The sequence below is a fragment of the Salvelinus sp. IW2-2015 genome, linkage group LG7 (assembly GCF_002910315.2).
Source record: "Salvelinus sp. IW2-2015 linkage group LG7, ASM291031v2, whole genome shotgun sequence".
NCBI lineage: Eukaryota > Metazoa > Chordata > Actinopteri > Salmoniformes > Salmonidae > Salvelinus > Salvelinus sp. IW2-2015.
The window spans coordinates 22,304,423-22,422,817 of NC_036847.1; the positions used below are offsets into that span (position 1 = coordinate 22,304,423).

Consider the following 118,395-nt stretch of genomic DNA (forward strand, 5'->3'; position numbering starts at 1 on the left):
AAACACTCAATTGTTGTTTCAGAAATGCACAACAGCCCTTTTTCATTTTTACTGTAATGGACAGGATTACTATTACAGTATCTTCAGTTCACTAATGCTGATTTCTAAGTTGTGCACTCATTTATTATAAACTACATAATTGTGGTTTAATCAAGGAATATAGACTACGCCTAGATGGGTATCAGTTTTCTGAAGAATATCAATTGCATATATCAATTGGTTCATTCTAATTTAAGTCCTACAAACTTTAAAAGAAAACCATTTTGAAATTCAAAAAATGATATGATGTATGAACCGTGCTTTGGGTTGAATGAGTACTTATCTTTACCAAAGACCTTTCTAACCCTCTCTCTGTCATGTGTGTGTGCACAAGCATGCATGTGTGTGTGCATGCTCCCTGCCAAGCTTTTTAAGTTTTGTAACCTGTTGGTTGTAATTGTCATCAGATGCGGTGTCTGTAGTTGATTGATGAGCTTCTCTGTGACTCAGGTCATCCATGTTCAAACACTAAGCACATTAATTAGTGACGTTTTTGTTGAAAGAAACAAATAATCGTACATAATGTAGCTGGACTTTCTGGCCGTTTTTACTATAGCGCCCAGTCAAGGTGAGATCTCAACTGATTGTTAATCTTTGGAATGGTGCCTTGTGTTTTCCAAGGGTTTCAGTCTTGAAAGTTGTTTATTTTTAACATTGAACCAGTCAAAATGTAAAATCTATATTTTTGCTGATAGATTTTGAAATGTTGGAAAAATGAAATGCTAAACAATCCTGCCTTGTTGTTATCTATGGTCTCTGGTGCTGTTTTTTGTTTGTTTTTAATCAGGTGGCAGTGATGTCATCAAATGCACAGTCCAGTGTCAACTGTTTATCTGTTTGCTAACGGTGGTTACTGAGTGAGTGTATGTCAATCGCTTCTTATCTTGCTCAACAAGACGTGCCAAATAGCTAGCTAGTAGCTCAGGCTACACATTGATGACCCGGTAAGTAAATGATAGTATGCTGTTATTGGATAGCTGATGCCATTTATTCATCTCGTTAGCTAGCCTAGTCAGCTACTAGCCAACATAGGCGGAAAACAACCACATCAACCCGTTGTTTAGCTAAATAACATTAACGTTACAACAATGACGAAGTGGCTTTTAACAGCTAGTTAACTAACCAATATTTTTGATGTTCTCTTGGATAACTAGTTAACGTTAACGAATTCCAATGTTGTTCGGTAACTTACCTATCTACGACTGCTAGCTGTTCGCTACATTTACTTGCTAGCTAACGTTAGCTTTAATACCAAATATGTATTCATAAATAAACCAAGATAGACCACAGCCAGTCGTTAAAAACGACAAGAAATTAGTCATAGTGGACAGAACAATAAAGGAGTTAGGCAGAGTCAAGCACGAGCTTGAGATCCTATTGGCGCGTTCTAGCATACATTTGCATATTTCCGTTAGGGAACGCCTACTCTGAAGTGCGCGAGTGCAATAACGCAATTCGCCTTTGCACTTCTCAGCAACGTAATTGTTTTTTTACTTTAGCAAAGGGTAAAGTTTACACAATGTAACATTATAGTTTTGGCAACAGAAAACTATTGAGATCAAAGGTTTCATCAATGATTTTTTTTTCTGAATTTCGGCCAAAATCCATCTTGTTCCTTCTTCTATCACTGCTGGCCACTAGACTTCCTCTCACCAACAAATTTGGTAGTAAGTGGAACCGCCAAGCGGACGCTTCACATCTATACATCCGGTGTTATATCTTGTTCGTTGTTCTGTGTTAATACTAGCTAGCTAACGTTAGCTAGAAAAATACATTTCAATGGTCCGTAGCTATGTTGTTGTAGATATTTTGCTGTCTTAGCTAGATAACGTTAGCTAAAACAATGCATTTCCCAGTGGTGGAAAAAGTACTAAATTGTCATACTTGAGTAAAAGTAAAGATAACTTAATAGAAAATGACTCAAGTAAAAGTGAAATTCAACCAGTAAAATACAACTTGAGTAGAAGTCTAAAAGTATTTGGTTTTACATATACTTAAGTATCAAAAGTAAAAGTATAAATTATTTCCTTATATTAAGCAAACCAGACGGCACAATTTATTTAATTTTTTTACGGAAAGCCAGGGGCACACTAACACTCAGACATAATTTAGAAACAAAGCATTTGTGTTTAGTGAGTCTACCAGATCATAGACAGTAGGGATGACCAGGGATGTTCTCTTGATAAGTGTGTGAATTGGACCATTTTCCTGTCCTACTATTCATTCAAAATGTTAAGAGTACTTTTGGGTGTCATGGAAAATGTATGGAGTAAAAAGTAGAATACAATTATTTACGAATGTAGTGAATTTGCCTAGTTAAATAAAGGTACCAAAAGTAAAAGTTGTCAATATAAATAGTAAAGTACAGATACCCCCAAAAACGACTTGAGTAGTACTTGAAATAAGTTTTAATTAAGTACATTACACCACTGGCAWTTCCTTTTTTCTCGCTGTGAAATGCCCGAAATGCCCCATTTCAACAACACCAGCTAAGAACTTGTAGCCTCATAAGACAAATCGACTGTCCCTCTTCTGTTCCCATGCGTTTGGCAATCTGATTCGTGGATGGATGTGGCCCCCATCAACTGGATGAATGTGGCCCCCACACATACTATGCCCATAGCGTCTTGTACCAAACCTGGAGCTTACTAATAACAACTGCAAAGAGTTTTCAGTTGGGCAGGTGTATGTCTGGCAGGTGTGCTGTCATTAAAGCATTCACATTAGATGTAATGCACTGAAACATTATCACCCCATGCTGTTTTGTATATTTTTGCATGGTTTCCAATGTAGTTATTTAGGCTAGAAGTTGCTACAGGATATGTGATTCTCCATACCCTTTACAGGTTTGCTAATGGAAAGCCTCATACAAGGAATTTTAACTAACCTGTTATTGATGATATTTTCTTAATTCTCAATTCTATGGAGAAAAAATGTCCATGTCCAGTTGCAGGTGGTTCTACAAAAAACAGCGAAAACTCAGAAATATATTAAATCCACATTTTGCACCTAGTGATGAGTTCCCTCGCCATTTTAGCTTCCAGACATCTTGCAAATCCCAACATCTTTACAGGAACCTGCTGTTGTATTTTTGGGGGTGGAATTTTCATTGTTGGACATAAGACTGTAAAAAACATCAAATCTGTTCCCAAGTATTCCCACGGATAATAGAGAGACACGACGTGATCGTATTCAAATGTAAGCAAGGTTTGAAATGATTATGTTTTAGTCAAACTCTTTATCTGTTTGTGCTTCTTGCGGTCAATTTGCTGTCTAAAAATTATTTGTAATTATGTTCCGTCCCCCCGACCATCCGCTCAAGAAAAAATCGTCCCACGGCTGAATCTAATTGATGATCCCTGGCATACAGCATATTATGATCATGTAGGGATCAGTCAACCTAGCTGACAGAACCTATGCTTAATGTTGTACTGCTGCTCAAGCTGATCCATGATAGAGTTTGATGGCTTTGAGTGGATATTCTTTTCAGAATCACTATCCTGTGGTGTCTCTCCCACAGCAACAAAGAAGATGATGATATAGGCCTAGTCTAGCATCATCCACCTGGTTTATGAAAATGGCAATAAAACTAAACTTCCTGCGGGTCAGCTATGCAAATGTTCAACAAAAACATTTGATTGAATTTCACATTTGCTTATTTCTATTTGCATTATCCGGTAATTGTTCCCCAGAGTGTTAAACTTAGCATGCCAGTGATTGATTAACACACATTCACTTATAAAGGATAGCCTTAAAGTATGTAGGGCCCTATAATATCCACGTTGCAGAGAATGCGGACAGAATCACGGAATCCAGACATTAAAATGTAATTCAACAATATTCAAAAATGTATTGAACTTTCTAGGAAATCAACTGAATGTATTGAACTTATTAGACAATTAATTAATTTGCCCAAATTAATCATGTCATGAACAAAATGCGTCAGTGATTTTTATTTTACTGCAACTTTCTGAAACGTGTGGGGGGTGCGCGCATGTCTACACTTTGTGTAACTGTTAGCAATTATGCTAATGATTACCTTCTGGTAAAGATGGAAAGGCTTTCCCGAAAACCTTCTCAATTAGCCTATCTGTTAGAATGATACCATGATTATATGCATCAATCCACAGGCCATTTGCTTAACAAACTCTGCAATCACATGAGCACTACAGAAACATCACTAACCAAAGGTCTCTTGCTGGTGCACATTTGCATTAAAGGTTAACTACACCCAAAAATAAAAATGTCTTCTATTTTTCCCAGACTTACAAAGTGGTCACCTGATGTGGTTTAAACATTGTTGTGGACTTAGAACATCCAATGTTGTTGTTCCCACGCCTATGATTTTATAGTGCCCTACTAATGCTTTGGTGCAGGCATACAATGCCTTTTGTTTGTGGCTCTGAATTATAGTTTTGACTAAAAAGAGTGACAACTCCCAATGGAAACACGAGGGAAATGTTGATCCCCAAAAAGTAGCAAGGAGCTGAACATTAGACAATGAAATGTGCATTCAATAAAATTAACAGAATGTAGCTATTCATTGTGTATGCCTGGACAGACAGGAATTGCAGTGGGCATATGGTTTGCCCTTGTTCTATTTGCAGAGTGTTCGTGTTTATGCAAACAGGCGTACTCCTGCATTTTAAACCAAAGCACCTGTTCATGTGTTCACAGTCCACATAGGCTGCACACTTCTTACGCTACTGCTTTGAACTCAGTTGAACACCTACAGCGCTGTGCCTTTTCTGCCAAGGTAAGGATGGTGTACTATTGTAAAGATGTGCATAACAGTTGGTTTGATATTTTGACTTGAACCCCAATCTCTCGTTGATGATTGTTCTACTAATTTGACCTTTCTATAGTCCGCTTTGTTATAATTCTTAATGTGTTTTTTCTTTCTCATTGATCTGTATTACAGATCTATGGTAGGCTAGGCTATATCTAAGAGTCAGGATTGAAATGCATTGTTGCATTGTGGTATAGACTAGGCCTATATTTTCGGGTCCTGACTGTTGAAGTAGGTATTCAGAGGATTCCCCTCTACCCTAAAAACCTAATGTTTGTGTTGCTTGTCTGCTTTGCTAGCAGCACTGGATCCGACATTGGGAATGTTGAAGGGCATTAGGATGAAACACTGTTTTGTGTGCAAATACACCCTTGGCTGCTGTAGCCTAAAATAAACAGGAATCAGTTTTGCTGTTGAATGAAAAGGCCAGTACGTACTGAAGTCAGACTTGATAGGCAATGCAATATTGTATCTAACAGTAGGTTAGCCTATGTTTCAGCTTTCTCCAGAAGTAGATAAGTCATAAATACATTCATAAAATGTATCTACGTTTTCAGCTAAGTGGACATTTGCTGTTTATTTTAGCTGTGTTGCTTTTGAGTCGAACGCTTCCCCAACTGTACACATAACCCTCCCTTTAATGCGGTATTGTGCTACCTGCCAGATCTGTTTATCGCACCACCTGGTTAATGTTAAATTGCTCCAGAAGGACGACATGTTTACTCATAAACACCGACCCAGGGTCCCTTTGTTTACCGTAGCCATGGCAGCAATCAGCTACTCAACAAATATCTCCGGTTTATGTTGGCAAGAGGGAAACTGTTGCCTTGATTAGTTAAAGCAGAGTAACATCTTGTCTTTCTCTGATCTGCAACAATATTGAAGATGTTTCTAGGATAAGATAGATTGTCTTCAGTAAGAAACCGCATGTGTGCATTTCCATGTAAAAGGATCTTCACTAGCGTGAAGTTTGTAGGAGCATGTCAAATGAAAGCCTTCTATAAATTATAGTTAGACATTATTTGCCTTCTTTAAATGTAAGAAACATTGCCTTGTGCTTTGTAATTCTGTTACCAAAACCCCATATCTTTTAAGTTATTTTCTAATTTCTCACCCTTATGAGAGAGGATAATGAGCGTTCACAGAAATAACAAGTAAAGGTAGACCTACCAATTAGTTAGTGTTTTTATTTGTTTATGAATTATTAAGTGATTAAAACACGTAATTCTGTTATCAAATCAGTAACGTAATTACTGCAATTAAATTGGCTACAATTGGAAATCCAATTCACAAACCACAGCTGGGTCACCTGCTACTGTCTTTCCTTCCACTGATATACTGTTCAGCTCATACCTTTGTCTGGTGGTCAAAGCAAGACTGTGAAAACAGTCTGGTCCTGTCTGTCTGTCTGCCTGCCTGTCTCTGTCTGGTTGTCTGTCTGTCTTTCTTTCAGTTAATGTCACCTCTTCTGACTCTTTCTACCACCTACCCACTTTCCATTTAGTGTAACAAGCATCCTCACCCACTGACCATCGACCGATACCAAATATCAATGGACGTTGAAATTTGGTCAGTCCGCCCTGGCCGGACCAAATCTGAACCAATCATAAACTTCTATATTTCACAAGTTTGGACAAAACAGTACAGACAAGTAGAGCACACTAGAGTGGAGTACAATATAATGTACTGAACATATCTACCGTATTCTACTGTGCTGTACTGTGACGTCCAAACTTGTAAAACGAAGACGTCTGATTGTTTCAGATGTGGTCTTGTTTGGGGGCGGCGCTCATTACAATAATAGCTAGTGTGTAGCATAATACCCAAATATGCAAAATAAGGATATTGCATATTTCTACTTTTATGTACCTATTCAGGATACATCACCATGAAGAGAATGATATTCATGTCCATAATTATGCATTTCTGTATAGTACAGGCCAGGATGTAATTCCATTACCGGATGTAAATCCACTTCCCCTACTGTAGTTCAGTAACCAAAATATATATTTTTCAAACTCAAGGTGTCATGTAGCTGACACCCCATTCTTTCTGCAGACCTCTTTGAATCTTAATTCAGAGCTGATATTTAAGCTTTTTTGGAGAATGTGGTTGAACAAAAAAAAATTTAACGTAATTCTGTTACCAAACTTTGCGTCTGCACAGTTTGTTCAGTAAATGTGTTTTTGTGAAACTTCTGTGTAAATTGTTCAAAGTAGTCCGTGTGCATGTAGTTATATGGGCAATCTGAATTCAAGCTTAATTCCGTTATCGTGGAATTGCCCATGTGCATATGTAATTGTTCCAAAAATAAATGTAGCCTAAAATCAGTATTGTGGAAAGTCACTGTGAATTTACATGAGGTTTACAGCGGCTCTCTTGTTTTTGTTCTGTTCTCAGTTCAGTGAGTCCAGATGCATGAGTCTGGGTCAGAACAGACAGCCTGCACCAGTCCAGCCAATCAGACGGAGAATGGGGACAGTGCTGAGAAGGATGATTGTCTGAGTGCTCAGCCACTAACTCCAGAGGGTTCTGGGGCTGACAGCCAGCAGCAAAACCAGGTTACCAAACATATTTTATAAAGTGTGCCACATGCTTACTTTCCACAACTAAAGCATATGGGTTCTCAAATGGTCACATTTAGCATATTTCTTTGTTTGTATGATAGGTAGGATATCTCTCARTGAGCTTTGAGCCAACTGTAGTGCTGCAGACAGAGACTGCTGAGACACTTTGTGATTGGTGGAGAAGGATAGATCTGTGTTATTGGTTAGTTTTGTGTATGCACACAAGCACTTTGTCAGACTGTCAGACAGTGTAATGTTGTGCTCGGCTTACTGCTCTGTCTTTCTCCACCCTGCGTCTCTAACTGCCAAAGACGACCACTGTAAATGGAGTTGGTCAGGTTTGTCAGCTTGATTATTGTATTTTGGTCTACTAGCCTATTTCTACATGTAGATAGATAACGCTCGTTTGTTTACTGGTATATACATTGGTAGAATTTGCTGGGTGAAAAGGACTACGTTAAAGTGAAACACTGGTCATCACATATCTGTGTAAACTAAGGACCAAGATAGTAGTTGTGTCTGTGTTAGTTAAAGTGAATTTGCATGTGTCACTACTACCTAACATATTTATAATGTTATTGTACTGTATAATCAAAGGTAATTTACTTAAATCATATGAAAATGTCCTTAGCTCTTTATTGCCTCTTCCAAGCATTTTCCTTACTCTGGTCTTGTAGTTTATATTCCTGCATTGTAGTTTATATTAGTGCATTGATGGTTTGTGTGTGTCTCAGTTGAGTTTGGTTACATATGGTTTGTTAAATCTCAGTTCAGGGAGAGATTAAGTATAAGGGTCTGTTATATGAAAAGTGATTATATTTTCTGGGTTTCAGAAAAGGGATGTAACTTGTTTTTGGCAACATTAGTCATAGAGCACAGACCTCTCTTTGAGGACTAGCCCAGTGTTTACATTGTCCTTCATGGGTATGTGGGTTTCTGTCACATCAACAATAATAATAACAAAAGATGTTTGGGCTGGTCTGCCCTGACGTCATGGAAACAAGGATTAGGTGCAGGATTAGGTTTTGCTGATGTTGTGCATACAAAAGATGAGCCATTCCCATACCATATACAGTGACTATCTGGCTCTCTGAAGTTTTTTTTCTTCTGTACTGCAGACTTTAAGTCCAGCTGATGCAATTATTTTACCTTCTGCTTTAAGTCATGTAAGCCATGAGTTTATCCTCAGTATCTGCTCCAGGGTATAGGTCTATAAGGATCTTGATGAGCACTGAGCATCAGAGCATGTTTAGTCCGTGTGGGAAAGGGCCATCTCCTTGGCAATCCACTGTTATTGTTAGCCTAGAGCGTCTGTGACATCCTCCAGCAGTTTGTTTACTGGATCCCAAACAGAGCCAGCCTTAGTGGGAATTGTTTGTTTGTGGTTCAGACCTTAATTAAGGCCCTATTCCCACTAGGACACATATGTCAGAGTCAAGGCCCGCGGGCCACATCCGGCCCGCGAGAAGGTTTTTTACGGCCCCTGGGATGATCTTGATTTATTATTANTTTAACGTAATTCTGTTACCAAACTTTGCGTCTGCACAGTTTGTTCAGTAAATGTGTTTTTGTGAAACTTCTGTGTAAATTGTTCAAAGTAGTCCGTGTGCATGTAGTTATATGGGCAATCTGAATTCAAGCTTAATTCCGTTATCGTGGAATTGCCCATGTGCATATGTAATTGTTCCAAAAATAAATGTAGCCTAAAATCAGTATTGTGGAAAGTCACTGTGAATTTACATGAGGTTTACAGCGGCTCTCTTGTTTTTGTTCTGTTCTCAGTTCAGTGAGTCCAGATGCATGAGTCTGGGTCAGAACAGACAGCCTGCACCAGTCCAGCCAATCAGACGGAGAATGGGGACAGTGCTGAGAAGGATGATTGTCTGAGTGCTCAGCCACTAACTCCAGAGGGTTCTGGGGCTGACAGCCAGCAGCAAAACCAGGTTACCAAACATATTTTATAAAGTGTGCCACATGCTTACTTTCCACAACTAAAGCATATGGGTTCTCAAATGGTCACATTTAGCATATTTCTTTGTTTGTATGATAGGTAGGATATCTCTCATTGAGCTTTGAGCCAACTGTAGTGCTGCAGACAGAGACTGCTGAGACACTTTGTGATTGGTGGAGAAGGATAGATCTGTGTTATTGGTTAGTTTTGTGTATGCACACAAGCACTTTGTCAGACTGTCAGACAGTGTAATGTTGTGCTCGGCTTACTGCTCTGTCTTTCTCCACCCTGCGTCTCTAACTGCCAAAGACGACCACTGTAAATGGAGTTGGTCAGGTTTGTCAGCTTGATTATTGTATTTTGGTCTACTAGCCTATTTCTACATGTAGATAGATAACGCTCGTTTGTTTACTGGTATATACATTGGTAGAATTTGCTGGGTGAAAAGGACTACGTTAAAGTGAAACACTGGTCATCACATATCTGTGTAAACTAAGGACCAAGATAGTAGTTGTGTCTGTGTTAGTTAAAGTGAATTTGCATGTGTCACTACTACCTAACATATTTATAATGTTATTGTACTGTATAATCAAAGGTAATTTACTTAAATCATATGAAAATGTCCTTAGCTCTTTATTGCCTCTTCCAAGCATTTTCCTTACTCTGGTCTTGTAGTTTATATTCCTGCATTGTAGTTTATATTAGTGCATTGATGGTTTGTGTGTGTCTCAGTTGAGTTTGGTTACATATGGTTTGTTAAATCTCAGTTCAGGGAGAGATTAAGTATAAGGGTCTGTTATATGAAAAGTGATTATATTTTCTGGGTTTCAGAAAAGGGATGTAACTTGTTTTTGGCAACATTAGTCATAGAGCACAGACCTCTCTTTGAGGACTAGCCCAGTGTTTACATTGTCCTTCATGGGTATGTGGGTTTCTGTCACATCAACAATAATAATAACAAAAGATGTTTGGGCTGGTCTGCCCTGACGTCATGGAAACAAGGATTAGGTGCAGGATTAGGTTTTGCTGATGTTGTGCATACAAAAGATGAGCCATTCCCATACCATATACAGTGACTATCTGGCTCTCTGAAGTTTTTTTTCTTCTGTACTGCAGACTTTAAGTCCAGCTGATGCAATTATTTTACCTTCTGCTTTAAGTCATGTAAGCCATGAGTTTATCCTCAGTATCTGCTCCAGGGTATAGGTCTATAAGGATCTTGATGAGCACTGAGCATCAGAGCATGTTTAGTCCGTGTGGGAAAGGGCCATCTCCTTGGCAATCCACTGTTATTGTTAGCCTAGAGCGTCTGTGACATCCTCCAGCAGTTTGTTTACTGGATCCCAAACAGAGCCAGCCTTAGTGGGAATTGTTTGTTTGTGGTTCAGACCTTAATTAAGGCCCTATTCCCACTAGGAGATATGAAGAAGACTCTAAGGAGCGGGGTGGCGAAAGAGAATTCAACTTTTCAATTCACATTACATCCTTGCCTTACCTTTCGTTGTGGCTGTCCACATGACAATCTTGGTCCGTAGCTCAAATTGACTGTAAATATCACAGTAGCTACTAGCCAGAAAGCACAAACTATTCAACATTGACAAAAGTTTCTTTTAAAACATATTACACTGTTGAATAATGCAACCAAACCATATTACACTGCAACAATTCACAAGCATGTATGTGCAGACAATTTAAAGGGTTTATTTTCTCGTCTGTAGGCTACACTCAATACATTTTAGCTTCAAGACAAAAGCACAGAGTTACTGGTAACTAAAGCTAACAAAATGTCTTCATCAAGTAACGTTAGCATATCAAAAATGAATGATTTAACCCTCTCATATTATTATAAAAGTACAGTAGGCCTACATTACAACAAACCAGGCTTCATTTTGATCAATATCATGAAAATTATTTAATGTGGTAAAAGCGAGTTGTGACAGGAAAAGTGAGTATAACTGACTTCACCACAACAAGCTGTTTTATATGGAAGTCCATACCCGCCACCAAATTTGTTTAATAAAAAGCCTCATGATTTGTCAACGTGCACAATTAGTTTGTGCTTCAGTCTGACCAACTACATTCTACTGACAACAACCACAGCTGCAGGTAGCCAGAGAAGCCTATGCGCTCTGATCCCATCTGGGCTTGGCCAGGGGAAATGTAATGTCATGTTTTTATAGCCTAAAATAGGCCCATTTATTTGTGTTCTGAGAAAGTGATTTTATATTCACACTTCGGGTGGCAAGGCTACCTACACTATATATACAAAAGTATATGGACATCCCTTCAAAATAGTGGATTCGGCTATTTCAGCCACACCCGTTGCTGACAGGTGTATAAAATCGAGTACACAGCTATGCAATCTCCATAGACCAGCATTGGCAGTAGAATGGCCTTACTGAAGAGCTCAGTGACTTTCAACTTTCATAGGATGTCACCTTTAAGTGCTGTTATTGTGAAGTGGAAACGTCTAGGAGCAACAACGGCCCAGTCGCAAAGTGGTAGGCCACACAAGCTCACAGAACAGGACCTCCGAGTGCCCATGATTTTGGAATGAGATGTTCGACGAGCAGGTGTCCACATACTTTTGGTTATGTAGTGTAGGTCTTTTTAATCCAAAATGATTGACTGGAATGAATCAATCAATACAATAGTGATGACATGCTATATGAGTATTTACACGATGCAACCAGCCATACAGTGAGCTCAGCCCTGTTCGTTTTTGTCAAATCTTTGTCAAATTTTTAAACCATATGACTTAATAAATCTGGTTCCATCATAGCCCGTTTAAAACAGTTTATGAATGTTTTTTTTCTTTTTTTCTAGCTGATTTATGTCATACACTACAACTAGGGTCCAGAGTTGGTTAGATTAGCCTACTATCAGATCAGGAAAAACTCTGGGCCCCAGGAACCCCCAAGTTCCTGCAAGTACGCAAGTTTACATTTGAATAATATGTGTATCCGACGATATTTTTACAAAAGTATTGTAAGTGTGACGAGGCTCTAAAATGCAATGCAGTTCTGTTTTTGCAAAACTTGCCATGCATCCCTGGCTTTGTATTCATTTTTTATCTATACTAAACAAAAATGTAAACGCAACATGCAACAATTTCAAAGATTTTACTGAGTTACATTTCATATACAGAAATCAGTCAATTGAAATAAACAAATTGGGCCTTAAATCTATGGATTTCACATGACTGGGCAGGGGTGCAGCCATGGGTGGGCCTGGGAGGGCATAGGCCCACCCAATGTGTAATGATCATGCTGTTTTAATCAGCTTCTTGATATGCCACACCTGTCAGGTGGATGGATTATCTTGGCAAAGGAGAAATGCTCACTAACAGGGATGTAAACACATTTGTGCACCAAATTTGAGAGAAATAATATTTTTGTGCGTATGGAACATTTCTGGGATTTTTTTATTTCAGCTCATGACGCATTGGACCAACACTTTACACTTTGCATTTATATTTTTGTTCAGTGTATTTATTTGGCTTTAATTATTATGTTTACTGTAAACATCCCCAGAGCTGTGGGTGTTAGGCAGAGAGGGAGGGGTAATTGCTGGATGCCTAGCAAAGGTTATTCATATGTTTTGGTTTTAAAATGTTAAAAAAACACTTCAATGGTGTTGTTGGCATTTCGTTTTTCTGTTATTTTCAGGCATGGCTATGTCTAATCTGTGCTCATGTGTATTTGTGTGTTGTCAGGTTCCAGTCTCAGTTTCTATGATGACACTGAAGCAGCAGCAGGTACTCAATCCACAGCAGATCCAGGCCCTGCTCCAGCAGCAGAAAGCACTCATGTTACACCAGGTAATTACATCATATTCGCCACACAAATCTACATGTAAATGCTTTATTGTGTTCTGTTTCAAAATTGTAATATTAGCAGGAATTTTTGTTCATTTCTCTGTACGTCACCTATTTTTCATGTGGATCTTCCAGTGAGATGCTGATGGCTTGAACGTGACCACTGTATTTCCTCATGACCTTCCATTAACTCAAGGTGGGGTTTTTTCTATTTAAAAAAATCTACAGCAACACATACAGGATCTCTGCCAGAAACAGCAGGACCAGTTCAATGCCCAGCTCCTACAGCAGAAGCATGCTGAGAAGTCAGGCCAAGAGGTAGGCCGACGTACTTATTTTTTGTCATAAGTCTGTATTTTGCTGTCATCTAAATGTTCCAAAGCGCTATATAAAATCAATGTATTATTATAGTATTGCTGAGGCCTCGTGTACCTCTTCCCCACTCCCCTACAGCAGCTAGCTGCTCAGCACATGGCCATCCAGCAGCAGCTCCTGCAGGTCCAACAGCAGCACCTCCTTAGCCTCCAGAGACAGGGTCTCCTGTCTGTCCTGCCCTCCATGAGCCCCTCTGCAGCTCAGGGTAAGTGTCTACCCCCCCAGCCCCAACCCTAATCTAACATACCTTCCCCCATCAAGTATCTGCCCCATGCTTAGTTTGTTGTTGCTGTCCTCCTCCATGGCTACAAGGCAGCTACATTTGTTTTGGTTGTTGTTGGGCAAGAATATTATAGTTATTTGGCTGAGTTAATATATGTACTTGTGTATTTCTCCTAGGTTTAATGAAAGGGTGTGAGAATGGCACCAGCCTGCTCTCTGGTGGTGAGAATCCAGCCACTCTTCAGAAGAACTTGCTCCACAGTCAGCAGTCTACCACCAATGGGAATCATTCATCACAGATCCTAAAGAAGAAAGACAGGTGATTAGTCATTTCGGAACAGTGTTTATTCATTCTCATCTGTCCAACCTCTTCCTGAAGTGTTACATTGATGATATATATGTGTGTCTCTCTGCAGTGGGCCTGTGGATAATCACACACAAAACACTCACCCGCTCTATGGACACGGCATGTGCAAATGGTCTGGCTGTGAGGCTGTCTTTGGAGACTTTCAAGTTTTTCTCAAGTGAGTTTCTCCTCATCTATTCAATCTCTGAGAGACAAATTAAGTTCAATCTCTCTTACTGTAATAGCAACACTGGGTTCTAGTGGCTTCTTCAGTGTTTTCTTGTTTTATAATAGAATGTGTTTTTCTCCCAGGCATCTGAACAGTGAACATACACTGGATGACAAGAGTACAGCACAGTGTCGAGTGCAGATGCAGGTTGTTCAGCAGCTAGAACTGCAGGTACACAGTAGACAAGACATTTGCTTAAATAAAGCCCGTTCATTGTACAGTACCTTCTCACTGTAATCAACTTCACATGACATCTTTGTTGTTTTATCTTCTCCTCAATGAAGTTGAAAAAAGACAAAGAGCGTCTGCAAGCCATGATGTCTCACCTCAAATCCTCTGAGCAAAAGTCCAAACCAGCAACCCCAACGGTAAGTCTCTGGAGTATTAAAGTGGGCATGTCTTAAATTCAAATCATGTTACTAACAGAGTAAGACGAGTATTAGCCACAATGGTAAAATAATCACCCTTCAAGTTTGCATTCCCTACAGCTGTGTTCTCTGTATTGCGTTTTAAATGAATCTTTACTTTTTATTTGCTAGGGGAATCTTGTGCCCAATGTCTCCTTCTCCCAGGTGACGTTTCCCAAGGTGCTTCCTTCCATGAGCTTGTCTCAAAGTGCCACTGCTCCTTCTACACCCCTGACACCACCCCCAACCACCTCCTCTATCCTCCCTCCCCACACCCTGCTCACTGTGAGCCCTGGAAGGAGATGGTACTCAGACAGCAAGACCATGAAATACAGCAAGACCATGAATCAAGGTGAGTTAGCAGTGTGATGCTGAACCTAATGAGGGTAGTAGGGTACATATTTTGATGCCTGTGGTAGTTTATCTACTTGAATGGCTTCAATCATTGATTTTAATAAAACACATTTTGTTAATTCCTTAACAGATATTGTTCAGAATAAAGAAGCTAGACCGCCATTTACATATGCAGCCCTAATAAGACAGGTAAGGAATCTTTTATTTTATTTCACCCTGGTTTATCCTCCGATGACTAAATGTTAGCTATTGTTTGCTAATTGAATGTTTGCATTTTTCCAGGCAATATTTGAATCGCCCTATAAGCAGCTGACACTAAATGAAATCTACAATTGGTTCACACGAACATTTGCCTATTTTAGACGCAACGCCGCAACATGGAAGGTATTTCGTTGTCTATTTAAAGGGTAATTTACATGTATATGAATACCCTTGTCCTATGTTTAGTTGCCATGCCATATTCATTAAGTTTTTTAGGAATGTTACATGGTATTAGATCAACTTGTATGGAATATGTATGTTCTTCTTTCTGACTCTGCAGAATGCAGTGAGACACAACCTCAGCCTCCACAAGTGTTTTGTGCGAGTGGAGAATGTAAAAGGAGCTGTGTGGACAGTTGATGAGATGGAGTTCCAGAGGAGAAGGCCCCAGAAGCCTTCTGGTGAAGGGTACGTTTAACATGCTCGGTATCTCCAGTATAGCTCCATGTATGTCTCTGTTTCTCAACATGTTAAACCTGTATTTTTGTTGGTATTATACTAATACAAACCATGTAACTAAGTTTGGGCATGATCTGATTTATCTCTAGAGAAACTGTAGAGCAATGTGCACATTGAGCTCACAGAAAAACCCGAACTAAATGGAATTCATATAATTGAATCGACATCGGTCAATCAGTTATTTAAAAAATTGAAAATAACTGATATTTCGGTTATTCGCTCAGCACTAGTAACTAAAATAAAAGTGTCTTGTGAGGATATCTTGGTCCCTATATTTCCCAGTGTGTGTTGAATAGATGAACATGTGTTTATTTGTAACTGCAGGTCTCTCAAGAGGGAGAACACTGACCATGGTCACAGCTCAGCTTTCCTTACTCCTAAGGTAAATGCTCTTTTGACTACTTTGAGTGCTAAACCCAGGACCGGCGTTAGGGGGCCTGGCCACATACTGTWKCTCCTTTCCCGTCCAAATAAAATATTGAAATCTTGATAATTTATTGGGCCGAGAAGCACGCCGACAGAAAGACTCATTCATCTCGGGTAAGCATCCGAGTGAAACAGTTCCTCTCTGTCTCAGTATGTGTAGACCGTGTATCTGATGCTGCCTGGACAAAAACAATATGGCATGTCATACTATTTCTGTCCAGACAGCATCAGATAGATGGTCTACATATAGTAAGACAGAGGAGTGCTGTTTCGCTTGCTCGGATGCTTTCTCCYGTGAGAGTTTCAGCAGAAAGGYAGAGGTGACACGAGGGTTCACTCTCGCCCCAAACTCTGTCCAGAATAATCCCAATGATATTCTGTGTCAGGCTTTCAAGAGCAGCTGTGATTACCTTTTAATATTGATCAGCTTTAATATTGCAGATAGATTGTAGCTTCCATCAATGTAATTGTCTGCATCATTTCCAATCCCCAATATATTTTTTTGTAACTATATACAGTTGAAGTCGGAAGTTTACATACACTTAGGTTGGAGTCATTTAAAACTAGTTTTTCAACCGCTCCACAAATTTCTTGTTAACAAACTATAGTTTTGGCAAGTTGGTTAGGACATCTACTTTATGCATGACACAAGTAATTTTTCCAACAATTGTTTACAGACAGATTATTTCACTTTATAATTCACTGTATCACAATTCCAGTGGGTCAGAAGTTTACATACACTAAGTTGACTGTACCTTTAAACAGCTTGGAAAATTCCAGAAAATTATGTCATGGCTTCTGATAGGCTAATTGACATAATTTGAGTCAATTGGAGGTGTACCTGTGGATGTATTTCAAGGCCTACCTTGAAACTCAGTGCCTCTTTGCTTGACATCATGGGAAAATCAAAAGAAATCATTCAAGACCTCAGAAAAAAAATTGTAGACCTTCACAAGTCTGGTTCATCATTGGGAGCATTTTCCAAATGCCTGAAGGTACCACGTTCATCTGTACAAACAATATTATGTAAGTATAAACACCATGGGACCACGCAGCCGCCATACCGCTCAGGAAGGAGACGCGTTCTGTCTCCTAGAGATGAACGTACTTTGATGCGAAAAGTGCAAATCAATCCCAGAACAACAGCAAAGGACCTTGTGAAGATGCTGGAGGAAACACGTACAAAAGTATCAATATCCACAGTAAAACAAGTCTTATGTCGACATAACCTGAAAGGCTGCCATAAAAAAGCCAGACTACGGTTTGCAACTGCACATAGGGACAAAGATCGTACTTTTCGGAGAAATGTCCTCTGGTCTGATGAAACAAAAATAGAGCTGTTTGGCCATAATGACCATCGTTATGTTTGGAGGAAAAAGGGGGAGGCTTGCAAGCTGAAGAACACCATCCCAACCGTGAAGCACGGGGGTGGCAGCATCATGTTGTGGGGGTGCTTTGCTGCTGGAGAGTCTGGTGCATTTCACAAAATAGATGGCATCATGAGGCAGGAAAATTATGTGGATATATTGAAGCAACATCTCAAGACCTCAGTCAGGAAGTTAAAGCTTGGTCGCAAATGGGTCTTCCAAATGGACAATGACCCCAAGCATAATTCCAAAGTTGTGGCAAAACGGCTTAAGTACAACAAAGTCAAGGTATTGGAGTGGCCATCACAAAGCCCTGACCTCAATCCCATAGAAAATGTGTGGGCAGAACTGAAAAAGCGTGTGCGAGCAAGGAGGCCTACTAACCTGACTCAGTTTCACCAGCTCTGTCGGGAGGAATGGGCCAAAATTAACCCAACTTATTGTAGGAAGCTTGTGGAAGGCTACCCGAAATGTTTGACCCAAGTTCAACAATTTTAAAGGCAATGCTACCAAATACTAATTGAGTGTGTGTAAACTTCTGACCCACTGGGAATGTGATGAAAGAAATAAAAGCTGAAATAATTAATTCTCTCGACTCTTATTCTGACATTTCACATTCTTAAAATAAAGTGGTGATCCWAACTGACCTAAGACAGGGAATTTTTACTAGGATTAAATGTCAGGAATTGTGAAAAACTGAGTTTAAATGTATTTGGATAAGGTGTAACTTCCGACTTCAACTGCATGTCACCAGTAGGCCTTGTGAATATACCGGTAATCCCTGTCATTTGGTTACATACATTTCTGTTAATGCATGTAATAATTTGTCTTTTTCTATTCTCATTCTGAGTGGAAACGTTGTTAGCAGAATGTGAACTCTGCAACACAAGTTTTGGTTTATTTCATAACCATAATTTACGAGTTTTGTAAACCTTTTCATTGTCTTTTATTTGGAATGTTCCATGTGAGCAATGAGCATGTCTGGTTTCTCTGTCCTGATAACGTTGAGGGAGCGTGCGCCTGAGCACGCTAGAAGTAGGCCTACTTGGCCTGCTGTGTGCAAATGTAGGAAAGTGCCCATTTGATTTCTGATTGTCTTAAAACTTCTTACGGCTGAGATCCCGTTAACGGGATCGACTTGACAACAGCCAGTGAAAGTGCAGGGCGCCAAATTCAAACAGAAATCTCATTAATTAAAATTCCTCAAACATGCAAGTATTTACACCATTTTAAAGATAAACTTGATGTTAATCCAGCCACAGTGTCCGATTTCAAAAGGCTTTACGACGAAAGCCACCAAACGATTGTTAGGTCAGTACCTAGTCACAGAAACACAGCCTTTTTTCCAGCAAAGAGAGGAGTCACAAAAAGCAGAAATGGAGATAAAATGAATCACTAACCATTGATGATCTTCATCAGATGACACTCATAGGACTTCATGTTACACAATACATGTATGTTTTGTTCGATAAAGTTCATATTATATTCCAAAAATCTTAGTTTACATTGGCGCGTTATGTTCAGTAATGTTTTGCCTCCAAACATCTTGGTGATTTTGCAGAGAGCCACATCAATTTACAGAAATACTCATAATAAACATTGATAAAGATACAAGTATTATACATGGAACTTTAGATAAACTTCTCCTTAATGCAACCGCTGTCAGATTTTTTTTTAAACTTACGGAAAAAGCACACCATGCAATAATCTGAGTACAGCGCTCAGAGACCAAAACAAGCCATACAGATATGCGCCATGTTGTGGAGTCAACAGAAGTCAGAATAGCATTATAGATATTCACTTACCTTTGATGATCTCCATCAGAATGCACTCCCAGGAATCCCAGTTCCACAATAAATGTTTGTTTTTGTTCGATAACGTCCATAATTTATGTCCAAATACCTCCTTTTTGTTTGCGCGTTTTAGTTCCAAAATCCAAATTGATGACGCGCAGGCCAGACGAAAAGTCAAATAAATGTCATTACAGTTCGTAGAAACATGTCAACGATGTATAGAATCAATCTTTAGGATGTTTTTAACATAAAATCTTCAATAATGTTTTCAACCGGAGAATTCCTTTGTCTGTAGAAATGTGATGGAACACAGCTAACTCTCACGGGGGCGCACCTGAGTGAGCTCGTGGCACTCTGCCAGACCCCTGACTCAATCAGCTCCCATTCCCCCCTCCTTCACAGTTAAAAGCATCAAACAAGGTTCTTAAAAGACTGTTGACATCTAGTGGAAGCCTTAGGAAGTGCAATATGACCCCATAGACACTGTATATTGGATAGGCAAACCTACAAACCTCAGATTTCCCACTTCCTGGTTGGATTTTTTCTCAGGTTTTTGCCTGCCATATGAGTTCTGTTATACTCATAGACATCATTCAAACAGTTTTAGAAACTTCAGAGTGTTTTCTATCCAAATCTACTAATAATATGCATATCTTAGCTTCTGGGACTGAGTAGCAGGAAGTTTACTCTGGGCACCTTATTTATCCAAGCTACTCAATACTGCCCCCAGCCATAAGAAGTTAACTCACCACATCCACTACTAATAATAAACTGAGCTTCTCAGTCATTTTTTTTTTATACCTCACACAGTAAGGCAACGAAGCCTACAGCCATTGAAAATGATAGTAGTTCCTCACAGTATTTGAAAAATAATTCCAACACTCTCCTGGCCTCGATAATCATCAAGCCACGGTGTGAAAGAGCAAATATATCATGATCTGGTGACCCCATATATTCAGTGGAAACGTCATTTAAAAAAATAACTGCTGTCTGTAAGGTGCTCACTGGTACGGGAAACACTGAGGGCCCGGAATAGGCTAATTAAATAGAAAGGGAGGCATACAGGTGGAGTAGAGATTAAAATTCAAGTTCTTTCAATCGCATTCATCAGGATGTTTTTATTTGTCGGCTTTAGGTCTATGTATTTTACTTGGTTGACAATGGAAATTGTAGCCCTACTACTGCATTGGCCTATAGGCTAGATGCACTAATTTCTTTAGCCGCCAATGGACCACGGTGTATCAATGTGTCCATATGGCAGAGGCTGGTGTTCTTGCATTAGTTGAATTTTAACTTTTAGATTTTTATCATTTTAATAATGATTTTTATGATTAATCACATGACAATGATTTTGAGAAACGAAAACGTTATTATKGAAATTAAACTGTTTCATGAAAATGCGCATACCGCATACACAAATAATGATAACTAGCATGCAGATCGGTAGAAATAGTATGATAAATTGTTAGCTTCCCCAAACTTGAAACTCACGAGCTGCCTATGGTCTTTAACACCCATGAAAAAGATTATTTGCAAGCGCGTGCACACATAGGAGGTCCCGTAAATATATATATTTTTTAAAGGTGCCCCGCCTATGGAAATCAAATGCCCGTCCAACTTATTCGTTCTGGCACTGGCCCTGGATAAACCTATGGCGTGTCTTTTCAGGCTAAAAGGCTAGAGAGTAGTATACCTCCATTCAACCCAGCCTCTATAGGAGCTCCCTTTATGTTCTCTGTTCCAGCAGGAGGAGATGAATGCAGCTCTCTGGTATGGGAATGGATCCTACAGTGACAGCAGTGAAGAGCAGTACCCAATGCACCCTCTGTGAGTTCTATCACCATTCAAAACTAGATTTGATAGAGGAGAAATGGTTCTTAGTTTCATAATTCATTATAAGTACATTTCTTCCTTATCATTACTTTTCTTCTCAGCGTAAAAGAAGAGCTAATGGACGAGGAGGCATATGAGAATGTGCCCCATGACTGTTCAGAGACTGAGAGCTCTGATGAGCACAGCTCAGATGTGGACCAAGACGGCGGTAGCCCAGAGAGACCCAACCTGCAGCTGGCTCATGTGCCTTCGCAGTGAAAGAGGGACTGTTTTCAAACCTGTCACTCTCCACTGCAAGACTCCCACATTGGACAACTATGAGATATACCAAATTAATATAGAACTGCTTCATATCAAGTGGAAAAACACACATTTTCTGTTGAGGAAATAAATTAGTATTTTATTTATTGAGGATATTTTGTCCTCACTGTTGTACTGGGTTTTATCCACCGGAGCTCACGTTGAAGACAAGAGCTGATGGCGGAAGCTTTGTAACACCCCTTGTCCTCAAATAATGCATCCCTATCGGCTTATTGTGAGGCTGTGGGGAGCCCTATGGGGAGCTCGCTCAGTGATGCAGAGATATTTAAAAAAATTCTTTCAAGAATGTGTATATCAATAACCAAAGCATTGGCAATATTTATGGACAGCACTTCATGAAGATTAATCTTTGTTTTCTCCCTCTAATTAATTTTGACATGAGAGTACCAGACAACCACCAGATTGTAATAAGCTGTTTTGTTTGACATGATATCCTTGAGAATTGGTTACTTTTAAAAGGGAGCTGTACACTGCCAAAAATATGATTTATGTGTAACTGATCTGTTGGCATATTATTTATGTAGCCTACTAATCATATTTTTTTCCCCCACTATCCCAAACATGGCTTTTTGGACTTAATTTAGTGTTGTATCATACATTCCCATAGTTGTGCACTAAACGCTGTCTCTAATACATTCCGTATAAAAAGTGTGTGGCGAATGTCTGGTTTGAAGCATTTATTATTGTGTTTATGAGCAGGTTTTGAGTTATGACCTCAGTTTGTTTTAACAGTGTGGTAATGGCCATACTTCAGTGGTCAATATAATGTGGATATCTAATGGATGGCAGGAAGAAGACGTTGTTTGGCAGGAGAAGGTTCTACTGTAAATATACTCCCTTCATTCAGTTCAGACCACATCATCATCATCATCAACCAGCAAGGATGTGTGCACACTGCATAGAGATGAGTAAGTAACCTATAGTGGCATCTATATAGGCTCATACCGTGATAGCCTATCTGACTGAATAGACTGAGGTCGTCAGAGTGATAAAATATACTTACAATTGACAAAAACTCATCCTGCCAAAACTTTTTGAGCTGTCTGGTTGGCTATGGCTTGGATCCAGATGGGGGTGTGTCCTGTCCTGCACGTTTACAGAGCACTGCGATCCAAGCTGCGCTTCATCCACACAGGAGGATCCAGCAGCTTTACAAGGATTGGATGGTTCTGTCCCTTTGTGGACAATAAATAATTTTCTTGTTATCCTTTGTGAAGTTTTGTTTCAGGGAAAGTCAATTTGATTTTTAGTTAAGAATAAGTATCTTACCATAAATATGCATACGTGAAAGGAATGGAATATGATCTGCAAATATTATATAGGCGCATAGGTTATATTATTAGGTTGCATGGGCATGTGGTAATCTTATCAAACATTTTTAATAACTGAATCTTGAGAGAAAAAGTTTTAATTTTTTTTTTAAATCTTCTATTTTTCTGGTTAGGGTCATCTTTGTATTTACTGGTTAATGGTAGAGCCAAGTATCATAGTGGGGAATTTATCTCCATTGCAAGAGTGCTTAAGCAAATGTGGTCCCATTCTACCTTGACTGCTGCAGACTTGTATTCTGTGGGGTAAGTTGAGCCAAATTGTTAGTTCAGCCACCCCTTATTTCTAAGAAACCATACATGAAATTAATCGTGTCACCAAATATTTAGGAAGAGTTCATCATTTCCTGGAGTCTGTGAAGGAAGAAACTACATGGAAAAAGTGGTAAGTAATTTAGGTWAAAAAAAATATTTTTCACAAAGGCAAATTAATTTGTGTTCTAGGTTTTATGATGCTTGTACAGTATCTAAACTAAAGTAGATCATTTTAAGATTGCTTTATACATCAGTTGGGGTCTCTAAGCTACAATATAAAGTCCTAAAGCTAGCATGAAAGTGCATCCCTGTAGCGGTGTGGACTAATGTAGTCAAAATTGTATAAAAGCCCCTTAGATATTAATTTAGTATCCTTTAAATTTAATTAGATCTACAATTTACATTTTATTGATTTACCAGTATTTTCATTTAGAGATTCTGGTAAACTCTTTGATGTTTCCTTTCATGTGTTCTACCAATTATTATTGAATTATTCACCATGGCAACTGTAACGGATGTAAAATGGCTAGCTAGTTAGCGGTGGTGCGCGCTAATAGCCTTTCAATCGGTGACGTCACTTGCTCTGAGACCTTGAAGTAGTAGTTCCCCTTGCTCTGCAAGGGCCGCGGCCTTTGTGGAGCGATGGGTAACGATGCTTCGTGGGTGTCAGTTGTTGATGTGTGCAGAAGGTCCCTGGTTTGCGCCCTAGTCGGGGCAAGGGGACGGACGTAAAGTTAAACTGTTACATTGATGCTGTTGACCCGGATCACTGGTTGCTGCGGAAAAGGAGGAGGTCGAAAGGGGGGTGAGTGTAACGGATGTGAAATGGCTAGCTAGTTAGCGGTGGTGCGCGCTAATAGCCTTTCAATCGGTGACGTCACTTGCTCTGAGACCTTGAAGTAGTGGTTCCCCTTGCTCTGCAAAGGCCGCGGCTTTTGTGGAGCGATGGGTAACGATGCTTCGTGGGTGACTGTTGTCTGTGTGCAGAGGGTCCCTGTTTCACGCCCGGGTCGGGGCGAGGGGACGGACTAAAGTTAAAACTGTTACACAACCACTTGTTAGTATAAAAACTAAACRTATTTCTCAGTTTGGTTGGCTTTCGTGGAGATCAGACCATTTCCATTTGCAGGGATGTTTCTCAATTTTTGACCAAATAGCACATGTATGCTCTGTTTCATCATTAAACTCCTAGACTGGGCTTCTGTGTCTGTCATCACTATTTTACCAGAGTGCAGTCCGGTATCCGTTTACTCCTAGTGGCCTATCCACACATTAGAGAGCACCAGACTCTGTTTTAAAAATGTTTACCTTGGGGTAAGTTGAGCCAATGGCCACCATACCCCATACAAATGACACTGAACAGAAATATAAATGCAACATGTAAAGTGTTGGTCCCTTATTTCATGAGCTGAAATAAAAGATCCCAGAAATGTTCCATGCGCACAAAAAGCTTATTTCTCTCAAATTGTGTGTACAAATGTATTTAGATCCCTGTTAGTTAACGTTTCTCCTTTGCCAAGATAATCAATCCACCTGACAGGTGTGGCATATCAAGAAGCTTGTGCTGGGGACAATAAAAGGRCACTAAAATATGCAGTTTTGTCACACAACACAATGCCACGGATGTCTCAAGTTTTGACGAAGCGTGCAATTAGCATGCTGACTGCAGGAATGTCCACCAGAGCTGTTGCCACATAATTGAATGTTCATTTCTCTACCATAAGCCGTCGTTTTAGAGGATTTGGCAGTATGTCCAACCAGCCTTACAACCGCAGGGCGAGCGGTTTGCTGATGTCATTGTTATGAACTGAGTGCCACATGCTGGCTGTGGGGATACGGTATGGGCAGGCGTAAGCTACGGGCGACGAACACAATTGCATTTTATTGATGGCATTTTCAATGCACATAGATACTGTGACGAGATCCTGAGGCCCATTGTCGAGCCATTAATCTGCCGCCATCACCTCATGTTTCCACATGACAATGCACGGCCCCATGTCGCAAGGATCTGTACACAATTTCTGGAAGCTGAAAGTGTCCCAGTTCTTCCATGGCCTACATACTCACCAGACATGTCACCCGTTGAGCATGTTTTAACTGTATGTACATTGCCTTAGTATTGCTGGACCCCAACAAGAGTAGTAGTTGCCTTGGCAATAAAATACAAATACAGAGGGAGGAGTAACTGAGTGCACACTACAGGAGAAAGGTGGATACCGGACTGCACTCTGGTAAAAGAGTGATGACAGACACAGAAGCCCAGTCTAGGAGTTTGGGACGCAGTACATATCCTTCCAAAATGACAGAGCCAACTGTGTCCCATTCAGTAAATGAGGGCGTGCACTGACATGATGAATCTGATAGTGGTACGAGCCAACAAACAGAGTTCAGTCTGGTGCAAGTGAACTGGGCATGGAACAGACAGACTGGTGCACAGTCTCAGCTGCTGTCAGTTGTCAGCTGCTAAAATATGAGTATCATTTACATGTTGTCTTTTTCTTGTGGAACAAGTTGAAGGATTTATCACATCTAGTCATAAGCATGCCAAAATTATGATCTAGCTGAACAGCAGTGTAAAAAAGGGCAGTATACCTCTGTTTCCAAATCTTAGGAAACAATAAATTATTTAATACATTTGATTAGTGTTCATTTAAACTATATTAGTTATTTTAGAACAGGGCCTATTTTAATCTTATGAGATGCATCATTTTTTGTTGACTAAATGTGGGTCAGCAGTGTTTTTAATAGAGCGGTGACATATTTACTGGAAGACAATCTCTTTCTATTTTGGGTGCAGCTGCCATTTCAGCGTGTGGTTCTGTAGGTGTACAGTAGACCAGTATACTGGAAAAGCCGTTTAACACTTTCAATTTGGTCTGTACAATTCTACTTTGCATCCCAACTTTAATAGGAGACTACTGTTCTTGTTGACGGTGTAATTTTCATAATATTGTTTTCATTATTAAAGATTTGAGATGTTAAGTATTTATAGACAAGCCTGGCAAAAATAGTGAAGCTTTATAAATCCATGGGTTGTAACTGATGTCAATTCTGTTACCATTCAGACGTGCCACTCTCTGACTGTTGTTGTGATCACTTACCATTTCTTCTGGCTCCTCAGCATCCAGAGCATCTCAATATGTCCTGGACAGTGGTCAGCCCCATTGTGTTCACCTACAGAGTGATCCAATGCCACAACCTGCTGGATGATGGGAAKGACCCACTGCTGTGTGGTCATATAGAGGACCAGGAGGAGCTCAAGGCGATCAGAAGCAACACCAAGCACATCAACGGCTTCATTGTCATTGATGAGACAGTCAATCAGCTCTATGGCTCCCAGGTCACCAGGTACTTGATGCCAGAAATGTTCTCTATAGTATCCTCCCACTGCCCACTACAGAGGAGAACAGGTCCATTAAATGTTCTCTATAGGATCCTCCCACTGCACTCTACCTAGGACAACAAGTCCATGGAGCACATGACCAGGATTCTGGAGGAGGTCCACAAGTTTGGCATAGACAGGCGCTCTGAGCCCCTCATTGCTATTGGAGCAGGGGTGTGCCTGGATGTGGTGGGCCTAGCTGTTTCTTTCTACCGGAGACGAACCCCCTATATCCGTGTCCCGACCACCCTGCTCTTCTACATTGATGCCAGTGTGGGGGCTAAAACTGGAGTCAACTTTGTCAATGGAAAGAACAAGCTGGGGAGTTACATCCCCCCCCGGTCGCAACGTTTTTAGACCGAACTGTTCCTCGCCGGCAGGTTTCTATTGGGATGGCAGAAATGTTAAAGGTACTCATCACAATATGTATGTGAGTTGAATATGTGTTAGCATTACAAACTGAGCATATCATCTTTCTAAAACGACTGAWCACTGTTCTGTGCATTTCGAGACATCTGGATAACGGGACAAGCATCCCTTAACAGCAAGATGTGGTTGTATTTGTCTGCTCTCTATTACATGTCTGTTACACTCTTTACTAATCACCATTACTAATGAACAAACACTTTTTACAAGCCTAAACCACCCCATTGATAGTGCCTTACTTACATTGTGTTTCCAAACTCTGTATGGAGCTAATAAATCAGCTATGTCCATCATCCTTTGTTTTCTAGATGGCCCTGATGATACACAGGGGCCTGTTTGAACTCCTGGAGACTGAAGGTGGGGGACCTGCTGGACTRCAGCTTCCAGTCCTATGACCAGAAGAGCAGTGGCTGTTGTGACCTGGAGGATGCTGCCACTACATCCCCACGGATTYCCATAGAAACCATGCTAGATGAGTTGGCTCCCAACCTGTGGGAATATGACCTGGACAGACTGGTGGACTTTGGCCACCTAGTCAGTCCTGAGCTACGAATGGTAAAAGTTTATCACTGAGTTAATATGGAAGGGATATGAAAGGATGGAGAAAATGGCATCAGGGAAGGTGTGAATGCTCAGATATATTTTTGACAAGTGAAGAAATATGCATGCAGTATAACTTGACCTTCTTTGCAGAAAGTGCTGACTGTGCTACTCCACGGGGAGGCGTGAACATCGACATGTCCTTCATGGTGTACGTGGCCCACCATAAAGGGCTCCAGATGGAAGAGGAGAAGGCCCGGATCAGCCGCTGCATGATGGAGCTGCCTGTGTGGCACCAGGACTGCACTCTGGCACTGGTGCAGAAGTCTCTGAGTGAACGTCTGAAACCCTCTGCAGGGTACCTGAAGATGCCTKTTCACACAGGACTGTGCTGTGCAGGTCTGGACATCTTTCCTTTGATTATTGAAGAATATATCTTATAAATGCCTCATGAGCTAAGTTCAACTGTCTTACCCCATCAGAACCCAAAATATAAGTTTGTTTTACTCCTATTTTTGTAAACAAAATAAATGTAAACAAACAGCCTCAAAACATGGTTATATCAATAATTGTAATGTCATCGATGGTCTGTCCTTCCAACAATAGCTTCCTCTATGAATTTGAGAGTGGTTACATTTCTCCCACCCCATCCCTCAGCTTTTTACCAAAATAGGAGTGGGTAGCCCACTTTGTTATTGTCTCAAATGCTGATTGACGCTTTAAGAACACCATCGAACTGTCTTTTTATGTCACGACTTCGGTCGAAGTCGYTCCCTCTCCTTGTTCGGGCGGTGTTCGGCGGTCGACGTCACCGGTCTTCTAGCCATCACTGATCCATTTTTAATTTTCCATTGGTTTTGTCTTGTCTTCCTTCACACCCAGTTCCAATCCCATCAATTACATGTTGTGTATTTAWCCGTCTGTTTCCCCTCATGTCCTTGTCGGAGATTGTTTGATTGTATGTATTGTGCAAGTCATGTGTCGGTGTGCGATGGGTTTTGTACCCACTTTTATTATTTTTTGTATATACTTTTTTTGTGTTTTATGAGCACTTATTAAACGACTCCGTTTATACCAAGTTCGTTCTCCTGCGCCTGACTTCCCTGCCACCAACACGCACCCACTACATTTTAAATCAGAACATTCCTAGACATTCCATACAGTATGAGTTTTGGAATTTCCAAAACAAGTAAATGTAGCCGATGGGGATGTGTGAAACTCAATCCTCAGACTGAAGTGTTCCTACTTTTGTCACAGAATAGATAGCTTTTTGCGTGGCCCGACTGGTAAGACGCTTCGGGACGACAGTCAAGTGTGCTAGCAAGACAGAGGTCCTGGGTTCGAGCCTCTGTGTGAGCTGAATCAGTAGGAAGTGGTACTCGCTAAGCAAGCAACGTGACATCCGTTACAGATGGTGCCGTGACCTGGATCTGCAGTTGCGCTCAGCTCAACACTGGGGTCGCTGTTGAGTAAGTTTGAGGGGTGAATGTAGCACATTGGGATGTGTGAAACTCACTCTTCGGTCTGAAGTGTCCCCACTTGTGTCACTGAATAGCTCGCTTTCCCTAGCTTTCCCTGTGGCGCGACTGGTAATACGCTTCGGGAGGGTAGTTACGTGTGCTAGCAACGCAGAGGTCCTGTGTTTGAGCGAATTAGGAGGAAGTGGTTCTCGCTAAGCAAGCAATGTTACAGTACGTCCGCTACACAACCACATTTACTGTACAGTCTCATCTCTACAGAAATCTTCCATGACATCGGTGATGATATTCTGTGTCAGGCTTTCAAGAGCAGCTGTGATTACCTTTAATATTGATCAGCTTTAATATTGTAGATAGATTGTAGCTTCCATCAATGTAATTGTCTGCATCATTTCCAATCTCCCATATATTTTTTTGTAACTATATACAGTTGAAGTCGGAAGTTTACATACACTTAGGTTGGAGTCATTAAAACTCGTTTTTCAACCACTCCACACATTTCTTGTTAACAAACTATAGTTTTGGCAAGTTGGTTAGGATCTACTTTATGCATGACACTAGTAATTTTTCCAACAATTGTTTACAGACAGATTATTTCACTTATAATTCACTGTATCACAATCCCAGTGGGTCAGAAGTTTACATACACTAAGTTGACTGTGCATTTAAACAGCATGGAAAATTCCAGAAAATGATGTCATGGCTTTATAAGCTTCTGATAACCTAATTGACATCATTTGAGTTAATTGGAGGTGTACCTGTGGATGTATTTCAAGGCCTACCTTCAAACTCAGCGCCTCTTTGCTTGACATCATGGGAAAATCAAAAGAAATCTGCCAAGACCTCAGAAAGAAAATTGTAGACCTTCACAAGTCTGGTTCATCCTTGGGAGCAATTTCCAAACACCTGAAGGTACCACGTTCATCTCAACAAACAATAGTACGCACGTTTAAACACCATGGGTCCACGCAGCCGTCATACTGCTCAGGAAGGAGATGTGTTCTGTCTCCTCGAGATGAACGTACTTTGGTGCGAAAGTGCAAATCAATCCCAGAACAACAGCAAAGTACCTTGTGAGATGCTGGAGGAAACAGGTACAAAAGTATCTATATCCACAGTATAACGAGTCCTATATCGACATAACCTCGACATAATCGACATAAGTCCACTAAGCAAGGAAGAAGACACTGGTCCAAAACCGCCACATGGGGACAACGATCGTACTTTTTGGAGAAATGAATGAAACAAAAATAGAACTGTTTGGCCATAATGACCATCATTATGTTTGGAGGAAAAAGGGGGATGCTTTCAAGCCGAAGAACACCATCCCAACCGTGAAGCATGGGGGTGGCAGCATCATGTTGTGGGGGTGCTTTGCTGCAGGAGGGAATGGTGCACTTCACAAAATAGATGGCATCATAAGGCAGGAAAATGACGTGGATATATTGAAGCAACATCTCAAGACATCAGTCAGGAAGTTAAAGCTTGGTCGCAAATGGGTCTTCCAAATGGACAATGACCCCAAGCATATTTCCAAAGTTGTGGCAAAACGGCTTAAGGACAATAAAGTCAAGGTATTGGAGTGGCCATCACAAAGCCCTGACCTCAATCCTATAGAAAATTTGTGGGCAGAACTGAAAAAGCGTGTGCGAGCCATAGGAGTCCTACAAACCTGACTCAGTTTCACCAGCTCTGTCAGGAGGAATGGGCCAAAATTCACCCAACTTATTGTGGAAGCTTGTGGAAGGCTACCCGAAACCTTTGACCCAAGTTCAACAATTTAAAGGCAACGCTATCAAATACTAATTGAGTGTATGTAAACTTCTGACCCACTGGGAATGTGATGAAAGAATAAAAGCTGAAATAAATCATTCTCTCGACTATTATTCTGACATTTCACTTCTTTTAAAATAAAGTGGTGATCCTAACTGACCTAAGACAGGGAATTTTTACTCGGATTAAATGTCAGGAATTGTGGAAAAGCTGAGTTTAAATGTATTTGGCTAAGGTGTATGTAAACTTCCGACTTCAACTGTAGTGTGTGTGTGTGTGTGTGTGTGTGTGGTGTGTGTTATATACACTGCTCAAAAAAATAAAGGGAACACTTAAACAACACAATGTAACTCCAAGTCAATCACACTTCTGTGAAATCAAACTGTCCACTTAGGAAGCAACAAACTGAATGAACAATACATTTCACATGCTGTTGTGCAGTGTATATATATATTTACATATACAGTACCTTTCAAAAGTTTGGACACACCAATTCATTCAAGGGTTTTTCTTTATTTGTGCTATTTTCTACTTTGTACAATAACAGTGAAGACATCAAAACTATGAAATAACACATATGGAATCATGTAGTAACCAAAAAAGTGTTAAACAAATCAAAATATATTTTATATTTTAGATTATTGTGGAGGCCAGGTCATCTGATGCATCACTCCATCAAACTCCTTCTTGGTCAAATAGCCCTTACATAGCCTGGAAGTGTGTTGGGTCATTGTCCTGTTGAAAAACAAATGATAGTCCCACTAAGTGCAAACCAGACGGGATGGTGTATCGCTGCAGAATGCAGTGGTAGCCATGCTGGTGGTAGCCAAGTGTGCCTTGAATTCTAAATAAATCACAGACAGAGTCGCTAGCAAAGCACCCCCACACCATCACACCTCCTCTTCCATGCTTCACGGTGGGAACCACACATGCGGATATCATCTGTTCACCTGCTCTGCGTCTCACAAAGACACTGCGGTTGGAACCAAAAATCTCAAATTTGGACTCATCAGACCAAAGGACAGATCTCCACCGGTCTAATGTCCATTGCTTGTGTTTCTTGGCCCAAGCAAGTCTCTTCTTATTGGTGTCTTTTAGTAATGGTTTCTTTGCAGCAATTCGACCATGAAGATCTGATTCACGCATTCTCTTCTGAACATTTTATTTTGAGATGTGTCTCTGTGAAGCATTTCTTTGGGCTGCAATTTCTGAGGCTGGTAACTCTAATTAACTTATTCTCTGCAGCAGAGGTCACTCTGGGTCTTCCTTTCCTGTGGCGGTCCTCATGACAGCCAGTTTCAGTGCTTGATGGTTTTTGTGACTGCACTTGAAGAAATTCTTGAAATGTCTGACCTTCATGTCATAATTGTCTGACCTTCATGTCTTAAAGTAATGATGGACTGTCGTGTCTCTTTGCTTATTTAAACTGTTCTTGCCATAATATGGACTTGGTCTTTTACCAAATAGGGCCATCTTCTGTATACCATCCCTACCTTGTCACAACACAACTGATTGGCTCAAACACATTAAGGAAAGAAATAACACAAATTAACTTTTAACAAAGAACACCTGTTAATTGAAATGCATTCCAGGTGAATACCTCATGAAACTGGTTGAGAGAATGCCAAGCGTGTGCAAAGTTGTCTTCAAGGCAAAGAGTGGCTACTTTGAAGTATCTCAAATATATTTGGATTTGTTTAACACTTTTTTTGGTTACTACATGATTCCATATGTGTTATTTCATAGTTTTGATGTCTTCACTATTATTTTACAATGTAGAAAAAAGTAAAAATATAGAAAAACCCTTGAATGAGTAGGTGTGTGTCACGGCCGTCGAAAGAACTGGACCAAGGTGCAGTGTGGTGAGCGTACATATTCCTTTTATTTAGAATGACGCCGACAAAACAATAAACAATACCAAAACGACCGTGAAGCTTAAGGGCATATAGTGCCACAAACAAAGACAACTTCCCACAAAGAAAGGAGGGAAATAGGGCTACCTAAGTATGGTTCCCAATCAGAGACAACGATAGACAGCTGTCCCTGATTTAGAACCATAGCTGGCCAAAAAAAAGAAATACAAAAACATAGAAAATAGAACATAGAATGCCTACCCAAATCACACCCTGACCAAACCCAAAATAGAGACATAAAAAGCTCTCTAAGGTCAGGGCGTGACAGTGTGTCCAAACTTTTGACTGGTTCTGTATATACAGTGCATTCAAAGGTATTCAGAACCCTTGACTTTTTCCACAATTTGTTACGTTACAGCCTTATTCTGAAATTGATTTTTTTTAAAGAATCCTCATCAATCTATACACAATACCCCACAATGACAAAGCGAAAACAAGTTTGTAGAAATGTTTGCAAATTTATTAGAAGTAAAAAACAGAAATACCTTATTTACATAAGCTTTCAGACCCTTCACTATGAGACTCGAACTTGACTGGAGTCCACCTGTGGTAAATTAAATTGATTGGACATGATTTGGCACACACCTGTCTATTTAAGGTCCCACAGTTGACAGTGCATGTTAGAGCAAAAACCAAGATATGAGGTCAAAGGAATTGTCCGTAGAGCTCCGAGACAGGATTGTGTCGAGGCACAGATTTGGGGAAGGGTACCAAAAAAATGTTCTGCAGCATTGAAGGTCCCCAAGAACAAAGTGGCCTCCATCATTCTTAAACGGAAGAAGCTTGGAACCACCAAGACTCTTCCTAGAGCTGGCCGCCTGGCCAAACTGAGCAATCGGGGGAGAAGGGCCTTGGTCAGGGAGCTGACCAAAAACCTGATGGTCATTCTGACAGAGCTGCGGAGTTCCTCTGTGGAGATGGGAGAACCTTCCAGAAGGACAACCATCTCTGCAGCACTCCACCAATCAGGTCTTTTTGGTAGAGTGGCCAGACGGAAGCCACTCCTCAGTAAAAGGCCATGACAGCCTGCTCGGAGTTTGCCAAAAGGCATCTAAAGGACTCTCAGACCATGAGAAACAAGATTCTCTGGTCTGATGAAACCAAGATTAAACTCTTTGGCCTGAATGCCAAGCGTCACGTCTGGAGGAAACCTGGCACCATACCTACGGTAAAGCATGGTGGTGACAGCATCATGCTGTGGGGATGTTTTTCAGTGGCAGGGACTGGGAGACTAGTCAGGATCGAGGGAAAGATGAACGGAGCAAAGTACAGAGAGATCCTTGATGAAAACCTGCTCCGGAGCGCTCAGGACCTCAGACTGGGGCGAAGGTTTACCTTCCAATAGGACAACGACCCTAAGCACACAGCCAAGACAACACAGGAGTGGCTTCATAGCAAGTCTCTGAATGTCCTCGAGTGGCCCAGCCAGAGCCCAGACTTGAACGAAGTCGAATATCTCTGTAGAGGCCTGAAAATAGTGGTGCAGCGACACTCCCCATCTAACCTGACAGAACTTGAGAGGATCTGCAGAGAAGAATGGGAGAAACTCCCCAAATACAAGTGTGCCAAGCTTGTAGCATCATACCCAAGAAGACTCGACGCTGTAATCACTGCCAACGGTGCTTCAACAAAGTACTGAGTAAAGGGTTTGAATACTTATGTAAATGTGAGATTTCAGTTTTGGATTGTTTATAAATTTGCAAAAATGTCTAAACAGTTTTTCGCTTCGTCATTATGGGGTAATGTGTGTAGATTGATAAAACAAAACAATTGAACAAGGCTGTAACGTAACAAAATGTGGAAAAAGTCAAGGGGTCTGAATACTTTCCGAAATGCACTGTATATTAAAAATCCTGCGTATCTTAATTTCCATAATGAACAAATAATATGCGTGGTAATGTAGGCTGTTCATGCAAAGGATTAGTACCTATAACCAGGATTGCCATTACAAAAATAATATTTTTGGTAAGCAATTATTATTTTAGCACACATTTATTGTGATTCATCCTATATTGTCCCTAACATCATTACCCCTTAGCAACAGATGTGGGATACATACACACACACATTCATACACACACACTCAACCCCTTTTCCCCATAAACTACCATAAGCTCAGACGCTCAACAGTTGTTCCATCCCTGAGCCCAACTCAAGAAAGGACTTGTTTTACGAATGCATATACAGTTGCAGCTGTTTGAGAAGACATGCAAAATTTAGCCCAAAAAAAGATTAGGAGATTTCATTAACTATTGTTAAGTCCTAGGTGATGGAGATCAGATACACATGGAGATCAGATACACCCCCTTCCTCTGAAACACACACACACACTGGTCCCCTGTTGTGACCATTTTCCAAGCATCTCTGTGCAGTCAGACCTTTGATTATTTTGTGCTACCAGGGCCACAATAATATGCCCCCTCTCTGATTGTCCGAGTATGACCCCTTCCCCATGGGTTACTGCAGCTCTTCATGCCAGCGCTGCCACTACCTGGGTGGGGGCACCCCACCGGAATCCCCATCGGCTAGGTAAAAGGTTGTCAATGTTCTAATTAGGAGCTTTGAGAATTTCCTTGCATATTATGCTCTCCCATCAGCGTGCTTTGGCTTTGCAGGACCAACCCTGCCAGGCTGGCTCAGAATCTTGAGGGGCCGGTGCTGCTTTAGTAGGTGTCTGTGTGATGAACTTGGTTCTTCTTGAAGGCTGGAGATAATATCCATGCCATGATGAGCGGGTGAAGAAGAAATACTGTGTTTCATATTCAATATGTTTCAGTCAACACACATTTACTTGGGGCTTTATTTAATCTACTAAACTGAAGTGTTACAGATTCCGTGACAGAAATGTAAAGGTAATTTCCTATTGAGCCGACATATGCAGCGTTTACCCGTGAATGCAGTCTCTGCTAATGCGGGAACATTGCCTTTAAATTTCAATCACGCTGTACAGCTGAACTTCCGCAATGAGGATTGAATAGAGCCCTGGAAGTCTACCAATAAAATATTATCATTAATTATATTGGAGTGTCTTTGAACATTATATATTCTCATATTATTTAGCCATCATTAGTGTTCAGAGACAATTAGTGAAATACTTTGATAAAAATAAATCATAGAACGGAAAATACTCCTGCAATAACACAAGTAAAAATATTTAATTGACTTTAATGTTTGTCAAAAACTATTTTCCACACTCAGTTCCAATGAATGGCCTTGACATCACTGATCCATCCCCAACCAGTGTATGACCATCACTACCTCCATCTCCCCTGGCAGCAGAGGCGTCTATCTGAACCATGTAAATACAATTAATAGACCTGTCAGCCTGGAGTGTTCAATGTGTGAACAAACATGGCTCTTTGAAATGTTAGTGGTATACCCAAACTGTGCCATGGTAACAAGCGGACCGATCAATATGTTTATTTACAAATAATGGGCATCAATCAACTGTCACCATTGCTTTAAATGGAAATGTTAGTTCTATGCATTTAAGTTCTATGGTTGAAAACACCAATCTTGGTGCATAGTGGTGTCATCAACACAAGAGGGTGACATTGTCTAGGGAAATTATATGCTGATCTGGGTTCAGTCAAAGGACAGTGAGTGAATGACAGGCCTGTGTCTAGATATTACCAGACAGACCTGGGTGCAGTTTGACCATGAGGGCCGTTCTGCAGTGGATTTGTACTGCAGAGAATGCGCCTATAAGTGCATGGACTACTTTGTGCTTCGCTTTACGTGCAGCCTAATAGCCATTATTCTTAAATTATTGCTCTAGAAATAAAGAAGAAACATCCGTACACAAAAGTACAACATCAAAAAATAACAACGTTAATTCCTTCTTTGCATATTTTAGACTTCACTTTGATTTTGGCAACACATTTTGGCAGTCAACACTGAGTTACGTTACATTCAGAAAAATAATTGGTCTCAAAAAAGAAGCTGAGAATTCAGTAAAGCAATGTTTTGATTATTGCCCTCCGAGTGGAATTCTGACCTCAAAACAGAACTCTAGCATCCAAAACATCCCAAACAAAATGGATGGCCTAGAGAGACATTTGGAGGCCCATGACATGGTTTTCTACTCTGTCTGACAAAAGGCTCTTCCCTACTGCTTCCCGTAGGGACCTTGCAGCTCAACACTTCATACATGAAGCACCAAACACCAGAAACAACAACAACAAACCAGTGTCTAGTAGTCCTCCTAGATCTGTGGAAAACAAAAAACTAACAGTAAGGCACTTCACTTCAATGTAAATCATTCTGCTAGGTGCTTCTTACTAATCATTACAACATACACTGCTCAAAAAAATAAAGGGAACACTTAAACAACACAATGTAACTCCAAGTCAATCACACTTCTGTGAAATCAAACTGTCCACTTAGGAAGCAACACTGATTGACAATAAATGTCACATGCTGTTGTGCAAATGGAATAGACAAAAGGTGGAAATTATAGGCAATTAGCAAGACACCCCCAAAAAAAGAGTGATTCTGCGGTGTGACCCAAGACAACTTCTCAGTTCCTATGCTTCCTGGCATTTTGGTCACTTTTGAAATGCTGGCGGTTTCTTCACTCTAGTGGTAGCATGAGACGGAGTCTACAACCCACACAAGTGGCTCAGGTAGTGCAGTTCATCCAGGATGGCACATCAATCGAGCTGTGCAAAAAGGTTGCTGTGTTGTCAGCGTAGTGTCCAGAGCATGGAGCGCTACCAGGAGACAGCCAGTACATCAGGAGACTTGGAGGAGGCCGTAGGAGGGCAACAACCCAGCAGCAGGACCGCTACCTCGCCTTTGTGCAAGGAGGTGCCACTGCCAAGCCCTGCAAAATGACCTCCAGCAGGCCACAAATGTGCATTGTGCTGCTCAAACGGTCAGAAACAGACTCCATGAGGTGGTATGGGGCCCGACGTCCACAGGTGGGGTTGTCTTACAGCCCAGACCGTGCAGGACGTTTGGCATTGCCAGAGAACACCAAGATTTGCAAATTCGCCACTGGCGCCCTGTGCTCTTCACAGATGAAAGCAGGTTCACACTGAGCACATGAGCACATGTGACAGACTGGACAGAGTCTGGAGACGCCGTGGAGAATGTTCTGCTGCCTGCAACATCCTCCAGCATGACCGGTTTGGCGGTGGGTCAGTCATGGTGTGGGTGCATTTCTTTGGTGGGCCGCACAGCCCTCCATGTGCTCGCCAGAGGTAGCCTGACTGCCATTAGGTACCGAGATGAGATCCTCAGACCCCTTGTGAGACCATATGCTGACATATGCACATTGTGGCCTGCTGGAGGTCATTTTGCAGGGCTCTGGTGGGTTTTTGCAGCGGTCCTGCTGCTGGGTTGTTGCCCTCCTACGGCTCCTCCACGTCTCCTGATGTACTGGCCTGTCTCCGGGAGCCCTCCATGCTCTGGACACTACGCTGACAGACACAGCAAACCTTTTTCCACAGTCGCAATTGATTGCCATCCTGGATGAACTGCACTACCTGAGAACTGAGAAGTTGTCTGTGGTCACCACCTGCAGAATCACTCCTTTTTTGGGGGTGTCTTGCTAATTGCCTATAATTTCCACCTTTTGTCTATTCCATTTGCACAACAGCATGTGAAATTTATTGTCAATCAGTGTTGCTTCCTAAGTGGACAGTTTGATTTCATAGAAGTGTGATTGACTTGGAGTTACATTGTGTTGTTTAAGTGTTCCCTTTATTTTTTTGAGCAGTGTATTATATGACCAGCCTAATGTGTCTAATGTCTTCTGGGTAAAACAGGCACGACTGTAATCATTGCATAGTTCCACAGACTTGAGGGTGCACTGTAACCATGTTCTCAATACAGTGGTGTAATGTACAGTAGATAGTTATTATCAAAGGCATATTTGAGTACTTTCCTACAGTTGTTAAACAGCAGAAATATACATTAACAGTACAGCTTATAGTTTTAACTACAATCAATAATTTGAAAAACCTAAATATAATCGTTAGTAAATATATATTTAAAAAAAAATCAATTTATGGACGTCATTCCAGTGTTTAAACAATTTTCTACATGTACATCTCCTTATATTCCTAGCAATATAAACATTCACATAATTGAAAAAAATATCCTGAATATCTCTAAAACACGAAATGGATGGACAGGCAAATCCTAATAAGTGTACAACAAAACAATAATAATTTAGAAAATGGACAAGTTAAAAACAAAATGTATTTTTCCTCCTAAGAGATACACTTCTTAGTGAGTATTTGCTGCAATACATTTCAATCTTATTATCATAAATATCTTCATAAACCAAATGTGCCTGTATGGAAATCAATGTTGCATTTCTACCAATATTGGTAGACTGACATTATGTTCTGTGCTATATGTGAAATGTTTACAAATCTCCTGACTAAGACGTTATCTCATTCAAGTTTAAAAGCACAAAAGTAAAGCACAAACAAAAGTAATCAAAATAATGTATTATCGCTTCTGTCATATTGCGCTGAATAGACATGCTATAAAGCAAGTAGTGTGACTGTGTAACACACCAACAATATATTAAACTACAATTTTTAGCTTTCACTTCGAGGGAATTGCATTTTTGTTTAAAGCAATAAGCTGATCAATCAGGGTTTTATAACTATTATAAGCATGCCCTATACCATGATGACTATACACAGGTACAGTATGTGTGAGATATCGCTCCCTGACTCATTGTCATAAAAGTATTGATAAAATCAGAGCATAATCTATTAAAATGAACTATTAAAAAGTAATTTATAATCAATACATAAGAGAAACTGAACAAAATTCAGTTTGACCGCTTTCAGAACCCAATGATACCATATAATAAACAAAAAAAAAAATAACTATGAAAAATGTAATATGTGTAAACACCTGAAAACAAACGAACTAACTAACCAGCAGTTGGCTGAAGTTAGCTACTGACGGGAGACGTCTGAGGAGGCCTCAACACAACACAACATAGAACAGGTTGAAGGGGTGGAGATAAAGATGCAGGTGAGTGGAGTGGGCAGCAGTGAGTGCTAACAGCTCTGGTCGTTCTCTTCCATGCTTTTGCTGCCTGAGCAGCTGCTGTCCTTAGAAGCCCCGGGCGAGACAGAGGAAAGCAGGGGGTCTCCCCCTCCCACAGGGGACAAGGTGTCATCCATCAGGATGTCCATCAAGGCCCCCTTAGGATGACCGCCGTAAGGCCCCATGTCACCTGAGACTCCCCTATGGCCCTTGGTGTAGGGAGATGCTCCATCGTTGAGCTCCAAGGTGGTGTACTGAACCTGGTCTGGAGTGCAGGCTGGGTGGTGTTGGTGCTGGGGGTGGACATGGTACAGATCCTGGTGGCAGTCTCCCAGGGCTGGCTCCTGCTTGATGCCTCGGGCTGAGAGCTCAGCTGAGCAGAGGACAGATGTGTCTGTAGTCAGACCATGGGCACGAGCTTGCATCTCCAACTCCTGAACCCCATCAAGGGAGGGAGAAAGAGAAAGGAAAGAGAGTGTTATCAACATTGTCTGTCTGCATGCTGCATATCTGATACCATCCAGAATATAGAAAAGCCTCATCTCAATTCAATCCTACTTTGATTGGCTAATACAGTATGTGACATTTTGAAGGCATGGCTAGTTGCTCCTTATCTCTCCCAGTGCCCCACGGCCTACCATGCTGTACCTGTATCCGCAGCATCAGGTGTCTATTGTCGTGCTCCAGCTTCTTCTGCCTGTTCTCCAGCTCTTTGGCCCTCTGCTGCTCCCTCTGTAGCTTCCTGATGTAGTCCACTGACGCCTTGAGAATGGTGCCTTTGTTCCAACGCATATCCCTGAGGACCAGAGAGGGGCAAGGCAGGCCAGCAAGATTTTATCAGCCTGAACTGTTAGCATTCTAGAGTACACTGACAACGTTCTAACTCACACAATTCTCAAGGATATGGATGCACTGAAAATAAACTGAGGCATTGATCTATAATTATCGTAAACTCTAGCCTAGGGTCAATGTCTGACCCATGATAGAACAGTGGGGTCCGGAATTATTGGATCCTTTGATAAAGATGAGCAAAAAAGACTGTATTAAATAAATAATACAAATACTGAGCTACATTGTATACTTAAAAAAAAGACAAATTATATTATTTTATACTAATAGAATTTCTCAGAGAAAGAGATATTATTTAGCAAGTAATAAAAAAAATGCTAAAAGATAGGGGTCAGCATTATTGGATCCCCTGTTTTGAATACTCCAGTACCCTCCCTTTGGAAGGATAACAATACTGAGCCTTTTTATTAAATGTTTTATGAGATTGGAGAGATCTTAGACCATTTCACCATACAGAATCTTTCCAGATCCTCGAAGGCCAAACCCGTGACCAAATACCTCTATTTTCATGTCATCTGACCATAGCACCGCCTGGAGTTTGCTAAACGTCATTGGCACTTGGATTGGAACCAGTGCTATGGTCATATGACACGAAAATAGAGGTCTTTGGCCACACACACCAGCGGTGGGTTTGGCCTTCGAAAGAACAATGCATATGTAGTAAAATACCTCATCCCTACTGTAAAATATGGTGGTGGATCGTTGATGTTATGGGGCTATTTTGCTTCCACTGGTCCTGGGGTCCGTGTTAAGGTCAACGACATTATGAACTTTGCCAAGTACCAGGACATTTTAGCCAAAAACCTGGTTGCCTCTGCCAGGAGGCTGAAACTTGGCCGCAAGTGAATATTCCAGCAAGTAAATATCAAAATCCACAAAGAAAAAAACAAAATCAACATTTTGCAATGGCCATCTCAGAACCATATTGAAAACCTGTGGTTTGAATTTGAGGAGGGCAATCGATTAGCGCAGACAAAATATATCAAGGATCTGGAAAGATTCTGTATGGAGGAATGGTCTAAGATCCCTCCTAGTGTGTTCCCCAATCTCATAAAACATTTTAGAAAAAGGCTCATTGTCATTATCCTTACAAGGGGAGGGGTCGGCAGGTAGCCGAGTGGTTAGAGCTTTGGGCCAGTAACCGAAAGGTTGCTGGATTGAATCCCCGATGAATCCCCGAGCTGACAAGGTAAAAATCTGTTGTTCTGCTCCTGAGCAAGGCAGTTAACCCACTGTTCTCCGTGCACCGAAGACGTGGATGTCGATTATGGCAGCTCTGATTCAGAGTGGTTGGGTTAAATGCGGAAGACACATTTCAGTTGAATGTATTCAGGTGTACAACTGAATCCCTTTCCCTTACTGGAGTATTGAAAACAGGGGATCCAATCATTTTGACCCATATCTTTTTGAGATTTGTTTTAATTTGTTTTAATGTTTTAATACTTGTTACACAAAATCTCGTTCTCTGAGCAATAGTATTAATATTAAATAATATAATTGTTAAAATCTTTGGAGTATACAATATAGCTCAGTATTTGTATTACTAATTTTATTTTAAAAAATTCTCATCTTTATTAAGGGATCCAATAAATCCAGACTGCGCTGTATCTGATAGAAAGACTTCAAATCCAAGTAAACATACGCAACTTACGGATCATTTGTTTTTGGAATCATGGTCCCCAATTCTTTGATCCGGTCGTTGATGTTAAACCTCCGTCTTCTCTCAACTACAGGAAATAGGACAAGAAGAGAACAATAAGAAACAATCAATCATGCAAAATGTAATAATGAAAAGGTAATATCACAGCATATCTAAACAACCCACATGATATTACCAGATAGCTGATAATTACCGTATAACAAAACTCACTCAAATTATGGTTATCCTTCTTCTGTCGTTCCTTTGCCATTGCCCTGACCTCTGCTTCTGAAACAAAGCAGTTAGCATTAGGTATGGACAATGACAACAGATGTGGGATCTTAATTTGATAACCCTGTTGCAGGAGAGCATACTTGCAATGCAGGAAATGTAAAACTTGTAGTGTATTTGAGGTTTAAAATGTGTAATTTCCACTTTGAAATTTCTGATTTTATTTTACCTTATGAAAAATGTCCATTAATTATAATCCACATATTAATTCACATTTCTTGTTGCTGCAGGATTATTTTCAAACTGGATCAATTTAAGATCCTACATCTGTAGGACAATGGCAAAACATTGATGTTGACACACAACAAAACAGTTATGCCAGAAACGTTTAGTTAGTTTCGGGAAGAAAATAAATGAAACTGTGCTGAGCACATTATAGGCTAAGCAATATGCACCGGTGTAACCTAACTCAAACTCACAGTTAGCTAAAGTAAGTATGAATATGACTATGCAGACATACCTACAGGAAATCCTTCAGGCCTTTGATAGTTCTCAAACTTGCTACACGATCCAGACTTGTCCAGCATGTGCATGATGGCCGGAGATTGGGAAACTATTTGGCACATAACATTTTCAATGCATTTCTCTTTATTTTGAATGATAAAATAACAAAGTTTACAATAATCAAAGACAATATCAATGCAAAGCACATGCATACACATTTCCCTGACCCTTTTAGACATATTGCTCAGTCACAAAGGTCTGGAGAGTAATTTGTAACACCATGTTTGAATCTGGATGTTTTTCATGTAATGGGGTCATGCTCACCTGAGTATTCCCTTTTGATGTTGGGCAGGTTGGCAGGGCAGGAGTTGATGGCCAGGCCTGGATGGGGCATGCCCTGGTTACCATAAATGTCCAAGAGGTTAGTGTTAACAGCGATCTGATGAGAAAAGATAACCACAGACAATAGTAATGTTAGCAGGGTCAAATATACCTGGCACAGGTGGTGCTTGACACATGAGTAGTTAACCCTTTAAAAATGTGTTTACCCTTTAAAAATGTGTTTACAGTGATCTGGAAGCAAACATTTGCTGTATTTGTAGACACATCTACTATGAATTGTCACATAGGCCTCCACCGGATAGGTGCAGTGAGATGTATTGTTCTACAGGGTCAGCCATAGTAGTACTGCGCCCCTGGAGCAGCACATAGACGGCACATTTCCCCTTGTCAGCTCAGGTATTCAAACCAGCAGCCTTTCGGTTACTAGTCTCATGCAAGCAGACAGTAAATTAAGGCAATCATACCGTATTGGCCATCTGAAGCCCTGGGTCCATTAATCCAAGGATATCGTCGTTATAACTCGATTCCAGACTAATTATGTCATCAATGACATCATCCATCTATAATAAAAAAAACTTAAATTGAATTTGAGATAACATATTTTCTAACAGACAGTGATTCAGTTAAGGGTTAATCAACAGAAGATCACATTTCCTTATCAATGAATATGTATTATCCAACTCCATGGTGTTACTACCATTCATTACTCAAATACACATTGCTTTGAAGTAGAAGTAATTGAAAATTGGCAGATATCATGGTGTGAAAAGCACACTGAATTTACACACACTGCATTATAGCTCGGCATCTATGACCATGTTACATTTTGCGTTACCTCTTTCTCACAGTTGATGTTGAGGGTGAGTAAGGCCATGGGGCTGTTGGGGGCACTGTTGCCCGGCCCGAGAGCCATGCCCCTGTGGTCAGAGGACTGGTTGGGGCAGGGCAGGGAGCCAAGCTTGCCCAGGTAGCGCTTCACCTGCTGCTGCTGGGCCTGCTGGATGTGGTACTTGGTGGGGTTCTCCAGGTGAGTCTGTACCTGGAGGAGGTAGGGAGGTAGGGAGAAATGGAGTGAAAGAGGGAGAGACATAAGTGAGAGTCAGAATCCTCAAACGCTGTTATGATCGGTTGATGATTGTTGGTCCTGTTGCAGTTGTGCTGTGCACTCAAGAAAGAGCTCTCAGATCTCACTGAATATTATCTCACTAAATAAGCAAGAAACAGCCTTGAAAATGTTTCCATACATTTATAATAATAAAGAGAACCAGATTACTAATTAATATGAAAATAAAATACATGTCAGCTCAACTAGAGTCCTTGACTTGACCAGAGAAAGTCAATTATGAGTTGAAATGTTAGAACGTATCAATATTACTAGCAAATCCCAAAGCAGTAAGCCGTAAGCTTTTCTTTTCATTTATATTTTTTTCCTGTGCTCTCTCTTGATAGCTAAATAATCCCTAGATATAAATACATGTATTCACAATTCATGTCATACATTCCATCTGAATAAATGTTATGTTTATCTTACCATATCTCAAAAGTAAAAGGGGGGGAAACAAAATATATTTCAATCAGCATAATACTGGACCTACCTGATAATGGTGGTATTCAAGCATCTCCAACATATTGCACAATTTATATTCCAACTACAAATAAGAGATGCTTAAAACCTAATTATATTCCCTTTCAAAGTCTATGCAAGACCAGAGAGGCTGTCTTCCTCTTTCATCCGCTGCTTTCAACACTGATAATATGGAGAGGAACACCTCTGTTCAGCTTATAAAAGGCAGAAAAAAGTAATTAGCTACGCATGTTAACAAGTCTAAGTGAGACACAATGAACCTTTTAAAGATTGTGATGCTTTATGTAAAATATGAATTTATGCCTTTATGGGGCTAGTTTGACGTCAGAGTGGGAGTCTTACAAAGAGGCTCTTTCTACAGCCTAGACCAGGTCACCCTGTCTACTGACACTTGCCCCAGGCCAGATAACTTCTCATCTCCTCTTTAACCGCATGCATGGCTGTTGCACACTGGCTGGTTCCTCTGCTATTTTTGGATGATAGGCTCACTGAGCTAAAAATATTCTTGTAAACTACATGCTTCATAATATAGTAAAATATATACTGTATTTTTTGGTTTGTCTAAACATCTTCATTGAAACAAAAAATCAATAAAGTGATTACGTTGCTAAAGGGAGGCTATTTTATTAATTCTTTACTCAAACCTGAGAGAAAGCAGATTGTAATAAGATGTTTCTAAAGATGAGATTTCAGCTACCTGTAACATTATCTCTAATATGAAGTTATTCCTGAATCCTAACAGGACAGTACATCACTGCATTCAAGGGTTCCAACAACAGCAAAGATGACCAACTGATAAATGACCAATTATAAACCAGTAATGGGATAGAATTCAGTTTAGAATCGGTTGTACTGAAGAAGCATGTGTGTTTATCCAACACGTGTGGAAATTGACTGTGGCCAAGCCCGGACAAGCTCTGGGTAAAGAAAGTCTGTCTTACCATCAAAAGTACAAATGTTCAAATTTGTAACTATCTATAATCTTTCCTTTTCAAGCCCTTCACAAGAATCCTGGGTTACAAAAAGCGTGACCAAACGCTTTTTGTGAAAAAATGTGAAAGGCAATGTGAAAGGCAATCAAATGTTAATAACTTCAAATTAAACCAAATACTGTTAGAGAGCATTTACAGCTGTACTCTTATCCACCAAAAAACAAAGGCAACAGCTTTGACAGCAACAGAATATATAAACTACTTTCTGTAAGGATAGTAAGGGGGTTCATAATGTGCATTTTAAAAGTGTAATGACAGCCTTACAGAATGACAGTTGATTTCACTGGTGAGGTGGTTAAGCTCAGGATAACCAAGTGTGGATGACAGAGTCTGGTTATTTGGAAAGGCTTGAGGCAGATGGAGCTCCTCACAACCCCATTCACCTCCTGAACTCTTGGCTCAACAACACAGCAACAGAACCAGACGGTCCCTCCCCCGGGCCCTTATTGGCTGGGGTTATTTAACCTTGCATAAATAGTATCTACAGTAACAACTAACACCACACTAGCATCAATAGAGAATATCATACACTGTTCTACTATAACATGGTAATAAGCATTTACTGGTAGGCCTATTTGTTTTATGCAACAAAAACTAAAAAAGGTAATTCAAAAAGATGTGTATTGCTCAATGTAAATTGGCATTCCCTATTTCTAGTCATTCAATAAGGAATGTATCCTAACTGGGAGGTCTATTAATAGCTCTCTGAAGTATTTTGGGAATTACCCTGGGGAGAGTCGAAAGTTATTTCAAGCATGTTGACCGTGTGATAACTGAAGGGGTCAAAGTTGAGAATGCATCCTGACCAATTAGGCAATAAAACCCTTTGGGCCAACTTTAAATGTCCTTTAAATGCACTGTTCGTCAACAATAAGAGGTGGAGGAATTGTGTAGAATTAGATGCATCCTAAACAAATCGAACCGTTCAAATAATATTTTCTAAATGTCAGAGAGGTGTGAGCAATCCTTGATTTGTATCTATATAGTGTTCATGTGCTGTAAATGGGACACCAAATAATCATCCAACAATCCTAGACACGCAATTAGCCTCTGAGCTGTAATTGAGGAGTAAGTACTAGTTACACTGTTTGTGTACATGGGTGTTTGATTATTCATAAAAATATATATAAATAATTAACATGTATGTTTTCTTAGAAAGCGCCATAACAACACATGCTGAACAATCTGATAACAAGTCTCTTAACGTCTTAACATGCACGTCTTAACATGCAATTAACGCTACTATTACTACTAATATGACGGCCACATGCACGACCTCCGACAGTAACAATACATTTCATAATTGTACAGTACTGTGGAAAGGCAAATGTTGCTGCAAATCTGACATATGGAAAACACAAGTTAGAATCCATTGACACAATATGTTTTCTGTATATTTCAGAGTTCTACATCTTACACTTATCTTTCTACTTTCTCACACCAGTCCTACACCATTTCCATCAGAGAATACCAAGGCATACTTCCAGCCAATCTGCCTCAGTATTTTCTTGACCTGGTCAAATTCCTTCTGCTAATATTGAATATGGAAGATGTGTAAATACTGCTTTTGTTATGATGAATTGCTTTGAATCGAAAGCGACATCAGGGTGTTAGGGTGTTATTGAGACAACAGAACAAGATCAGCAATTATTATTATTATTTTTCTTACATTGATTGATTCACATTTAAATTGAAATAATAACATGGATTATAACACTGGATTACCTCAATATAGTGAGCCAAGAAGCACACAAAAAATCTACACTACTTGTACATTATATAAAATAAGCATTAGAATTGGTCAGAATACAGAATGCAGGCTTTGTCGAATTGATTTCACTCAATACAGATTGAACTTTATGCCTCTAGTAACTGAACTAGAAGTTCTTCCAGACCACACTACATGTTCTTTGCCTTACATGAGAGAAACGCTAGTAACTAGTGTGAAGTCAGAAGATACATGGCTTGAATTTAGTCTTAGCTCAAACTTGATTAATGGGATATTACTAGGATAAAAGAAACAATAAATAATCTGACTTCCAAAATAAGACAGGCCAACACAGTCCTGAGGCAACAAGCAACTCCTCCTCGATAAAGTCAACAATTTTTTTAGCTAGGTTTTTTTAGCCCATAGATTTTGTTGTACTGTTGTAGTCACTCAAATATCACATGAATACACATTACCCAATGCTGAGTAAAAAGTTTGGGAACCCCTGATCTAATCCATGAGAGTAAACCTAATGCAATTTTTCCTGATCTATTAATTTCATTATATTATGAAATCTTACAATGTCTAATGTCTCAAAGGTTCAATAATTGTATTTGATGAATTTCTCATGTTTAACTCAACTGTTTCTTTGAGGCTAAACCAAAGTGACCATCTGTAAACTAGTAAATACGAAAATTACAGTATGTGACACCCATGGATAATTACAGATTACATCCATCCGGATCCCTCTTTGGCGTTCATAGTGGAGGTGGACGCGTCCGAGGCTGGGATAGGAGCCGTGCTCTCTCAGCGCTCGGGTACGCCACCGAAACTCCGCCCCTGTGCTTTCTTCTCGAGTAAGCTCAGCCTGGCGGAGCGAAACTATGATGTGGGGGACCGGGAGCTGTTGGCTGTCGTCAAGGCTTTGAAGGCGTGGAGACATTGGCTTGAGGGGGCTAAACACCCTTTTCTCATCTGGYCTYACCACRGCAATCTGGAGTACATCCGGGCYGRGAYGAGACTGAACCCTCGCCAGGCAAGGTGGGCCATGMTTTTCACCCGTTTTGTTTTCACCCTTTCTTACAGACCAGGTTCCCAGAACGTGAAGGCAGACGCACTGTCCCGGCTGTATGACACAGAGGAGCGGCCCATGGATCCCACCACCATACTCCCGGCCTCCTGCCTGGTGGCGCCGGTAGTGTGGGAGCTGGACGCGGACTTTGAGCAGGCACTACGTGCAGAGCCCACTCGCCTCCAGTGTCCCGCTGGGCGTCTGTACGTTCCTTCTGCTGTCCGTGACCGGCTGATCTATTGGGCCCACACGTCACCCTCCTCTGGTCATCCAGGCATCGGTCGGACGGTGCGCTGTCTGAGTGGGAAGTACTGGTGGCTCACTTTGGCTAAGGACGTGAGGGTTTATGTTTCCTCCTGCTCGGTGTGCGCCTAGTGTAAGTCTCCTAGGCACCTGCCCAGAGGTAAGCTACACCCCTTACCCGTTCCACAACGGCCTTGGTCGCACCTGTCGGTGGATTTCCTTACCGATCTTCCTCCCTCACAGGGTAACACCACAATCCTGGTCGTTGTGGACCGTTTTTCTAAGTCCTGCCGTCTCCTCCCTCTGCCCGGTCTCCCTACGGCCCTACAGACTGCGGAGGCCTTGTTTACACACGTCTTCCGGCACTACGGGGTGCCTGAGGACATAGTGTCTGATCGGGGTCCCCAGTTCACTTTGAAGGTCTGGAGGGCATTCATGAAACGTCTGGGGGTCTCGATCAGCCTTACCTTGGGTTTTCACCCCGAGAGTAACGGGCAGGTGGAGAGAGTTAACCAGGATGTGGGTAGGTTTCTGAGGTCTTATTGCCAGGACCGGCCGGAGGAGTGGGCGGCGTTCGTGCCCGGTGCAGAGATTGTCCAGAACTCGCTCCGCCACTCCTCCACTAACCTCTCCCCCTTCCAGTGCGTACTGGGGTATCATCCTTGGCATCAGAGTCAGACCGAGGCTCCTGCGGTGGACGACTGGTTCCGGCGCGCGGAGGAGACATGGGATGCCGCCCATGTTCACCTTCAGTGCGCTGTGCTGCGCCAGAAAGCCAGCGCAGACCATCACCGCAGTGAGGCCCCGGTGTTTGCACCGGGGGACCGGGTCTGGCTCTCGACCCGAATCCTGCCCCTCCGCCTGCCCTCCGCCTGTGAGGGGTACGGTCCGGAGGAGAGATGCTGAGTTCCGGTGCAGGACGTGTTGGACCCTTCAATGCTGCGGGAGCTCCACCGTCTCCGTCCGGATCGCCCTTCACCTCACCCTCCGGGTCGTCCCCGAGGCCGGTGTCGGCGCGCTGCTGGAGCCGCGCGTCAAGGGGGGGGTACTGTCATGACTTCCGCCGAAGTCAGTTCCTCTCCTTGTTCGGGCGGCGTTCGCCGGTCTTCTAGCCATTGCCAATCCACCTTTCATTTTCCATTTGTTTTGTCTCGTCTTCCGGCACACCTGGTTTACATCTCCTACTAATTAACATGTGTATTTAACCCTCTGTTCCCTCCATGTCTGTGTGGGGTATTGTTTATTGTTATTGGCACGCTTCCGGCTGGTTTGCGCCGGGTTTTGTTTTACCCGTGCTTTGTGGCAGCCGGTACTTTGTACTTGGGCTCTGTACTTTTGCTGCCTCACTTGTTCTGTGGGCATTTGTTTTGTGACGCGGTTGCGTACTGTATTATGATTGCCTTAGTAAAGTGCTTTGTCTATTCATCTCTGCTCTCCTGCGCCTGACTTCCATGCACCAACTACACCCACCGCTGACAAATACGCTAAATTCCTTTTCACTAAATCTAGAAATCATGTTGAACCCTTTTAGGAAATGATCCTAAATAAATTTCAAAGCTAGTGTTTTTCCCCCTTATGCCATGGAATGAAAGCAGTGGGGCTAATTACGAGCATTCTTCGCTGAATTAGAGTTAGGGTGTGTAGTAAGACTGCTTGCCTTTGTCTTGATCCCCAAACTGATCCCGTACATATTCCTCCAAAGGTCAGTGGTCACTTGGTTAATTAAGGGCCCAATCTGTCTTTAGACAAACTCATCTGAGCTTAATGTTTTCACCTTTAAAGTCCAGCAGCCCCGCCTGGCACCCCTAAGCTAATTTTGTGTAGCTTTGTCTGTGGACTGTGCTAATCTAGTCACAGACAGGCGAGCAGGAAAACCCTGCTCTACAGTGCTTAGTGCTAGACAGGAACAGACCTTTCATTTGGGGGAATTTCAGTCAATGAAGAATGCCCGTAAGCTCCAAACCTGAATCACAGAAATGTCTTCCAGCTTGTTGTATTGTACTCTTTTATGGGATTATTCTAAACCTTTCAAAGAGCTAACGATTTTACAGTGTATAGGATAAGTAATGTTTATGCTGTATGTGGAGGGCAATGGTTTCAATGGTTGGACCCATGCCATACATGTTCAGTATGATGACAAGAGGGGGGCACTATTTCTACTACTATCCTACTACTTTATACTATATGGAATGGAATTTTACATAATATAATTAAGGCTTTAACTTAAAACATTTTTCCCACATTTTGTTACGTTACAGCCTTATTCTAAAATTGATTAAATAAAACATGTTCCTCATGAATCTACACACAATAACCAATAATTACATTTTTTTTATTGTTGCACAGGTGCATCCTGTTTCCATTGATCATCCTTGAGATGTTTCTACAACTTGATTGGAGTCCACCTGTGGTACATTGATTGGACATGATTTGGAAAGGCACACACCTGTCTATATAAGGTTACATAGTTGACAGTGCATGTCAGAGCAAAAACCAAGACATGAAGTCGAAGGAATTGTCCGTAGAGCTCCGAGACTGAATTGTGTCACGGCACAGGTCTGGGGTAGGGTATCAAAAATGTTCTGCAGCATTGAAGGTCCCCAAGAACACAGTGGCCTCCATCATTCTTATATGGAAGAAGTTTGGAATCACCAAGACTTCCTAGAGCTGGCCGCCTCGCCAAACTGAGCAATCGGGGGAGAAGGACCTTGGTCAGCAAGGTGACCAAGAACCCGAAGGTCACTCTGACAGAGCTCCAGAGTTCCTCTGTGGAGATGGTTGTCCTTCTGGAAGGTTATCCCATCTCTGCAGCACTCCACCAATCAGGCCTTTTTGGTAGAGTGGCCAGACGGAAGCCACTCCTCAGAAAAAGGCACATGACAGCCCGCTTGGAGTTTGCCAAAAGGCACCTAAAGACTCTCAGACCATGAGAAACAAGGTTATCTGGTCTGATGAAACCAAGATTAAACTCTTTGGTCTGAATGCCAAGCGTCACGTCTGGAGGAAACCTGGCACGATACCTACGGTAAAGCATGGTGGTGACAGCATCATGCTGTGGAGATGTTTTTCAGCGGCAGGGACTGGGAGACTAATCAGGATCGAGGGAAAGATGAACGGAGCAAATTACAGAGAGATCCTTGATGAAAACCTGATCCAGAGCGCTCAGGACCTCAGACTGGGGCGAAGGTTCACCTTCCAACAGGACAACGACCCTAAGCACACAGCCGAGACAACGCAGGAGTGGCTTTGGGACAAGTCTCTTAATGTCCTTGAGTGGACCAGCCAGAGCCCCGACTTGAACCCGATCAAACATCTCTGGAGAGACCTGAAAATAGCTGTGCAGCAATGCTCCCCATCCAACCTGACAGAGCTTGAGAGGATCTGCAGAGACGAATGGGAGAAACTCCCCAAATACAGGTGTGCCAAGCTTATAGCGTCATACCCAAGAAGACTAGAGGTTGTCATCGCTGCCAACGGTGCTTCAATAAAGTACTGAGTAAAGGGTCTCTATACTTATGTAAATGTGATATTTCAGTGTATTATTTTTATTAAATTTGCAACAATTTCTAAAAACGTGTTTTTGCTTTGTCATTATGGGGTATTGGTGTAGATTGATGAGGGATTAAAAAAAATACATTTTAGAATAAGCCTGTAACGTATCAAAGTGTGGAAAAAGTAAAGGCCTCTGAATACTTTCCGAATGCACTGTAATATATAATCTGTGTCATATTTCCACAAAAGCTATCAATCAATACAATATTAAACATATTTGCGATAATGAAATATTACATTGATATAGAACACTTGCACACATACAACCTACTTTAACAAACCGAAATGGTTATAAATGTACTACCCAGATGGCAAAATCCTACCAGCGTAAACTTCAATCACAACAATCACACGAATTGCAGTAAAACATGGACTAGGGCTTTTCTACTGCTAAATTACTACAATACTTCTCGTAAATCTGCAGTGAATCTACATGTTCAGAGGGTTCAGAAATAAACAAGTCCTAAAGCAGTCATAATCAGAATTAGAAATGACTGTCTCGCCTGATCTCCTTAAAATTAGGTTGTGCCCCAGAAAAGTGTGAAAACTTAAAAAATAATGCATACAATGTAAAAACATACCCTCACTGTTTTGTGAATGGGTGGCAGTATGCTCTTAAGAAATGCTTGTCAGGCAGTTCATGCTATGAAGCTACCACGTCCTGTATCATTGTGTCATTAAACGGTATCATTGTGTTATTGTTATTGTTATTGTTTATGATTCATATTCTCATAATTTTCTTAAGAAATGAAAACATTTGATTAAATGTTGAAAATTATGAGAATATGAATCAAACAATAAAGATAATAACACAATGATAACAATCAATTCGAATGTTGCAGTGACAATGTTGGAAACAACAGGAAAATTGTCATATTCAAAGGAAAACGCAAAGGAGAAATATCTATCCAGTCATGCTTTAGATATAAAGTTTGGGATACACTTCAACATTTAATCTTTACCTTTTTTTTATCGGTATTTTTTATATTTAGTTATACTTTTTCTAAAGAAGGACAAACAAATGTAAAGGAATCGTTGTGGTAGTTATCAATCTCTGTCTCCCCTAGCTTTCAGAAAATTTGCAACAGTCTCTAGTCACCCAGAGCAGATTAACAATGAATCAAAGCTATGAAAGATATGAATGTAGCTCAGCAAATAGGATTAAAGATGGCTAAATCCAAATGGATGGAAGCACAGCATGCATTAAAGAGGAATTCTCTCAGGAAAGCTCATCCCCATATGCGTTTTAAAACACTTCTTACCTCCATGTGTTTTACACCGTATCATAGTAAACCGTGCTTGCTCGACTGTCCAGAAGATTCATGATCAAGTTGCCAATATAGAGTCATCCAACCCACAGTAACTTCTTCAAACAACATCTGAGTGTGAATGCCTGCATCTAGAGGTGATAGAGACCTCTGGAATTGTGTGAGGAGTGGCATGTTTGGCATATCACAGTGAAGCAGCCAGCCAGAGAGGGGGTGTGTCACCTGTGTCATCAGGTGTGAGAACTGAGGACAATACTTATTGCTTACCTTCAGCACCTCCATGGGCAGCTGGGATGCGGGGGGAAGGCTGGGGGGCGCGCTGACGTTGATGGCCGAGGTCTGGGTGTGGATGTGGCCGTCGGTGGTCTGGTGGTGCAGCGAGGTGGAGGAGGCCTGACGTCTCTGCTGCTCCCGCCGCTCCTGCTCCTGGAGCTGCTCTCGCATCAACTGCTGCCGCAGCAGGATTCGTGATGTCATGGTGGAAGAGCCCAACGGGGGCTTGGAAGAGGAGCATTGCTGGTCTAACGGATTACTGCAGGACGGAGAGACAGACATCAGGCAGGGCATCAGGAGAGAGGAGGAGGGGAGGGGGCGGGGTTAGGGAGGTGAGAGTGAGCGTTAAGGAGTGAAAGAGAGGTCAGGGAAAAGAGAGAGGCATTAGAGCATTAGGATCTACAGTACTGGGATCAGGAAGACGCCACGTCACAGTGAGAAAACCTAAAGATTTCTTCTAAATGTCTCCTGCTGGTCTGCAAGCCAGAAAGTTGTGTCTGCTGCAGAATACTGAACACCATCACTGAGGAGGAATCTTAACCCTAACACATCTCCTTCTAGTCTTGTCTGTATAGTGTTTAAATGTAGCCAACATCCCATACTTGGATCAAAACAATGACTCAGACAGGGGAACTTTTCTTCACACAGTTTCAGTTCTCCCTATGTTCTCAAATGTAGACACTTGCTGTTTTCCAGACAGAATCCTGCTGTAGGCCTAAAATATAGAGGGTGTGCTGGAGCAGAAGCTGTCTGGATGAAACCTTCCCTGAGTGAGTGATTTGATATAAATCTCAGCAAAACGTCTTGCCAATCAAGCTGTGCAGTAATCGGACTAATTAGCCAGTCTGGTCAAACGCAACCTTGGTCGACAGCCATCCCTCCGCACTGAGCTTTCCCTTTATTTTATAGAAGCTCATGTCAACCCCCTCATAAAATAAAAAAGTCTTAAATCTTATGCATCACATTTCTGACAACTGAGATGCATTAAAGATAGGCCTACATACTTTATATAACGTTTTTTTTATGTAATCATACAAACACTAAATTTTAGGCCCCAAAATGTTCATAAACTTGAAGAAGCCTGACACCAAATGCCATTTTCCACACTTTAACCACAATGAGAGGGGTTAATATACATCTCTGAGGTCTAGAACATGGAGGAAATTCAGTCGGTGCCTTTTACCCATTTTTGCAAACTGATTTATGGCTTGTCTGGAGCAAGTGAATCATCTCTTTTGACACACATTGTTTGGGAGACCTGACTTACACAAGACCAAAATGCTTCCTGTGGTGGATTCAAAATCATTTTCATCCTCACTTTACATTTTGGAATCTCCAGATAATATCGATCTGTTTTGCTTCTGTGGCCCTTCATTAAGTTAATCTGTAGGACTTCCCCTAACATGCATTCAAGAGACACAAAGATCTGCAAATGTTGATTCTCAACTCTTGCACTTGTGGTATTTACAAAATGCATCCAAAAAAGTTTCATAACCAGTAAACCCTTGTGTATATGGTATACCTCTATCATCTTACATAGTAGAATAAGCAGAACTGTATTGAGGCAGACTCAAGATTACAACCATTGACCACTGTGTGTGTAGGTTCTGCCCTCACTAACACATTGACCGGCTGCCAGATGGCTTTTTGCCCAGTTGTTCCTAAGCAGAATACTGAAACCCATAAAAAGACCTTTTGTCTGGTTCAACTTTCCACTATTGTGTGTGCACACACCTCCTCTCTGTGCATATGTATCAGGAAACACAATGGCTGCACAGTCTCGCATGGCCACACCCCCTGGCCGAGAGGTTTTTAATGGAGAGAGAGAGCTCCTGGACTGGAGGTGGTTCAATGGCTAGGAGAGGAGGCTGCAGCCCACCCTCACACACCTTAATGACCTGCTGGATAAAGAATGGCTTGGCCTAGTGGGAGAGCCATCAATCTAGCCTCACAATGAACAATGGCACAATAACAGCTCAATAACAATACTAATACCTATAAAAAAACAAATAGTGATAATGACAACACAATAAACAATACATGTTATATCATATCTATGTGCTTTGTATTCTGTCTACAAACATCATAACAATGCTATTAGACAAAACATTTAAATAAGTATTTCTCTAGTCAACTTTTAATTGTCCTTCAATCTTGGCTGAAAATCTTTCACATTTCAAGATCTACATATCTGTATAATTACATATGAGTTCCAAACAAAAGGATAATGCACCAAAGCATTAAATGCATTCTGGCTATAGTACTTAGCCTAAATTGCACATACATTTCTTGAATTCCAATGCAAAAGCTTCTGACCTATCTGTCCAAAATCAAAACACTGCATTGGCAAGTAAAACTCTGAGCAGCAAACAAACCACAACCTAAAGTTACTGCCTAGAGAGAGTGCTATTAATAGCCATATAGATGTATTGTATTTATAGTCCAAATGCACGTTTCACTCTGCACACACATAAACCTTCTATCTCACTCTTTCTAACACACGCACATTCAACTCTCAAACATAAACACACATGCATGCACACATAGCAGCATGGAGGTACAGCTACTCACAGGTGGTTAGTGTAAAAGGAGCAGGGTCTGTGCACTTGGGCTCCTAAGGCCTCCATGTTTGTTCGTTTTTCCTGAAGGTGCATCAGACAGCTGTCCTTGGAGAGCAGTGAAAGTCATGTTGCCAATGCAGCCCTGTAAGTGTGTCACAAGGGGGAGGCTCCAGGGCCAGGCATGGGAACTCCAATCCCTACATAGAGCTACCCAGGGAGGAACAGCCCCGTCCGGTCAACACCAATCCACACACAGTGACACAGAGAGAGAGAGAGAGAGAGAGAGAGTGGGCTAGAGCACGGGAGCAGTGCTGTGTTGTCTGTTCAAGACATGATCTATGAAACAGGAGGTGTTGTACACTAACTGAGCTACTTAGATTCCTTACTGCATCAACATCAAGATTCTCAGACCGGAAAGATTGACCCTGGTCAAACAATGAGTAGCCATGTGTGCAGAAGGACAGAAGTAAATACAAGGAGTTATCCTGGCCCCGCCCCTTTCCCCCACCATAAGGTAAATTTCTTCCTCTGGGCTCACCTTCACAATCACCTTCTGAGACACACAGAGCCCAGAGTCCAGTGACTGCAGTCTGCAGGTGTCTTGGTTCCTGGTTGGATCAGGTGTTCCCGACAGCACTACACAGTCTCCCTGCTGGAGGTGGAGTTTGAGCAGCACAACTGCACGCTGTTCTGCTCAGAACCTTGACCTACCCAACCAACCCCCACTGCTCAGAACCTTGACCTACCCAACCAACCCCCACTGCTCAGAACCTTGACCTACTCACCAACCCCCACTGCTCAGAACCTTGACCTACCCAACCACCCCACTGCTCAGAACCTTGACCTACCCACGCAACCCCCAACTGCCTCAGAACCTTGACCTACCCACCAACCCCCATGCTCAGAACTTGACCTACCAACCAACCATGCTCAGAACCTTGACCTACCCAACCAACTCCCACTGCTCAGAACCTTGACCTACCAACCAACCCTCTCTGCCTCAGAAACTGCTGCCTGGTGTCTAGCATAACAGTTGAAGTCGGAAGTTTACATACACTTAGGATGGAGTCATAAAACTCGTTTTTCAACCACTCCACAAATTTCTTGTTAACAAACTATAGTTTTGGCAAGTTCTACATCTACATTTTTGCATGACACAAGTCATTTTCCCAACAATTGTTTACAGACAGATTATTTCACTTATAATTCACTGTATCACAATTCCAGTGGGTCAGAAGTTTACATACACTAGTTGACTGTGCCTCTAAACTGCTTGGAAAATTCCAGATAGCCTAATTGACATAATTTGAGTCATTGTGGAGCGTACCTGTGGATGTATTCAAGGCCTACCTTCAAACTCAGTGCCTCTTTGCTTGACATCATGGGAAAATCAAAAGAAAAATCAGCCAAGACCTCAAAAAATTGTAGACCTCCACAAGTCTGGTTCATCCTTGGGAGCTTTCCAAACGCCTGAAGGTACCACGTTCATGTGTACAAACAATAGTACGCAAGTATAAACACCATGGGGCCGTCAATACGCTCAGGAAGGAGACATGTTCTGTCTCCTAGAGATGAACGTACTTTGGTGCGAAAAAGTGCAAATAAATCCCAGAACAACAGCAAGGACCTTGTGAAGATGCTGGAGGAGAACAGGTACAAAGTAATCTATATCCACAGTAAAACGAGTCTCTATATCGACATAACCTGAAAGAATGCTCAGCAAGGAAGACAGCCACTACTCAAAACGCCCATAAAAAAGCCAGACTACGGTTTGCAACTGACATGGGGACAGATTGTACTTTTTGGAGAAATTACCTCTGTCTGAACAAAAATAGAGCTGTTTGGCCATAAATGACCATTTTGTTATGTTTGCTTGAAAAAGGGGGAGGCTTGCAAGCCGAAGAACACCATCCTAACCATGAGCACGGGGTGGTCAGCATCATGTTTGTGGGGGGTGCTTTGCGTTGCAGAGGACTGGTGCACTCACAAAATAGATGGCATCATGGAAGGGAGGAATAAGTAATGTGGATATATTGAAGCAACATCTCAAGACATCAGTCAGGTAATTAAAGATTGGTCGCAAATGGGTCTTCCAAATGGACAATGACCCCTGGCATACTTCCAAAGTTGTGGTAAAATGGCTTAAGGACAACAAAGTCAAGGTATTGGAGTGGCCATCACAAAGCCCTGACATCAATCCCATAGAAAATTTGTGGGCAGAACTGAAAAAGCGTGTGCGAGCAAGGAGGCCTACAAACCTGACTCAGTTACACCAGCTCTGTCAGGAGGAATGGGCCAAAATTCACCCAACTTATTGTGGGAAGCTTGTGGAAGGCTACCCAAAATGTTTGACCCAAGTTAATCAATTTAAAGGCAATACTACCAAATACGAATTGAGTGTATGTAAACTTCTGACCCACTGGGAATGTGATGAAAGAAATAAAAGCTGAAATAAATCATTCTCTCGACTATTATTTTGACATTTCACATTCTTAAAATAAAGTGGTGATCCTAACTGATCTAAAACAGGGCATTTTTATGAGCATTAAATGTCAGGAATTGTGAAAAACTGAGTTTAAATGTATTTGGCTAAGGTGTATGTAAACTTCCGACTTCAACTGTACATGTACCTCTATGTCTATGGAGTCTTCACTACTACTATGCAAATATCTGACAATGTAAATTATTCGGCAGTTCAAATGTATAAACTGGTTAAATGGTCATGTAAACTAAAACATTGACTACAGTAAGGAAAGAGACACATTAACACAGATAAAACGGACCATGACATAACTGTGAAGAACACTCACAGTGAGGAAAGGCTCTGTATGCAGTGCTTTGGTTAAGTAAGACAAGTTAAGAGCGCTATGGTCACAAATAAATAAAATTGATGTATACACCGAGTGCTCCAAACATTAAGAACACCTTCCTAATATTGAGTCGCACCCCTCCTTTTGCCCTCAGAACAGCCTCAATTCGTAGGGGCATAGACTATACAAGTTATCGGAAGCATCCACAGGGATGCTGGCCCATGTTAACTCCAATGCTTCCCACAGTTATGTCAAGTTGGCTAGATGTCCTTTGGGTGGTGGACCATTCTTGATACACACAGGAAACTGTTGAGTGTGACACAAACCAGCGCACCTGGCACCTACTAACATACCCCGTTTAAAGGCACTTAAATATTTTGTCTTGCCCATTCACCCACTGAATGGCATACTTACACAATCCATGTCTCAATTGTCTCAAGGCTTCTTTAACCTGTCTCCTCTCCTTCATCTACACTGATTGAAGTGGATTTAACAAGTGACATCAATAAGGGATCATAGCTTTCACCTGGATTCACCTGGTCAGTCTATGTCATGAAAGAGCAGGTGTTCTTAATGTTTTGTATACTTGTATGTTATGCAAGGAAAACAAATCAGCAAGTTGCCAAGTACCACAACAGATAATGGAGTTCTTTGTTGTCGTAGTTACGGGCAGAGAAGGTCCGGTTGGGATAATTTCAACTTGCCGGGTCCTATTTCTGTAATTAGGTTTTATGCCTTTCATGAGTCTCTTCACTTGTTTACAGTAGTATGGCCTACTCCAGTCCAGCTCGCCTTCCCCTCTCTGCCTGCTATGACTAGGACAGCACTCTGAAGCACATCAAAAAACAACCACACAGATTATCAATGTATTGCAGTAATATTACTGCTGCTGCATACAGAATGGTGGGTGGCTATAATGTGTGATAAGTCGCGCCCTACTACAGGCATGCTCTTCAAATTATCCTTGACAGCATCAATGTGTTCTCTATTTGAAAATACACTATATATACAAAAGTATGTTGACACCCCTTCAAATTTGTGGATTCTACTATTTCAGCCACACCCGTTGCTGACTGGTGTATAAAATCGAGCACACAACACTCACTACCGAGTTCCAAACTGCATCTGGAAGCAATCGTCAGTACAATAACTGTTTGTCGGGAACTTCATAAAATGGGTCTCCATGGCCGAGCAGCCGCACACAAGCCTAAGATCACCATGCAAAATGCCAAGCATCGGCTGGAGTGGTGTAAAGCTTGGACGCCATTGGACTCTGGAGCAGTGGAAACGCGTTCTATGGAGTGATGAATCACACTTTACCAACTGGCAGTCGAACGGACTAATCTGGGTTTGACGGATGCCAGGAGAACACTACCTGCCCCAATCTGCCCCAATGCATAGGGACAACTGTGGAGTTAGATGGAAGAGGAATAATGGCCTGGAGCTGTTTTTCATGGTTCGGGCTGGACCCCTTATTTCCAGTAAAGGGAAATCTTAACACTACAGCATACAATGACATTCTAGACGATTCTGTGCTTCCAATTTTTGTGGCAACAGTTTTGCTGAATGGAAGCAAGTCCTCACAGCAATGTTCCAACATCTAGTAGAAAGCCTTCCCAGAAGAGTGGAGGCTGTTATAGCAGCAAAGGGAGGACCAACTTCATATTAATACCCATGATTTTGGAATGAGATGTTCGACAAGCAGGTGTCCACATACTCTTGGTAATGTAGTGGCTACCATAATGTTGTTTCTTCCTAGGTTCTGGCCATTCTAGGGAGTTTTTCCTAGCCACCGTGCTTCTACATCTGCATTGTTTGCTGTTTGGGGTTTTAGGCTGGGTTTCTGTACAGCACTTTGTGACATCGGCTGATGTAAAAAGGGCTCTATAAATACATTTGATTGATTGATAAAGAAAATCCTTTGTCAGTCTCACATCTGTTTACTCAGACTGTCAGATCTAACTGGAATTATGGAGAAATGAAATTAACACCTTCATGGCCACTGTCCAGTGAATGTGTTTAGAGCCCAAGTGGGAGTAAGGATGCGGTCAGAATGATTACGTAACCATTGGGTTGTGTAGTGTCTCACTCCACTCTAGCACCTGTATGTGTCACTCAGACTCCATCGGATCCCCATCCTGGATCGGGAGAGGAACACCCTGGTCCTGACCTCCCTCTTTGGTATATGATATGGACTCCCAGAAACAGAACAGGACAGAGCGCTCCCTGAGACTTTGAGTGTCCCTTACAGAGGCCACATTGACACCAGCACTGGATACTGGATGCTCATGTAAAAACACATATCATAATGCAATGCGGTATGTACTTTCTGTGAATACACTTTACCATATATGTACTTCAATGCCTAGGCCAAGATGTGGCTTGGGAAGAGCATTGAACACAATAAAGACAACCTGTGCTCTTTGTTATTCTTTAACTTCTAGGTCAAATGGGGCTTGTAGGGAGTCTATAAAACCAGTTCGGGGGCATGGAGTGCATGGTCACTGGAGGACAACTGGGACATCTCTGCTCCTTGAAAGCGTCATATAGTCACATATTCTACGTAGTGTTTGACTGCATGAATAGTGTATCCTTAACTGCTCAATGAGTCATCATATTATATAAACGGGAAGATCCATAGTGGAAAAAGGAACAAACATTGACAATTGACTTACATTTTATTTGTAATTTTCTTTATTTAACCTTTATTTAACTAGGTAAGTCAGTTAAGAACAAATTCTTATTTACAATGACGGCCTACACCGGCCAAATTCGGACGACGCTGGGCCAATTGTGAGTCGCCCTATGGGACTCTCAAACACGGCCGGTTGTGATACAGCCTGGATTCGAACCAGGGTGTCTGTAGTGACGCCTCTAGCACTGAGATGCAGCGCCACTCAGGAGCCCATGCCACATGCTTTGACAAGGTTCATGCTACATTGACACTTTACCTCTCATTCACATCTGTGACAGATGAAAGATACAGTATGACAGGTATGTGACCATTGGACGGTGACGTTACATCTTTTTTTTATTCATAATGTCATGACATGGAATATCTCTCTGAACTGTATCTACATTTTTGCTTTTAACTATTTCATTACTATTTTAATGTAAATTTCACCATTTAGTACTGTAGCCCTACAAATGGTGCAGAACATATTTTGACCAATCCAGACTCTGGGCCAACCAGAAGCAAAATATATGAGCTGAGATGTGAACAAATCCTGTCAAGAGACGTGCAGAATATTGACAGTCTAATTAGAATGTGAAGCTGACTCCATGGGTTACCTTGCTAAAGAATCCCAGCAACAAACAACGCCTGCTTTGCATTGGAGGTGACATATCCATTGCTAAATTTACAGAGCTAATTTACACCGCATAGAAGACAAGTTTCACCGTCTGTCTCACGTCTATATTAAGAACACACAGCTCTGGCTCTGACTCTGCAGGGGTTCGTTCGGCTGTCTGTGCCAAAAGCTTTCTGAGACAGCCAGAAAGCGAAGTAACCTCCGTCAGTAAAAACAAGATAATTCATGATGTTATCAACGTCATGATTTCAAATGAAGAAAAACTGCATTTTAGACCTATCAGGCCAGTCATCTATGTCTTATCTTTGGCCTTGCTTTACTGTAGTAGTCAGGGTGTGTAGCATTTGTTCGGTTTTTTGTATTGTTTGTAACTTATTTTGTACATAATGTTGCTGCTACCGTCTCTTATGACCGAAAATAGCTTCTGGACATCAGAACAGCAATTACTCCGCTTGAACTGGAAGAAAAAAAATTCTTTAATGAGTCGGACGAAAGGGATTTACTCCAGACACCCGAACAGGCCCTGATCCTCGTCATTCGCAGGAGAAAGAGACTGAGGTTTTGTGGAAGGAGATTGGGGTGCCTTGTGAGGATCCGGCGACGAGTGGCTAATCTGCCTTTGCCATCGGTACTATTGGCCAACGTACAATCGCTTGATAATAAAGTAGACGAACTACAAGCACGTATATCCTACCAACGGGACATTAAAAACTGTAATATCTTATGTTTCATCGAGTCGTGGCTGAACAACGACATGAATAACATACAGCTGGCGGGTTATACACTGTATCGGCAGGATAGAACAGCAGCTTCTGGTAAGACAAGGGGTAATGATCTATGTATATTTGTAAAGAACAGCTGGTGCACGATATCTAAGGAAGTCTCATGGTTTTGATCGCCTCAGGTAGAGTATCTCATGATAAGCTGTAGACCACACTATCTACCTACAGAGTTTTCATCTATATTCTTCGTAGCTGTCTATTTACCACCACAAACCGATGCTGGCACTAAGACCGCACACAATGAGCTGTATACGGTCATAAGCAAACAGGAAAACGCCTATTCAGAGGCAGCGCTCCTAGTGGCCGGGGACTTTAATGAAGGAAAACTTCATTAAAACATCCGTTTTACCTAATTTCTACCAGCATGTTAAATGTGCAACCAGAAGGATAAAACTCTAGATCGCCTTTACTCCACACACAGAGACGCGTACTAAGCTCAGATGAAGCAGATGCTAAGCTACAGGACTGTTTTGCTAGCACAGACTGGAATATGTTCCGGGATTCTTCTGATGGCATTGAGGACTTCACCACATCAGTCACTGGCTTCATCAATAAGTGCATCGATGACGTCGTCCCCACAGTAACTGTACGTACATACCCCAACCAGAAGCCATGGATTACAGGCAACATCCGCACTGAGCTAAAGGGTAGAGCTGCCGCTTTCAACGAGCGGGACTCTAACCCGGATGCTTATAAGAACCATCAAACAGGCAAAGCATCAATACAGGACTGAGATCGAATCGTTCTACACCTGTTCTGACGCTCGTCTTATGTGGCAGGTTTTGTAAACTATTACAGACTACAAAGGGAAACACATCAGAGAGCTGCCCAGTGACACAAGCCCACCAGACGAGCTAAATGACTTCTATGCTCACTTCGAGGCAAGCAACACTGAAACATGCATGAGAGCATCAGCTGTTCTGGACGACTGTGTGATCACGCTCTCCGCAGCCGATTTGAGTAAGACCTTTAAAGAGGTCAACATTCACAAGGCCGCAGGGCCAGACGGATGACCAGGACTTGTACTCCGAGCATGCGCTGACCAATTGGCATGTATCTTCACTGACATTTTCAATATCTCCCTGTCTGAGTCTGTAATACCAACATGTTTCAAGCAGACCACCATAGTCCCTGTGCCCATGAACACTAAGGTAACCTGCCTAAATAACTACCGACCCGTAGCACTCACGTCTGTAGCCATGAGGTGCTTTGAAAGGCTGGTCATGGCTCACATCAACACCATTATCCCAGAAACCCTAGACCCACTCAATTTGCATACCGCCCCAACAGATCCACAGATGATGCAATCTCTCTCTATTGCATGCCACACTGCCCTTTCACATCTGGACAAAAGGAACACCTATGTGAGAATGCTATTCATTGACTACAGCTCAGCGTTCAACACCATATTGCCCTCAAAGCTCATCACTAAGCTAAGGACCATGGGACTAAACACCTCCCTCTGCAACTGGATCCTGGACTTCCTGACGGGCCACCCCAGGTGGTAAGGGTAGGTAACAACACATCCGCCACGCTGATCCTCAACACGGGGGTGCGTGTACAGTCCCCTCCTGTACTCCCTGTTCACTCATGACTGCACGGCCAGGCACGACTCCAACACCATCATTAAGTTTGCCGGTAGGTCTGATCACCGACAACGACGAGACAGTCTATAGAGAGGAGGTCAGAAACCTGACCATGTGGTGCAAGGACAACAAAGTGATCAAGACAAAGGAGATCATTGTGGACTACAGGAAAAGGAGGACCGAGCACGCCCCCATTCTCATCGACAGAGCTGTAGTGGAGCAGGTTGAGAGCTTCAAGTTCCTTGGCGTCCACATCAACAACAAACTAACATGGTCCAAGCACACCAAGACAGTCGTGAAGACGGCACGACAAAACCTATTCCCCTTCAGGAGACTGAAAAGATTTGGCATGGGTCCTCAGATCGAGAGCATCCTGACAGGTTGCATCATTGCCTGGTATGGCAACTGCTTGGCCTCCGACCGCAAGGCACTACAAAGGGTAGTGCGTATGGCCCAGTACATCACTGGGGCCAAGCTTCCTGACATCCAAGACCTCTATGCCAGGCGGTGTCAGAGGAATGCCCTAAAAATTGTCAAAGACTCKAGCCACCCTAGTCATAGACTGTTCTCTCTGCTACCGCACGGCAAGCGGTACCGGAGCGTCAAGTCTAGGTCCAAGAGGCTTCTAAACAGCTTCTACCACCAAGCAATAAGACACCTGAACATCTAATCAAATGGCTAGCCAGACTATTTGTATTGACCCCCCCTCTTTTACGCTGCTGCTACTCTCTGTTATTATCTATGCATAGTCACTTTAATAACGCTACCTACATGTACATATTACCTCAATTACCTCGACTAACTGGTGCCCCCGCACATTGACTCGGTACCGCTACCCCCTATATATAGCTTCGCTATTGTTATTTTACTGCTGCTCTTTAATTATTTGTTACTTTTATTTATTTTCTTTTTAGGTATTTTTCTTAAAACTGCATTTTTGATTAAGGGCTTCTAAGTAAGCATTTCACTGTAAGTTGTATTCAGCGCATGTTAAAAATACCATTTTATTTTATTTTTATCAAACTAATGAACCACAGTGTCATAACCACAAAGGTATGTAAGGATAAGCATGGTTAAAACGACTGCACTCAATGTTTGGCTTTCTGTCATGGTTGCAAAGTCATAATAAATTAAATTAAATCACAACTTCAAGCATCTGCTACAGCAAGCCCATATAGTGTTGATTTAGTATCAATGTAATGAAATGTACTAATGTAATGGCTGTCTTCGGGTGAAAGAGAGGAGGACCAAAATGCAGCGTGATGATAATCCATATTTTAATTAGGATATTTAAACGACGAACAAAAACAACAAACTGACAGAAGGAACCGAGAACGCTACAGTCCTGAACATGGGAACACAGAACAGATGAACACACGAACAGGAACAATCACCCACAAACAAACAGTGAAAACAGGCTACCTTAATATGGTTCCCAATCAGAGACAATGACAAACACCTGCCTCTGATTGAGAACCATATTAGGCCAAACAACAAACCCAACATAGAAACACAAAACATAGAATGCCCACCCAGCTCACATCCTGACCAACTAAACAAAGACTAAACAAAGGAAATAAGGTCAGGAACGTGACAACTAATGAAGAAAATCTTTTTAAATTATGAATTACGTTAAAGGGCTGCACAAGATGGCGATTGCTTTCTCGTTCTCTCTAACTCCACAGCAATGTTTCATTGCAAAAAATATCAAACAAATTGCTGACAAAATCCCAAGTTCCGGAAAGGAAATACATGGCATCGGATTAATGAACTGATATACAAAATAACAATTGATGGATCCATCCGTTCTTTTCCATTTAAACTATTATATAAAATTCTCGCCACAAAAAGAATGCTCAATATATGGGACAGATCCTCTGTCCAGTGTCTGTGTTCTTTTGCCCATCTTAATCTTTTCTTTTTTATTGGCCAGTCTGAGATATGGCTTTTTCTTTGCAACTCTGCCTAGAAGGCCAGCATCCTGGAGTCGCCTCTTCACTGTTGACGTTGAGACTGGTGTTTTGCGGGTTCTATTTAATAAAGCTGCCATTTGAGGACTTGTGAGGCGCCTGTTTCTCAAACTAGACACTAATGTACTTGTCCTCTTGCTCAGTTGTGCACAGGGGCCTCCCACTCCTCTTTCTATTCTGGTTAGAGCTAGTTTGCGCTGTTCTGTAAAGGGAGTAGTACACAGCGTTGTACGAGATCTTCAGTTTCTTGGCAATTTCTCGCATGGAATAACCTTCATTTCTCAGAACAAGAATAGACTGATGAGTTTCAGAAGGTCTTTGTTTTTGGCCATTTTGAGACTATAATCGAACCCAAAAATGCTGATGCTCCAGATACTCAACTAGTCTAAAGGCCAGTTTTATTGCTTCTTTAATCAGAACAACAGTTTTCAGCTGTGCTAACATAATTGCAAAAGGGTTTTCTAATGATCAATTAGCCTTTTAAAATGATGAACTTGGATTAGCTAACACAATGTGCCATTGGAAAACAGGTGTGATGGTTGCTGATAATGGGCCTCTATACGCCTATGTAGATATTCCATAAAAAATCTGCCATTTCCAGCTACTATAGTCATTTACAACATTAACAATGACTACACTGTATTTCTGATCAATTTCATGTTATTTTAATGGACAAAATATGTGCTTTTCTTTAAAAAACAAGGACATTTCTAAGTGACCCCAAACTTTTGAACGGTAGTGTATATAAAATATATATACAAAAAAAGGGGATCAGAAATGATGCAGGTAATGTTATTTGATAGACTTCAATTCTATCTGATCATTTCATAGCTGATCTATCCCCTAAAAAAAAAGAGAGGGAAAAAAGATCCAGAAAGGAAAGACTGATTGGGTCTACCACAAGTATGCTATAGGAAATCTAGACACAGAAGAGCACTGTCATGTTTAGAAAGGTCACGTCTCCACCACTAAGCACAATAATGAAGTCATACATAATTAACAGACAAAAAGAGACAATATTGCTTTGAACTACTTTCTGGCAATAGGCATGCAGCCAAGCACACAGTATTGACAGGCATTTTAGACCATTGCTCAATGTAACGCTTGTCCCAGTCAATCAAGCTTCACAGTCGGCATCCCCATGAACTACGCAATTACACAGAAGGCAATATTATGGTATAAGGACTTAAATGTATAACAGTGGAGGCTGCTGAGGGGAGGACGGCTCATAATAATGACTGGAATGGTCAATGGAATGGTATCAAACACATGGAAACCTCATCTTTGATGTGGTTGATACCACGCCATTGACTCCATTCCAGACATTATTATGAGCCGTCCTCCCCTCAGCAGCCCCCACTGATGCATAAGTCTTTAGAATAGAAATGTCCCAGTTATTTGTACATTCTAATCTTACACAGAGAGACATAACCAAAGTGACAATAATTCAGTGGAGGCCTGGACCCCAGGCGGCAGAGGGGTAAAAGGTCATGTCCAGTGAACAGACCTGACTCAGCTCCCTGCTCTTTATTCAGCGCTTAGGGACAGAGGACACAATATGGATGCAAATAGCTCTCTATTAAGTCATTTGTCAACTGTTTAGGAAAGTATCTATACATTTTCCTTTATGTAGTTAAATAAGCTATATTGGAAAGTAACATGGCTCCTACAATATTTATTTACTTAATTTTAGAATCTATAACACATTTTCTTACTAGGTCTCTATTGATATATTCATATCAATAATATTAAGAATTCACTGAGCACTAGGAATATCCCTACAGCTGATGCACAAACTGATGCACCAGTGAAATGTGACACACATTTGAACACACATTACAACACCATTTAACATGACATTTTTTCTTGACATTGTAATGACCTTTACAATGCATGAAATATATTTATTTCAAAAGAAAATGCATTTAGACTATACATGTGGAAAATAACTATGGCAGCGGAATAAACTGAAGGAAGTTTACCATGGAGTGGAGTTTAGTTCGCTATGGTAATCACAGTGAAGAAGACATCATAGTTTACTCCCTGGTATGGCTGTTCAAAATCCACAAACAAACTGTATTCTTCACAAGCTAATATTTGAAGTTGCATGTTAACAAGACAACACCCAAGTGTTGCATAACTAAATGTGCAATATAGAAGAGACATAAGGAATGGGAAGCAAACAAATCCCTCAATAGGATAGGACAGTTTGCTATAGGATAACATCCTTGTGGAATCGCCTTCATTGGAAATAATGTAATTATACCCACACAAAAAAAACATTTCCACAAGAATTAAAACTTTTGCAAACATCCCTCGAATATCAAATTCCTCTTTACCGCATAAAATAGCAGTGCACAGTCAAAACACTGACCTGTTTTTTTTCAAGGGCTGACTCTTCAACTCGTAATACGTTTTTGGTTCCTCTTGAAACTCTTCTCCCACCTCGAAGTCGGGAACTATACCTGATTCTGCTTGCATACTTGCGGCTGTCAACTTCTTGGCAATTTCAAATTATAAAGAAACGAACGGTGTTATGGCCACCTCTCTAAAACACTCGCTGTAACAGCCACTGAAAACGCAAACCCGTCTTGCTCCAAGACCCAGCGCGCAAACAACGCAAAAAAGTATGGAGTTCTGTAGAGCAGGGAATGACGCTCGTAGAAATGGGAGTTTGTGGTATGGAAAACTACAAGCACCATAAGCCACACGTTTGGTGTTTTGATCTGTCAATGTCAGCAGCTTTTTCATTGGTCGCAACATCCGATGGGATTTTACCTTCAAATCTGCTCAGGTAAATTACCATAGCAGGCTACATTGTTTCAATGTACAAATATCAGTATTCGTTCTTAAAAATAATAGCCTTATTAACATCTCCATAATTTTCACACATACCCTACTTTTCTTTCTATGAAAGGTAGGCTACAGTGTAACTACAACTATAAGCCTATTGTGCAACATTGTATACCTATAGTGTAATTACATTGTAACTACGATCCAACTACCATGTACAAATCACATTGCAAACCATCAGATGAGTTGACTATTTCTACATTTCGTAGACTACATAGTCTTGTTAATAGCATTGACCCAAATATTGACAATGTTTGAAAATATTTGAGGAAATCTCCTGTTTTATGTTTTTTTTTTTTTTGATGATGGGAGAATAACATTGAGAAAATGTGGGTAGGTTATGTATTATGTTTATTAATGTAGGTTATTATTATCTGAGATTGTACCCTACTGCACTCTAGCAATGGTACTGGAGTCTGAACATAAAGTTTAATTTACAACCAGTTAGGTATTGCGATAGCATAGTGTCACATTACATTACAGGCTGTACCATGGAAAGGTTAAAAGCAAAAGCCAGATCACCACAGGCGACTCTCCTGTGCCTTGCAATCTGCACTGTCCCCGTTTAAAAGTCCCTTATTCTCCACTGGGCGGCAGTGTAAAGCTAGGACAATCATCATCACCATTGAGTCTGCAGGTGACAAATAAAATAAAATATTATTTACGATAACTTGGTTATATACAGTACCGAGTTGATTTGCAGGGGTACGAGGTAAGGTAGATACTGTATGTACATATAACTAGGAATACAGTGACAGATAATAAACAGTAGCAGCAGCTTATGTGTTGAGACAAAACAAGTCTGTGCAAAAAGGGCCAATGCAGATACTCCGGGTAGCTATTTGATTAACCTGCCTTGACAGAGCATGCAAGACTTGCACGTTCGAAATTTGCGTTTGTGTCATCCTGGTCAACTGGCTCACCGACCTACATTTCACCATGTGAAAAATCAACATACAAACAAATGGATTCTAGGAATGCAAGAATCCACCGAGAACACCAGTCAAGGCAACAACATTCTTGAACTTGCAGTAGCTGCTCTCAATGACTGTGGCAGGCTACTATAAAAACATCATGCTCCAATGATTTCAGTGTACCCATCCTTTATTGATTCAACCTCTATTGATGGAATGGTTTAAGTAAATACAGTATAGTGTTGATTTTTCCTGTAGTCTTGCCTAGATTGTTACTGAAGAAGGGAATTATCTGGATAAACAATGTTAACAGGGTGTTCATTGCAAATATGCCAAAAAGAACCTGAACTAAACTATGTGTTAGCAATTTAACTTACACAATATTATGACAGCAATCCGGTTGTATAGTTTATGAATCAGAAATATCTAAACCACAGATGGATGGTTCTTGGCTGTGAGGAGGAGATATCCAGAGGACAGATGGTTTGGGGGAATCATAATGAGATCCTTATTCATTCATGTCTGATGAAACCCTAGAGCTGGGGGTTGGGGGGTTGGGATGGGGGGAATGAGGGAATGGGGGGGGGTGGTACATTGTTTACAGTAGGCTGGGAGGCTTGACAAATGAATAGGCCAAAGGTTTAGAGAATGACACAAATATTAATTTTCTAAAAGTTGGCTGCCTCAGTTTGTATGATGGCAATTTGCATATACTCCAGAATGTTATGAAGAGTGATCAGATGAATTGCAATTAATTGCAAAGTCCCTCTTTGCCATGCAAATGAACCGAATCCCCAAAAACATTTCCACTGCATTTCAGCCCTGCCACAAAAGGACCAGCTGACATCATGTCAGTGATTCTCTCGTTAACACAGGTATGAGTGTTGATGAGGACAAGGCTGGAGATCACTCTGTCATGCTGATTGAGTTCAAATAACAGACTGGAAGCTTCAAAAGGAGGGTGGTGCTTGGAATCATTGTTCTTCCTCTGTCAACCATGGTTACCTGCAAGGAAACACGTGCCGTCATCATTGCTTTGCACAAAAAAGGGCTTCACAGGCAAGGATATTGCTGCCAGTAAGATTGCACCTAAATCAACCATTTATCGGATCATCAAGAACTTCAAGGAGAGCAGTTCAATTGTTGTGAAGAAGGTATCAGGGCGCCCAAGAAAGTCCAGCAAGCGCCAGGACCGTCTCCTAAAGTTGATTCAGCTGCGGGATCGGGGCACCACCAGTACAAAGCTTGCTCAGGAATGGCAGCAGGCAGGTGTGAGTGCATCTGCACGCACAGTGAGGGGGGGCAAAAATGATATTTCATTATGTGTCCCCTCTGTCCCCAATGAAAGTTGTGACAAAATAAACCACAAGTTCTTTCAAAAAGTATACTCAGTTATAACAGACTTTATGCGAAAATAAAACTCATCGAATAACAAATAAAGTTTTACATCTTCCTTAGTCTGAGGGTGGTTTTAACCTTCCAGATTTGGAATTGTTTTAATACCACCCAAGGCTTTTACATATCTTCAATATGAACAATGTGTACATATTGAATATATGTTCATCCCCTAAATCTTGTCACGTGTCTATTTTAAATGGATAAAGCTAAGAACATTGACAATTATTTCCATGACAGAATTTATGAATTTTGTACTGACCAATTTAGAGATCCTCAAATACATCCAACTTAAAAGTTTATCACAAAATTTCGACCTGAAATCTTTTGGACGTCAGAGCAATGTTGAGGGAATCCTGTTTGAGTCAGAAAAGGATACTCTTATGATAGGTAATATGTACAAAACCTTGCAGAAAACCTATCCAACTGACAATCTCTTAGAAAAATATCAGGTATGAAGGTAAGACCCAGATGCAGACAACGTCGAATTAACAATGGTTTAATAATCCAACAGGGGCAGGCAATAGACATGTCAAGGCAGGCAGGGTTCAGTAAACCAGGTGGGGCAACGGTACCGGATGGCAGGCAGGCTCAGGGTCAGGCAGAGTGTCCAGGCAGGTGGGCTCAGAGTCAGGACAGGCAAGGGTCAAAACCAGGAGGGTGAGAAAAAGAGAGACTGGGAAAATCAGTAGCTGAGACAAATGCTGGTTGACTTGACAAAGAAGATGAACTGGCAACAGACAAACAGAGAACACCAGTATAACGTATAAATACACAGGGGATAATGGGGAAGGAAGATGGGTGACACCTGGAGGGGGTGGAGACAAGCATAAGGTCAGGTGAAACAGATCAGGATGTGACAGTACCTCCCCCCCTCTAGGGGCGCTGGTTGACCGGGGTGCCGGCGGTGGAAGCCGGCGATGAGGGCTGGGTCCAGGACGTCTCTAGCGGGGACACAGCACCTCCGGGCCATAACCTTCCCAGTCAACCAGGTACTGGAAAACCCTGCCCTGTGGTCGAACACTCAGGAGGCGTCTCACCGTGTATGCCGGATGTCTATCGATGACACAGGGAGGAGGGGTGGGCCTGGAAACAGAAGACAAAGGGCTGTGAGACACGGGCTTATTCCTAGACACATGGAAAGTAGGGTGAACACAGAGGGTACGGGGTAAGAGAAGACGAACAGCAGTGGGGCTAATGACTCTAGAGATGGGGAACGGGCCGATGAAATGGGGGGAAAGTTTATGGGACTCCACCCGGAGGGGTAGGTCCCGGGTGGAGAGCCATACCCTCTGCCCTAGCCAATAGCGTGGAGCAGGGGTCCGGTGGTGATCCGCTTGTTGCCTATACCTGGAAGTGGTCTTCAACAGAGCTGTCCCGGGCTCTCTTCCAGGTACGGCGACAGCGGCGGATGAACATCTGGGCAGAGGGATTGCTGACTTCATCCTCTTGCTCGGGGAAGAGCGGAGGCTTATATCCCAAGGAACACTTGAAGGGCGAGAGACCTGTGACAGAGCAAGGAAAGGCATTGCATGTGTACTCAACCCATACCAGTTGCTGATTCCAGGTGGTAGGGTTGGCAGAGACTAAGCAGCGAAGAGTTCTAAGTCCTGGTTGGCTTGCTCCGACTGGCCTTTGGACTGCGGGTGGAATCCGGAGGACAGGCTGGCCAACGACCCAATGAGCGTGCAGAACACCTTCCAGAACCGGTACGAGAACTGCGGACCCCGGTCGGAGACCATGTCCACCGGGAGTCCGTGGATCCGGAAGACGTGGTGCACAATAAGCTGGGCCATCTCCTTGGCCAAGGGTAGTTTGGTGAGAGGAATGAAGTGGGCGGCTTTGGAAAACCGGTCGACCACAGTCAGGATGGCAGTGTTGTCCTCAGACGGGGGGTGACCTGTGATGAAATCTAGGGATATATGGGACCAGGGACCAGGGACAGTGAGGGACAGGCAGTGGTTGGAGAAGACCAGCCAGAACTCGGGGAGGAGTCTTGTTCTGTGCGCAGACCATGTAGGCGGCGACAAACGCAGCAACATCCGGAACCATAGTATGCCACCAAAAGCGTTGTCGCACGAAGGCCAGGCTCTGACAAGAGGTCAGGTGACAGGCAAGCCTGGAGGAATGGGCCCACTCCAGGACCACGTAGTGGACAGCGTCAGGCACGAACATCCGGTTATCTGGGCCCCCCCCAGGGTTCGGCTGGGACCACTGCGCCTCCCGGACCTGTTTCCCTATACCCCAGCTGAGTGCCGTCGCCAGTCACGAGGTGGGAAGGAATGGTCTCGGGCTCCGGGGTGGTAACCATGGGGTTATAGTGGCGAGACAGGGCATCCGGCTTGATGTTCTTGGATCCCGGCCGGTAGGAGAGGGAAAAGTTGAACCGGTAAACAGCAGGGCCCATCTCGCTTGCCTGGAGTTGAGACGCTTGGCGGTGCGGAGATACTCCAGGTTTTTGTGGTCGGTCCACACATTGAATGGATGTTCCGCCCCTTCTAGCCAGTGCATCCATTCCTCCAACGCCATTGTCACCGCGAGAAGCTCCTGATTCCCCACATCGTAGTTCCTCTCCGTGGCGTTGAGGCGGTGGGAGAAGAAGGTGCAGGGATGCAGCTTAAGGTCCAGGGCAGAACATTGGGACAGGACAGCCCCCACTCTGACATCCGAAGCATCGTCCTCCACCACGAACGGACGGGAAGGGTCAGGATGAACCAGGATAGGAGCAGTGGTGAAGCTGTGTTTGAGGTCCCAGAACACCCGGTCAGTGGCAGAGGACCACGTGAACGGAACCTTGGTAGAGCTGAGTGCCGACAGGGGGGAGACCAGGGTGCTGTAACCCCGGATAAAGCCGCGATAAAAGTTGATGAACCCCAGGAAGTGTTGCGGCTGCACCCGGGATGTGGGCTGATGCCAATCCACCACCGCTCTCATCTTCTCGGGATCCATCTGGACACTCCCGGCAGAGATGATGTAGCTCAGAAAGGGAATAGTGGCGCGAAGGAACTTGCACTTTTCCGCCTTAACAACTGGTTCTCCAGAAGGTGCTGGAGAAACTGTCGGATGTGTAGCACGTGTTCTTGGGGGGAGCAGGAGAAGACGAGCATGTCATCAATGTAGACAAAGACGAACTGGCTCAACATGTCGCTGAGAACATTATTCACCAGAGCCTGGAACACGGCAGGGGCATGGTGACGCTAAAAGGCATGACCAGATATTCGTAGTGCCCGCTAACAGTGTTGAAGGTGGTCTTCCTCTCGTATCCGCACCAGGTGGTAGGCGTTTTGTAGATCCAGCTTGGAGAAAACAGTGGCCCCGTGGAGTGGCTCGAAGGCCGAGGAAATTAGTGGTAGCAGGTAACAGTTCTTCATAGTAATGTCATTGAGTCCCCGGTAGTCAATGCATGGGCCAGCGGGAGAGGAAGAGGGACAGATAAATCCTGTAGCTAGGGAGTCCCCAATGTAGGTGTCCATAGCCTTGGTCCCGACAGAGAGTACAGACGTCCTCTGGGCGGCGTGGTGCTAGGGAGAAGGTCCATCCCACAGTCATAGGGGCAGTGCGGCGGAAGGGAAGTGGCCCGGGACTTACTGAACACCTCCCGGAGGTCCTGGTACTCCGTGGGAATGGTGGAGAGGTCCGGAGAAACTTCCGAGCCCCCAGGTAGACGTCCCGGGAAGGTTGTGCCGACTTCAGACAATGGGCAGGGCAGAACGGACTCCAGCCCATGATAGCACCCGTAGACCAGTTGATGAGGGGATTGTTTCGCTGGAGCCAGGAGAATCCCAAAACCACAGGAATCTGGGGGGACTTGATGAACAGGAATTGAATGGTCTCGCTGTGATTCTCTGACACACGTAGGTTGATGGGAGTGGTGTTATGGGTGACCCGACCTATAGAGCGCCCGTCCAGCGCTCTAACCTCCATGGGAATGGAGATGGGCTGAGTGGGGATGTTCAGCTCGGAAGCCAGTGTGGTGTCCAAAAAGCTCTCATCGGCCCCAGAGTCAATGAGGACCCGGGGAGATTTGGACTGGTTTCCCTACAGCAGAATTACATGAAAAGGGGTGCGAGTAAGAGAGGCAGGAAAGTTCTCCATATGTCCCACCAGAGTACTCGCTCCTACCGGTGAGCCTGGTCTTTTACCAGGCAAGAGGACACAAAATTACCAAAAGTCTCGCAATACAGACAGCTCCTTGTGTTGATCCTGTGTTGCCGTTCCGCTGGCGACAGCCCAGCTCGGCCTAGTTGCATAGGCTCGGGAACAGTGCCTCTGCCATTTCCGGTGACTCTCGAGGAAGGCTGGGAAACTTCAGGTGCTCTCGGCAATGTCTGGGACTTCCGGGATGACTTGGAGGCAAGGTGGAATCCCTGGACGTGCAAGAGAAATCGAATTTCCTCTCCTTCCGTCGTTCCCACAATCGCCCATCGATGTGGATGGTCAAAGCAATAAGGGTGTTAAGATCCGTGGGTAACTCCCGAGCAGCAAGATCATCCTTAACCTCTTCCGAGATGCTGTGCAGGAACATGTCGAACAGTGCTTCCTGGTTCCACGCACTCTCCGCTGCCAACTTGCGGAAATCCACAGCATTGTCTGCCACTCTGCGGGCGTCCTGCCGGAGGCAGCTTCTCTCCTGGAGAACAGTGCATCAAAAACCTTCCTCACCTCTCCCACGAACCCCTCCAGACTCACGCACATGGCCGGATGTTGTTCCCATACGGCGGTAGCCCAGGTGAGAGCCCTCTCAGACATCAGTGTGATGAGGTAGGCTATCTTGGAGCGATCTGAGGGGAAGGAGGAGGGCTGAAGCTCGAAAATGAGGGCATACTGAGCTAAAAACGCCCGACAAGTGCTCGGCTCTCCATTAAAGCGTTCCGGGGGAGGTAAACGGTGCTCCCGGGAAGGTGGAGTGGCCAGTGGGGCGGCGCTGCAAACTACCGAGTTACTGAGGGGCGGTGGGTTTACCACCGTGGCAGGCTGCCCCCCAGACAACCCGCGGAATTTCTCCAGTAGCATGTCCAACGCCCGGTCATGGCACTCATCCAACATTTGGACTCCCTCCATAAGACCACGAAGCAATTCCTCGCCTACCAATGGAGGCTCCATGGGAGGAGATGGAGTTGCGCAGCTGGCCTGGGTCTGCTGGGTCAGTCAAGGCCAGTTCATACTATCAGGTATGAAGGTAAGACCCAGATGCAGACAATGTCGAATTAACAATGGTTTAATATTCCAACAGGGGCAGGCAATAGACAGGTCAAGGCAGGCAGGGTTCAGTAAACCAGAGGTGGGGCAACGGTACTGGATGGCAGGCAGGCTCAGGGTCAGGCAGACTGGTCAGGCAGGCGGGCTCAGAGTCAGGACAGGCAAGGGTCAAAACCAGGAGGGCGAGAAAAAGAGCGACTGGGAACAGCAGCAGCTGAGACAAAACCGCTGGTTGACTTGTCAAGACAAGATGAACTGACAACAGACAACAGAGAACAAAGGTATAAATACACAGGGGATAATGGGGAAGATGGGCGACACCTGGAGGGGGGTAGAGACAATCACAAAGACAGGTGAAACAGATTAGGATGTGACAGGAACTAAGATTTAAAAAGAACTGATATTGGCACAAGATGGAGGGAATGTTGGAACATAACTACCAAAATTACAGTTAATGAAAATTTACACTTAATCCAGTATAAACTAATGTATACAATTTATTATACAAGAGACAAACTTTACACATTCTACAGCACAACAGCAGAGTCATGTCTTAAGTGTAAAACTAACAACAACTCAATAATTAATGCCTTCTGGAAGGGCTATTAAGTCCAAAAATTATGGGCGGAGATAAAAAGTTGGCTGTCAGAAGTTTCACAATTTAAGTTGACTTTTAATCTGCATATTTCAAGACATGGCATATGAGAGTGGGATGAGATACCCGATGGGTTGGAACATAATTTTCTCGTCAATCATTTTGAAAAAATATTCACTTAAACTGTAAATCAAATAATCCTCCATCGTTAAGACAGTGGATGAATGAAACACATTATTATTTAAATATTGAAAAACACAGAATAGCGCAATTTGAGGCCATATGGCATAGAATGTTACAATCACTGGAAATGTCCAGGGGATGAAGGATGAGGGCAATTGTTGTGAGACAAATGGGATGTGTGTGGTTGTGGTGGGAACACGTGGGTCTGAGCAGGTGTGATGTCATTGATGTTTGTTGAAAAAAGTTTGGACACCTAAAACTTTACATGACATTTTTCATGATGGAAACTGAAATGTTAAAATGTAATTGTTAAAAATAAAAATGTTGTGAAAGAGCTACAGTCTGACAGCAGTGGTTACAGTGGCGGTTCATACGGGCAGTTACAGTAAACAGTTTCTCAGGAGCCTGGCGCTGTCACCTCTTTTTGGATGTAGCACCATGTCCTTCACTAGGTGCACTGCAGCCTGCTTTCACCTGCTCTGCAGTGACAGGAACTGTGGTTGGACTGCTCCATCTCTGGACATGATCTTCAGGGCCTTCTTCTGCACCCTGTGGAGTTGGGCCTGCCGCTTTTGGTTGCATCCAACTAACAGCAGTCCACCGTATTCCAGACAAGGTCTGACCAGTGTAGTGTATACTGTGACCAGATCTTCAGTGGGTAGGCCATTTCTGTCAAGAACAGTCAAACAGTGCAGGCGCTTTGAGGCCTTTCTCACTGACTGTTTCACACGTGTGTCACCACTGAGTTTAGAGTCTCGATGAAAACCAAGATACAGTACTTGGTAGTTGTTACCACTGGTACTTTCTGTCCCGCTACGATGAGTGGTGCTGGTTGTGGAGGGTCTCTTGAACACACACATTAAAAGACTGTAGAATGAATGTACCTTAAGCCACACCCCTACAAATATCACCAGCATGGTAACTGGAAAGTATGGAAAGTACCTGGATGTGCATATGTTCTTTAGCTTTTGTACATGCACTCTCCAGCATGGCCAGATGGTGAGTAGCCTGTCTGCAAACATTTTGGAGAAAATGACTGAGCAAGTTGGTAAGTCATCATGTATTTTTGAGAAGTGTCACTACCGAACAATCTAATATATCCAGAAATATGTAAAGTATGGTTGTGGGACTAAAATATATGTTTGCTGGGATGGACATCTGTCAAAATGAAAGATAGCTATGGGGATTCTTTAAAGTTCAAAATATGTTAAAATTTACCAATAGTCACAACCAAAATAATTGACTACATAGAGTTATATAGAGGTCTCATCTTTGTATCTGTGTCATTATGGCGTTTGTGGCAGCACTGGTAGCATGTGTGCCATGCTCTACCAACTGAGCTGCAGAGGACCACCATGTGGGTAGTGGACAAGTGCACACTTCAGGAAAAAGTATGGAGATGCATAGCCAGCTGGGGGGTTCCAACCCTCCATGAGCCCAAACATTGACATCTAGTTGGTCCAAACATAGATGTCTATAATGTGCTCTACAGTACTGTACTGTAATGTATTGTACTTTACTGTACTGTGCTCTACTGTATTGTGCTCTATTTAAAAAAATATTTGCGGGACTTAGTCATGTGAAAAAATATATATTTTATGAATATCGCTAGCTGCAACAGAATACCATCATGGATACCATTTGTATGTCTCTGCGTCCAGTATGAAAGAAGTTAGAGCTAGTTTCACAAGCCAATGAGCCTGTTCATCCGGATCTGGGGAAGTAGAGAAAGGGCTTCATTGACAACATCTCTTACTATCCCTTAAATATAGAGGAAATTACAGTCATTGCAACTAAATACCGTTTTTTTTTCTGCAAAACACCTTACTCTCAACTTCAATAGTGAAGAGGTTACTCCGGGATGCTGGCCTTCTAGGCAGAGTTGCAAAGAAAAAGCCATATCTCAGACTGGTCAATACAAATAAAAGATTAAGATGGGCAAAAGAACACAGACACTGGACAGAGGAACTCTGCCTAGAAGGCCAGCATCCCGGAGTCGCCTCTTCACTGTTGACGTTGAGACTGGTGTTTTGCAGGTGCTATTTAATGAAGCTGCCAGTTGAGGACTTGCGAGGTGTCTGTTTCTCAAACTAGACACTCTAATGTACTTGTCCTCTTGCTCAGTTGTGCACCGGGGCCTCCCACTTCTCTTTCTATTCTGGTTAGAGCCAGTTTGCGCTGTTCTGTGAAGGGAGTACAGCATTGTACGAGATCTTCAGTTTCTTGGCAATTTCTCGCATGGAATAGCCTTCTTTTCTCAGAACAAGAATAGACTGACGAGTTTCAGAAGAAAGTGCTATGTTTCTTTGCTTTTCTTTCAAAAACCAGGACATTTCTAAGTGACCCCAAACATTTGAACGGTAGTGTATATATAATGAAACTGTCTAGCAAACTTATTCATTTTAACATGTTGAAACCCTTTACTTGCCATTATCATTCACGTGATGATAAGACAATATGTGAGGTTTTTTTTTTGCTAACATATAATGGAGGGTCCCTAGGTCCCTAGTGGTCTTGGTCTTGAGACCACTCAAGACCATATTAATTTGGCTTTTAAATTGTCATGGTCTCAACTCACTGTGTCTGGATCTTGGGACCAATGTCCTGGTAGAAATATTGGTCTTGGCTCCTGGATATGATCTTTAGTCTTTGGTTACAAACCATAGGCAACCCAAAAAGATGACAATGATCGTTGGCTGATCACTCCCGACAATGATATTATTTGATCTGGTTCTTCTTGGCAGCATGTTATAAACCACAAATTGCCTCAGGTTGCTTTCATGAGATTTACATTTGAGATTTTCTGAAATATAGAGCAGTTTATGTCACTTTAGTTCAATCCTATTAATTGCTGATGAATAGGGTTTATGTCACAGCCAACACACAGTATATTGGACATGCATTAATTTATACAATGGCCACCATTGGCTACAATTATTATTATTATTATTATTATTATTATTTAAAAAACCCTGATAGGCCTGTAGATAGGTTTGCGATAATACCTGGGTAGAAAAAAATGGTATTCAGCATGGGTCTGCATCATGTCTAATTCTAAAACATGAACCTTTATTACCAGCAATGAGCATATTGTGACCCATTGTGTACAGTTCAGTACAGCCGCTGTAGCTGAGGACAGCGAGCGCTAAAATCTCCTTTCACGTAAATAACTGCGGGGTGAAGGCGTGGTGAGCGTGGAAGAAAGCAAGCGTGCGCGAGTAGCCCTACGAGAGAAGGCTACTAATAGTTGACAGCGATACAGTTCATTGACTCTCTCCTCCTTTTGCTGAAAACATAACAGGGATGCATTGAATGCGATTCCAATATGCCGGGGGAGAACTATTTTAGATTCAAGAAACCAACCAGCTGAAATAAAAGGAAACGCCCAAAACGAAGGTAAGATTGTCCCATTACAACGTGACAATAAACGATAATGGGGAGAGTATTCTCTGAACTGTGCAGGGAACAAAGTATACCAGGTCATTCACGCATCGGAATGGGTTCCCACTCGAGTGATCAATTAATTAACCGGCTTTATCATATCATTGTAGGCTTGGCTATCCTATTGTAATTGTATTATCAATATTGGCATCAGTGTTTTTTTTTTCAACAAAAGAGTCATGCCAATTCATATACTTTTATTTAGCTTTTTCTGTAATCGGGGACTCAGGTTTGTCATTTGACTGAAAATAACCACCAATGTACATTAACCTAGTCATTGTTCCTACCTCATTGTGAAATACGTGTTCCTGTTAGCATACAACGTTTTAATGGGTCATTAGCCTACTGTATACAATTGGTAAATACTTTTCTTTATATAAATGGTGAGATAAGACACATAACACATTTGCATTCTGACTGACACACCTTGCTATCCAGTCTAGTCTGCACTAAACAGCAGTGTACAGAAGGGATCGGTTAGGGACCGATATGGACCGGGGTTTGGTCAGTGAGGAAGGATACAGTGCAGAAAGAAGGCTTCCTTACAGAAATTGGGTTGGGTACAGTATGGCAATGATTATGTAGCTTTATTTATCTACATAAAGGATATCTTTAGGATTAGGCCTGTTGTAAGTAAATACAGTAAGCGATTACAATTCATATATAAGCATCAGAAACGAAGTCCAGTTGATTAATTAGCAACATAATTTTACTCTGCAAGTATACTGTCTATCCGTTTTACCGATCTGTTTTTGTTCATGCTGTGTATGTTCATGCTGTGTATGCCTACTTAGGCTACATGTGGATAGTCATAAAGAGTTGTGGATTATTTGCATCCTTTATTTTGCATTGTACGTTGTCAGTGACTGCTCTAAGGCAGCTAGCAGGCTCACTCCATAATTTTCATGAGAAACATGTCACCTGTGTAGTAGCAGCCAAAGCAAACAGCAGCACACAGTATAATGTCCTTGTACAGGTGGCAGTGCCAGTAGCTAGTGGCGGAAGCAGTAGTTTAAGACATTGACATGTTTAATGGCAGTTGTTTCGGCCAGCTCTGGCCTGATGTTACCGATTGACTACGTAGTGAATTCGTTAAAACTATTTGAAAAAGTAGACTCAATTCTCAAAACTTTTTTTACACTGTACAGCTCTTGCAATGAACAGAACAAAGAAAGAAGAGCAAAACCATCACTAAATGTTCCTCTGACTTTGTCACAAGTTGTCACTATTTGTCATGTTCTCTGTGAGATTCAGGAAAATAAAGACTTTTGACGTAGTTTTAGGCAGCCGGCATGGTTAACAGGAATTGCTAGTTTGATGGCTGTTTTTTTTTTTTTATGGAAGTGGATGAACTTCACTATCCGAGACTGATCCCGTTGTGATGGCCCCTGCCGTTGTTGGTCAGGATATCCTATTGAAAACAGTATGGTGACTAATGCGATGTAGCATCACTGGAGATGGGGGGCATTGTTTAAAACCCACGACATAAAGCAATGACTGACCCCTTGAAACAAGCAACAGGGGTCATAACAAACCAGTGTTGTTTAAGTGGGTAACTAAATATACAGTAAACTGAAATAATACATTGTACCTTTAACAATAAACATACACCATGTAGGCATATACTTCAGCTAGTTTACTGCCTCTACATCTTTTCCTGTTGTGAGTGTACCTCAGTACATGAGAGATGGTTTGTGAGGCTGTTTGGTGCTGGTGATGAGCAACACACCACAACATTCAGTTGGCAGTTTTCCTTTCAGGAACCTTGACGTCTCCTGAGGATTTACATGAAACACACTGTCTAAAGATAGGATTATTTTTGGAAAGGCTGGTTATCCTGCATTTATTCATATCCTGGAAGAGTTAAATATTGTTACGTTACGTTACATAAATACTGTTACAAGTCCATAGGTAGGGAAGTATACACATTCTATGAAACTGCATAAGTGTTATGTCAGTCTTCATCCTCAAGCATTCATTGGTAATCACACACCTGTTCAACTCCATAACTCTACATACTCCAGATTATCGGCTCTTGCTAGTACCTATAATAACTGATGATAGTAAATGCTCATTTTCAATACAATTAATAGTGCTACATGTCACGATAATATTGTTTTGACAGCCAATGTTATCTTTTGACGATAGCATCTATAAAAGCTTTGTGATTCGTAGTTCTGTTACCCACATCAAGTGTTTTCAACATCATTAATATCCCAATCTCTACTCTGCACCTCAGTGACTGAGTGCCTCGCTCCTTCCCCAGGGCTCTGCAGAAAGTCACTGCAGCTCCAGATAATACAACGTTGCAGTCCCTTTCAGTAGGCATGCAAACCCCTCACTACAGCACTTGCTTCTGACACCGTATAGAGAAACAGCTTTTCATTCTAGTCGCATAGCAGCTGTAGTGAAGGGATAGCAACAGTTACGGGTACTACTAATACTCTACTACTAATACTACACTACTACTATTACTCCAACAACTCCAACTAGTACTAATACTACATATACTACAACTACCACTACCACCACCACTACTACTACTAATACCACTACTACTACTACTACTACTACCACTACTACTGCTGCTACTACTGCTACTACCACTACTACTACTACTAATACTACACTACTACTATTACTCCAACAATTCCAACTAGTACTACAATTACTACTGCTACTACTATTACTACTACTTATACAACTACTACCACTACCTCTACTACTACTGATACTACTACTACTACAACTACTCCTACCACTACTACTCCTACTACTACTACTACTGCTGCTACTACTACTACCACCACCACTACCACTACTAATACCAATACTATTACTTCTACTCCTACTACCACTCCTACTACTACTACTACTACTGCTACTGCTACTACTACTGCTACTACTACTGCTACTACTGCTGCTGCTACTACTGCTACTACTGCTACTACCACTACTACTACTACTACTACTACTACTGCTACTACTACTTTACTTCTACTCCTACTAGCCTACTACCTCTACTGCTACCTTAACCACTACTTACTGCTAATACTTCCACTTCTTCTGAAAATACTGCTACTACAGCTGTCATGATTAGACAGCGTAGACAGCATGGTTAGTGTGCAGTGCTGAGTGCTCTATGATTGCTGTAGTTGCAAAACACCAGTCTCAACGTCAACAGTGAAGAGGCGACTCCGGGATGCTGGCATTCTAGGCAGAGTTGCAAAGAAAAAGCCATATCTCAGACTGGCCAATAAAAATAAAATATTAAGATGTGCAAAAGAACACAGACCCTAGACAGAGAACCACTGCCTGGAAGGCCAGCATCCCGGAGTCGCCTCTTCTTCACTGTTGACATTAAGACTGGTGTTTTGCGGGTAGTATTTAATGAAGCTGCCAGTTGAGGACTTGTGAGGCGTCTGTTTCTCAAACTAGACACTCTAATGTTGGGCTGGGCTAGACAACCTGGACCCTCTCTTTCTAAAATGATCCGCCGAAATTGTTGCAACCCCTATTACTAGCCTGTTCAACCTCTCTTTCGTATCGTCTGAGATCCCCAAAGATTGGAAAGCTGCCGTGGTCATCCCCCTCTTCAAAGGGGGAGACACTCTAGACCCAAACTGTTACAGACCTATATCTTTTCTACCCTGCCTTTCTAAGGTCTTCGAAAGCCAAGTTAACAAACAGATCACCGACCATTTCGAATCCCACTGTACCTTCTCCGCTATGCAATCTAGTTTCCGAGATGGTCATGGGTGCACCTCAGCCACGCTCAAGGTCCTAAACGATATCATAACTGCCATCGATAAAAGACAAATCTGTGCAGCCGTATTCATCGACCTGGCCAAGGCTTTCGACCTGTCAATCACCACATTCTTATTGGCAGACTCGACAGCCTTGGTTTCTCAAATGACTGCCTCGCTTGGTTCACCAACTACTTCTCAGACAGAGTTCAGTATGTCAAATCGGAGGGCCTGTTGTCCGCACCTCTGGCAGTCTCTATGGTGGTACCACAGGGTTCAATTCTCGGGCCGACTCTTTTCTCTGTATACATCAATGATGTCGCGCTTGCTGCTGGTGATTCTCTGATCCACCTCTACGCAGACGACACCATTCTGTATACTTATGGCCCTTCTTTGGACACTGTGTTAACTAACCTCCAGATGAGCTTCAATGCCATACAACTCTCCTTCCGTGGCCTCCAACTGCTCTTAAATGCAAGTAAAGCTAAATGCATGGTCTTCAACCGATCGCTGCCTGCACCTGCCCGCCCGTCCAGCATTACTACTCTGGACGGTTCTGACTTAGAATTTGTGGACAATTACAAATGCCTAGGTATCTGGTTAGACTGTAAACTCTCCTTCCAGACTCACATTAAGAATCTCCAAACCAAAATAAAATCTAGAATCGGCTTCCTATTTCGCAACAAAGCATCCTTCACTCATGCTGCCAAACATACCCTCGTAAAACGGACTATCCTACCGATCTTTGACATCTGCGATGTCATTTATAAAATAGTCTCCAACACTCTACTCAGACTGCATCCAATTTGCTATCACAGTGCCATCCGTTTTGTCACCAAAGCCCCATATACTACCCACCACTGCGACCTGTATGCTCTCGTTGGCTGGCCCTCGCTTCATATTCGTCGCCAAACCCACTGGCTCCAGGTCATCTATAAGTCTTTGCTAAGTAAAGTGCCGCCTTATCTCAGCTCACTGGTCACCATAGTTCCTCCTTTGGCTGCCTTTCCTTCCAGTTCTCTGCTGCCAATGACTGGAACGAACTGCAAAAATCTCTGAAGCTGGAGACTCATATCTCCCGCACTAACTTTATCAGCTGTCAGAGCAGCTCACAGACCATTGCATCTGTACATAGCCCATCTGTAAATAGCCCATCCAACTACCTCATCCCCATATTGTTATTTATTTTTTGCTCCTTTGCACCCCAGTATCTCTACTTGCACATTCGTCTTCTGCACATCTATCACTCCAGTGTTTAATTGCTAAATTGTAATTACTTCGCCACTACGGCCTATTTATTGCCTTACCTCCCTTATCTTACCTCATTTGCACACACTGTATATAGATTTTTTTCCCTATTGTGTTATTGACTGTACGTTTGTTTATTCCATGTGTAACTCTGTGTTGTTGTTTGTGTCACACTGCTTTGCTTTATCTTGGCCAGGTTGAAGTTGTAAATGAGAACTTGTTCTCAACTGGCCTACCTGGTTAAATAAAGGTGAAATATTTTTTTTTTAAAGGAGTAGTACACAGCGTTTTATGAGATCTTCAGTTTCTTGGCAATTTCTCGCATGGAATAGCCTTCATTTCACAGAACAAGAATAGACTGACGAGTTTCAGAAGAAAGTGCTATGTTTCTAGCCATTTTGAGCCTGTAATCGAACCCACAAATGCTGATGCTCCAGATACTCAACTAGACTAAAGAAGGCCAGTTTTATTGCTTCTTTAATCAGCACAACATTTTCAGCTGTGCTAAGATAATTGCAAAAGGGTTTTCTAATGATCAATTAGGCTTTTAAAATGATTAACTTGGATTAGCTAACACAATGTGCCATTGGAAGACAGGAGTGATGGCTGCTGATAATGAGCCTCTGAACGACTATGTAGATATTCCATTTTTAAAAAATCAGTTTCCAGCTAGATGAAGGCCATGGTCATTGTATTTTACCAATGACAAAATTTGGCCAAAGGAGAAATCAGATATGGTAGAATTCCAAACACCACTCCTATCAGTTCACTGCCTCAGGATCCCAGAAGGTGCTAAGCCTGGGGGAACAGGTGTCCCAGCCTCCCCTCAAATACTGCTGCTCTGTGTAGCCTTGCCTAGAGGTTAGCTATGGTGCTGGAGGTCATGACCAGTCATCAGCAGAAGTCAAAGATGCAAGTTACAAGTTGCTTAGGGTAATTCCCTCCCAAGCAACCAACAAGTGGTCTCGTGTCACCACACCGGAGAGGTTTTGTTGTGCCCTAGCTGAAAAGAGTGTTGTGACTGAATGGAAAACTACTTGATTACATTGAGGTCACCCTGGCTTGATTGAATTGGAGCTGGGTATCCTGTTTAGTAGGCTGTTTACAGACACCTGAAATCACAGGAAGACATTATTTTGGCTGCTTAAGAGTGTTTGGTTTTCTTTTGGAGTGGGAACCCTGATGTTAAACTAGTTCAGTTTCTAATGAGTTTTTGCTGAACTAAAGTTGTCAAATCCACCCTTGACACATCAAGGCTAATCACCACAAAAACATAGACTAAGTCTTATACATTGCTTTGCAGTATGACTCCAGGAAATGTCATCCTGATCATAGAAATGTGTATAAAGGAATCAAGAGATCATTTAGCCCTGTGTCACAGTACATGTCTAAACCATGTGCAGAGGACATGTATATAAGTCTAAAGAGCAGACATGGGCTGGCGTGCGAGACCAGGTTTCATCAATAATGCATGAAGCCAGGAAACCGAGATAAGATGGGGTGCAGCCAGGCCATGATGACAAAACCAGCCGTTTCATGTGATTTACTGCCGTCACACCTGGCATGTACTTCTAAAACAGGTCTAAATAAAAATGTACAAGCAACCGGATAAACATGAATGTATTGTTTTTGACCGGAAGATGCACCTCTTCCGGTCAAAAACAATCCATACCTTTTTGTGGGGGTTGCTTGACCATTTTTATTTAGACCTTTCTTGGAAGTACATGCCGGGCGTGACGGCAGTAAATGATGATAGTTGCAGGCAGGGCAGGCATATTTGGTGTGTAAAAAACGTATTTTAACATTATAACGCTTGCAGAGCTGTCTAATGGGAAGATGAATAGAAGCTTTCTGGGCAGAGAGGAGATCTCGTCGTATTCATCGTCACTTTTGCCCAGATACTGGTTCATGCAACAATATGCCTGAATACTTAGCCTGTCATTAAACCTCATCATCATTGTCACGTAGTCTATAATCATTACAAACTTCCATGTGAAAGTGCCATTGTTGATAACGTTATGTGAAGCAAGACATTTATGATGACATATATGCAAGTCAAGCATTATAAGAGGGTAATGTTTAGATCCACTTAACACAGTTGGTATTAGTGCAGAGGGCCAGCACCAATCCGTAACAGGCCATCCATGACAAGCTCTCCATATCACCCAGGCCCCTAGACCCTATTCCTTAAGTCCCATGCCCATTGCCTGTGGCCCACTTCTCAGACAGTAGTCAGGCTCCAGAGACACACAGAAAGCCTTTACATTTCTTTCATCATGTCCCGCTACATTTCTGCCATGTGGGATTAATTGCATGTCTCGGCCCTGAAGGCAAGTGGTGTTTTATTGAAAGCTGTTGAATGGAATGTGTTTGGTTGACTAAGCAGTGTCAGTGGTCTTGGATAAACACAACACTGGAAAACTGGAATCAGTATTCCAGTCAATCAATCAATATCATTATCATCTCATGCATTAGTATACATGGACTTTATATAGTTATACGTGCAAATATTATTGCTACAGTATGTACAGGCTGGATCTCAATGGGACTTGATATGAGGATGGGTTGGCTATAAACATCCTTCAAAAAGTGAAATAGAATTTAGAAGTGACATAGAAGTTAGCGTTTAGCTCCTAGATCTGTGCATCTGGAAAAGCTTGTGGAGAGCTCTGTCCAGAGTGATAAAAATGGATCATGTTGAGAGGATTTGACATTTCCCACTGTCCAAACGTTAAATGTGGGCAAAACAATCACAAAACGCTCATTCAATTAAATTGGCTGATACTCTAAGTACACATTGGAAATTAATCCTCACATATTCATGCACATGAGGGCATTAAGTAAGAAAAATGTTCTTGACATTTTCTGCCCCACATAGAATACTCACTGTAGTGACAAATCACCATGACCCATCTAATGCTGAAAATGTAATAGCTACAACTGTCCTGCTCCTGGCAGCTGGTTCTGCAATCTGCACACATTGTCATCACAAATACACTAGACATCCTGCTGCTATAATACTGGCATAACAATGTCAGTGCACTGTGCCAAATACTGTAGGTCTCTGTTCACTGTGAGTGACATGCAGTCATGCAAAATTAATTGGATCCATTGAATGTGCATATTTAACATTAGATCATATATTTTTTTAATTGATCACATTGTCAGTGTTACAGGGCCTTTAAATCAGACCCCTTAATTGAATGATTGTTAATTAACATAATTAACAGAGGGTTAATTATGACTTTCCTATCCGAACTGCTTCAACTCCCAGCCTTTCATCCAAAGCCAAATAGAGACATTCAATCTCCATCTCTACCATCTCAATTTAAATTTTTTGGTTGTTGGTTTAGCTTTTTAGGCTATTTGAGATTATTTTATGTAATGAAAAGCGCTATACAAAATGTATTATTAGACTTGTCTGAGACAGACGCGGTATTACTGTCTGGTATCCAACACCTTGGTTTCCTCATGCCCTATGTTTCCTAGAGCATAAATGATTTGGCTACAATAGGAGTCACCTGCACCACGTCTCCTGGCTGACCCATGTTCCCTCAGGCTTAGCAGAAGCAGTGCTCTGAAAGAAAAGTCTGTAGTCTAGCATCTGACCCAGACGTGCCTTAGCTCAATGGGTTAGCAGCACATATCAATGATGTTGTTACGCAAACCAACCCAGCCAGACTTGGGTTTGGTATCAGGCGTTGCAGGGCAGGGACAGCCAAGCCAAAGCCCGGGTGGGTGTTAGCTAGCGTGCAGTATGGACAAACTGTTGGTCAGAGGTGCTCGCTTTGTGCTGGATGTCAGTGTGTGGATCTTGAGGAAGAAGGACTACATGCTAGGGATGATGAGCTCTGGACAGGGATGTGTCCAGACGTGTGTCCTCCCAGGGGAGCTCTACCAGGTACAGCAGCACTCTATAGATCAGTAGGACTTCATCTGGTCAACCCCTTTCTGTCATTTACAATATAGGGCTGTTTGAGGACAGGGCTGGTGGAGGTGTGTGTCTTTGCCTGCTTTAGTGTTACCTGTAACTACTATATGTGATATTGAGAATGTTTTGTGAGCCATTGCAGGTTGTATATTCTATATTTTAGCACTTCATGCCATAATTTGGTAGGTGACAGATTAGAGTCAGGTGTGGTGTTGATTGTTTTGGAAGTATGTGTATGTATTTTACGTTTTTAAATGCTACAAAAGGCTGTTGGGGAAAGAGTGGGGTAAGGTGAGCCAAAGGGGTAAGTTGAGCCACCCTTATTTCTAAGAAACCATACAAAAATGGTATAATTTGACCAAAAATTTAGGAAGATGTCATCATTTCATGGAGTCTGTGAAGGAAGAAATCACATGAAAAAAGTGGTAAGAAAGTTGGGTCCAAAAAATAGATTTTCGACAAATAAAATGAATTTATTGTGTTAGAGGGTTCATGATGCTTGTATCTAAACCAAAGTAGATCATTTTAAAATTGCTGTAAACCTCAGTTGGGGTTTCTATAAGATTCAGTATGAAGTTCTAAACCTAGCATGAAAGTGCATCCTTGTAGCTGTGTGGGCTAATATAGTCAAAACGTTTGCTTTGGGATAAATTGGGCCAATAGCCATGGGGCAAGTTAAGCCAATGGTTGAGCCCATGGCAAGTTGAGCAAATTGAAGTGTTTTCTTCACAGGCGTAATGCAAGGCATTATCGATTGGATATGAGGCAACAACAGGGCCTGGCCTATGTAAAAATAAAAGTACAGTGTTTGATAGTTGTTAAGCCTGTGTTAAAAGATGCTTCAAATGATTAAAAGACAAAAAAAGCGATGATTTAGTGATTTAGTTTAATTGTGTTTTGGAAATAAAGATAGACATGTTTTTTAAAGGTAGTGCTAATATTTCATTCAGTACTGAAATCTGCTTAAGGATCCGCCCCTTTTTTTAAATTTTCACCTAAAATGACATACCCAAATCTAACTGCCTGTAGCTCAGGACCCGAAGCAAGGATATGATATTCTTGATATCATTTGAAAGGAAACACTTTGACGTTTGTGGAAATGTAAAATTAATGTGGGAGAATATAACACATTAGATCTAGTAAAAGATAATACAAATGTTTTTTTTGTACCACCATCTTTGAAATGCAACAGAAAGGCCATAATGTATTATTTCAGCCCAGGTGAAATTTAGATTTTGGCCACTAGATATCAAATCAAATCAAATCAAATTGTATTAGTCACATACACATGGTTAGCAGATGTTAATGCGAGTGTAGCGAAATGCTTGTGCTTCTAGTTCCGACAATGCAGTAATAACCAACAAGTAATCTAACCTAACAATTCCACAACTACTACCTTATACACACACACAAGTGTAAAGGGATAAAGAATATGTACATAAAGATATATGAATGAGTGGTGGTACAGAACGGCATGGCAAGATGCAGTAGATGGTATAGAGTACAGTATATACATATGAGATGGGTAATGTAGGGTATGTAAACATATTAAGTGGCATTGTTTAAAGTGGCTAGTGGTACATTTTTACATAATTTCCATCAATTCCCATTTTTAAAGTGGCTGGAGTTGAGTCAGTATGTTGGCAGCGGCCGCTAAATGTTAGTGGTGGCTGTTTAACAGTCTGATGGCCTTGAGATAGAAGCTGTTTTTCAGTCTCTCGGTCCCTGCTTTGATGCACCTGTACTGACCTCGCCTTCTGGATGATAGCGGGGTGAACAGGCAGTGGCTTGGGTGGTTGTTGTCCTTGATGATCTTTATGGCCTTCCTGTGACATCGGGTGGTGTAGGTGTCCTGGAGGGCAGGTAGTTTGCCCCCGGTGATGCGTTCTGCAGACCTCACTACCCTCTGGAGAGCCTTACGGTTGTGGGCGGAGCAGTTGCCGTACCAGGCGGTGATACAGCCCGACAGGATGCTCTCGATTGTGCATCTGTAGAAGTTTGTGAGTGCTTTTGGTGACAAGCCGAATTTCTTCAGCCTCCTGAGGTTGAAGAGGCGCTGCTGCGCGGGGGGGTATGCCTTATGATTAACGAGACGTGGTGTGATCGTGGTGTGATCGATAGCAGCAGTGTATGTGCAACGTTTTAGACTGATCCAATGAACCATTGCATTTCTGTTCAACATTTTATATCAAGACTGCCCAAATGTGCCTAATTGGTTTATTAATACATTTTCAAGTTCATAACTGTGCACTCTCCTCAAACAATAGCATGGTATTATTTCACTGTAATAGCTACTGTAAATTGGATAGTGCAGTTAGATTAACAGGAATTTAAGCTTTCTGCCAACATCAAATATGTCTATGTCCTTGGAAATGTTCTTGTTATTTTCAACCTCATGCTAATCACATTAGCKTAGGTTAGCTCAACCGTTCCGCAGGGGACCCACCAATCCTGTAGAGGTTTTAACTTACCCTGATCAGCGGCTCAACTTACCCAATACCCGGTATAATTTGTGCCAAGAGACCACRTTTTTTTTTAGATAAGCTATATTTTCAAAACTGAAATGTACATGAATTCTGATTAGTTTCAGAGATACACAACATACTGAAATATATGTACATATCTTTGTTAGAAGGAATACTATGTTTCCCTTGACAGAGTGATGCTGAATGTAAAAAAATGTCTCAACTTATCCCACTCTCCCCTACAGAATTACTTCAAAACCTTCAGAACAACAAATCCTCTTTGGGTTACCTTAGTGCTAAATCCATGAGACAATGGAGTCCTTGTAATTATAAACCACATTAGTTATTATTTCCTTAACAGGATTAAGCTCTCTATCCTGTGCATTGACTTTGTTAAAAAGAAAGCCCTGGGCCTCCTGAGTGGCGCAGCGGTCTAAGGCACTGCACCGCAGTGCGTGAGGCGTCACCTACAGACCCGTGTTCGATCCCTGGCAGTGTCGCAGCTGGCCGCGACTGGGAGACCCATGAAGCGGGGCGTACAATTGGCCCAGCGCTGTTCGGGTTAGGGGAGGGTTTGGCTGGCTGGGATGTCCTTGTCCCATCGCACTCTAGAGACTCCTTGTGGCGGGCCGGGTGCACGCACGCTGACTTCAGTTGCCAGCTGTGGCCAATTCCTTTGTAGCTGCACTGTGGCCAATTCCTTTGTAGCTGCACTGTGGCCAATTCCTTTGTAGCTGCACTGTGGCCAATTCCTTCGCACATTGGTGCGGCTGGCTTCTGGGTTAAGTGAGCAGTGTGTCAAGAAACAGTGCAGCTAGGCAGGGTCATGTTTCGGAGGATGCATGGCTCTCAACCTTCGAGTCCGTACGGGAGTTGCAGCGATGGGACAAGACTGTAACTACCAATTGGATATCATGAAATTGGGGAGAAAATGGGTAAATAAGGTTTTACAAAAATAAAGAAAGCCATGGATCTGTCAAACGCCTGTCTCTGTCAATTTGTATTGACAGAGACAAGATTTCTACACAACTTAAATATCCTACAATTGTCATTAATTGCATTATCTAAGCAGGGTTGGTGTTGATTGACAGTATGAACAAATCCAATACTCAGCATTTACTTCCTGTACTCCATTGTAGATGACGGAGGGGAGACTCTGCCAGGTCCATCTCCTTGAAGACAGGAAACTTGAGCTGCTGGTTCAGGTACAGTACAATATCTTAAATAATTTTATGAGATTATTGTAACAGTACTTTAGTTTCCTATGAATTTCAAATAATTTGGACCAAAAATGATAATGCCCTCAAATAGATAGGCCTAATGCCCTCTTCAAACAATTTCCTATTCCACAGCCCAAGCTGTTGTCCCGTGAACTGCTAGATCTGGTGTCCTCCCATTTTAACCTCAAAGAGAAGGAATACTTCGGCCTAACATTTGTTGATGACAGGTAAGACACTGCTTATTTTGTAAGTATATGGGTGTTAGAGCATACTGTGTGTGTGTGCGCGTGCGTGTGGGTGTGCGCATGTGTGTGCGCATGCGTGTGTGTGTAAGTGCTTGCGTGCGCTCAGTGGTGGTCGTGGCTGTTTAAGATTAGGGAGGACAATGACACATTTATTGAGCATGGTCTTATTTCTATTACAGCATATTGGATGACTGTCATTCATATTCCATTCACAATGTAACATTGATAGGTTTAGGCTACTACATGATACCACATTTTTCCCTATACCCATCATGAGGTTGCTACAAACTAGCCTATGAATGAAAGTTTATAACGTAGGTGCACATGTCGAGAGACAAATTTGAGTAATCAAGGTGACAGACAGGGACACATCAAATACAGTCATCTAGCTGATCTAGAGTGTAATCATTAGTCCAACTATCACGGCTCAGGAAAAGACCCAGATGCAGACAGTTCGAATAACGGACGTTTATTATTTAAACAGGGGGCAGGCAGGGGTTGGTAGTCCAGGGCAGAGTCCGAAAGGTACAGAGCGGCAGGCAGACTCAGGGTAAGGACAGGCAGAATGATAAAAAAACTGGAAAACTAGAAAACGGGCTCAAGGAAACAGGAGTAAGAAAAACACGCTGGTAGGCTTGACAAGACAAACTGGCAACAGACAAACAGAGAACACAGGTATAAATGCACAGGGGATAATGGGGAAGATGGGCGTCACCTGGAGGGGGGTGGAGACAAGCACAAAGACAGCTGAAACCGATCAGGGTGTGACACCAACAGTTSCAAACGAGAGTTTCAGGTAGGTTTATCCCCGTTTCGTTCTGTGTGCTTCCTTTTAAGAAAAGTTTTTCAACAGAATCYGTGGAATGAATACACCCCTGATCACCCGCACACACAGTTCAATTTCATAGGAGCCACATACAAACAGCATCATAACTTTGCTCGCTGTATAATTCCTTCTCGCATCTAAGCGCTGTCCTCCTCTCACATTTTCCCTTCGCTTGTGGACTTCAGTGCATAACACAACAGCTGTCTGTGACCAGGCGAAAAAGCCTTTCCAAGCCAAACCTTTATATCATAACCGTTAACCGCTACACACAGCCTACATCGTTGTCACCATATTAGCTAACGCCATAGTCAACATAGCTACTAGAGCTAACGCATTAGTAAACCAATTACAATCACACAGTACTGTGTACAGCAAGCAGTTTAGCAGTTACACCGGCGGGCCGCGGTGGCAATAAATTAATAAAACCGAAAGCTTACCTTGACCTTGAGTTCTATTGTTGGATAGCCTTAGCTAGCTAACAAAAATAAATAGCATTCCTCTCTGTTTGAGCCTGGTGTTTGAGTAGGCTAAATTAGCTAGCTGCATTAGCTAGCTAAGTAAGTGAAAGTAAACGTTATTTTTTTTTAAATACAATGAAATCTCTCTCTGGTGCTTCTCTTTAATTTTTAAAGAAATAAATTAGTTAAAAACTGTTCAACTAAATTATTTCTCTCTCTTTGAGTCAACTACTCACCACATTTTAGCATTGCAGTGCTAGCTAGCTGTAGATTATGCTTTCATTACTAGATTAATTCTCTGCATCTTTGATTGAGTGGAAAACATGTCAGTTCATGCTGCAAGAGCTCTGACAGGTTGGAGGACTACCTCCTGAAGTCGTCATAATTATTGTGCAAGTCTGTGAAAGGGGGTGAGAACCATGAGCCTCCTAGGTTTTGTATTGAAGTCAATGCACACAGAAAATAGCTGTCCTCCGGCTACACCATGGTGCTACCCCAGAGAGTGCTGTTGAGGCTACTGTAACCTTCATTGAAAAACAGTGTGTTTTAATCACACGTTAATATATTGRCGAGAATATATTTAGTACGTATATGTTTTATCTATTTACATTTTTTTGTGAAATTCACTGAGTAGGATGGTCCTCCCCTTCCTCCCCCGAGGAGCCTCCACTGATAAATGTATGCATCTTACCAGTGCTGTTTGTTTACTTAACACTTTTCTTCATTGTCTCTTGCAGTGGCCAGTGTAAATACTTGCAGTTGGACCGGAGAGTTCTAGAACATGACTTTTCTAAGAGGGCTACTGGGCCTATTGCCCTCAACTTCCTGGTCAGGTAGTTATTGCACCAGGTCCATATCTGTACCACATATCTACCAGTAGGGCACTCCTGTTATTGATTTAAGATGATAATGACGGCAGTAGTTTTGTTACATTAGGGAATATCTAGTAGTGGGTGATGAGATGTCTTACTGATTATGCATGGAATATGTACTTTAGAATTCAATTCAACAAATAGTCTTTGAAACTTCTTTGTACGTATCCCTGCAGGTTTTACATCGAGAGTATAACACTGCTGAAAGACAACGCAACGGTGGAATTATTCTTCCTAAATGCAAAAGTTGCCGTCTACAATGTAAGCTACTTATCTTATTCTGCTGTGTGTTGAGATAAATGGTGATTCACCATCTCATTGTCCCTCTTTATAAACCACCAAACCTCAGTCTGACTGTGGCCGTGAGACACTGTTTTGTTGGAATGAGATGAGACAGTCAGAAAGAGTAGATTGCTGTTTAGTCCAAGATAATTCTATTTTGCTGAATATGTGTTAGTCATAGGAACCGAGCTCAGATACAGACATCTGCAAAGTGTCTCAGCAGCCCATAAGTACATTAACACATTTATGATGATGCTTTATTTCTTACAGGGGGATATAGAGGTGGAAAGTGAGAATGTATTCAAATTAGCAGCAAACGCCTTGCAGGTTAGTTTCTTATTTGCTTGGGATTTGTACTGTATATTAATTGGCCACTCTAAAGCATACATCTTCTGACATGCTGTTTTTATATCAATTCAGGAAGCAAAAGGGAATTACTCAAGGTAAGGACATACATTCTAATGAGTATCGAACACAACAGCTACCTAAGCAACAAGACAACATTACACATTTAGCAAAGACTTTAAATATTGGAACTGGTTTTCCAGACAAAACAGTAAAATCAATGACAGCGAAGACAGTTATAAGAGGGAAGGCAGAGATGTTGTGTATTGTGAGGCCTGCCACGGTATGTTGAAACCTCACACAGGCCTTCGAATGAGTATCATACCACTGACAGCTCGGCCAAGGCTACTACAGTCTGCAGGGCTGCATTCTAACATCAAAGCTCTACCACCTTTAATAAAGCGTCTATTGCAGGAGCAGCACCCTCTTTACTGTCAGGGAGCATTCTGTTGGAACCATACTGTAGACAGAGAATTATGGAACACTGTGGATCTTTGTCTGCATTTACACCTGTCTCATTCCAAATTAACAGAAATTACAGGGGTTAGATTGCCAGAGAACGGAGCTTCAGTTAGTTCATTATGAAGAACCTTCCTCTGCATGTGGCCATGCACCTGGAACATGTCTGCCAATGAGGTTTCTGCACCTGTGGGTCAGGTCAGACAGTCTGACTAAATAGGGGTGATATCCTTTAGCAGCTCAATCCAAGTTGTTTGTACTTTAGAAGACCTCATTGCACTGGTTTCTCCACATAATTTCTGTATGGTAATTTGCTAACTGTTATGTACAGAATATTAGTTAAATGCCTGGTGCAGACAAAAACGTGATTATCCTGTGTTTTATATACATTTCCACACTGATGTTTTGGTGGGATAGAGTTTTGGCCTGCCTGGTGAAATTACCAGGTGATACATTAGTTAATAGACCAATAAGAAAGTGAGTTCCAAACCTTTCTGCCAAGAAAGCTAGTTTTCAGTGTTCCCCTCCCCACAGACCACTCCCAGACAGTCCTAGTAAAAGTCTTGCTTGAGAAATGCTCTTTGCTAAGAAGCTATTTTTGTTTCTTCTGGAGAGAAAAAATTATGAAAACAATCACAGTAAGGTACTTAACTGTTACGCAGATACTATTTGATATTGAGATAAAAACGTCTGCATTGGGCCTACAGTATATTGTATTTCACCATCCACATTCTGTTTTATCATTATCATCAGCGATGAAACCACCAGAATAGATCTGAAGAAGCTCCCAACTCTTCCCAACAAGGTGCTAAAGGAGCACCCATCACTTACATACTGGTAAAATAACCTTGAATATGATGTGCATCCTTAGTAACTTTTTAGTTTACAAAACTGCTAAATAAAAATCGTTGCAAAAGAAATGTTATAGCAGACAATGATTTAGGATGTATGATGCATTCCTGAGGGAGGAGGGATGCAGCCCATAACTTCGAAGTTGAAGGTGTCATCATCATACATTTTTACAACATTTATTATAGTGAGGATCGAGTGATAGAGCACTACAAACAGCTGAAAGGAGTCTCCCGCGGACATGCCATAGTGCAGTGAGTATTGGAAAAACAATGATCCCTCATTCCCCTCACACACTCCTGTTTACCACAAGTCATAAGATTGAAAACATCAGGCCCTTTCTCTTTCTATCTCTTACTCCCTTTCTCGCTCTCTGTTTTCTCTCTCAAATACTCACTCGTTACTCTCTTGTCTCTCTTTTTTCTTATCTCCCTTACTCTCTCTCACACTCTCCTTTTCTCGCAGCAATAACCCAGTTCAGTTACTGTCTGGCACCTTTAACATATCATGCTCTCATTGTCCTGCACCATCTATAATATCCCTGGCAAACCACCTTTTGGAAGTTAACGAGTGATTCGGGGATGTTACTATAACATAAAGTTATTTTATTTCAGGTATTTGACTCTAGTGGAATCCTTACCCACGTATGGTGTTCATTATTATGAAGTAAAGGTAATAATACAGTATATTGCATTATGCACACAACAACATTTACATTTACATTTAAGTCATTTAGCAGACGCTCTTATCCAGAGCGACTTACAAATTGGACAACAGCTGTGTACTGCACTTATACATCCTAATAAATACAATTATAAATCAGATTTCTATAAGGGAATGGATGTATGCAGTTCAGTCATGGAACTATGCTTTTGCCTTACAGGACAAGCAAGGTATCCCATGGTGGCTTGGGATCAGCTACAAAGGAATTGGCCAATATGATTTGCAGGACAAATTGAAACCAAGGAAGGTACAGTTATTTGTTTGTTCCCATTTGTGTTCTTCTCTACTTACAGTATGGAGGAGTACAGGATTAGTTTTGCATTAGATATTTTATTGGCAGCGTACAGCGGTTGTTTTGCAGTATAGCCTTTACAGGCATATAGGAGATTCATTTTGCAGATGTCTGCCTGCTACTGTAGTATTATACCTGACAGCGCTAGGAGCTTCAGCAGGCTGTTTGAGGAAAGATGAAAATGGCAGGGATAAAGATGCCTCCAGCACGTAGCACTATCATGGTTCACTAACCTCTCACACACATTCGTCACCTATTCATCTGATCGGGGTTAGGCCTTCAATACAGCTGAAGAAGGCCAGACTTGAATATATAATTGATAACAAATCTGTGATCAATCCCTTTTGGTAAACATTACTTTGGAGGCCTGTATTTATAATATTTCTGTCTATCACTTATAACAGAGGTATGCCTGCTCAACTTTTACCAGATCAGTTAATACATGTAGATCTATTCATCATTCTGAGAGTCCTACATAAAGTGTCAAGTGTGTAACCCGCTCTTCTGGTTCCGTGGATGTTTTATATCTTGCTGTTCTCCTGGACAAACACCAAGCTTTGTGGTCTGCCTCTACATGATCACGGTGTTAAGTTAATGATCTATGTGCCTATGAGTTTGAACACGGAGAGAGAAGGAGATCTGGTTGGGCAGACATTTAGTGTTGAGGGGAGGGAGGAGGGTGTGTATGTGATGTCAAAGACAGGAAGGCAGGGTACTGGGCGTTACCCTTCAGAGTGCTGAGAGTACCTGAGGAGACATGTTGGAAGCAGAGAGGAGGAGTTGTTTGTGTTGTTTGAGCTTGACAAAAAGGATTAGAGACAGCATTACTTTAGAAACAGGATTGTTCACTTACTGGACCTCTACTGGTAAGAGATAAAGCAACAGTTTTACATATTGGATGTTGACAATAACATTTTGTTAAATGAAAAATAACTTCATATATGATGATATCATGCTTTTTTATGATGTGATTTGATGGTTGCACAATTTGGGTTTTTTCTGTCCCTGATATTATGCAATAGGTACAATAGTGTTGGTAAATGTTACAGATTGGCTACAGAACTAGCTATAATAGGAGAGAGAGGTGTGGATTATAAAATCCAACCATTAGTTTGGGTCTGTAACAAGGCTGTATCTGCCTGCCTCGTGTGGCGAACCTAGACATGTTGATGAGTCATGCACCTCTGTGGATTCTTCATATCTTACTGTAAACAGTCAGCACCTGGAGGGGTTACTGAGCAATGTGATGAGCCATGGAAGCTGTTACATATTGTTATTTGTCTTTGTGGTATGCCCCTTTGTAGCAAAATGCTATTTACTCTGGACTAGCACCTGCATAATGATATAATGCTATCATAGACCTGACAGCCCTTGCCTGTTTCATGGCAGTTCAAGTTATAGTTGTGATTTAACTTACTTGATTAAAGGTTGCGGTTTGCTAGTTATTACATCATGGGATTGACTATGTGGGCATGTGTTATGACATAGCCAGGTCAGTATAAGGTCATTGTAATATATCTTTTGTGATTCATCATTACAGATGCTTATTATTTAACCATATACTTTATATGGGTACATATAAAGGTGTCATATGCAGGATTTGAGAGTTAAAGTTCAAGTAAATGTTTCACCAATCATTAAATCAGTTGTTTCTCTGTGTCTCTCTGTGTTTACCTCCATAGCTGTATCAGTGGAAGCAACTGGAGAACTTGTATTTTCAGGAGAAGAAATTTGCTGTTGAGGTGAATGACCCTCACAGGTGAGGGCAAGTCAAACTATAAATATTTATCACAACTGCATTTCCTAGACAACTAAAGAAGCTCTTCTTCCTGAGCCTAATGTATTACCTCTAAACAGGCGGGCAGTGACCAAGCGTACATTCGGCCAGACCGGCTTGGTCATCCACACATGGTACGCCAGCCATTCACTGATCAAAACCATCTGGGTCATGGCCATCAGTCAGCACCAGTTTTACTTGGACAGGAAGCAAAGCAAGGTACATATGTCATATTATCTCTTTTTAGTCCTGACTTAATCAGTGTACCTGTGTTCTGTACCTTCATGCGTCCCTAAATTAATAAATGTATTCATGTAGGATTAAATGCTGATATTTACATGTAGACAGTGTAGGTTTGTAGTATGTATTCACCCCATAAATCCCTAATCCAACAGGGTAAAATAACTGCAGCAAAAAGTTTGGGTGATATTGCCGTCGATCTAACAGAGCATGGAGGAGGAACCAAGATAACCAGACTAGGAGATAACCTAGAGCACAATCTCGTTATGGCTAGCACTGGTAGCCTGGCGTCAACAGGTAGGTCAGCATTCTGGTAGCTCAAAGTCTCTATTTAGCTAAGTGTTTCTCTTTTGAAATACCTGTATAAAGGGCTAGGAAAAATATACCCTTATTTGTATGCACTTTGTGTTAGAAAAAGTACAGCCAAATCTTACACATAGGCCTAAGGTACATTTATAGTGTAAACAATGTCACCACTACAGGGTCTGCCGATTCAACGGTGGACGAAGAGCAGAGAAAGGAGAAGATCTCTGAGCTAAAGAAGAAGGAACAAGAGATCCAAGACGTCTTGACCCAGAAAACAAAGGAGCTGAAGAAAATCTGCTTGCTGGAGGCGGTGAGAGACCCATTTTTCTCTTAGACAATTACTTACATTGATTTTTGGAGGTGCCAGGCTGATACACTTCAGCAATTAATTTCAGTCAGGGTCAGTCAGTGAAACACCAGTCAAGCTACTGTACAAATTGCTTTAGTTTGGGCAATTGAGACTATTGGAGTGAAACACTGTGTAACTGTACGAGCCTGTGTGCCACAGAGAGTGTCTGTTTTGTGTTTTCTCACGTTGTTTTCTGTAAAGCTAACTGACCTGGATGTTTTGTTGTGTTTCCAGGAGCTCACGGGCAAACTGCCAAAAGAGTATCCCTTGTTTGCAGGCGAGAGACCTCCTGATGTCAGACGACGCGTTGGAACGACCTTCAAACTGGATGACCTCTTCCCATACAACGAGGTCTGTATTGAAACTGCACTGTTCAGTATATGACATGTATTTTGCTAACTAATCTAGGAACTTAGAACCAAATCTCACATTCATGTGTAGCACATGGGGATGTGTGGAATTTACTCTTCAGCCTGAAGTGCCGCCACTTGCGCTGCCGAATTATTAACTTTTCGGTGGTGCCGAACTGGTAATACGCTTCAGGAGGGCGGTCATGTGTGCTAGCAAGGCAGAGGTCCTGTGTTCCAGCCTTTGTGTGAGCCCAATCAGGAAGCGGTACCTGCTAAGCAAGCAGTGTGACATCCGTTGTACAAGTTGGCCTTGTTAAGTTTGTAACAAGACTAATATTTTGCAGAATATGACATAACATGAATTCCAGGAATTCCTCAGGGATTTGAACTTGGGGTTTTAGGATATTACTGTAAGCAGAGAAACACGTGTACTGTACACTGAAAAAAAAAATTGTGTTATGAATGGAATGTGATGAAGTTAGGATCATGTCCTGTCCTGTTTCGTATGGATAACGTGTTGATGAGTTGCCAGATGCATTTCCCAATACAGGCACATACTGCAAAATATTATGTTGTTGATATGACTACATTATACTGTAATTTACAATTGGATATTGCATGTAAAGTGCTCAGTGGATATTGAAATGGATCTGCCATTCTCTGCTGTAATAATGTCTATAATAATGTCTGTACTCTGATCTTTAGGACCCTTATCTGAGGAACCTGGAGAGCAGGTTTGCTCTGCAGCAGAAGATCGTAGAAGCAGCTAAGAAGCTGGCCTCAGAGGCAGAGCTCTGTAAGACGGTGAAGAGGAAGAGGAGGAGGAACTGTCAGGACGCCATGAGGAAACTGCAGCAGGTTGAAGACGAGATGAACCAGTACAGAATCAAGAAAGGCAAGAAGCCTACCCAAAGAGCCTCTGTGATTATCGCAGGTACTGGAGATAAAGATCGACAAACACATGCACTTACATTCCACAATATGACTTTAGACATTTGTACTGTAATCTGTAGCCTATAATATACTTTCCTTCTTCCCCAGATGAATTTATCCATTTAGAGACCAGCTCCCTGTCAGATAGTCAGATTCTGGATGACGGTGAGTGGGACACAGAGTTCAGTCATACAGTAGCTACCTGACCTTTGTTGCACAGCTGCTTTACCAATCCCATCTGATCATGAGTTTTGTATTTTGGTCCAGATGACGCTGATGGTGCTCAGAGGCCCCGGTCACGGTCTGTCCAGTGCTCCCCTCAGCTCAGCCCTGCGCACTCCCTAGATCACCACAACAACAAGAGTCTCAACAGGTTAGCGTTTGACGGCCAGGATGCTTCACACCACTACCACCCCAGAGAAGTGTCATCCGCACACAGCAGCCCCTACAAAACCTTACCCAGACCTCCACGGGACGCACGCAGCATGCCCTCCACCCCCGTTATGACCCGCAACGCCTACAGCAGCAGCCAGCTCAGGTGAGACCCTCCACCACCCCTCAGACCATGCCTAGCCAAACCCTTACCCTCTCACCCCGACCCTGAACATTTAACCTATACTCTCCTACCTTACCTGCATCCCACCGTTTAACAGAAAACAATGGTAATTTAGTATGCTGTACATCTGGATTTCTTAACCATAGRATTTGCTTATTTTTTGTGTGTGACTTTTGCAGGTCAGATGGGAACTCTCAGTCCTTCAGGCACCGCAGTGGGAGTCTGGAGTCACAGCAACGGCTATTAAAGGATACTGACTCAGAGAAGCCAGTGTTTACCCAGTCCCCTGCCAGCAGGAACAGCACAGAAGCCCTGGGGGACTGCTCCTCCTACACCAGCCAGCCCAGCTTGGACTACGCAGGCAATCCCCACTACTGCACCCTGGACTCTCGGACCCGCAACCATCAGCTGCACAGGAGGGTGGAGGTCTACGGTAATACAGGCAGTATGCCCAATTTGGTCCAGAACCATATCGGCTTTAGTGATACTTACGAGCCCCAGGCACACTACGCGCCAACTGCTTACTACGTGGCAGGCTACCCCTGTCCAGACATGGAGCCATACTCCAACGGTGCTTACGTCTATGAGAACGAGATGGAGGGCCACTACAATGTCAACCCCTCCTACCAAGTCCACAATTACGGACACGAGCGATACAGGACCTACAGTAGTGATCGGGCGGACAGCCTTGCTCAGAACCCCTACGCTACCATGAGATTGCCCCGGACCAGACATGGACCCCGCAATGAGCCCTTACAGAAGAACATGCAGAAGGCCATGGTGGCTGAGCACCTGAGAGGATGGTACCACCGCAGCGGGGGCCACATAGAGGCAGGTAGAGGTCTGGCTGGGTATGACTACAATAACGGCTCTCAGCTCAGCCTTGGATACCAGACCATGCCAGCCCCCTTCAGCCACTCCAGCCGAACCACCTCCTACTCCTCAGGTAGGGGTTGATCCTGCTTCTCATCATACTGCAACAGGTCACCTCAGAAACCATACTCTGTCTGTTCACCCTCAGTAACACAGAGGGACATGTTTTTTTCTGATTAATACAATTCATACATTCCTAACATACTGTATGAAAATATTATTCTGTATTGATTGTTAGGATGTCATTCACTGAGACTCCCCTTTATGTTTCTGGCTTTAGTGCAACTAAAAAGTGTTCTCTTTCTAGTTTCCTCATCCACCAGCACAGGAAACTGGCGCAGCCAGCTAACTGTGGGTCTAACAGACAATMATAACATGGCAGAGTCACCACAGCACCATCACCCATGGCACCTACAACCGGAGCCCCACCCATATCAGGTGAGTACCTACCACAGCTCCACACCTACATGTAGTCATCTATATATCCCATATGATTTTAGAGGAAATAGTAGCACTAATTGTGTGACCTAAACTAAGGGAAATAAAATGTTTCAATCAAGACCAGTCTTATGAGGGTTATTTAGCCAGCAGCATACCACCCTGCAGCCACTGCTGGCTTGTCTCTAAAGCTAAGCAGGGTTGGTCCCTGGATGGGGGGTCCCTGGATGGGAGACCAGATGCTGCTGGAAGTGGTGTTAGAGGGCCAGTAGGAGGCACTCTTTCCCCTGGTCAAAATAAAACATCTCAATTCCAAAGGGCAGTGATTGGAGACATTGCCCTGTGTAGGGGTGGGATGTTAAACAGGTGGTCTGACTGTGGTTACTAAAGATCTCATGGCACCTATCATAAGAGTAGGGGTGTCTTGGCTAAATTCCTAATCTGGTGCTCATACCATCATGGCCACCTAATCATCCCCAGTTTCCAATTGATTCATTCATCTTCCCTGTAACTATGCCCAAGATTGAAGCTGTAAATGAGAATGTGTTACTTACCAGGTAAAAACATTTTCCTTCTCCCTATGCACAATGGCAGTTATTCTTGTGGATGTCATCTCTGTTGACTCTGTGTTTGCCCGTAACGACATTGAGCCTCAGGACCATCCTAGCGTTCGTTGTCACCACTTGCCGCTATCCTTCCACCTGCTCGTAATACTCCTGCATCCTCTCCTCCACCTTCATCCTGTTCCTCATGATTGGACAGGTCATTTTGGCTGTCAGATAAGGATAACATTTTAAAGTCTATGAACAGTCTTTGATAGTAAGTGACATCAGTGTGTTTGGCCTGTTGGTGTGAAACTAAACCCCAGTAACGAAGCAGTCTCTAATGAGTGTTGGTGTGTTTTGTGAACTGGTGATCTTTTCACTTTCTTCCTATCTTTCACGATCTGTCCATCCTCAAGTACATAGATTTCCCCCAGAATGCAATGTGTTGAAGAGGTCTGATACGATGCCGGTAGAGTCAGTAGAGATGTTTGGTGCTGTGGCCAATAGCACTGAGGAAGACTATTAGGCAGCCATTCAAACACAGAAGGGTGAGATGCAAATAGGCTGTGGTAGTGGTAATCCATTTCCATCAGTGCCACTGTTTTCAGTTTCCATCTGCGTCTCATCATTTGTCATATTGATCAATATAGTGTAGCTCATTTAGTGGCATGAAAATCAAGGTGAAATCAATATGTAGACCATCCATTAAATTTACAGCCAGAGCAGTGGTAACACATTCTGCCAAGGCCCAACCCAGATACTTCTAGCTCATGGATGACCATGCCTTACCCGCTCGATCAAAGATTTTGCCAAATTATCTTGGTCTATTAGCAGGCTCACAAATTCAGTATGGCTGCATCCCACTGGGAAAACAGATTGAATCAATGTTTGTCAAGTTGTCTAGGTGTTATAATTATTTCAGCTCTGCCCAAACTTGAAAACGGCTTGCTCAACATGTGAAGGATGCAAAGGGACAACTCAATTCCTTTTTAGTGTTTTATTATGGTTTTGATGCCATTTGTTGAATATGTTTTAACAGTTGATTTGTTGAATAGAGTAGTTGAATGACAGAGGAATAGGAAGATAACCTTAAACAGAGAATAAACTTGCATTATTTTACACAATAAACAATGCATGACACAGCAACAAAGCATGGCTTTGAATAAAGTAAACGTTTAAACAATTTAATCTAGCACTTCAAGCAATTACTTCTGCAGTCAGAAAATATCCACAAAAAAAGAAGTCACCACTCCTACCAGAGTTAAACATGTAAATTGTGCTAAGCACTGGATGCAACATAATAAATAATTCCAAACATTACATACCAGTTGCGTCTTTAGGGTTGAACAKTGAGCTGTTTGTATGTTGAGGACCCAAGCAAAGCTAAGCCCAAACATTTTATASCCATGCTTATCTGCCAGGTGCGCATGTAAAAGTAGTCCCTCCAGAAATCCTGGCTCAATTTTTTAGTTCCACCCGTGTTTTTGGGTTATCTGCCCTCTTGAGGCCTGGAGTTCTTTAAAGGAAGAGCTGCCATTGTGCTCATGTTTTGAGTGTTCTGTTTTTTGACGCAACAATGTTGTTTCCATTTCAACAAAATAATGAAATGTGATGATGTTGAATCATCATGGAAAACTGATTGGATTTTCAAAATGTAAGGGAATTTAGCATTTTTTTCACCCAARTTTTAACCTAAATCCAGTGACATGGTGAAATGTTTTGTTGATTTCACGTTGAATTCACATTAGTTGACAACTCAAACATTTAAATCAAAACTAGACGTTGAACTGACGTCTGTGCCCAGTAAAATGTGAAGCAAATGTTACATTACATCCTGTAGCTAGAAACCCCACTTTCACATTGTCTACCTTCACATACACAGTTTACACACCACATCCTCCACATACTGTACCTCATAGCACCAGTAGTAGAATTCACCTACTTTCGCTTGCCTCTCATTAGTGTAAATTGTGATCCATATTAAGTGGAAAGTTCTAATTTCACATTTTACATTCCTTATATTATTGCATGGCATGCTTGACAAGACAGTAGGTCGTTTGCTTTTGTTAAACATCCTTCTTTCTAAAAACATATTTTTTCATGGTGTTTATCTTTGGTTTGTTCTGTTCCATTTTCATGCCTGTACAGTAGATTATAATCTCAGCTGTTGCAGCATGCAGGGGGTTTCATGCAGTAAATCAAATCAAATTTATTTGTCACATACACATGGTTAGCAGATGTTAATGCGAGTGTAGCGAAATGCTTGTGCTTCTAGTTCCGACAATGCAGTAATAACCAACGAATAATCTAACCTAACAATTCCACAACAGCTACCTTATACACACAAGTGTAAAGGGATAAAGAATATGTACATAAAGATATATGAATGAGTGATGGTACAGAACYGCATAGGCAGGATGCAGTAGATGGTATAGTGTACAGTCTATACATATGAGATGAGTAATGTAGGGTATGTAAACATAAAGTGGCATAGTTTAAAGTGGCTAGTGATACATGTATTACATAAAGATGGCAAGATGCAGTGGATGATATACAGTACAGTATATACAGTGGGGAGAACAAGTATTTGATACACTGACGATTTTGCAGGTTTTCCTACTTACAAAGCATGTAGAGGTCTGTAATTTTTATCATAGGTACACTTCAACTGTAGAGACAATTAAAACAAATCCAGAAATCACATTGTATGATTTTTAAGTAATTAATTCGCATTTTATTGCATGACATAATATTTGATACATCAGAAAAGCAGAACTTAATATTGTACAGAACCTTGTTTGCAATTACAGAGATCATACGTTTCTGTAGTTCTTGACCAGGTTTGCACACACTGCAGCAGGGATTTTGGCCCACTCCTCCATACAGACCTTCTCCAGATCCTTCAGGTTTCGGGCTGTCGCTGGGCAATACGGACTTTCAGCTCCTCCAAAGATTTTCTATTGGGTTCAGGTGGAGACTGGCTAGGCCACTCCAGGACCTTGAATCCTTCTTACGGAGCCACTCTTAGTTGCCCTGCGTGTGTTTTCGGGTCGTGCATGCTGGAACCCAGCACGACTATCTTCAATGCTCTTACTGAGGGAAGGAGGTGTTTGGCCAAGATCTCGACGACATGGCCCATCCATCCTCCCTCAATACGGTGCAGTCATCCTGTCCCCTTTGCAGAAAAGCATCCCAAAGAATGAGTTTCCACTCCAAGCTTCACGGTTAGGATGGTGTTTCTTGGGTTTGACTAATCCTTCTTCTTCCTCCAAAACGGCGGTGGAGTTTAGACCAAAAAGCTATTTTTGTCTCATCAGACCACATGACCTTCTCCAATTCCTCTCCTGGATCATCCAGATGGTCATGTGCAAACTTCAGACGGGCCTGGACATGCGCTGGCTTAGCAGGGGACCTTTGCGTGCGCGAGGATTTAAATCCATGACGGCGTAGTGTGTTACTAATGGTTCTTTAGAGAACGTGGTCCCAGCTCTCTTCAGGTCATTAACCAGGTCTGCCGTGTAGTTCTGGGCTGATCCTCACCTTCCTCATGATCATTTGATGCCCCACGAGGTGAGATCTTGCATGGAGCCCCAGACCGAGGTGGATTGACGTCATCTTGAACTTCTTCCATTTTCTAATAATTGCGCCAACAGTTGTTCCTTCTCCCAAGCTGCTTACCTATTGTCCTGTAGCCCATCCAGCCTTGTGCAGGTTCTACAATTTTATCCCTGATGTCCTTAACAGCTCTCTGGTCTTGCCATGTGGAGGGTGGAGTCTTGTTTGATTGAGTGGTGGACAGGTGCTTTTATACAGGTAACGAGTTCAAACAGGTGCAGTTAATACAGGTAATGAGTGGAGAACAGGAGGCTTCTTAAAGAAAAACGAACGGGTCTGTGAGAGCCGGAATTCTTACTGGGTTGGTAGGTGATCAATACTTATGTCATGCAATAAAATGCGAATTAATATTCTACATACACAAATGTGATTTTCTGGATTTTGTTATTAATTCCGTCTCTACCAGTTGAGTGTACCTATGATAAAAATTACAGACCCACTCTACATGCTTTGTAATAGCAAAACTGAAAATCGGCAGTGTATCACATCATACTTGTCTCCTCCCACTTGACATATCATATGAGATGTAGTAGTAGGGTAGTAACATATATATTAACTGTTTAAGATGGCTATGATACATTTTATATTCATAATTCAATTCCCATTATTAAAGTGGCTGGAGTTGAGTCAGTATGTTGGCAGCGGCCACTAAAATGTTAGTGGTGGCTGTTTAACAGTCTGATGGCCTTGAGATAGAAGCTGTTTTTCAGTCTCTTCGGTCCCTGCTTTGATGCACCTGTACTGACCTGTTGCTCTGATGGTATAGCGGGACAGGCAGTGGCTCGGTGGGTTGTTGTCCTTGATGATCTTATGGCTTCCTGTGACATCGGGTGGTAAGAGGTTCCTGGAGGGAGCTAGTTTGACCCCGGTGATCGTTGTGCAGACCTATCATACCTGGAGAGCCTTTACGGTTGTGGCGGAGCGGAGGGGTCCCGTTTTTGCGTACGCCACGGCCTGATACAGCCCGAGGATGTCTAGCGCTGGATTGTGCATACTGGTAGAAGTTTTGTAGGAAGCTGCTATTGGTTGACAAGCCGAATTTCTTCAGCCTCCTGAGGTTGAAGAGGCGCTGCTAGACAGCGCTTCTTCACACGTTCTGTGTGGGTAGGAACCAATTCAGGTTTGTTCCGGATTGTGTAGGGCAGAAACTTGTAAAATCTTTCCCACTTCTCCACATCTGGTGCTGCTTCCGTCGATGTGGATAGGGGGGTGCTTCCTCTGCTGTTTCCTGAAGTCCACAATCATCTCCWTTGTTTTGTTGACGTTGAGTATGAGGTTATTTTCCTGACACCACACTCCGAGGGCCCTCACCTCCTCCCTGTAGGCCGTCTCGTCGTTGTTGGTAATCAATATTACCAACAATAATATGTAATATGCTATCCTAAAGTATGGGAGTCTTTTATATTGACCTTGACTCAAATGTGTATGTTTTCATATCTTCATTACAGGAGAATATACATGGATGGAAATTACATGAGCATCCACTGAAGTTAAGAGGACTGGAATGAAATCTGTCACAATGACCCTGACACTGGAAGCACAGACCTCTGGAAGGATGCCAACTAACCAATCTGTATACATACTATGAAGCTTGAGAATGACTCTCCCATGTGCCTTGGATTGGATGGAGATCGATATTATTCAGGAAGACATGGATGTGGTGATGGCACAAATGCAAAGTTTTGCTGATCTGGAAAAGCAGCTTCATCATTGTGAATTTCAAACCCTGGGATATCTTTGATCCAAATATATTGAACCTATTGTATTATGTCATTATACATATTGTAAATCAACTTTAATATCTTTGTAAAACATTTAGGTATACATTTTGGAGTTATTATTCACAAAATGTGATAACAAAATAATAAACTAAACCTTCTTTAGTCCKAGGTTATCAATCCATGGACTGACACTCTCTCCTCTCCCAAGTATGAATCTGAATGTACATGTTTATAGATTATTATTATTTGTGAATGTGTTGTTGTGGTGTAAATTGCTTGCATGTGGAGAACATAAACTTTTGATAAGTAGGTTTTTGTATTATGTAAAAAGATATGTCTTTGAACTGGATAACCCTCAAATAATATTCCTTTATTTGTTTCTCTACATATTTCTACATTGTCCATGTATTGTTTGTCTTCTCCTACTCTGAGTGAATATCTCCCATTTGGATTTGGGACATTAATAAAAACCAGTGTGAGACTTTATTTGTAGTGTGACTTCTTTAGCCCTGTGTGTGATAAACAAGACTTTCTCAATTACATGCTACAGGGGGTCATACTGATAACAGGACATTCCCATTGAGTATAACAACAACCCTCTACATATCAGATATTCTCATTTATATCAGCTGTTCATTGTTGTGCTTTAGGGAGATATTATTACATTTTTCAGGGAACTCTGGGGGATTGGGCGGAGCCCTCTACGCAGTGGACCCTAGGATTCCTTCCCAGGCCTGTAAAAAAACAATTCACCTGTTACTGTCTATCTCCCCCTCTTCCTGTTTCCCAATCAACTGCCATGCTGAAAGATCATGAAGCCTGTTTAGCTGACTCAAGCTGCTGAAAAAGGAATATGTTAGTATGTCTCCCCTGACCCTCTTGCACCATAAATATTTTCCATGTGATCCTATGTGTTAATTTTAGACTTTGTCTGAGGCGTGAGCGGGCCATTTACCAGCTAGAGACAGAGCCAGTAGCACTGTCCACTCGGCTCTAGAACTGTTCAGCCATTGTGGATATACTTTTTACACTTTAGGTTGATTGACAAGCAGTTTATTTTGTCAAACGACTTCTAGATGGATATGTCCAACCAAAGGGACCGGAACATGGAGAACATAAATTAGGAAGACATTGATGAAGATGATATCCTGGCTAGCTTGTCTCCTGAGGATCTTCAAGAACTCCAGAAAGAGATGGATGTTTTAGCTCCAGACGAGAGAGTACCGCTTGGTCAGAGACAGAAGGACCAGCAGAAAGAAAAGCCATCCGCAGACTCTGATGATGAAGACATCGATGAAAATTACATCCTGGCAAACTTGTCTCCTGAGGAGCTGAAAGAGCTCCAGAAAGAGATGGACGTTATAGCCCCAGATGAGAGGGTACCTGTGGATCAGAGGCAGAAGAGCCAGACAGAGAAGGTYCCCACACGCTCGTTTGATCACAGGGGCCTGGTGGATTATCTATACTGGGAGAAGGAGTCAAAACGCATGCTGGAGGAGGAAAGGGTCCCGGTCACTCTACTGCCCAATAAGGTAAGGGACTACATAACCAATGGTCAACATACCGTAGATATAGCCTTCAAATAGGGTGGCTGGTAGCCTAGTGGTTAGAGCATTGGGCCAGAAATCAAAAGATTGCTGGTTTGAATACCTGAGTAGACAAGGTGAAGAATCTGTTGATGTGCCCTTGAGCAAGGCACTTAACCCTAATTTTCTCCAGGGGCGCCGTACTACTATGGCTGACCCTGTAAAACAATACATTTCACTGCACCTATCTGGTGAAACATCTTAATATATCATACTCTATACCACTTTAATTATTATAACATTATAAACAAACATAATTAACTGACTGACTGTATGTTCTACAAGGCTAAGTTMATTAAATTATTGTACTACTTGTCTTCATCAGAAAACCATGGAAGAGGATGCTGAAAAGAAAGAAAACACTGAACACATGGAAATTGTGTATGAGGTGCAAGAAGAAGACATTGAGGTGGAAGCTACAGATGGTGTTGAAGGAGAGGAAATGATAGTGGAGGAAGAGGATGAGGATAGAAAGAACATAAACTATGAAAGGGTCATAGAAAAACATGAACATCCAGTGAATAAACATTTAAATGAGTCATTTGATGACAATAGCACAAACACTGTATACACTACCAGTCCCTTGCAGCCCCCTCCAGAGTTCACCAACAAGAAAGAGGAGAAAGAGACTGAGAGCAGAGAGCAAAAAAAGAGCACATCACAAATATCTGAGAAAGTAGAAATGAACACCACAGAGACTCCTGAAGGAACAGAGATGACTCCAGAGGAGAAGAGGGCCTGTTTTGTCCCAGAGAAAGAGGTGCGAGTAATAAACAAGCTAAGTATTCCATCGCTGGCCCTTGGCGGTGGCCTTGGTGGGGCCAAGAAGACATCAAGACCCTCAGGGAATGAGACAAACCTGGACACCACCCTGGATAAGATATGCCACAACAACCTCACTATCACAAATGTAAACCTGAACAACATAGAAAACATTCCCAAAGAAATGCTTGTAGAATACGTCAATGCCTTGAAGAAGAACAAACACGTCAAAACCTTCAGCATAGCCAACACCGGTGCAGACGAAAACATTGCCTTCACCCTGGCCAACATGCTGAGAGAGAACCGTAGCATCACCACACTGAACATAGAGTCTAACTTCATAACAGGGAAGGGCATCATTGCCATTATCCGCTGCCTCACTAAGCTCCGCTTCCACAACCAGAGACACGTGCTGGGCCACCACGCGGAGATGGAGGTGTCGCTCAAGGCCAACAATACCCTCCTGAAGATGGGCTACCACTTTGAGCAGGCAGGGCCTAGGATGGTGGTGACTAACCTACTGACCAGGAACCTGGACTGCCAGAGACAACAGAGGAACGAGGAGCAGAGCAAGCAGCAGAAGCAGGAGCAGAAGGAGGTGTTTGAGATGTATGAACGGGCTCTGAACCTGCCCCCAGGGCTGCTGGCGATGCTTGGCTACGTTCCTCCCGAAATAGCGGCCCTCATGCCGCAGCTCCCCAAGGATCCACAGGGTCCCATGGAACCCAAACCAGAGACCTTCTCCCGAGTCAAGCAGTCCAACACTTCTCCACAGTATCAACACAAGCAGCTTTACCACACTCCACAGCGCAACCCCATTCCACAACAGCCCCCCCAGCATGGACTCGTCTGGTAACCCTCTAAGAGACATCCAGCTGAAGAGGACCCCCAAAAAGCGTGACCCTTTTCTGGATCTGGACCCAAGGGACGACAGGAGAGCAGAGACGCTGAACGTCCAGCTCAATAACACAACAGGAAAACAGAGGGGTACAGGCGTTGATGAGATGGTAGAACTGAAGGCCACTCTGAAAGATGTGATGAAGACATTAAAGCCTGTTCCTCGGAGGCGGCAGCCACCCAAGGTGGATGTGACGCCCCGCGATGAACTGCTTAACGAGATCAAAAAGAGCAATGTGGCCTATCTCAAAGCCGTGAGTACAACTGATGATTCTCAGATTAGCACAGGGTCACTAACAGACATATTGTTCGCAAACTTGATCTGACCAGCCTTCACAGTGTTTAGTCAGATGTCAGAAGTTGTCTGATTATTGCTTAAAACATTTTTTTGCAATATAAACTCAGCAAAAAAATAAACTTCCCTGTTTCAGGACCCTGTCTTTCAAAGATAATTCGTAAAAATCTAAATTACTTAACAGATCTTCATTGTAAAGGGTTTAAACACTGTTTCCCATGCTTGCTCAATGAACCATAAACAATTAATGAACATGCACCTGTGGAACGGTCGTTAAGACACTAACAGCTTACAGACGGTAGGCAATTAAGGTCACAGTTATGAAAACTTAGGACTAAAGAGGCCTTTCTACTGACTCTGAAAAACACCAAAAGAAAGATGCCCAGGGTCCCTGCTCATCTGCGTGAACGTGCCTTGGGCATGCTGCAAGGAGGCATGAGGACTGCAGATGTGCCCCAGGGCAATAAATTGCAATGTCCGTACTGTGAGACGCCTAAGACAGCGCTACACGGAAACAGGACGGACAGCTGATCATCCTCTCAGTGGCAGACCACGTGTAACAACACCTGCACAGGATCGGTACATCCGAACATCACACCTGCGGGACAGGTACAGGATGGCAACAACAACTGCCCGAGTTACACCAGGAACGCACAATCCCTCCATCAGTGCTCAGACTGTCCGCAGTAGGCTGAGAGAGGCTGGACTGAGGGCTTGTAGGCCTGTTGTAAGGCAGGTCCTCACCAGACATCACCGGCAACAACGTTGCCTACGGGCACAAACCCACCGTTGCTGGACCAGACAGGACTGYCAAAAAGTGCTCTTCCCTGACGAGTCACGGTTTTGTCTCACCAGGGGGGATGGTCGGATTCGCGTTTATCGTCGAAGGAATGAGCTTTACACCGAGGCCTGTACTCTGGAGCGGGGTCGATTTTGAGATGGAGGGTCCGTCATGGTCTGGAGCGGTGTGTCACAGCATCATCGGACTGAGCTTGTTGTCATTGCAGGCAATCTAAACACTGTGCGTTACAGGGAAGACATCCTCCTCCATCATGTGGTACCCTTCCTGCAGGCTCATCCTGACATGACCCTCCAGCATGACAATGCCACCAGCCATACTGCTCGTTCTGTGCGTGATTTCCTGCAAGAGAGGAATGTCAGAGTTCTGCCATGGCCAGCGAAGAGCCCGGAACTCAATTCCATTGAGCACGTCTGGGACCTGTTGGATCGAAGGGTGAGGGCTAGGGCCATTCCCTCCAGAAATGTCTGGGATCTTGCAGGTGCCTTGGTGGAAGAGTGGGGTAACATCTCACAGTAAGAACTGGCAAATCTGGTGCAGTCCATGAGGAGGAGATGCACTGCAGTACTTAATGCAGCTGGTGGCCAGACCAGATACTGACTGTCACTTTTGATTTTGACCCCCCCTTTGTTCAGGGACACATTATTCAATTTCTGTTCGTCACATGTCTGTGGAACTTGTTCAGTTTATGTCTCAGCTGTTGAATCCTGTTATGTTCATACAAATATTTACACATGTTAAGTTTGCTGAAAATAAACGCAGTTGACAATGAGAGGATGTTTCTTTTTTTGCTGAGTTTATGTATTGTGGAACACTCTTGAACTGGAGAAACTTAGTCCAATCAAGCTTGTTAGCTTTAACCCATATTAGACACACGCTAGCAAATATGTACACCAGATTTATAGTGTGAAATTCAAATAATGTGATATATCTGTGTATCCTCCACTGCCAATCAAAGCTCTCTCACAGCTGTTTCTTTGTATAATGTATTACTCCTACAGGTGCCGCTCCCCAAAGAATTGGAATCAAGAGAAACCAGTCTCTTCAATCTCTGAGGAATTTACAACACCAGGCTGTGTTTGTTCAACATGATGTGTTTAATGTCTTCCACTTGTAACAATAGTCTGCTTCCCCTTGTAACAATAGTCAGTTCTCATGGTCAGGCAGAACAAGTTCTGTTCTTTGAGGTTTGGAGGAACTTTTATGGTATTTGGATATGAGCCTACAGCTGGAAAATGCACAATGAAGTCTCAATGAAGAATGTCTAAGAAAACATTTGTTTGTGTAAAATTCCATGACTTTGTACAGCCCCAAGTCCATAGTACATCCTCTACTGATGACTTGGATCTTTCATATATGGGTTTTTAAAACCACTATGGTGTCTAACTACCAACTTTGCAATATTGATATAGCTGAACACCATATACAGAATATATAGTATATGGAGGAACCATGAAAAAAAACCGTTTTAGTACTGGATTCAATCCGTATTACAAAAGATCTACGTCAAAATGTAAAGTTAATTTCCGATTGACCCGACATATGCAGCCTTCACCGTGAATGCAGTCTCCGCGAACACAAGAACATTGCCTTTCGGGYCTCTATTCAATCCGTATTGCTGAAGGTCAGCATTACAGCGTGATTGAAATTTAAAGGCAATGTTCCCGCGTTAGCAGAGACTGCATTCACGGTAAACGCTGCATATGTCAGCTCAATAGTAAATTATCTTAACATTTTGATTGCGCAATCTGTAACGCTTTAGCAATACAGGTTGAATCAAACCCTACATTTCAATGAGCTATAATGTGGATCTTCCATGATACTTTGGCGATACGGTTGAATCCAGCCCTTAGTCTTTTACTGTGTAAAACAGTGTGGATCAGTGGTTCAGGGACTGGATTAATAACTGTATTGACATAAAAAATCAGTGTACATACAAAATGTTTCGGATGTCAATCTTTCCTTCATTAACATACATTTGTATGATCTTACAGTTGCGTCAAAAAATACTGGTACCCTTGCACTTTTCTTAAATAATTCCCTATTTCTTCTAAGTTGAAATTGAAAATAACTCTCCACACCTTGTTATTGGATTTTCAACATTTCAGAACCAATTTTATTTTTGTAAAATGTTTTTTTATTTTAATTCAAAAAATAAAGACAAATGGCATGGACACAATTATTGGCACCCCGGGACTAGTACTTGGTTGCACCGCCTTTGGCCAAGATAACTGCCAACAAATGCTTCTTGTAGCCATCAATGAGCTTGCTGCACCTTTCTACTGGCAATRTGTCCCACTCTTCAGCAGCAAACTGTTCTAATTCTTCAATGTTAGAGGGGTGCCCTCCACCAACTGCTGTTTTCAGATCTTGCCATTGGTTATGGATGTGATTCAGATCTAGTCTCTTCACTGGCCACCCCAGAACAGTCCAGTGTTTCTTCTTGAACCACTCCAGGGTGCTTTTGATGTGTGTTTTGGGTCATTGTTTTTCTGGAAGACCCACAACCTTCAACAGAGATACTGGGTTGAACATTGGACTACAAAACACCTTGATAGTCTGGTGATTTCATGATGTCTTGCACACATTCAAGGCCCCCAGTACCAGAGGCAGCAAAGCAACCCCACAGCAGGACAACGACCCCAAACACACGTCAAAAAGCACCCAGGAATGATTCAATAAGAGATGCTGGACTGTTCTGGAGTGGCCAGCTAAGAGTACAGATCTGAATCCCATCCAAAACGCATGGCGAGATCTGAAAGCAACAGTTGGTGGAGGGCATCAGGGCATCACTGAAACACAAATATTTACACATGTTAAGTTTGCTGAAAATAAACACAGTTGACAGTTAGAGGACGTTTCTTTT

At 42.2% G+C, this 118,395-nt stretch overlaps 4 protein-coding genes, 1 long non-coding RNA gene and 2 pseudogenes across 11 annotated transcripts in view; 5 read left to right on the forward strand and 2 right to left on the reverse strand.

The window, feature by feature from the left end:
• The window catches only part of LOC111966603 (eukaryotic translation initiation factor 4E type 3), a 9,121-nt gene extending 8,350 nt beyond the window's left edge, over positions 1-771 (forward strand). For both annotated transcript variants that reach the window (XM_023991396.2, XM_023991398.1), the window contains one exon: positions 1-771. This exon is cut by the window's left edge and continues 620 nt beyond it. The gene's annotated coding sequence lies outside the window, so the exon portion shown is untranslated.
• An 8,362-nt stretch (positions 772-9,133) lies between these two features.
• LOC111966601 (forkhead box protein P1-B) lies at positions 9,134-22,216 on the forward strand. 4 transcript variants are annotated; one of them, XM_023991393.2, is made up of 15 exons: positions 9,134-9,338; positions 13,062-13,166; positions 13,392-13,481; positions 13,620-13,743; positions 13,938-14,079; positions 14,177-14,284; positions 14,419-14,506; positions 14,620-14,703; positions 14,875-15,094; positions 15,227-15,285; positions 15,379-15,480; positions 15,638-15,765; positions 16,141-16,198; positions 21,147-21,229; positions 21,337-22,216. In XM_023991393.2, exons 1-15 carry the CDS (start codon positions 9,192-9,194, stop codon positions 21,491-21,493), a joined length of 1,695 nt encoding a protein of 564 aa, XP_023847161.1. In that variant the 5' UTR covers positions 9,134-9,191; the 3' UTR covers positions 21,494-22,216. The 4 variants fall into 4 exon arrangements, with proteins under 4 accessions (XP_023847161.1, XP_023847160.1, XP_023847157.1 ...); XM_023991392.2 differs by having other exon boundaries at positions 9,138-9,338; positions 13,617-13,743; positions 21,150-21,229; XM_023991389.2 differs by having other exon boundaries at positions 9,144-9,338; positions 13,617-13,743.
• Positions 22,217-26,115: 3,899 nt separating this feature from the next.
• Positions 26,116-29,294, forward strand: LOC111966945 (2-epi-5-epi-valiolone synthase-like; annotated as a pseudogene).
• Positions 29,295-38,187: 8,893 nt separating this feature from the next.
• On the reverse strand, positions 38,188-69,545 carry LOC111966604 (microphthalmia-associated transcription factor). Of its 3 annotated transcripts, none has more exons than XM_023991400.2 (10): positions 69,321-69,545; positions 53,921-54,185; positions 44,069-44,272; positions 43,698-43,793; positions 43,216-43,330; positions 42,908-43,000; positions 42,388-42,441; positions 42,169-42,244; positions 40,317-40,464; positions 38,188-40,102 (listed from the first exon to the last, which is right to left on the reverse strand). In XM_023991400.2, the coding sequence occupies exons 1-10, from the start codon at positions 69,425-69,427 to the stop codon at positions 39,680-39,682; spliced, it is 1,581 nt and encodes a 526-aa protein (XP_023847168.1). In that variant the 5' UTR covers positions 69,428-69,545; the 3' UTR covers positions 38,188-39,679. The 3 variants fall into 3 exon arrangements, with proteins under 3 accessions (XP_023847168.1, XP_023847167.1, XP_023847169.1); XM_023991399.2 differs by having other exon boundaries at positions 42,388-42,444; XM_023991401.2 differs by lacking the exon at positions 69,321-69,545 and adding an exon at positions 56,498-56,598 and having other exon boundaries at positions 38,189-40,102; positions 42,388-42,444.
• A 3,509-nt stretch (positions 69,546-73,054) lies between these two features.
• LOC111966606 (uncharacterized) lies at positions 73,055-107,800 on the reverse strand. The gene is made up of 3 exons (XR_002877664.2): positions 107,180-107,800; positions 105,864-106,081; positions 73,055-73,194 (listed from the first exon to the last, which is right to left on the reverse strand). It is a non-coding gene; the product is annotated as an uncharacterized lncRNA (long non-coding RNA).
• On the forward strand, positions 81,245-111,676 carry LOC111966605 (FERM domain-containing protein 4B-like). Its single transcript, XM_023991403.2, has 22 exons — positions 81,245-81,481; positions 94,056-94,121; positions 94,269-94,363; positions 96,403-96,498; positions 96,714-96,798; positions 97,090-97,146; positions 97,240-97,262; positions 98,377-98,460; positions 98,661-98,726; positions 99,087-99,144; positions 99,356-99,442; positions 101,170-101,246; positions 101,345-101,483; positions 101,660-101,801; positions 101,987-102,120; positions 102,394-102,510; positions 103,215-103,443; positions 103,551-103,607; positions 103,710-103,980; positions 104,178-104,944; positions 105,179-105,309; positions 110,918-111,676. Exons 2-22 carry the CDS (start codon positions 94,056-94,058, stop codon positions 110,975-110,977), a joined length of 2,841 nt encoding a protein of 946 aa, XP_023847171.1. The 5' UTR covers positions 81,245-81,481; the 3' UTR covers positions 110,978-111,676.
• A 314-nt stretch (positions 111,677-111,990) lies between these two features.
• LOC111966607 (leiomodin-3-like) lies at positions 111,991-117,698 on the forward strand (annotated as a pseudogene).
• Positions 117,699-118,395: the final 697 nt, after the last annotated feature.

Excerpts from the sequence above, each read along its gene's own strand:
- LOC111966601 (XM_023991389.2), top strand. The coding sequence starts at position 9,192 with ATGCATGAGTCTGGGTCAGAACAGACAGCCTGCACCAGTCCAGCCAAT. Across the intron at positions 13,482-13,616 it reads CTGAGAAGTCAGGCCAAGAG|CAGCTAGCTGCTCAGCACAT; the intron begins GTAGGCCGACGT and ends ACTCCCCTACAG. Across the intron at positions 14,080-14,176 it reads ATCCTAAAGAAGAAAGACAG|TGGGCCTGTGGATAATCACA; the intron begins GTGATTAGTCAT and ends GTCTCTCTGCAG.
- LOC111966604 (XM_023991399.2), bottom strand. The coding sequence starts at position 69,427 with ATGCAAGCAGAATCAGGTATAGTTCCCGACTTCGAGGTGGGAGAAGAG. Across the intron at positions 54,186-69,320 it reads CAGCCCTTGAAAAAAAACAG|TAATCCGTTAGACCAGCAAT; the intron begins GTCAGTGTTTTG and ends TCCGTCCTGCAG. Across the intron at positions 43,794-44,068 it reads ACATCAACTGTGAGAAAGAG|ATGGATGATGTCATTGATGA; the intron begins GTAACGCAAAAT and ends TTTTTATTATAG.